The sequence below is a fragment of the Moschus berezovskii genome, chromosome 12, assembly GCF_049115385.1.
Source record: "Moschus berezovskii isolate FMDL1 chromosome 12, NW_MosBer_1.0, whole genome shotgun sequence".
NCBI classification, from domain to species: domain Eukaryota; kingdom Metazoa; phylum Chordata; class Mammalia; order Artiodactyla; family Moschidae; genus Moschus; species Moschus berezovskii.
Genome location: NC_142471.1, coordinates 88,194,990 through 88,338,373, shown reverse-complemented (window position 1 = coordinate 88,338,373; position 143,384 = coordinate 88,194,990). Strand labels below are relative to the sequence as shown.

General features: G+C 48.6%; 2 protein-coding genes, 1 long non-coding RNA gene and 1 pseudogene across 7 annotated transcripts in view; 1 reads left to right on the top strand and 3 right to left on the bottom strand.

Moving 5' to 3' along the window:
• The window catches only part of LOC129555129 (spermadhesin-1-like), a 45,334-nt gene extending 7,056 nt beyond the window's left edge, over positions 1-38,278 (bottom strand). The window contains exons 1-2 of the mRNA XM_088841977.1: positions 38,233-38,278; positions 34,612-34,641 (exon numbers count right to left, since the gene is read on the bottom strand). Coding sequence (XP_088698103.1) covers positions 34,612-34,641; positions 38,233-38,278 — 76 coding nt within the window. The remainder of the gene's footprint in view (positions 1-34,611; positions 34,642-38,232) is intronic.
• On the bottom strand, positions 18,543-25,174 carry LOC129555283 (spermadhesin Z13 pseudogene; annotated as a pseudogene).
• Positions 38,279-51,337: 13,059 nt separating the features above from the next.
• On the bottom strand, positions 51,338-120,525 carry DMBT1 (deleted in malignant brain tumors 1). 5 transcript variants are annotated; one of them, XM_055424464.2, is made up of 54 exons: positions 120,459-120,525; positions 109,496-109,555; positions 108,410-108,439; positions 104,937-104,966; positions 102,452-102,496; positions 101,071-101,394; positions 100,299-100,328; positions 99,653-99,679; positions 98,305-98,628; positions 97,867-97,893; positions 96,438-96,470; positions 95,057-95,380; positions 94,285-94,314; positions 93,639-93,665; positions 92,291-92,614; positions 91,853-91,879; positions 90,415-90,447; positions 89,034-89,357; positions 88,268-88,297; positions 87,622-87,648; positions 86,274-86,597; positions 85,491-85,520; positions 84,880-84,906; positions 83,477-83,800; positions 82,687-82,716; positions 82,089-82,115; positions 80,678-81,001; positions 80,239-80,265; positions 79,610-79,642; positions 78,802-78,828; positions 78,041-78,194; positions 77,545-77,747; positions 76,845-77,165; positions 76,320-76,346; positions 75,696-75,728; positions 74,872-74,898; positions 74,112-74,265; positions 73,616-73,818; positions 72,899-73,219; positions 72,375-72,401; positions 71,753-71,785; positions 70,929-70,955; positions 70,169-70,322; positions 69,673-69,875; positions 68,956-69,276; positions 68,431-68,457; positions 67,805-67,837; positions 66,706-66,735; positions 66,320-66,470; positions 64,260-64,468; positions 63,007-63,191; positions 57,266-57,654; positions 56,409-56,677; positions 51,338-51,890 (listed from the first exon to the last, which is right to left on the bottom strand). In XM_055424464.2, exons 1-54 carry the CDS (start codon positions 120,517-120,519, stop codon positions 51,724-51,726), a joined length of 6,978 nt encoding a protein of 2,325 aa, XP_055280439.2. In that variant the 5' UTR covers positions 120,520-120,525; the 3' UTR covers positions 51,338-51,723. The 5 variants fall into 5 exon arrangements, with proteins under 5 accessions (XP_055280439.2, XP_055280440.2, XP_055280442.2 ...); XM_055424465.2 differs by lacking the exon at positions 97,867-97,893; XM_055424467.2 differs by lacking the exons at positions 68,431-68,457; positions 68,956-69,276; positions 69,673-69,875; ... (1 more) ...; positions 70,929-70,955; positions 71,753-71,785.
• A 2,316-nt stretch (positions 120,526-122,841) lies between these two features.
• LOC148776043 (uncharacterized) lies at positions 122,842-126,926 on the top strand. The gene is made up of 3 exons (XR_016038836.1): positions 122,842-122,980; positions 123,249-123,403; positions 124,592-126,926. It is a non-coding gene; the product is annotated as an uncharacterized LOC148776043 (long non-coding RNA).
• Positions 126,927-143,384: the final 16,458 nt, after the last annotated feature.

Here is a 143,384-nt window from a genome sequence, read left to right as displayed (position 1 = left end):
GGAGAGGATGTGGAGAGAAAGAAACCCTCTTACACTGTTGGTGGGAATGCAAACTAGTACAGCCACTATGGAGAACAGTGTGGAGATTCCTCAAAAAACTGGAAATAGAACTGCCATATGATCCAGCAATTGCACTCCTGGGCATACACACCGAGGAAACCAGAATTAAAAGAGACACATGTACTCCAATGTTCATTGCAGCACTGTTTATAATAGCCAGGACATGGAAGCAACCTAGATGTCCATCTGCAGACGAATGGATAAGAAAGCTTTGGTACATATACACGATGGAGTATTATTCAGCCATTAAAAAGAATACATTTGAATCAGTTCTAATGAGGTGGATGAAACTGGAGCCTATTATACAGAGTGAAGTAAGTCAGAAAGAAAAACACCAATACAGCATACTAATGCATATATATGGAATTTAGAAAGATGCAAATGATAACCCTGTATAGGAGACAGCAAAAGAGACACAGATGTATAGATCAGTCTTTGGGACTCTGTGGGAGAGGGTGAGGGTGGGATGATTTGGGAGAATGTCATTGAAACACGTATGTTGTCATATGTGAAATGAATCACTAGTTCAGGGTCAATGCATGTAATAGGATGCTCGGGGCTGGCATGCGGGGATGACCCAGAGGGAGGATAAAGGGAGGAAGGAGGTGGGAGGGGGGTTCAGGAGGGGGAACTTATGTAAACCTGGGGCGAATTCATGTCAAGGTATGGCAAAACCAACCAATATAATATTGTAAAATAATTTGCCTCCAATAAAAAATAAATTAATTACCAAAAAAAAATTAAAAGAAACAGAAGATGCAAGAAGGGCTCTGATGAACCTGTTTCTACCTATAAGCTGCCCACAAAGTGTCCCACGAGCAGGGCTCCCCTTCCCCACCCCCACAGCCCCAGACCAGGGAGACGGGAAGGTCCTGATCACAGGAAACTGGGATAAATGCTGAGAGGGCTCTGTGCTCACACGCTGACAGCACAAGCCTGTCCTTCCATCCACTCGGCTCCCGGGCATGAGCACACTTGCCTGCAGGGGAGCAGAGTGCGGGTCGCTGAAAAGAGGAGCTGAAGCAGAAAAGCAGGGAGCGGGGGGCAGGGCAGAGTGAGACCCACAGAGAGAGGGCGGAGGGAGGAGACAGAGGCTTCCTCAAAGGCACGGTGTCCTCTGCTTTCCCTCCAGCCCCGAGAATCCTCAGGTGTCCCTCTGTGTTCAGTGCAGGCCCAGCGCCCAGCCCCCTGTAGGGCTAAGACCCCCGTCAGGAAGTCCTCAGCCCTGCTGGGAGCTGCTGCTCCTGTGGGTCATTCCTGAGCTCATGTTGCTGCCACGTCTCCATCCCGGGGGCAGAGGCAGAGCACCCCATCTGTCCTGGGACTTCTGCAGGGCACCTACTTCCCCTTGGATGCCACCCTCTAATCAGATCCAACTAGGGTCCCACCTGAAACACTCACACCATCACACTTCCAAGGCCCCTGCAAAGCTGCCCACATCTGGTTCACCTCCTCCAGGTCTGAACTGAGGGCTGGCTGTCCCGCAGGACATCCCAGGGCACATCGGCTAAAGCAGAGGGAGCCCAGGGAATGCACGCCAGAACAAGGACATACAGCCCAGAAAATGTTTAAAAATCATTGTATACTCAGCTGTGAGTCAGGGCCATCCTGCTGGACCCTCCTCCTCCAGGCCAGGCTGAGCGCGGCATCTCCTTGGAGGAGGGCAGCTTGCAGACCCTCTTCTTGGGCAACAAGCGAAATGCACAGACTCTCTAGTTGCACAGGAAGCAGAGAGGCCCCGGGGCAGGGGGCTGGGGGCCAGGCTTTACCTGTGCTGAGCAGCAAGGCCCAAGGGATGGCGCTGGACAGCTTCATCTTCGCAGCCTGGCACCAGCCTCAGCAGTGAGCCTGGCCCCGGAGGCCTGGGGCTATATACACACAGCAGCTGACACCTGACCTCCTCCTCCCCGGAGCCTAGCCCCGCGGAAGCCCCTGGTTCTCTGGGAGAAGGGCGCTGCCTGCTGCTTTCTCCGTGTCTCTGTCACACACTCTCTGTGCCCTTTTCCCCTGGGAAACAGTGACAATCTCTTCTCTTCTCTCCTCTTCCTGCGTTCCTGGATAATAGGTGACGTGGACCACTGGCTGTCAGGGAAGGTTTAACAGGAAGATTCCTACGTGCTGTTTCTCACAAGTCCTTTGTTTCTTTTCAAGGGGAGTAAGCGAGCTTCTCCCAGGAACTGAGGTCATTGTGTGAGACGGGCTCGGATCTCCTCTAGTAAACATTCTCTTTACGACAAACCTGCTTAGTCTCTTCCCCCTTTTCCTTGAGATACGGATTGTCTCCTGACCTTGTGGCCATTATCAACCCCTGGTTCCCTTGGTAACGGTTACTGTATGTTTGGTTTTCTGATCTTTATCATGGTTGAAAGCAATTTCTTGTACCACAGCCTTATATACTCACAGAGAAATCATTAAACTACCTTTGCTCCATCAGAGCTTGGGTCCCCGTGTCTGTCTTTCTTTCTCTCTCTCTCTTTCTGTCTCCTCGGCTCATTCCTTGGAGCGTAGAGACCCGTCTTGCCCACTCTCCTGCCCGGGCTTCTAAGACTCTCTCGAGAAGGCGCCCAGTGCCTTCACTCCCCCTTGCGAGGGCGCCCGGTGCCTTCATGGGAGACGCAAGTCCTGTGCCAAGGACGTTAGTGGTTTTCTGCGTAAACTCGGGAGTATCAGCCTCTTTCTCTCTCTCACTCTTATTGTCGTCTCTGGACCACCAGGTCCCCGGTCCACCAAGGACCCCAACAACTGGCCACACAGAACTCTTATTTGGGAGCCCTCCTGTCTGAGGTTAAGTTTCAGCATGTTCACCTCCAGTGATTTGCATAAGCCTCACAACACCTCGGACAGGAGAGGACCTGAGACCCAGAGAGGCCAAGGGACTTGCCCACATCTCAGGGCGCCAGTGGCAGAAGCGGGACCGGTCTGACGTCCCGGCTGCCTGGTCTTAAGAGCCCTCTGATCCCCCAGGGCAAAGGCATGTAAACAGCCGCCCGTCTGCTCCAGGTGTGGGTCAGAATATGTGGGGCAGCCGGAGTACTGTCAGCCTGTGTGTGGTGTGTCCACAAGGGAGATAGGTAGGCACATGTTGGCATTTATTCTATATTTATACCAACAGCCACACGGCTCTGATAGTGAGGTGTTACAGTTATGAGAACCCAGAAGAGCTCCTTGTTGAAAACATGTACCAGATTCCTAACATGTTCCATCCGAGTTTCTATATAAGTCAACTTTCTACTACCTGTTTATCCAAGGAAACGAACACATGGCCACACAGAACATCATTCATGAATATTCATAGCTGCATTATTTGTAGCAGAGAGTGTTAAAAGCCCAAATGTCCATTCATCAGTCAATGCATAAATAAAACACAGTCTGTTTGTACAGTGGCAGTCATTCAACCACTGAAAGGAGCGCCAGCCCAACTGTCTTTCAAGGAGCATTAGCAATTACACGTCAACCAGGAGAACACTATGTCCACTTTCCTGACCTTAAACACTCTGCATTTTACTCAGTCTTTCAAAATTCCATGCTGATTAGAAATGCTTAAAATAATATCTTTTAAAAAATGTGCATTTCTCCAACTGCCAGTGGGTTTGGCTGCTTCTTCAATGAGGGTGCACCTCAGTGGCAGAGTGTGTGCTTAGCATGCATGCTGTCCTGGGTTTAATCCCCAGCACCTCCAGTTTTCTTGGAGGGGGGGTGTGGAATTTGTTTTGGGTTCTAAATCAGCAGTAGACACATCCTGGTTTGCTAAGAACACCCACCACTTGCCCACTTTTTTGGTTCTTTTTGAGCTTGCCCGGTAGCTCAGACAGTCAAAGCGTCTGCTCGCAATGTGGGAGATCCGGGTTCGATCCCTGGATCAGGAAGCTCCCTTGGAGAAGGAAATCCAGTATTCTTGCCTGGAAAATTCCATGGATGAAGGAACCGTGGAGGCTACAGTCCATGGGATCGAAAAGAGCTGGATATGACTGGGCGACTTTCCTTTCACTTGCCAGTGTTTCTAGTCCAACCCCAGTTCTTCTGAGAAATGTCTGTTCGTGCATATCTTTGGGCCAGTTTGCTGTTATTCTTGCATTACTCTTTTCTGTTTATGGGTGGTAGAAACTTGCTGTTCTTTTAAAGTCATATCTTTCTTTACAGAAACCCTAATGGGTTCCCAGTGGGAAGGACACTCTACCTCAAGCAGAGCACAGAGAAGTTTCCTGAGCCATCTGGTCACTCAAGCTCTTCTGGCCAATGAATGGAGGAGGAGGCTCACGGGACAGGGTCGCCCTCTCAGAAAACAATGCTGGTTCTGCTCCAGTGGTTAAGTTCCCTGGTTGTTATTTCTATAAAATGCAATAATTCCTCACAATTCTCCTTCCATCTAGAATCTCCCTTGCCTCATCATTCCCTGTTACCCCTGGCAGTCCCCTAAGTATAGAATACTCCCTGGCCGTGATCTGTGGACAGAACAAGGAGCACCCCATGGCTGTAAATGCCTGGATGGAGGGAATGCAGGAGCCATGGGAGGAAGGCAGTTGCTTGTCTTCCATCCCAGCCCAAGCATCCCACCTTCAGTCCCCGCGTGTCAGGCCCGCTGTCCTCACCCTCAGCATCCATGAAGGTTTGTGACTGCTTTGGAGGAAAAGAAAAACAGAGTCCCATTTTCAGGGACACTCGGGAATCAAAGTCTAAGCTCTATATGGATAGCCAACTGTCCTTGTGCCACTGGTCTGTTTGTCTCCCATTGTGTCAATAACGGGTAGCGTGCATGCTAAGTCACTTCAGTCAAGTCCGATTCTGCAGCCTGCCAGGCTCCTCGGTCTATGGGATTCTCCAGGCAAGAACACTGGAATGGGTTGCCATGCCCTCCTCCAGGGGATCTTCCCGACCCAAGGATAGAACCCGCTTCTCCCGTGACTCCCATATTGCAGGCGGATTCTTTACCACTGAGCCACCAGGGAATCCCTTGCGTCAGTTATATGACAGGTTAATTACCAAAGCTTTATAATAATCCTTCATGGGTGATAGTCCCTTTTGTATGTGTGATTTCAGCTCCTTTTCAAAATTGCCCTATTTTGGAACTTTCATTCTTCTATATGAGTTTTGGATTGTCTTGTCAAATTCTAGGAAAGCTGATTTTGATTGAAAGTGCATTGAGTTAATGGGCTTGTTGGGCAGACTTGGCATTTTTATGATCTGAGGCTTTTGTACCTGTAACACTTGTGTTTCTCCGTTGCATCACATTTTCTTTTGTGTCTTCCAGTATCAGTTAGAAGTTTCTCCATAGAAACCTGATACACCTAATCAGTTATTACAGTTGAAAGCATATCACATGTTGATCCAGCAATCTTAATCTTAGCATTAGTTCCTAACATTTGACTTCAGATGATTTTTTAAAATTTTCTATGTGTATCATATTGGCTGAAAATAAGATTAGTTTTATTACTTTTTTTGCCAATTATTATAATGTTAATCCTTTTTTTTTTACAGGGGAAAATGATAAAATGACTAGAGTCTCCTAAACAATGCTGATCAAATGTGATGATAATCATTCTGTCTTACTCTTAACTTTAATGGGATTACTTGTGACCTGTCACCATAAATAAGAGGTTTGCTGGAGATTTTTTAATACTTGTGCTTTAAGACATTTAGCTTGATCCCTTCAATAAGATTCTAAGAGCTCTTTTACATCATCTATGCCTATTGAGTTTTGCTGGATTTGTTTCTGAATCCATGAAGTATTAATACAGACTTTAGTGCTTATTCAGTTAAACTGAAAAATTCAGTTCAGTCGCTCAGTCGTAACTGACTCTTTGCCACCCCATGAACTGCAGCACACCAGGCCTCCCTGTCCATCATCAACTCCCGGAGTCCACCCAAACCCATGTCCATTGAGTTGGTGGTGTCATCCAACCATCTCATCCTCTGTCGTCCCCTTCTCCTCCTGCCCCCAATCCCTCCCAGCGTCAGGGTCTTTTCAAATGAGTCAGCTCTTCACATCAGGTGGCCACAGTACTGGAGTTTCAGCTTCAACATCAGTCCGTCCAATGAACACCCAGGACTGATCTCCTTTAGGATGAACTGGTTGGATCTCCTTGCAGTCCAAGGAACTCTCAAGAGTCTTTCCCAACAACACAGTTCAAAAGCACCAATTCTTCGGCGATCAGCCTTCTTCACAGTCCAACTCTCACATCCATACATCCGTTCCGTTCTGTTCAGTCGCTCAGTTGTGTCCGACTCTTTGTGACCCCGTGGACTTGTAGCCTACCAGGCTTCTCTGTCCATGGGATTCTCCAGGCAAGGATACTGGAGTGAGTTACCATCTCCTTCTCCAGGGGATCTTCCCGACCCAGGGATCGAACCCGGGTCTCCCACATTGGTGGCAGACACTTTAACCTCTGAGCCACCAGCACATCCATACATGACCACTGGAAAAACCATAGCCTTGACTAGACGGAGCTTTGTTGACAAAGTAATGTCTCTGCTTTTCAATATGCAGTCTAAGTTGGTCATAATTTTCCATCCAAGGAGTAAAAAGCGTCTTTTAATTTCATGGCTGCAATCACCATCTGCAGTGATTTTGGAACAATGAATTACAGAAATCAATTACAGAAATAGATTTTTAAATGTTTCGCCTTGCATACTCATAATAAATGTCAAATGCTTGAGGTTTATAATTCTTTTTATACACTGTTGGATTCAATACACTGATATTTTGTTGAGAATGCGTGCCTCTATGTTTTGAGAGATTTGGTCCATAGTTTTCTTGTTATGTTTTTGTTTAGTTTTGATAGTAAGGTGATGCTGGCCTCATAGAATGACTTAGAACATATTCTCTGTGCCTCTATCCCCTGAAAGATATTCAGAAAATAATACAATTTTATCCTTAAATGTTTGCTAGAATTCACTTGAATTCCTGTAGGCCTGGCTTGGAAGATTGCCAGTTACTGCTTCAGTGTCTTCAATGGATCTATTCATATTGTCCATTAAAAATGCATCTGTGAATCTACCACTCTTTCATCCATTTGAGAGTTGCAAGTTCGACCCTAAAGTGAAGGTCTACAGTGGTACTGAGTTACAAACAAGGAAATGATCTATTTACTTACATCACACAGAGATTTACAGGAAGAAAGGGACGGGGAAAAACGAGAAAGCGGTTCACTTGAGAGGGTTAGCAAGGTGTAACAGTGAGAGAGTCAATTCCCAGGCAGTCCTTAGTCTTGGTCACATAAAACATTTTTTAACTTAAGCCCGGAATTGATGATTACACAACAAACAACTCAGTTTAAACTCTGTACTAGGGATTATATGCAAAGAAATAGAGAAAAACAACAGAATAGGAAAAACAAGAGACCTCTTCAAGAAAATTAGAGATTCCAAGGGAACATTTCATGCAAAGATGGGCTCGATAAAGGACAGAAATGGTAGGGACCTAACAGAAGCAGAAGATATTAAGAAGAGGTGGCAGGAATACACAGAAGAACTGTACAAAAAAGATCTTCACGACCAAGATAGTCACGATAACGTGATCACTGACCTAGAGCCAGACATCTTGGAATGTGAAGTCAAGTGGGCCTTAGAAAGCATCACTACGAACAAAGCTAGTGGAGGTGATGGAATTCCAGTTGAGCTATTTCAAGTCTTGAAAGATGATGCTGTGAAAGTGTTGCACTCAATATGCCAGCAGATTTGGAAAACTCAGCAGTGGCCACAGGACTGGAAGAGGTCAGTCTTCATTCCAATCCCAAAGAAAGGCAATGCCAAAGAATGCTCAAACTACCGCACAATTGCACTCATCTCACACGCTAGTAAAGTCATGCTCAAAATTCTCCAAGCCAGGCTTCAGCAGTATGTAAACCGTGAACTCCCAGATGTTCAAGCAGGTTTTAGAAAAGGCAGAGGCACCAGAGATCAAATTGCCAACATCCGCTGGATCATGGAGAAAGCAAGAGAGTTTCAGAAAAACATCTATTTCTGCTTCATTGACTATGCCAAAGCCTTTCACTGTGTGGATCACAATAAACTGTGGAAAATTCTGAAAGAGATGGGAATCCCAGACCACCTGACCTGCCTCTTGAGAAACCTGTATGCAGGTCAGGAAGCAACAGTTAGAACTGGACATGGAACAACAGACTGGTTCCAAATAGGAAAAGGTGTACGTCAAGGTTGTATTTTGTCACCTTGCTTATTTAACTTATATGCAGAGTACATCATGAGGAACGCTGGGCTGGAAAAAGCACAAGCTGGAATCAAGATTGCCGGGAGAAATATCAATAACCTCAGATATGCAGATGACACTACCCTTATGGCAGAAAGTGAAGAGGAACTCAAAAGCCTCTTGATGAAAGTGAAAGAGGAGAGTGAAAAGGTTGGCTTGAAGCTCAACATTCAGAAAACAAAGATCATGGCATCTGGTCCCATCACTTCATGGGAAATAGATGGAAAAACAGTGGAGACAGTGTCAGACTTTATTTTTTTGGGCTCCAAAATCACTGCAGATGCTGATTGCAGCCATGAAATTAAAAGACGCTTGCTCCTTGGAAGGAAAGTTATGACCAACCTTGATAGTATATTAAAAAGCAGAGACATTACTTTGCCAACCAAGGTCCATCTAGTCAAGGCAATGGTTTTTCCCGTGGTCATGTATGGATGTGAGAGTTGGACTGTGAAGAAGGCTGATCGCCGAAGAATTGATGCTTTTGAACTGTGGTGTTGGAGAAGACTCTTGAGAGTCCCTTGTACCGCAAGGAGATCCAACCAGTCCATTCTAAAGGAGATCAATCCTGTATGTTCATTGGAGGGACTGATGCTAAAGCTGAAACTGCAATACTTTGGCCACCTCATGCGACGAGTTGACTCACTGGAAAAGACTCTGATGCTGGGAAAGGTTGGGGGTGGGAGGAGAAGGGGACGACGGAGAATGAGATGGCTGGATGGCATCACCGACTCTGTGGACATGAGTTTGAGTGTACTCCGGGAGTTGGTGATGGACAGGGAGGCCTGGCGTGCTGTGGTTCATGGGGTCACGGAGAGTCGGACAAGACTGAGTGACTGAACTGAACTGAACTGAAGGATTATATAACAACAATGTATCCTGTTTGAGGACAGTTTCTCCTTCCTGAAAACCTACTGACTAATCCTGATTTCTTAGAAATGTGTATTATGGAAGCAGGTCTGTTAGGATCTTGCCGTTGTTAAATTCTAATCCTGTTATCCTAAAATGTAAATTGTGGGAGTGGGTCTGTAAAATTTTTACAACCTTGAGACATTTTTTGACTTATTGTAATAATTTAAAAAGTATAATTCCCTTGCTAAAGACTAGCAAGGGGGACACTCTCTGTCCCCCTTCTGATGTCTATGTCAGAAACTTCCTCTGTTCCTTTTCTTACTTTGATAATACTCTGCAACAGAAAAGGTTTTGAGAGATTAAGCCTGGTCCCTGGCCTCGAAGCTAAATCTTCTTTGGAGATCAAGACCGACATCGTTCACTGTAAGCTATCATCTTGGGGGCTCGTCCGGGCTGTTCAGGCCAAGGTAAGAACACTCAGCGCTCTAGCGTCTCTGCTTTCTCAGTATACATGTTTTCTGCTTTACTAACTCTTCAGTGTGCTTGTGTGAATGAATGACACTCCCTGCATGAAGCAAGTGATGAGCCTTCCTCTGTGGTTCCAAGGTGACCTGTAATGACTGAAGGCAGCCCAAAAAGGGGAGCCTTGTTGGGGGTTTATACCGACCTGCCAGTGCCAAAAGACACCCAAGGTCCCTGAGAGGGGAGCAACCAGACATGGGCAAAGCTTGTGGGCCGAACTTTCCTTTCTCGGGTGGCTTTTCCTGGTCTCTTGGACTGTTTCATAATTGCATGGGAAATTAGAACTGCTAACCTAATCTGATGGATCATAGACTTTCAATGGACTTGTGATTCATGCCGGTCAGTTCAGTTCAGTCACTCAGTCATGTCCAACTCTTTGTGGCCCCATGGACTGCAGCACGCCAGGCCTCCCTGTCCATCACCAACTTCCAGAGTTTACCCAAACTCATGTCCGTTGAGTCAGTGATGCCATCCAACCATCTCATCCTCTGTTGTCCTCTTCTCCTCCTGCCTTCAATCTTTCCCAGCATCAGGGTCTTTTCTAATGAGTCAGTTCTTCACATCAGGTGGCCAAAGTACTGCAGTTTCAGTTTCAACATCAGTCCGTCCAATGAACACCCAGGACTGATCTCCTTTAAGATGGGCTAGTTAGACTTCCTTGCAGTCCAAGGGACTCTCAAGAGTCTTCTCCAACACCACAGTTCAAAAGCATCAATTCTTCGGTGATGAGTTTTCTTCACAGCCCAACTCTCACATCCATACATGACCATGGGAAAAACCATAACCTTGACTAGACAGACCTGTGTTGGCAAAGTAATGTCTCTGCTTTTTAATATACTCTCTAGGTTGGTCATAACTTTACTTCCAAGGAGCAAGCATCTTTTAATTTCGTGGCTGCAGTCACCATCTGCAGTGATTTTCAGTTCAGTTCAGTTCAGTCGCTCAGTCGTGTCCGACTCTTTGCGACCCCATGAATCACAGCACGCCAGGCCTCCCTGTCCATCACCAGCTCCCGGAGTTCACTCAAACTCATGTCCATTGAGTCGGTGATGCCATCCAGCCATCTCATTCTCTGTCGTCCCTGTCTCCTCCTATCCCCAATCCCTCCCAGCATCAGACTCTTTTCCAGTGAGTCAACTCGTCGCATGAGGTGGCCAAGGTATTGGATTTTGGAGCCTCCCAAAATAAAGTCTGTCACTGTTTCCACTGTTTCCCAATCTATTTGCCATGAAGTGATGGAACTGGATGCCATTAACTTAGTTTTCTGAATGTTGAGCTTTAAGCCAACTTCTTTACTCTCTTCTTTCCCTTTCATCATGAGACTCTTTAGTTCTTCTTCACTTTCTGCCATAAGGGTGGTATCATCTGCATATCTGAGGTTATTGATATTTCTCCCAGCACTCTTGATTCCAGCTTGTGCTTCATCCAGCCCAGCTTTTCTCATGATGTACTCTGCATACTGTGGTGTTGGAGAAGACTCTCGAGAGTCCCTCGTACTGCAAGGAGATCTAACCAGTCCATTCTAAAGGAGATCAATCCTGGGTGTTCATTGGAAGGACTGATGCTGAAGCTGTAACTGCAATACTTTGGCCACCTCATGCGATGAGTTGACTCACTGGAAAAGACTCTGATACGGGGAAAGGTTGGGGGCGGGAGGAGAAGGGGACGACAGAGAATGAGATGGCATAACCGACTCTGTGGACATGAGTTTGAGTGAACTCCGAGAGTTGGTGATGGACAGGGAGGCCTGGCGTGCTGTGATTCATGGGGTCGTGGAGAGTCAGACACGACTGAGCGACTGAACTGAACTGAACTCTGCACATAAGTTAAATAAGCAGGATGGCAATATACAGCCTTGATGTACTCCTTTCTCAATTTGGAACCAGTCTGTTGTTCCATGTCCAGTTCGAACTGTTGCTTCTTGACCTGCATACAGATTTCTCAGGAAGTAAGTCCCAATTTGTGAAGAATTTTCCACAGTTTTTTGTGATCCACACAGTCAGAGGCTTTAGCATAGTCAATAAAGCAGAAGTAGATGTTTTTCTGGGACCCTCTTTCTTTTTCGATGACCCAGTGGATGTTGGCAATTTGATCTCTGGTTCTCTTCCTTTTCTAAACCCAGATTGAATATCTGGAAGTTCACAGTTCACATACTGTTGAAGCCTGGCTTGGAGAATTTGAGCACTACTTTGCTAATGGGTGAGATGAGTGCTCAGATATGCAGACGACACCACCCTTATGGCAGAAAGTGAAAAAGAACTAAAAAGCCTCTTGATGAAAGTGAAAGAGGAGAGTGAAAAGGTTGGCTTGAAGCTCAACATTCAGAAAACAAAGATCATGGCATCTGGTCCCATCACTTCATGGGAAATAGATGGGGAAACAGTGGAAACAGTGTCAGACTTTATTTTGGGGGGCTTCAAAATCACTGCAGATGCTGATTGCAGCCATGAAATTAAAAGACGCTTACTCCTTGGAAGGAAAGTTATAACCAACCTAGATAGCATATTAAAAAGCAGAGACATTACTTTGTCAACAAAGGTCCGTCTAGTCAAGGCTATGGTTTTTCCCGTGGTCATGTATGGATGTGAGAGTTGGACTGTGAAGAAAGCTGATCGCCAAAGAATTGATGCTTTTGAAGTGTGGTGCTGGAGAAGACTCTTGAGAGTCCCTTGGACTGCAAGGAGATCCAACCAGTCCATTCTAGAAGAGATCAATCCTGGGTGTTCATTGGAAGGACTGATGCTGAAACTGAAGCTCAAATACTTTGGGCACCTCATGCGACGAGTTGACTCACTGGAAAAGACTCTGATGCTGGGAGGGATTGGGAGCGGGAGGAGACAGGGATGACAGAGAATGAGATGGATGGATGGCATCACCGACTCAATGGACATGAGTTTGAGTGAACTCCGGGAGTTGGTGATGGACAGGGAGGCCTGGCGTGCTGTGATTCATGGGGTCGCGGAGAGTCGGACACGACTGAGCGACTGAACTGAACTGAGATGAGTGCAGTTGTGTGGTAGTTTGAGCATGCTTTGGCATTTCCTTTCTTTGAGATTGGAGTGAAAACTGATCTTTTCCAGTCCTGTGGCCACTGCTGAGTATTCCAAATTTGCTGGCATATTGAGTGCAGCACTTTCACAGCATCATCTTTCAGGATTTGAAGTAGCTCAACTGGGATTCCATCACCTTCACTAGCTTTGTTTGTAGTGATGCTTCCTAAGGCCCACTTGACTTCACATTCCAGGACGTCTGGCTCTAGGTGAGTGATCACACCATCGTGAATATCTTGGTAGTGAAGATCTTTTTTGTACAGTTCTTCTGTGTATTCTTGCTACCTCTTCTTAATATCTTCTTCTGATAGGTCCATACCATTTCTGTCCTTTATCGAGCCCATCTTCCCTTGGTATCTGTAATTTTCTTGAAGAGATCTCTAGTCTTTCCCATTCTATTGTTTTCCTCAATTTCTTTGCACTGATCATGGAGGAAGGCTTTCTTATCTCTCCTTGCTCTTCTTTGGAACTCTGCATTCAGATGAGTATATCTTTCCTTTTCACCTTTGCTTTTCATTTCTCTTCTTTTCACAGCTATTTGTAAGGCCTCCTCAGTCAGCCATTTTGCTTTTTTTTCACTTCTTTACTTGGGGATGGTCTTGATCCCTGTCTCCCGTACAGTGTCACAACGTTTGTACAATGTCACAAACTTCTGTCGTAGTTCATCAGGCACCCTGTCTATCAGATCTCGTCCCTTAAATCTATTTTTCACTTCCACTGTATAATCGAAAGGGATTTGATTTAGGTCAAACCTGAATGGTCTAGTGATTTTCCCTACTTTCTTCAATTTAAGTCTGAATTTGGCAATAAGGAGTTCATGATCTGAGCCACGGTCATCTCCTGGTCTTGTTTCAGACTTTTACGTATACTCCAAGCTTGGTAGTCATGGGAACCCAGACTTGCTTAGAGCATGTTTAGGATCTACGCCCTACTAGGGAGTCCTTGTTATAGCTGTGCCTCCAAACTCTATGGTTGGGAGTGCTGGTAGTGAGCAAGAGGTTTCTAAGAACAGAGGTCAGGAATGCAAGTTTGGGACAGGATGGGCTTCTTCTTTTGGTAGTGCTAGCTGTTAGTGGACCAGAGGAAGCTTTCTAGTGGCTTTTGTCTCAACTCCTCAGATATTCCTTTTGTGGAGTCTGTGGAAATGAATTGGAAGGATCGGCCCTGGTAGCTCGAGGACAGAAATCATTTTTTCCTCGATGACCAACCCTCCTCCAGCTCTTTTGCTGTACTGCTGTGGTGACACTCAGAAGGGACGTCTTGGTTGCTGTTCGTCTCTTTATGACTCACCATTTCTCCTGCGGTCAGGACTGTACTCAGGAATGTGTACTAGGATGCTTCCCCTAATAGTCTTAGCTTGGGGAACATTCTGGAAAGGCTACTTTGTTACACTCTGGATGACATGAGAGAAAAGGGCAAATCAAACAAAGGTCTTGGTGGTAAGGAACTGAAAATCAATGCGGGATGATGCCTTCAGGTCTACCCCTGGTGCATCTCCACCCCGCCTTGGTGGTAGAATCGGGAGTGTCAAGGAAGGCACCTGCGTCTGTAAGCGACAGACTAAGTATGGCCAGGGAAAGGGAAGCTTCAGTGGAAAGGCTGTCTACATCCCCATCTACAGCAGGGAGGGATGCCTCCGATGGAAGGAAGCAAAGGCTCTGGTCACTACTTTTTTCCTCTTACAGATGGGAGCTACTCAATCCAGAGTCACACCCTTGGATTGTGTCCTGAAAAACTGGGATAAGTTTGACTCCCAGAGTTTAAAGAAGACATGCCTGGCTTTTTTTTTGCAAATCTGCATGGCCACAGTATCCACTGGAGGGTGGCAGACAATGGCCAGTTGAAGGATCTCAATTATTACTGTTTTACAGCTAGACTGGTTCTGTAGAAAATAAGAGAAATGGGTGGAAGTGACATACGTGTTGCTCTTTATCTCTCTATGAGACATGCCAGACTTATGTCCTAAGGGTACAGATTTAGGTGTAAAGCCTTCAGCTCCCTCCTGTCCTCTAATTCTGCCTCTGACTCTGTATCCGGGGCTCACAACTGAGCGAGCTGAGGGTCAAGGAATCCCTCCAGGAAGGGTTGCCTCAGTCTCTATAGAAGTACAAACAACCCCAGTTCCGATGCAACCTCAGACTACTTAGGTTTCAGCAGGAACTCAGTCAGTCAAAGTAGAGGAGGCACAGACAACCAAAACTAACGATGAGACAGAGGATGAGACAGAGGATGAGGATGAGAAAAAGCAGGTTTCGCTAATTTATCCTTGGGAACATATGCAAAGGGTAGCTAGAGGGGCTGAGGAACAGCCACACAACTTCCTGCCTCTTCAGGGGGCGCCCACTGGGAAGAATAACCATCGATAAAAACCCATAAGTCCTTTTCTTACCCAGAGGTACAACAGATAAAGGGAGATCTGGGAGACTATCTAGAGGATCCAGAAAAGTACACAGAAGCCTTTACAGGACTGACTTGACTTTATGAGCTTGCCTGAGAGATGTAATGCGTGTCTTGAGACAAACGCTGACTCCTGATTTGAAAACTTGAGTTTTGAGGGAAGCAACTACTTCTGAAAGAGGAGAATGAAAAAGCTGATTTAAAACACAACATTCGGAATACTAAGGTCATGGCATCTGGTCCCATTGCTTCATGGCAAATCGATTGGGAAACAGTGGAAACAGCGGCTGACTTTATTTTGGGAGGCTCCAAAATCACTGCAGATGGTGAGTGCAGCCATGAAATTAAAAGATGCTTCCTCCTTGGAAGCAAAGTAACGACCAAGCTAGACAGCATATTAAAAAGCAGAGACATTACTTTGCCAACAAAGGTCCATCTAGTCAAGGCTATGGTTTTTCCAGTAGTCATGTATGGATGTGAGAGTTGGACTATAAAGAAAGCTGAGCGCCGAAGAATTGATGCTTTTGAACTGCGGTGTTGGAAAAGACTCTTGAGAGTCCCTTGGACTGCAAGGAAGTCCAACCAGTCCATCCTAAAGGAAATCAGTCCTGAATATTCATTGGAAGGACTGATACTGAAGCTGAAACTCCAATACTTTGGCCACCTGATGTGATGAACTGACTCATTTGAAAAGACCCTGAGGCTGGGAAAGATTGAAGGCTGGAGGAGAAGGGATTGACAGAGGATGAGCTGGTTGGATGGCATCACTGGCTCAATGGACATGAGTTTGAGTAAACTCCGGGAGTTGGGGATGGACAGGGAGGCCTGGTGACCATGGGGTTGCAAAGAGTCGGACATGTCTGAGTAACTGAACTGAACTGATCCTGTTTGAGGACAGTTTCTCCTTCCTGAAAACCTCTGACTAATCCTGATAGCAAATGTATATTATGGAAGTGGGTCTGGTAGGATCTTTCTGTTGTTAAGTTCTAATCCTGTTGCCCTAAAATGTAAATTGTGGGAGTCAGTCTAGTAAAATTGTTACAACCTTGAAACATTCTTCTGATTTATTGTAATAACTAATTTAAAAAGTATGTAATTCCCTTGCTGAAGACTACCGAGTGGGGCACTCTCTATCCCCCTTTTGATGTCTATGTCAGAAACTTTCCCTGTCCCTCTGCTACACAAAAGCTCTTGAGTGATCAAGCCTGGTCCCTGGTCATGAAGCTAAATCTTCTTATTTGGAGATCAAGAATTCAGCACTATTCACCGTAAGCTATCAATTGTAGAGTTATCCATTCAGCTGAATCATGATGTACTAATTGGGGACCCTCAGAAGCGGGCGGGTGAAACTGGAAGTGTTGTAAGGATGCACTTCTGACCCAGGGGACAGTGTGAACAATGGCAGGAAGATGCCCAAAGTTCTGCTGGGCCCAGTACTCGGTGTGTGATGTCTCAGCCCTGAGAAAGCATATAAGGAAGAAGACATTAAGAGGGAGGGAAGGTCAGATGGAAAAGATTTTATAAACTCTAACCAGGCTTCTCTGTCCATGGAAGTTTTCCAGGCAAGCATACTGGAGTGGGTTGCCATTTCCTTCTCCAGGGGATCTTCTTGACCCAGGGATTGAACCCTGGCCCTCCTGCATGGCAGGTGGATTCTTAACTGACTGAGCTACCAGGGAAGCCCCAAACTCTGCTAAGAGGGGTAAATTTAATCTTAATGGCAGGGATTCATAGAAGGGCTTTCAACAGGAAGTGAAAATGGAATCAGATCCTGTTTGGATACGTGTGCTGGATAGTGGCGGGTCAACTGGAGGAGATCAGGATGAAAGCTTTCCTAATATCTACAACATCAGCAAGGAAAACCCACCTCCAGGAAACTCACTCGAGGGAGGGAGATCACAGCATGGCTCTGAGCCAGGCTCATCGGGCGTTGTTGTTCCTGAGGGAGTTGAGGACCCAGCTCAAGGTCCATGAGGAGGCCCCCACACCACCACCTCCGCTCTGAGCAGAAGTCAAAGATTTGAAGGCAATTTGGTCAGTTCCAGGCCTACAAGAGGCTGTGCCATTCAGGCGCCACTGTGCTTTTTGATCCTCCTAACATCTGATCGGAGAAGGAAATGGCAACCCACTCCAGTGTTCTTGCCTGGAGAAGCCCAGGGACGGGGGAGCCTGGTGGGCTGCCGTCCGTGGGGTCGCACAGAGTCGGACACGACTGAAGCGACTTAGCAGTAGCAGCAGCAGCAGCAGCAGCAACATCTGATCTGATAAAACGCAGTATCACCCAACTTTGATGAACTGACAAACAATGCAGGCTTTATGTTTTTCTCTTTTCAGAACTTCAAAAGTAACCCTGATGCAGTACTAGGCTAGGGAAATTCAACAGTCTCATCAAATATTCTTTACCATCAACCATGTTGCCAGAAAGTTTAGCAGGGAGTTGGGTCAGCATCTCGTTTCTCTTTCTGGGGAGGTTTTCGTTGTCAAGGTGAGAGAAATAGTCAACATGCACAACTCCTGTCTCCAGAGGGGCCTCAGACAAAGGAGAATTCCTCTGGATTTAAAGACGTGCACAGACGATTTCAGTCACTCTCAGGGATGCCTGAGGCTCCAACACTGTGAAACGAGGACTCACAAACAAAACAAAAAAACAATCCCAGACTCAGGTAAAGAGACTTTATTCAAAATGATTACAGCAATAAGTAGAATGATCCGACCTCTAGACTGACAAGTTTTTAAAGCTCAGGAGTAAGAAGTCTTTCCTTCCATGGAGGAGACAGATGCCCGGACAGACACAGAGGGAGGGTGGGGTCAATATGTGATCAGACAGGTGAGCAGTGGACGTGTCTCCTCTCGCTCAGCTGACTCCTGAAATCTGCAAGGACAGTTGTTTTCACTTGTAATGCTTGCCCACACTTAGGCACAAGGCAAATGTCACTAATCTCTGGGAAGGAGAGCAGCTTAAATAGACTTTGGGTAAGTCAAATCAATAAACATTTTCTTCCAACCGATAAGTGGGGGAAACTTTCAGCAAAACATTAATGAGGAAAAAAGCAATTTTGAGGACTGTGTCTTGCTTCCTTTGGGTTACATATGTATCTATATACCTGCATATACCTAAATAATGAACATAAATTTCCATTAGTATACTAATATACATATATAATATATATATGCTATATATTTGCATATTTACTATACACCTATAGACCTTATATATATGTATTGTATATTCCCTGATGGCTCAGTGGTAAAGAATCCACCTGCAGTGAAGGAAACGCAGGAAATGCGAGTTCAATCACTGGTCAGGAAGGTCCCCTGGAGGAAGAAACGGCAACCCACTCCAGTATTCTTGCCTGTAAGACTCCATGGACAGAGGAGCCTGGCAGTGAACAGTCCATGGGGTTGCAAAGAGTTGGACATGACTGAGCACAAACACGAGATACTATCTGTACCTCGAATTTAAAATAAATTTATTGGAAAATGCCAAAGGGATTTTAAAAAGATCAAGAAGGGAAATTTTACATTATCGGAGGAAATTTTCACATTATCAAAATGAAAAATAAAATTTGTCAAATAATTTTCATATCAGGATTTTCCAACTCAAAAATCCGGGGTTTGCAGAAAGACTGGAATAGAACTGGTGGATGATTCCGGAGACCCTCAGTGGGTCACCCCGCCTGTCACTCACCCAGTGATGGCCATGTTTATTTCAACATTCACGTAACTACCACGCACCTAGCTCCCATGGAGCCATTCACGGACAGGGGAGGGCACAGCAGCAGCTCTCTGCTCTCTAGAACCTACCCTACAACACACGACGGAAAATTAATAAGTAGTCAGGGGCTGGGTGGTTGGGCTTTCTTGTGTACTTGACAGTCATGGTATTGGTAGAAGATGCGTATTCCACGTATGAAGCGTCACAAATCTTCCGTGAGTCAGAAGAGTCTGGCGGCCCATTAATAATCTCCAGAGACTCTTTATCACAGTTGAGGCTGTTGGAGCAGAGGAAAAAGCAGGCATCAGCCTTTGGATTCGTGGTCCCTCTGGCAGGCAGCCTCCCCGCCTGGACCCGACCCAATCACATAGCTTTGCTCACCAGATTTCTCAGGCTTGATGCCTACAGGGAAAGAGACTCACCCTTCTGGAGAGGGGCATCACCCAGGATCCTCCCCTCACTTGACTCCACATCTCCTGGGCAGCCCCACTGATGGCTCAGGGAAGCCCACCCAGGCATTTGGGATCAGGACCCACCAGAGGGCACAGTACGGCCAACCCTGAGGACCGTTTCCTTGGACAAGCAAAGAGTCAGGGGAGGCTCAGATATGAGTGTGTGACACCAATCCTGGTTCACCCTCTGCATCCCTAACACAGGGGGCTCAGGACCCCCTCTTGGCCTCCAGGACCTGCAGAGGCGAGAGGGGCGTCCAGCTCTCCCTGCGGTAGGCAAAGTGCGCACACGGGTTGTCACACTCCTGCTGAGGTCTCCGTCTCCTCCCCCTGCCCATCAGACCTGACCCCACCCTGTCTTCCTCTCTCAGCCCCCAGCATGTGTCCCACCCGGGAGGGAGGTTGGAGCCTCTCTAGGCTAAAACGAGACACAGAAGGGACATCTCACCAGGACACACACTTGACACTCTCTAAGTTAGTGGAGCTAACTTTTAGTTAGTTAGCTGTGCCCTCCCCTGTTTAGTTAGTTTGCTCTTCGACTGATTCCTTCCTTGGTGCCAAGGACAGTGAGGACAAAAATAAATCTCTGCAAAAGTGGAGAGGTCAATCAGGGGACGTTTTCCATATAATCTATCCCTCTGACCATAATAGAAATAGGAAGCAGGAAATGCCTGCCTCCTTCAGCCCTGGGGTGTGGTTTGGGTAGATGGTCTGAGCCCTGCTGTGGGGCAGGCATCCCTAGGTTGTCCTCCTCACATGGAGCAGCTCCTCCACCTAGTGGGAGACCTGACCTCAGAGAAGGTCTGGAGGGACAGAGCCCTCAGTCACTAGAGAACATCACCTGTCTCAACCACCACCCTGGACTGCATGTGTCCAGCCATGGAAATGCGGCTCCTGCGTTTGTATCTGTGAAGACTAACCTGCGATAGAAATGCTCTAATTTACTGCGACGTTGCAAGTGCTTCCTGTTGCCGCATCAGTTCGTTCACTTTTCCTGTTATCATTCATTACTCTTTCTTTCTCTCAATGGTTCGCTCCTTCATTCATTCAGCCATCAGTTAAAAAATTACTCCCTGACCCCCCAAAGATTGGGCTGCTTTCTCTAGAGCAAATTTAGACATCAGCAGGAGTGATGTTATGCTGTCAATTCCCCCAGAGTTTTGCACGGATTAATGGATGGGGCACAAATCCGAGAAAGATCTGCTCAGCTGTGGACACAGTCAGAGCAGGGGGTTCAGGTGTGATGGAAAAGTTCTTCCTCCAGTGAACTCATGAACTAGGAAATGAGGACCCTAAGCAGCAGATGGTGGGTCTGGGAGAGGTGGAAGGTGCCTTCCAGGCAGAGGGGACAGTGTGAGCAGAGGCTCAGAGCCTCCCAACAGTCTGGTGGGTCCACAGCTCAGAGTGTGCTGGCTCAGCTCAGAGAGGGGCAGAGGGGAGAAGAGGTTAGAAGGGAGGGGAGATCCGGGGTCCCCTGGAGGGATCTGAAAGTCATGCAAGGAGGGCCAGCTTTATGCAGAGGGCAGGGAGCCATGCAGGGTCGTCAGCAAGAGTGAGCTGATCTGGAGTCAGGATGTGTGCGAATGTGTGTGCTGGGTGGTGCGGGGGAATGGGAAGGGGCAAAGAGGACACCTTCCCATGAAACCACAACATCAGCAAGGAGCACTTACTGGAGATAACGTACTTCCAAAAGAATTTTGTAACCTGGGTCCATCTTGATGATCCAGACACATTCCGTATGCAGTCCCAGATAGGGGTAGATCACTCCATATTCCTCTTCATAAAGGCCCCCACACAAATTTTTATCTTTAACTGAAGAGAGAATTCCAGGTGCCCAGGAGAAGCACCAGGCCGGCAGGGAGGGTACCACCCCTGGACGCCACACCACTGTACGTGGTCCTAACTTCCCCTTCGACCGATCACAAAGGAACCTCCAGGGTCTAAGTCTGCAGTCCCCCCAAAGTGAATCTTATCTTGTACTCTCCAGAACATAGCAAACCCACACACATTAATGCAATTTGTTCTGACACCTGAAAATAGAAGAACTTCACACTTGCATGATGAAACATTTTTCATCAAGTGAGGATAAAGATAGTACTTTCCTCAGGGGTGCTTATCATGAAAAGACTTCCTATTTGTAAAAAATGCTCAGCGAGTACCTGGGCCAGAAGTCACCAGGGAAATCAATCAATCAATTATCAATCATCAATCAGCCCTCTCATCAGGAGGAAGCCTGTCCCTCCACCCAGCACCCCTCCTGCTGCCAGCACACCCTCTGCCTGGACACGGTGATGCCCCTCAGCCCTCCAGGCTCTGGCCATTGGAAGCAGCTTTATCACCCTGGGACCCCTGTGCTGTGGAGAGGTGGCCCAACTCCTTCCTGGTGAGGTTGTGCAGGCAGGAGGGCAGGGGAGGCTTTTGGGCTGTGGAGGAGGAAAGGTGGGGAGGGGAGGAGGGGCACGGTGGGAGTCATGAGAGGTCAGGGGGTGTGGGGCCCTAGGACTGTTAAAACCAAGGCCAAATGTCAGCTCCGGAAATGCCAAGTTCCTTTGACCAAAACGGTAAACCGGTACTAGTGTTTCCAGGAGAGCTATTGAAACGGCAACCCCCAAGCACTTCTGTGTGATGAGCAGGAAAGGATGAAATGATATCTATGCACTTACAGGGAAGCCCATCAGTTGGATCCAGTGTGGCTGAAAGAAAACAAACAGACAAACAAAAAATCAGAAAGTCAAGATGACAAGGTGGAAGTTACAGAAGAGTCGAGCCTTTCGCACAGACAATGTGGAGAAGGGCTGAGTCTCAAGGAAGGTGCAGAGCACAGACAGAAGCCTGGCTGTCCTTGTCCCTGGGACAAACCTGGTCTCATAGGGGCAGGCAGCATGGAGGTCTGGCCCTCCACCTTCAAGACTCCCTCACCCAGCTGCTTTCTCCTCGTCTCTCCAATTCCACCATGTTTCCTGCGATGCCCCCACTCCGGAGCCTATTACAGGTCAGCACTCGGGATGCTGACCCACCTGTCCTGATTTCCCCAAGAATTTCCTAGTCTGAGCATTGTAAGACCCTCTCCCGAGAAACCTCTCCAACCTAGTCACAACAAGACATTTCATAAAGCTAATGAACGTGAACTGTTTGGACAATTCTTTACTGAGGTCAATGAACAATCTGAGGGTGAACAAAATGAAATCAATTTTCCACTGGAGTGAAGTGAACCATCTGAATTGATGAAGTTTCACTGTACCAGGGAACTGAGTCTGGGGCTTGGGTCAGGGGTGCTGATCCAGTCCCTCAGCCTCCACCATTGATGAGACCCTGGCTTGTCCTCACGATGTGACCAGTTGGTACGGACAGACAGTGCAGGAATCAGATGGCCCTGGGGCTCAGAGCTGCCCAGATGACAACTGGATGGCTTTAGACAAGGCATTTATTGTCACAAACCTCAGTCCATTCACCTATAAACTGGAAATTAAATAGTAACAGGTTTCTTGGTTGCAAAGGACAGTCCACGCACACACAGCTCAGTGTCCAGTCCAGAGAGGCTGTCCACTACGCTCCCTACCACTGTCACCCTCCCACCACATTCATTTCCTTTTCCATAGACACTGTTTTCCTCGGTAAATCGAAATCAACAAGTGCTCTGGAAGCTATGTGACCAGAGATGTCAACCAGGACACTGGGGTCTGTCTCCAGCTGCCCGTCCTGAGTACCGAAGTGGCATAGGATTGGGGGCCACAAAGGAAACCTCCCCAACCTCCATGGATGGATGGGACGTCCATCACATAGGCTCTGGAAAATACAAATCGAGGTTTCTCTGAAAGCAGATCTCAAGGGCAGAATCACATCTCCCTTCATGGACCCACATGTCCGGTGACCTCCTCTGATCTAAAATCTGACGTCCCAGCTTTGAAGCAGGGGAACAAGGAGCCCTTGTAAGAGTTCAGGACACATCACCCCAATACATGCTGCCTTGATCTGTTGATTTGAACTGATGGCGCTTGAGAAACGATAGATACAGGAAGGCTCTGACGGACCTGTTTCTACTTATAAGCTGCCCACAAAGTGTCCCAGGAGAGAACTGCGGACCACCACCCCCCCCCCCAACCAAGAACAGGGAGACGGGAAGGTCCTGATCACAGGAGACTGGGATAAATGCTGAGAGGGATCTGTGCTCACACGCTGACCGCACAAGCCCGTCCTCCCACCTGCCTCCCACCTGGCTCCTGGTCGTGACCACAGTTGCCTGCAGGGGAGCAGGGGGTGGGGAGGGAAGCAGAGTGTGGGCTGATGAAAAGAGCAGTCTGAGCAGAAAAGGGGAGAGAAGAGGGAAGGACAGAGTGAGACCCACAGAGAGCAAGGAAAAAGGAGACAGAGGCTTCCCCGAAGGCACGGCGTCCTCTGCTTTCCCTCCAGCACCGAGATTCCTCACGGGTACCTCCGTGTTCAGTGCAGGAGCAGCGCCCAGCCCCCTGCAGGGCTAAGACCCCCCATCAGGATGTCCTCAGCCCTGCTGGGAGCTGCTGCTCCTGCAGGTCATTCCTGAGCTCATGTTGCTGCCACGTCTCCATCCCGGGGGCAGAGGCAGAGCATCCCACCTGTCCTGGGGCTTCTGCAGGGGCCCCTGTTTCCCTTTGGATGCCCCCTCCAATCAGATCCAGCCCGAGTCCCACCTCCAGCACCCATACCATCACACTTCCAAGATCCCTGCAAAGCTGCCCAAGACTGGTTCACCTCCTCCAGGTCTGGACTGAGGACTGGCTGTTTCACCAGGCATCCCAGGGGATATTGGCATAAGGCTGAGGTGGAGGGGAGGCTGTTGCTGCTGCTAAGTCACTGTAGCTGTGTCCGACTCTGTGCGACCCCATAGGTGGCAGCCCACCAGGCTCCCCGTCCCTGGGATTCTCCAGGCAAGAACACTGGAGTGGGTTGCCATTTCCTTCTCCAATGCATGAAAGTGAAAAGTGAAAGTGAAGTTGCTCAGTCGTTTCCGACTCTTAGCGATCCTATGGTCTGCAGCCCACCAGGCTCCTCCGCCCATGGGACTTTCCAGGCAAGAGTACTGAAGTGGGGTGCCACTGCCTTCTCCCATGTGAGGTATCTAGAATGGTCAAATTCATAGAGACAAAAAGAGAATGGCAGTTGCCAGGAGCTGGAGGAGGGAGATCGGGGAGTTACTGTTCAATGGACATGGGGTTTCAGTTTGAGGTGATAAAAAATGTTCTGGAGACAGATGGTGATGATAGCTGCACAGCAATGTGGATGTACTTTAACATCACAGAACTATACTCCTGTTTACTGAAATACAGCTGATTTACAAAGTTGTGTTACTTTCACATGTACAGCAAAGTGATTCACTTCTATATATACATATACTTGTCTTTAGAACTATACTCTTTTTTAATATATTTATTTTTAATTGGAAGATAACTGCTTTACAATATTGAGTTGGTTTCTGCCATACATCAACATGAATCAGCCACAGAACTATACTCTTAAAAATGGCTGAAATGGTAAATTGTACATATTTTTTATCAAAATAAAAAAGGTTCTTCCTATCTGTAATTTGCTCTTTTCACTTCATTTGATACCATGAATGTTAATAAAGGTACTCTGTCTGAGAGGGGAGGCAGGGGGCCCAGAAAACACATGTCAGAACAAGGAGGGAGAGCCCAGAAAATGTTTAAGAGTAATTATATGCTCAGCCCTGGGTCAGGGCCGTCCTGCTGGACCCTCCTCCTCCAGGGGCCAGGCTGAGGGTGGCATCTCCTTGGAGGAGAGTAACTTGCAGACCCTCTTCTTGGGCAACAAGCGAAATGCACAGACTCTCTAGGTGAACAGGAAGCAGAGAGGCCTGGGGGCAGGGGGCTGGGGGCCAGGCTTTACCTGTGCTGAGCAGCAAGGCCCAAGGGATGGTGCTGGACAGCTTCATCTTCGCAGCCTGGCACCAGCCTCAGCAGTGAGCCTGGCCCCGGAGGCCTGGGGCTATATACACACAGCAGCTGACACCTGACTTCCTCCTCCCCTGGAGCCCAGCCCCGCAGGGCTGCGGAAGCCCCGGGTTCTCTGGGGGAAGGGGGCTGCCTGCTGCTTCCCCCTTGTCTTTGTCAGAGATTCTCTGTGTCCTTCCCACTCAGACTGGGAAATGATGGCCTGTTTCTTCTCTCCCCTCCTGCTTTTTTGGTCCTCGATGAAGGTTGGCAAATTAGCCACAGACCACCACAGACCACCTGTTTGCAGGGCCCTCTTCCCTGGGGTTCAGCTACAGCGTATCCACCTCTAGTTACTTCATAAACCTCAGTACGACTTGGATGGAGAGAAACTGAGACCCAGAGAGACCAAGGGGCTTGCCCACATCCCAGGGCGCCAGTGGCAGAAGCAGGACCAGTCTTACGTCCTGACTGCCTGGTCTTAAGAGCCCTCTGATCCCCCAGGGCAAAGGCAGGTAAACAGATCCCTGCCTGCTCCAGGTGCGGGTCAGAATCGGTGGGGCAGCCGGAGTACGGTCAGCCTGTGTGTGGTGTGTCCACAAGGGAGAAAGGTAAGCGCACGTTGGCATTTATTCTATACTTATCCCAAGACCCACATAGTTCAGACTAGTGAGGGTGCTACAGTTGTAAGAAACCAGAAGAGCTCCTTGTTGAAAACATGCACCAGAACCCCAACACGTGGAGGAGATATAAGCCAACTTTCTACCAGGTATTTATCCAAGGAAATGAAAACATGTCCACACAGAATACTGTGTATGAATATTCATAGTTGCCTTATTCATATCAAAGAGTGGTAGAAACCCAAATATCCATCCATCCATCGTCAAATGCATCAATTCAACATGGTCTGTCTATACAATGGAAGTCATTCTCCCATTTAAAGGAATAACTGGTCAATCGCCTTTCAAGGACCATTACAATTACACACCAACCAGGAGAACATGATGTCCATGTTCCTGATGGTAAGCAACTCTGAATTTTATTAAATTTTTCAGAATTCCTAAAAGATTAGAAATGCTCATAAAACATCTTTTAAAATGTGCATTTCTCCAAATTTCAGTAACTTTGGTCTCTTTTCCATATATTCTGGCTCAACTGTAGGCCTTTGGTGAAACGCCTGTTAATGCATATCTTTGGGCCAGTTTCCACTACTATTGCATCACTCACTTTTCCCTATGGGTTGTAGAAACTTCCTGTTCTAAGTCATATCTTTCTTTACAGAAGCCCTAATGGGTTCACAGTGGGAGAAACACTCCACCTCAAGCAGAGCCCAAGGAAGCTGCCTGAGCCATCTGGCCACTCAAGCTCTCCTGGCTGATGAGACAGGTTTCCCTCTCAGAAAAAAATGCTGGTTCTGCGCCAGTGGTGAAGCTCCCTGGTTGTGACCATGATAACAGGCAATAATCCCTCACAGTTCCCCTCCATCTAGAATCTCTCTTTCCTAATCATTTCCAGATTCCTCTACACACAGAATGCTTCCTGGCCCCGGTCTGTGGAGAGGTCAAGGAGCTGCCCATGGATGGAAGTGCCTGGATGGAGGGAATGCAGGAACCATGGGAGGAAGGCAGTTCCTCATCTTACGTCCCAGCCCAAGCAGCCTGTCTTCATCCTACGTCATCCCGCATCAGGCCCGCTGTCCTCCCCTGCAGTGTCCTTGCAGCCCTGTGGCTGCCTGGGGGGGAAGAAAACAGTCTCTTTTCTAGGGGCACTCAGGAATCGAAGTCTTAGGTTCCTAAATTCACAACAGCCTCCGGAGAAAATTTATGGGCTAACAGCAGCTTTTGAGGACTTCCGTCCCTCAGAGGATTGTCCCAAAGCCCATGCCTGGTTTCTGAGGGTCCCAAACAAGCCTGGTCTCCTCGCTGCCCTGTGGACTGCTCCCCCGCACACCTCTCCTCTCCGTGCGATGCGCTGGGTGTCTGCACCTGGCTCAGAGACCCCCTAAGACCTCCCACTCCATCAGCGCTTCCCAGTACTCTCTTTCTAGACCATCCCATGGGTAGGTATCGTCTCCTTCTCAGTGACCACGCTTTTATTCTCAGGGAGGAGCTGAAGGGTCTGCTGGGCATTTTGTAAGCTGCCTCCCCGGAACCACAGCTTTATTCAGTGTCTGTTCCCCTTGCATGTGCCACAGGCCTTGGGAGAAGCTGACCGCAGACCCAGCTCCAAGAACTGGCCTCAGTGGTGACAGAGGTGGTGTGAGTGTCCCCAGGAAGCTCCCTATCCTGGTGATGGTGCAAGAAAGAGCATGTCCCCAGGGGAAGGGACAGGGGAGGCCTGGCTGCAGGGGAGGTGGGAGAGGTCTGCTCCACGTCCTCCCAACTGAGGGTGAAGCCAAGGGAGGCAGAGCAAGAGGACGGTGGGCCGCCAGTCCAGAGCCACTGGGCAAGCTCGCCCCCAAAGCCCGCTCCCTTCCAGCTCCAGGAGGCACTGCCCATCCTTGTGGTTGAAGGCATTTGGGATGGCGTGTCAGTGTCTTGAAGGAAGAAATATCCTCACCCCTTCAAGGTGCCATGAATCCCAGAACAAAAAAGTGTTCTGAAAGTTTCTTCAGTTCAGTTCAGTTCAGTCGCTCAATCGTGTCCGACTCTCCGCAACCCCATGAATCACAGCACGCCAGGCCTCCCTGTCCACCACCAACTCCCGGAGTTCACACAAACTCGTGTCCACAGAGTCGGTGATGCCATCCATCCATCTCATTCTCCGTCGTCCCCTTCTCCTCTCGACCCCAACCTTTCCCAGCATCAGAGTCTTTTCCAGTGAGTCAACTCATCGCATGAGGTGGCCAAAGTATTGGAGTTTCAGCTTTAGCGTCAGTCCTTCCAATGAACACCCAAGATTGATCTCCTTTAGAATGGACTGGTTGGATCTCCTTGCAGTCCAAGGGACTCTCAAGAGTCTTCTCCAACACCACAGTTCAAAAGCATCAATTCTTCGGCGATCAGCTTTCTTTACAGTCCAACTCTCACATCCATACATGACCATGGGAAAAACCATAGCCTTGACTTAGAGAGTCTTAAAGAAAGAAAAACATTCTATCCCCTTTTTGAATCCCCAAGCTGGCAAACCTGCTCCAGCTTGTGTGTGTGGGGGCGGGGGTGTGTATGTGTGTGTGTGTAGTTAAAGCAAAAATTTCAAATCCTGCAACAGAAAATTTACCAAGGGTGATGCCAGCCATTCTTCATTGCTCGTAATGTAGTGGAATTCCTTCCAAAGACTCATCAGTAAAGAAGCCATCTTGCTGGATGTTTCTCACAGCTGCACTTCATGATGTTAAGCTTGTACCCGTCAGTGAGTGGTTTCCAAGAGTTTTGCTTGACATCATTAATAGTTACAGAAGCTTGTTTCATCTGTTTTGAATCTACTGATTGTCATTATAGATTTTATGTTTATTCTGTTAACAAGTTCCTCTAAACAGTTTTTTGGTATATCAGTGTACTCCAGGAATAAATCCTTATGCTTTACAAACATTATCACACTACTAAGTTCAGTTTCCAAAACTGTATTCTATTTCATTTTTTGCTCTTATATTGACATCTATGTTCTTGAATTAGATTATTGCATGAAGTTTTCTTTCCTGTACTGTTCTTTTCCATTCCTCGTATCAGATTGTACTTACATCAGATTATTCTAAATTTATAAAATGAGCTAGTTACCCTTTTCACTTCCTCAAGATATTTTGGAAAAGTTAAAGGTCATTGAAACTGTGATTTTCATTGTTAAACTCTCTGTAACTATTAACTTTCTGAAAAGTAATCTTCTTATTATTAATTCCATTTTTTTGTTTCCTAAATTATGAAAGTATGATAACATATTTACAGGAGATTTGGAAAATTTAGAACAAAGTTTTACATCGATTATGTTCAGCTCAGCCTAGAACAGAAGGAAATACGATTCCCATGTTAACCTGTGTGAAGACTGGCTGGAAAGAAATGCAGTACTTTACAGGATCATTGAAAATGCATGTGTGAACCTATACTCATTCACTCATTTAAGAATCGCACCTTGGACATTGGAGTCCCACAATGGTACAACCACACAACTAATAAACAGATGATAAGTTAAATGACCCAGAGATTTACACAAGGTAGGTGAGGGGGGAAAAGGAGCGAGATCCCTGCACCTAGGAGGTGACAGGAAGATGATAAGGCAACGTTCGCCCTCAATCTGAACCATGGTACCCTATATGGGGGGGTCTGGCAGAGGGTGTGTGGGTTGAGAGGGTGGGACAGATGCAATCCTGGCAGATGAGATCGTGTGACAAAGGCACGGAGTTGCCCCAAATTCTTCAGTCTCCAAAACTCAGTGTGTGATGGTCCAGCATTGAGAGGAGCAGAGGGGAGAAGAGGTTAGAAGGGAGGGAAGGTCAGAAAAGGAAAGATTTTTGAGAACTAGGCTAAGGTGGGTAAACTTATCCTGAAGACAGAGATCCATAGAAGGGTTTTCAACAGGAAGTGCAAATGCAATCAGATGTGTTTAGATGCGTGTGCTGGATGGTGAACTGGAAGAGACCAGGGTGGGATCTTTCCTAAAATCTACATCAGCAGAGAAACCTCACCTCCAGGGAACTCCCTTGAGGAATGAGACCCCAGCGTGACTTTCTGAGCTGGTCTCATCAGGATGGTCCAGATAGACGTAGTGGTGCTCTCAGGGGAGTTGATGACCCTGCCCAAGTCTGGGAAGAGACTCCACAGCCCCCAACTCTCCAAAGAGAACAAAATAACACACAGGAGGATGCGGGCGCGCCCTCGTGGTGGGGTTTGTGTCACTCAGGCAGACTTTATGCTTCTTTGTCATCCTAACATCTTGGCCTCTGGTAAAATGCAACATCAAAACCTGAATCTGGGAATATTACTAAGCCATAAAGAGCACAAATTTGAGTCAGTTCTAGGGAGGTGGATGAACCTAGAGCCTGTTAAAGAGTGTGAAGAAAGTCAGAAAGAGAAAAATCAATATTGTATATTAACACATATATATGGGATTTAGCTTCCAAGGTCAGCTGAGATTGGCCACGTTCAGGGTGGCATGGTCGTATCAAACCCACCAATCCTAAAGAAAATCAGTCCTGAAGGTTCACTGGAAGGACCGATGCTGAGGCTGAAGCTCCAATACTTTGGCCACCGGACGTGAAGAACTGACTAGTTGAAAAGGACTCTGATGCTGGGAAAGATTGAAAGCAGGAGAAGGAAACAACAGAGGATGAGATGGTTGCATGGCATCACCAACTCAATGAATATGAGTTTGAGCAAGCTCTGGGAGTTGGTGATGAACAGGGAAGTCTGGCGTGCTGCAGTCCATGGGGTCGCAGAGTTGGATATGACTGAATGACTGAACGGAAGCTGATGGGATTTGGGGCTTGGGTTCACATGGTACAGAATCTGCCTGCTAATGCGGGAGACCTGGGTTTGATCCCTGGGTCTGGAAGATCCTCTGGAGAAGGGAATGGCAACCCACTCTAGTATTCTTCCCTGAAAAATTCCATGGACATGACGCAGCAACTATGACTTTACTTACGGGATCTAGAAAAATGGTATAGATGAGCCTAATGGAGATGCAGATATAGAGAATGGACCTGTGGACACAGTAGGCGAGGGAGAGCGTGGGACGAACGGAGAAAGTGGCATCAACATATATACACGATCATGCGGAAAATGAGCTGCTGGAGAGAAGTTGCTCTGTAACACGGGGAGCCCAGTCTGGTGCCCAGTGATGACCTAGAGGGGTAGGATGGAGGTGAGAAAGGAGGCTCACGAAGGAGGAGATACGTGTAAAATTAGGCTGATTCATAATTCATAATTAAAATATGAATTCATAATTCAAAATATGGCAGAAACCAGTGCAACACTGTAAAAATTAAAAACCAACCAGCCAACCAACAAAAACCCCTGAATCTGATGATCCCACGAACAAAATACGCTTTACTCTGCAGATCTTTTTAAGACACCCGAATGTAGTTATAGTTGGCCAGTGGGCGTTAGAAGAAATTTAATGCATCACCATCAAATATTCTTTATCACCAACCACATCGTCAGAAAGTTTAGCAGAAAGATGCTCCAATGCCTCTACTCTGTCTTAGAGGTTTATCTTGGGCACAAGAGGGAAATAGTAAATAGGTAACACTGTCTGAAGACAGGCCTCAAAAAATAAAAACCCCTATGATTTTAAAGAGTCTTCATACTTTCAAACATTTATTAGATCTTTCATTCATTTGTTGACTCCTAGGTAAAACAAGCAAACAAGCAATAGACACGCATCCAGGAGAGACAAACTCAGACATCAGCAGGAGTGATGTTATGCTGTCAATTCCCCCAGAGTTTTGCATGGATTAATGGATGGGGCACAAATCCGTGAAAGATCTGCCCAGCTGTGGACACAGTCAGAGCAGGGGGTTCAGGTGTGATGGAAAAGTTCTTCCTCCAGTGAAATCATGAACTAGGAAATGAGGACCCTAAGCAGCAGGTGGTGAGTCTGGGAGAGGTGGAAGGTGCCTTCCAGGCAGAGGGGACAGTGTGAGCAAAGGCTCAGAGCTGCCCAACAGTCTGGTGGGTCCACAGCTCAGAGTGTGCTGGCTCAGCTCGGAGAGGGGCAGAGGGGAGAAGAGGTTAGAAGGGAGGGGAGATCAGGGGTCCCCTGGAGGGATCTGAAAGTCATGCAAGGAGGGTCAGCTTTATGCAGAGGGCAGGGGGCCACGCAGGGTCTTCAGCAGGAGTGAGCTGGGGTCAGGATGTGTCCGGATGTGTGTGCTGGGTGGTGCAGGGGAAACAGGAAGGGGCAAAGAGGGACACCTTCCCATAAAACCACAACATCAGCAAAGAGCACTCAACTGAGCACTGACCTGAGAAATGGAATTATCAGTACAATTGTATAACCGCTCTTCAAGAGGATGGTCCAGGTACACTTTGGCTCCCATGCTAAATAGCTGGAGATCCTCCCAGAGATGTTTCTGCGGAAGTCCCCACATTTTCTAGTATCTACAACAAAAGGCAGGTTTCTTGGTGCCCAGAGGCTGTGACAACCCCTGGGTTGGGAAGTGGGGGTGGTTGTACCATCTTGGGCCCCACACCATCATTAAACCTTGCGATTTCTGGATTCCAGAAATCACAAATCAACATCAATGATCCAAGTCTAATGACCTCCAAAAAAGTGATTTTAATGTTTCACTCTTTTAAGCGTTTTAAAGGGAACCATATCCATCACTGAAATTTGTTTTCACCCCTGTAAACAGATATATTTAATCCCTCTTCAGCAAATAAATCTTTATCATCAATTCATGGCCAGACTGGAGGTCAGAAGGTACACACAGACCCCTCCTTCTGCGTCCTGCGTGTCTCTTCCCAGTGAAGCCTGAGAAGTAGCAAAGGAGTGGCCCGAGGAGCCAGAACCCTCAGTTCAGTTCAGTTCAGTCGCTCAGTCGTGTCCGACTCTCCGCGACCCCATGAATCACAGCACGCCAGGCCTCCCTGTCCATCACCAACTCCCGGAGTTCACTCAAACTCATGTCCACAGAGGCGGTGATGCCATCCAGCCATCTCATTCTCTGTCGTCCCCTTCTCCTCCTGCCCTCAATCCCTCCCAGCATCAGAGTCTTTTCCAGTGAGTCAACTCGTCGCATGAGGTGGCCAAAGTATTGGAGTTTCAGCTTTAGCATCAGTTCTTCCAATGAACACCCAGGATCGATCTCCCTCAGAATGGACAGGTTGGATCTCCTTGCGGTACAAGGGACTCCCAAGAGTCTTCTCCAACACCACAGTTCAAAAGCATCAATTCTTCAGCGATCAGCTTTCTTCACAGTCCAACTCTCACATCCATACATGACCACGGGAAAAACCATAGCCTTGACTAGACAGACCTTTATTGGCAAAGTAATGTCTCTGCTTTTTAATATATTATCAAGGTTGGTCACAACTTTCCTTCCAAGGAGTAAGCGCCTTTTAATTTCATGGCTGCAATCAGCATCTGCAGTGATTTTGGAGCCCAAAAAAATAAAGTCTGACACTCTTTCCACTGTTTTTCCATCTATTTCCCATGAAGTGATGGGACCACATGCCATGATCTTTGTTTTCTGAACGTTGAGCTTCAAGCCAACCTTTTCATTCTCCTCTTTCACTTTCATCAAGAGGCTTTTTAGTTCCTTTTCACTTTCTGCCATAAGGGTGGTGTCATCTGCGTATCTGAGGTTATTGATATTTCTCCCGGCAATCTTGATTCCAGCTTGTGCTTCTTCCAGCCCAGCGTTCCTCATGATGTACTCTGCATATAAGTCAAATAAGCAGGGTGACAATATACAGCCCTGACACAGTCCTTTTCCTATTTGGAACCAGTCGGTTATTCCATGTAGAGTTCTGACTGTTGCTTCCTGACCTGCATACAGGTTTCTCAAGAGGCAGGTCAGGTGGTCTGGTATTCCCATCTCTTTCAGAATGTTCCACAGTTTATTGTGATCCACACAGTCAAAGGCTTTGGCATAGTCAATGAAGCAGAAATAGATGCTCTTCTGGAACTCTCTTGCTTTCTCCATGATCCAGCGGATGTTGGCAATTTGATCTCTGGTGCCTCTGCCTTTTCTAAAACCTGCTTGAACATCTGGGAGTTCACAGTTCACATATTGCTGAAGCCTGGCTTGGAGAATTTTGAGCATGACTTTACTAGCATGTGAGATGAGTGCAATTGTGCGGTAGTTTGAGCATTCTTTGGCATTGCCTTTCTTTGGGATTGGAATGAAGACTGACCTTTTCCAGTCCTGTGGCCAGACCCCTCAGCACCATGAAAACCCACTCACTGTGCAGACCTGCAGGGAGCGCTGGGACCCACTCAGTGACACCTAGGCTCCACATCTGTAGGTGAGGATAAAAAAAGCACTTTCCTTCGGGCATTTTGATCTAATGAGCTCCTGGTTGGAAGGTGCTCAGCCAGTGCCTGGGCCTGGAAACCTCTAGAGCACACGATCCATCTCTGGTCAGCTGCACGCTCTGACCCGGACCATCACGATGTCCTCACTCCGTCTCCCTGAGAAGCTCTCATCTCTGACCCTGAAGACGGAGATGTCCCCCTGCCATTAGGAGGCCGCTCCATCCTCCTCGGCCACCTGCTGCATGGAGGTATGGCCCCATCCTCCTCCCCCCAGTGAGGCTTCTCCCAAGTTTGGAAGATACGGTGGGGTGGAGAGAAGAAATGAGGCGGCGGGGGGAGTCCTTGGAGGTCTGGAGAGGCTGGAGTTAGGGATTGTGATGACGGAGCCAGGCTGTGGAGTACAGAAAGCTATGTTCTTTTGGTAACAGGTACGTACATTTCCCTTGTAGAGAAGCCACTTGCACCTCAACTTTAAGGTTCATCTCTACGTGATGAAGGGAAGTGGTGAAATCTTATCGTCTACACTTACCTTCATCCGATTCTGTTGAAATCAGTGTGGCTGAAAGGTAGCAAAACAGAAAAACATCATGAAAATGAGACGTTACAGAGGGGTCAGGGTAAGAGAATGGAAAACGCACAAGCCTGTGAGGATGAGCTGTGTGCCAAAGGATGGCACTGAGATGAGAGAAATGCTTTGCTGTCCTCCACCCTGAGGACTGTCCTGGTCACACAGGGGAAGGGCAGAAGGAGGGCCTTCGAAGGCTAGCCCATTCAGTTTGATGTCTTTCTTTTCCCCAGATCTACTCAGTTTAGGGCCAATGTTTCCCCTCTGCAGCCAGAGTTGAAGTGTCAGCCCCCAGGAAGGTGACCGTGACCACCTTGTCCCTTTAGCCTAGGACTATCCGGGTCTCAGCACTGAACTGCCTTCTCCCAGAAAATGTCTCAGTCCCAGCCAAACTAAGAGAGTAGTTTACCCAACTAGGACATGAACGTTTCTTGTTAATCCTTTGGTGGTGAATTTGATGTTGGAGTGAACACATTGAGTAAAATTTTCAGTTAAGGAGAAGTGAACCGTCTTAATTTGTAGAAGTTTCACTGTATCAGGGACCTGAGTTAGATGCATGGATCAAGGGCCCTGATTTCCATCACATGGCCTCCCAGGGTGGACCTGCACTGTGGCTTATCTTCATGATACAACTATCAGGCGTAGCAAAGCTTAAGAATATGAGATTCTTGGCCCTGGGTCACAGCCCTGTGGGGATGAGAGATGCATGGCTTTGGACAAGTTATTTTCTCTCCTTAAGCCTCAATCCATTCATCTCTAAAATGGAAATTCAACAGTAAGAGCCTCCTTGGTTCCAGAGGACAGTCCACACATGCGTAGCTCAGTGCCCGGCCCAGGGATACTCCCCACTAGGGTTACCTGCCACTCATTCATTTCCGTTCCCATAGAAACTGCTGTCCTTATTAAATAGAAATCAACAAGTCCTCTGGAAGCTATTTGACCATAAAAGTCAACCAGGACACGAGGGTCCATCTCCACCTACCTTTCCTGAGTCCTGAAGTGTCGTTGAATTGGGGGCACTGTTATTTTCAAATTTCTTTTGATATTGATTTCTAACATAATTCCACAGTGATAAGAGAACAGACTCTATGATTTCAATACCTTTAGACCATGAAATTTTTGTACCTTGTTTTATGTCCCTGGATGTGTTCCAGTGTCTCCTAGTTTGTAGTCTATAGGAACCTGAATAGAATTGGTATCTTACTGTTGTATGAAAACTGTATAAACCTTAATTATGCTGAACTGGTTCACAGGGCTTCTCAGGCCTATAATATCCTTTTACTTCTCTGTATAATAATTCTATTAATTTTGAGAGTTTGATATTGAAACTCCAATGAAATATCTTAATTTATCTGTTTAAAAAAATAGCTGTAATAAATAGCGGAACTATATGTAACTTTGTTCTGTATTTCCCAAGTCTCCTGTAAATGTGTTATCACACTTTCATGATTAAAAAAATAAAAATTAAAATATTAAAAAAAAAAACCCTCCCCACCCTGGGGCATCCATCACTGTCTGCTTGCTGCTGCTGCTGCTGCTGCATCACTTCAGTCATGTCCGACTCTGTGTGACCCCACAGATGGAAGCCCACCAGGCTCCCCCGTCCCTGGGATTCTCCAGGCAAGAACACTGGAGTGGGTTGCCATTTCCTTCTCCAATGTGTGAAAATGAAAAGTGAAAGTGAAGTTGCTCAGTCGTGTCCGACCCTTAGCAACCCCATGGACTGCAGCCCACCAGGCTTCTCCATCCATGGGATTTTCTAGGCAAGAGTACTGGAGTGGCTTGCCATTGCCTTCTCCACTGTCTGCTTAGGAAGATACAAATGAAGGTTTGCCTGAAAGCAGGCCTCAAGGACAGAAGCAGAAATCATTCCTGTCCCTTCAGGTGACGTATCTGGCCTGGACCCACACGTACAGTGACCTGCTCTGATCGAGTCTGAGGTCCTGACTTTGAATCTGGGGAGCAAACAGCCTCTTAAAGGAGTTCAAGACACATCACCCCAAAACATGCCATCTTGATCTACTGATGATTTGAACTGAAGGCACTTGAGAAACAACAGAAGCAGGAGGGGCTCTGATGGACCCGTTTCTACCTACAAGGTGCCCACGAAGTGTCCCAGGAGAAGGGCTGCCCCTTCCCACCCCCACCCCAGGCCAGGGAGACAGGAAGGTCTTCATTACAGGAGCCTGGGATGGATCCTGAGAAGGATCTGGGTGCACCCATTGACTGCACGACCCTCTCCTTCCACTCGCCCCCACTCAGCTCCTAGTCGTGACCCACCATTGATTGTAGGGAGAGAAGGGGGGAGGGAAGAAAGAGCCTAGTCATGGGGACAGTCCCTGACCGGAACTGTGAGCAGCGGAGGAAAAATAGGGAGAGGGGAGGGAAGCTGAGTGAGGGAGGGGAAAAGAGGAAATGGAACTGAAAAGGGCAGAGGAGGGACAAAATGAGACAGAGAGAACCAGGAAGGAGGAGACAGAGGTTTCCCTGAAGAAATGGCTGCCTTCCTATTCCTTCCCGCCAGCACTGGGAACCAGCATGAGTAGCAAGTCCCTCAGTTGTGTCAGACTCTTTGAGGCGCTGTGGGCTGTAGCCCGCCAGGCTCCTATGTCCAGGGAATTTTCCAGGCAAGAATACTGGAGCAGGTTGCCATTGCCTTCTCCAAGGGATCTTCTCAACCCAGGGATCGAACCCTCATTCGTGAGTTTCCTGCATTGGCAGGCAGACTCTACCACTAGCGCTACCTGGGGAGCCCAAACCAGCAAGGGGCCCAACGTGTTCAGTGCAGGCCTAACACCTAGCCCCCTGAAGGACTGTGGCTGCCTGGAAGGATGTCCTCAACCCTGCTGGAGTTGCTGCTCCTGTTGGTCATTGCTGAGCTCGTGTTGCTGCCATGTCTCCATCCTGGGGGCAGAAGCAGAGCACTCCCACCTGTCCAGGGGCTTCTCCAGGGGCCCCCGCTTCCCCTTGGATGCCACCCTCCAATCAGGTCCAGCCAGGGTCCCACCTACAGCACTCACACCGTCACACCTTCAAGACCCCTGAAAAGCTGACCATGGCTGGTTCACTTCTTCCAGGTGTGGGTGAGGGCGGGCTGTCCGCAGGGCATCCCAGGCGAGTGAAAGTCGCTCAGTCGTGTCCGACTCTTTGTGACCCCATGAACTAAACACTCCATGGAGTTCTCTAGGCTAGAATACTGGAGTGGCTAGCCTTTCCCTTCTCCAGGGTATCTTCCCAACCCAGGGATCGAACCCAGGTCTCCCATATTGCAGGCAGATTCTTTACCAGCTGAGCCACCAGGGAAGCATCCCAGGGGACATTGGTTAAGGCAGAGGGGGCCCAGGGAATACATGCCAGAACAAGGACGGACAACCCAGAAAATGCTTAAAAGTCATTATATACTCAGCCCTGGGTCATGGCCATTCTGCTGGACCCTCCTCCTCCAGGCCAGGCTGAGGGTGGCATATCCTTGGAGGAGAGTAACTTGCAGACCCTCTTCTTGGGCAACAAGCGAACTGCACAGACTCTCTAGGTGAACAGGAAGCAGAGAGGCCCGGGGGCAGGGGGCTGGGGGCCAGACTTTACCTGTGCTGAGCAGCAAGGCCCAAGGGATGGCGCTGGACAGCTTCATCTTCGCAGCCTGGCACCAGCCTCAGCAGTGAAACTGGCCCCAGAGGCCTGGGGCTATATACACACAGCAGCTGACACCTGACCTCCTCCTACCCTGGAGCCCAGCCCCACAGGGCTGTGGGAGCCCCGGGTTCTCTGGGGGAAGGGGGCTGCCTGCTGCTTCCCCCTTGTCTTTGTCAGAGATTCTCTGTGTCCTTCCCACTCAGACTGGGAAATGATGGCCTGTTTCTTCTCTCCCTCTCCTGCTTTTGTGGTCCTCGATGAAGGTTGGCAAATTAGCCACAGACCACCAGGATGCCCTGTTTGCAGGGCCCTCTTCCCTGGGGTTCAGCTGCAGCGTGTCCACCTCTAGTTACTTCATAAACCTCAGTACGACTTGGATGGAGAGGAACTGATACCCAGAGAGACCAAGGGACTTGCCCACATCCCAGGGTGCCAGTGGCAGAAGCGGGACCAGTCTTACGTCCCGGCCGCCTGGTCTAAAGAGCCCTCCTGTGTCATTCAGGGCAAAGGCGGGTAAACAGATCCCCGTCTGCTCCAGGTGCGGGTCGCGATTGGTGGGGATGCTGAAGTACGTGTCAGCCTGTGTGTGGTGTGTCCACAAGGGAGACCTGGGCACACCTGTCAGAATTCTTTCTATATTTATGATACCAAGACCATGTGGCTCAGTCTGATGAGTGTCACAGTTGTGAGAACCCAGCAGAAGCCCCTATGGAAGACAGTCTAGCAGGTTCGCGAATGTTCCACACCAGTTTCTATATGACCCAGGTTTCCACTAGATATTTACCAAGGAAAAGAAAATGTGTGTCCACACAGAATATTGTGCATGAATATTCATGGCAGCATTATTCCTAAGAGACAGAGTGAAAAAAATCCAAATTTCCATCATCTGATGAATATACAAAACATGGTCCATCCCTAAAATGATAATCATTCAGCCATCAAAAGGAATGGTGGCCCATTTGCCTTCCAAGGATCATTACCAGTTATATACACACCAACCAGGAGAATCCAATGTCCAGTTTCCTGATTAAACAGCTCTGAGTTTTACCAAGTCTTTCAAAACATCTTGGTGATTACAATTGTTTGAAATAATATCTTCTATTAAAATGTGCATTTCTCCAACTCCAGTGCATTTGGCCACTTCTCCAATGTTTCTAGTCCAACCCCAGTTCTTGTGAGAAATGTCTGTTCATACATATCTTTGAACAAAGCTGTTATTATGGTTGCATCACTCATTTTTCCTTATGAGTTGTAGAAACTTACTGCTTTTACTAACTCAAACCTTTCTTTACAGGAGCCCTAATGGGCTCCCAGTGGGAAGGACATTCCACCTCCAGCAGAGCACAGGGAAGCTGTCTGAGCCATCTGCTCACTCAAGCTCTTCTGGCAGATGAATGGAGGAGGAAGTTTATCGGACAGCGTCTCCCTCTCAGAAAACAATGCTGATTCTGCTCCAGTTGGTTAGGCTCCTTGGTTGCAATTTGTATAAAATGCAATCATTCCTCATAGTTCTCCTTCCATCTAGAATCTCCCTTCCCTTACCATTCTCTGTTATCCCTTACAGTCCCTACACACAGAATATTCCCTGGCTCTGGTCTGTGGACAGAACAAGGAGCACCCCATGGCTGTAAATGCCTGGATGGAGGGAATGCAGGAGCCATGGGAGGAAGGCAGTTGCTTGTCTTCCATCCCAGCCCAAGCATCCCACCTTCAGTCCCCACGTGTCAGGCCCGCTGTCCTCCCCAGCAGCATCCAAGCAGGGCTGTGACTGCCTGGGGAGAAAAGAAACTACAGTCCCTTTCCCAGGGACACTCAGGAATCAGTCTTAGGTTCCTGAAGTGACTGTGCCCTCTGGAGGAAATTTATGACGTAATAGTTTTTGAGGACTTCCATCCCTCAGATGATTGTCCCAAAGCTCATGCCTGGTTTCTGAGGTTCCTAAACAAGCCTGGTCGCCTTGCTTCTAAGCCCCTTCCCTGTGGACTGCTCCCCTGCACACCTCTCCTCTCCATGAGAGGCACTGGGTGTCTGCACGCGGTTCACAGACCCCCTCTAAGTGTCTCCCACCTCATCAGATCTTCCCAACTGCTCTCTTTCTAGACTGTCCCGTGGACAGGCATCGTCTCCTTCTCAGTGACCACACTTCTAGTCCCAGGGAGGCTCTGAAGCGTCTGCTGGGCATTTTGTAAGTTGTCTTCCCAGCCCGGATTCCCTCGTCATTGACAGAGAGCTACAATTTCATTCAGCTTCTGTTCCCCTTGTGTGTGCCGTGGACCGCGGGAGAAGCTGACCCCAGACCCGGCTCTGAGAGGAGGTCAACAGCAAGTCCCCGTCCTGGTGACGGTGCAGGAACGAGCATGTCCCCAGGTGAAGAGACAGGAAAGGCCTGGCTGCAGGGGAGGTGGGAGAGGTCTGCTCCACGTCCTCCCAACTGAGGGTGAAGCCAAGTCACAAGGGAGGCAGAGCAAGAGGACGGTGGGCCGCCAGTCCAGAGCCACTGGGCGAGCTCGCCCCAAAGCCCACTGCCTTCCAGCTCCAGGAGGCTCTGCCCGTCCTTGTGGTTGAAGGCATTTGAGATGGGGGTCCCAGTCAGAAGGAACCTGACTGGCAGGTGCAGAAAAGACAACCTTACCCCTTCAGGTTCCCAGGACTTGAGGGACACAAAGTTTTTCTAAGATTCCCTAGAGAGTCTTAGAAGAACAACAACTACCTTCTGTTTGAGCCCCAAGCTAAGCAGACCTGCTCTAGCTCTGCCTTTCTTTGGAGGAAAGGCCATAATTCCTAAATCTTCCTGCACAATATTGATGAAACGTGATGACAGCCATCTTGTGGTGTTCTTAACTCTACTGCTGCTGCTGCTGCTAAGTCACTTCAGTCATGTCCGACTCTGTGCGACCCCATAGGCGGCAGCCCACCAGGCTCCTCTGTCCACAGGATTCTCCACTGGAGTGGGCTGCCATTTCTAGGAATGCTCTTTATATCTCAATCATAAACTATATGTTTTACTGGATATTCTTTCTAGTTGTGATTTATGAAAGCAAACTTGCTTCCTTCAATGACTAATTTCTAATAGCTTTGTTACAACGGTAACAGTTATTCAATTTTTTTGAGTTTGTTTCTGTATCCATTGAGGTGTTAATATGGATTTTAGTGTCTATTCTATTAATATGAGAAGTTACTTTCACAGATTTTTTTTTATTTCAAGTTATCTTTGCATCTTTAGGATAAATATTTATTTTTAAGAGTATTTTTTAAATTATGGAATTTAGTTTCCTGAAGTTCTGTCTTATTCTTTTTAATTTTATGCTTGCACCTATGTTCATAAATTTTATTTCCTGTACTATCCTTGCCTATTACTCATATCACATCATAGTTTTATCAGATTTTTCTATATTTAAAATGATTTGGGTAGCCTTTTTGAGTTCTCTAAGATATTTTGAATAAGATAAAGATGATTGAAAATAGCAATATTTCCTTATAAAACTGCCTGAAAGTATGGCCTTTGAGCACAAAACTTTTTTTCGCTCTGTGGACAATTTCAGGGCATCAGTCATCACATTTTATTAAATAACCTCTGATGCGGTTATGAATGGATTGTTGTCTTAATTTTTTTTTCTGATAGTTTGTTATTAGTGTGTAGAAGTGCAATAGATTTGTATATATTAATTTTGTATCCCGCAAGCTTACCAAGTTCATCAATGAGTTCTAGTAGTTCTTGGGTAGCATCTTTAGGATTTTTTATTTGTACTATGGGGCTTCCCAGGTAGTGCTAGTGGTAAAGAATCAGCCTGCCAATGTAGGAGTTAACTTCAGCTCAGTTCTTTCTGACTCTTTGTGACCCCATGGCATGCCAGGCTTCCCTGTCCATTCCCAGCTTCTGGAACTTACTCAAACTCAGGTCCATTGAGTCACTGATGCCATCCAACCATTTTTAAACCCCTTCTCCTCCTGACTTCAATCTTTCAGTATCACGGTCTTTTCCAATGAGTCTGTTTTTCGCATCAGGTGGCCAAAGTATTGGAGCTTCAGCATCCATCCTTCCAGCAAATACTCAGGACTGATTTCCTTTAGGATGGACTGGTTTGATTTCCTTGATGTCCAAGGGACTCTGAAGAGTCTTCTCCAACACCAATGTTCAAAAGCATCAATTCTTTGGCGCTCAGAGTTCTTTATGGTCCAACTCTCGCACCCATACATGAGTACTGGAAAAACCATAGCTTTGACTAGACAGACCTTTATCAGCAAAGCAATGTCTCTGCTTTTTAATATGCTATCTAGGTTTGTCAAAGCTTTTCTTCCAAGGAGTAAGCATCTTTTAATTTCATGGCTGCAGTCACCATTGCAGGGATTTTGGGGCCCAAGAAAATAAAGTCTCTGATTGTTCCCATTGTTTCCCCATCTATTTGCCATGAAGTGATGAGACTGGATGCCATGATCTTAATTTTCTGAATGTTGAGCTTTAAGCCAACTTTTTCACTCTCCTCTTTTACTTTCATCAAGAGACTCTTTAGTTCTTCTTCACTTTCTGCCTTAAGGGTAGTGTCATCTGCATATCTGAGGTTATTGATACTTCTCCCAGCAGCCTTGATTCCAGCTTGTGCTTCATCCAGTCTTATATACCCTGTACATAAGTTAAATAAGCAAGGTGACAGTATACAGCCTTGACGTATTCCTTTCTCAATTTGGAACCAGCCTTTTGTTCTATGTCTGGTTCTAACTGTTGCTTCTTGACGTGCATACAGATTTCTCAGGAGGCAGGTAAAGTGGTGTGGCATTCCTGTCTCTTGAAGAATTTTCCACAGTTTGTTGGGATCCACACAGTCAAAGTTCAGTGCAACACATTTGACAAAATTCCTGCCAATGCAGGAGAAGCGGGTTCAATCCCTGGGTCAAGAAGATCTTTTGGAGTAGGAAATGGCAACCTGATCCACTACTCTTGCCTGGAAAGTTCTATGGACAGAGAGCCTGGTGAGTGACAGTCCACGGGGCTGCAGAGTCAGAGACAACTGAGTGACTGACACGTCTATACTATGATGACATCTGTAAGCAGTGGCACTTCACTTCTCCCTTTCCAGTCTGAATTCCTTTTATTTATTTATTTTTTTTCTGCTTGCTGTAACTAGGATTTCCGATACTAATTTGAATAAAAGTGGCGAGAGTGAGCATCCTTGACTTGCTCCTGATCTTGGATGAAAATGCTTTCAACTTTTTACTGCTGAATATGATATGAGCTGTGGACTTGTCATATGTGGCTTTTATTATGTTGAGTTGTGTTCCCTCTATACACACTTTGTTGAAAGTTATATTTCTTTTTTAAAAAACTCTCAGGAAATTGTAATCCCTTACAACCTGTGACAAAATATGTACCAAGTACCCTTCTTTTCTCTGTCAAGTCTTTCTTATAATTTATGTGGAATTATCTCATATGTTAGGTGCTAAATAAAACTCAGTTTGTACTATTAGAAAAAACTCTCAGGAAGCATGGTTTTTTGAAGCAGAAAACTTTGAATTGCTAGTTCTTTTTTTGACAAATGATATTTATTAAATCAAAGAAGTAATGAATGGATGAATGGGTAAAATACTTATTTTAAAATCTGTCTCATTATGCTTGTTTTCATAAGACCATTTTTTTGACCATGCCATACCACTTGTGGGATCTTTGTTTCCCGACCAGGGATCAAAGGTGGGCCCCAGCAGTGAAAGGGTGGAGTCATAACCACTGGACCACCAGAGAAGTCCCATCATGAGACTATTTTTTAAAGTAGTTTTAGATTCAGAACATAATTGTGAGACAGGAATAGACGTTCCCCACATAACCCATGCTCCACACATGCACAGCCCCCTCTGCTGCTGCTGCTGCTAAGTCACTTCAGTCGTGTCCGACTCTGTGCGACCCCATAGACGGCAGCCGAACAGGCTCCGCCGTCCCTGGGACTCTCCAGGCAAGAACACTGGAGTGGGTTGCCATTTCCTTCTCCAATGTGTGAAAGTGAAAAGTGAAAGTGAAGTCTCTCAGTCATGTCTGACTCATAGCGACCCCATGGACTGCAGCCCACCAGGCTCCTCCATCCCTGGGATTTTCTAGGCAAGAGTACTGGAGTGGCTTGCCATTGCCTTCTCCGCTATCACCAAAACTCATCAGAGTGGAATATTTGTCATAACTGATGAATCAGAGTTGAAGCATTATAATCACCTGAGGTTCATAGTTTACATGAGGGTTCACTCTTGGTGTTGAACATCCATGGGTTTGGACAAGATATAATGACATGAATCCATCGTTATAATAGCACATGGAGTATTATCACAGCTTTCAAAATCCTCTGTGCTCCACATTTGCATCATTCTCCCTTAAGCCCTACAAACCATTGACCTTTTTATTGTTTTCATGGCTTTACCTTTTCTAGAATGTCAAATAGCGAAAACGGTACAGTGTCTAGCTTTATCAGATTGGCGTCTTTCACTTATTAATATGCCTTTCAGTCTCTTCCACGTGTCTTTTTGTGGTTTGATAGCTCATTTCTCTTTAGTGTTACACAGTGTTCCATTTCTGGACGTACTCCACTTTACTGACCCATTCACCTTCCAAGGGACATCTTGGTTACTTCTGAGCTGTGACAATTATTAATGAAGCTACATAATGTCTGCGTGCAGACTTCCGCGTGAACATGTTTTCGACTCTTGCGTGTAAGAACCAAGATATCTGATTAGATACCACATGTAACTGATATCATATGACATTTGCCTCTCTCTCTGACTCACTTCACTTAATACAACAACCTCTAGGTCCATCCACATTGCTGCAAACGACACATTTCATTCTTTTATGGCCGAGTAGTATTCCATTGTATGTGGACATCTCCCTCTATATGTATACATACATCACGTCTTCTTTATTCTTTCACCTGTCAATGGGCTTTTTTAAATTGCTTCCCTGTCATATCTATTGTAAACAGTGCTGCAGTGATGTATATTTTTTAATTAGAGTGCATGTATCTTTTAAAATTATTTTTCTGTATTTATTTCTGACTGCACTGAGTCTTCATTGCTGCGGGCTTTCTCTAGTTGGGGAGATCAGGGCTACTCTTCGTGGGTGAACAGGCTGCTCGTTGCGGTGGCTTCAGCAGTTGTGGGGCACAGGCTTAGCCTCCGTGGGGGCATGTGGGGTCTTCCCGGACTAGGGATTGAACTCGTGGCCCCTGCATTGGCAGGCAGATTCTTAACCACTGTACTACCAGGGAAGTACATGTATCTTTTTTAATTAGAGCTTTCTCTGGATATATGCCTAGGAGTGCGATTTCTGGATTATATGTTAACTCTACTTTTAGTTTTTAAGGAACCTTTGCACTGTTCCCCACAGTGGTATCACCAATTTACATTCCCACCGACAGCGGAGGAGTGTTCCCTTTTCTCCACACTCTCTCCAGCATTTGCTATTTGTAGACATCTTAATCGTGGCCATTCTGACCAGTGTGAGGTCATAATTCATTGTGGTTTTGATGTGCATTTCTCTAATAATTAGTGGCATTGACTCTTTTCATGGGCCTATTGGCCCTCTGTGTGTCTTCTTTGGAGGAATGTCTGTTTAGGACTTCTGCATTTTTTGAGTGATTTGTTTTGTTTGTTTTGATTGAGCTGTGTGAGCTGATCATACTCTCTTGGCAACTGTAGCATTGCAGTAAATTTTGCAGTCAGATAGTGTCAGTCTCCCAATTTTGTTCTTCCCCTTCAATAATTTCTCACCTATTTGAATCATTTCCCTCCACAAACAAAGCTTTCAATCACCTTGTCAATACCCACAAAATAACTTTCTGGGATTTCAAAAGGAGTTGCATTGAATTCGTAGCTCAATTTGGGATCTTGACAATATTGAGACTTCCTGGCCATGAACATGGATTGTCTCTCCATTCACTTAGCTGGCCTTTGATTTCAACAGAGTTTCACAGTTTTTCTCATATAAATCATGAAAAAATTTTGTTTGATTAAAACCTCAGCATTTCATTTTGGGATTCTAAAGTAAATTATATAGGTTTTATTTCAAGTTTTTTGCTTGTTCATTGTTAATATATAGACAAGCAATTGACTTTTGTGTTTTAAACTTTTTATTCTGCACCCTTACTATGTTCATGTATTACTTCCAGTAGTTTTTTTTAAAAAAACAATTCTTTCCTATTATCTAAGAAATGATCATGTCATCTGTGAACAAAGTTTCTATCTTCCTTACCAATCTGAATGTTTTTTACTTACTTTCTTTGCCTATTGCATACTGGAAGCAAAACTTTCCAGTAGTCAGTACGATACTGAAAATGAATAGTAAGAGAGGATATACTTGCCCTGACCCAGATATTTGTGGGAATTGTCTCTCAGTAAGTATGATGCCATCTATGGGGTTTTTATACATATTCTTTAACAAGCTGAGGGAGTTTCCCTCTGTTCCTATTTCACTCTGAATACTTCTGATGAATGAGCTGAATTCTTCCAAGTGTTTTCATGCATATATTATTCTGATCACGTGATTTTTCTTTTTCACCTTTTTGATGTGTTCAGTTCAGTTCAGTCGCTCAGTCATGTCCGATTCTTTGCGACCCCATGAATCACAGCACGCCAGGCCTCCCTATCCATCACCAACTCCCGGAGTTCACCCAAACTCATGTCCATCGAGTCGGTGATGCCATCCAGCCATCTCATTCTCTGTCGTCCCCGTCTCCTCCCACCCTCAATCCTTCCTAGCATCAGACTCTTTTCCAGTGAGTCAACTCTTCACATGAGGTGGCCAAAGTATTGGAGTTTCAGCTTTAGCATCAGTCCTTCCAATGAACACCCAAGATTGATCTCCTATAGAATGGACTGGTTGGATCTCCTTGCAGTCCAAGGGACTCTCAAGAGTCTTCTCAACACCACAGTTCAAAAGCATCAATTCTTTGGCGATCAGCTTTCTTCACAGTCCAACTCTCACATCCATACATGACCACGGGAAAAACCATAGCCTTGACTAGACAGACCTTTGTTGGCAAAGTAATGTCTCTGCTTTTTAATATGCTATCTAGGTTGGTCATAACTTTCCTTCCAAGGAGTAAGCGTCTTTTAATTTCCTGGTTGCAATCAGCATCTGCAGTGATTTTGGAGCCCCTCAAAATAAAGTCTGACACAGTTTCCACTGTTTCCCCATCTATTTCCCATGACGTGATGGGACCAGATGCCATGATCTTCGTTTTCTGAATGTTGAGCTTCAAGCCAACCTTTTCACTCTCCTCTTTCACTTTCATCAAGAGGCTTTTGAGTTCCTCTTCACTTTCTGCCATAAGGGTTGTGTCATCTGCATATCTGAGGTTATTGAGATTTCTCCCGGAAAACTTGATTCCAGCTTGTGCTTCTTCTAGCCCAGCGTTTCTTATGATGTACTCTGCATATAAGTTAAATAAGCAGGGTAACCATATACAGCCTTGACGTACTCCTTTTCCTATTTGGAACCGGACAGTTTGATGTGTTAGGTTACAATAATTGACTTTTGAATGTTGAGCCAGACTTGTATACTCATAATAGATCCCACATGACTGTGTGTATAATTCTTTTTATACATTGCTGGATTCAGTATACTAGGATTTCGTTGAGAATTTGTGCCTGTATGAGTTTTAAGTTACTTCAAAATAATTTTCTAAAAAATATCAGATGTTATGCTTTCAATGATACCATTGGTCACCTTTAAGATTCCTATTACAGTCTTTGCAGGGGTGTTCTTAAAAATTAATCTTAAAAAATTAATACATAATGTTAGGTAAATCCATAAAAACATAAAAGATTCATGAGTGCGAGGCAGTGTTAATCTTCCAGTTGGATGGAGAGGAAGAGAGATGATTGTTTATGGGCACAGGGTTTCATTTAGGGTTGCTGAAAACGCATTGCAAGTTGACAGAGGTGGTGGTTGCCCAACATGGCGATTTATACCAAATTCCACTGAAGTACACTTTAAAATGGTTCATCCTATGTTATATAAAATTCACCTTGTTAAGACATTCCCCCAAACAAGCTAATCCGGAGTCAATATCTGTTCCAATTGTTGATTTTGTTGGCCAATATATTTAGTATTTCGTCTGTCTTATGTGTTGTGGATTGGTTTCACAGGTCCATTTGGAGTGGGATGTGTTTGTGAATCTCTGTGTCTTTCTTCCTCTGCCTGTCCCCATCCTCCATCCCCACACTCTCCTCTCCTGTCTTAGCAGTTTTACAGGGACCTCCACGTGGCTCTTTCCTGGGCCAGGAGTCCAGAGCCAACTGAAGGCCTCCTGCAGAGAGACTGGGAAAGGGCAGCTCTAGGAGGAGATCCGGTCAGAGATCCAAGAGCACCAGGTGTGTCTGTCTTCTGCCTCCCACAGTGGGGCCCCAGGTCCAGCAGAAGATTTTCATCAGCTTCCCTTGGCTGATGGTCTTTGGATGGGTTGATACTCATCAGTCCCCATGAGGTTGGCCAGCTCCTGGTCCTTCCAGTAGGTCCTGCCTGTGGGAGAGACAGGGGGTCCCAGCTCCCATGTAACCTGTGAGCTTCACCCCACCAGCCATTAGTGTTTCACCAATGTTTCCAGGTCTTAGAAACGTTGCTCTTCTATTTGAACCCACGTGAGCTTTTGATTTTTTCCCCCTATGTTATCCATATAGTCATGCATTGAATTGCAAGGAGGTTTTTACCCAAAGGTCAAGGAATGTTTCTCAAAGGGACTGGAAAGTCACCCTTGTAAGAGCTGAAGCTGGGAGCAGTGAAGACCGAATCACTGGCCCGCACCAGTTCAGCCAAAGAGGCTCCTGAGTGATTCTAAAGTGTGAAATGACTTAGTTTTAAAACAACTGAGCCTATTTAAAGTCTTGAACATGTTTTTACGTTTACCCCGAAGGAATTCAGAACTTCCCATTGTAAAATATGTTGATATGGCATACTATTTTGATTTAAAGACACTTGGAAAAAAGGCAAATCCAGAAAAACAACAACGTACACACATGCACTCTCTGACCTTTGTTTTTCTTATAAGCAGGAAATAAGTTGCCATTGAAATGCATCCCCTTTATGCCAGAAGGAAATAACATTTTTATCATCAGGACATTAAGTTGAGTCCAGAGAATTCTACACACAGAGATCTTGATACAATAATTCTATCTTATCCTCCCCACATGATGTAATTACTTTTCCACAGTTGCTTCTCTTTGTTGAATCACATATAAAAGCAAGTAAGTTTCTCAATTTGGGGATTTTTCATTTCTTAAGAAGTCTTCCCCCACATTATGTACAACATGCACTAACTAAGCTTGTCTGCTTTTCTCCTGTTGAGTTGTCTGCTGTCAGCTGAAGTCACAGGCCCTGACACATAAAATCCTAATAGGATAAAGGTAAACTTTTGCCTCCCCTTCAAGCTAAACTGGATTCCAGTTCAGCAGCCTTATCTCCATGAATGGTGTCCATCTGCTTTCCCGTGTTAGAGAACAGAGTCAGACACATTACAGACGCAGTTACAAGCTGAGAACAAGTCCAGGGACGAGCCCTGGGCCTCATCTGACTGCTCTCCGTCCCTGCAAAGCTCAGTCCAGGGTGAGCTCAGCACCGGAGGCTTTGTGGACACAGCCTATTAGCAAATGCCAGCTGGTCCTTCTGAAAAGACAGACAACTCCCAAACGCCTTCTTCCCTCCACAGAGAAGTCAGAGCATGACTAGCCTCCCTTCTAGGAGTCTCCTTCTGAAATGGGCTTCCTGTTAGAACTGGGTCCTGAGACTCCAACCACCAGGGACCCTTCCCGATTAGAGACTCTTTTATTCCATTTCTCCTTCAGGCAGAGACTGAACATGAGTGATGCTGACTCAACATCCTCAAATGGTGCTGGAAGACAGTGTCCAATCTACTCCAGATCCACACTCACACACATACACACACAGGCACACACAGAGACACACACATACACACCACGAAGGCCCACATGCTTTTGTAACTCAGGTCTTGATCCCGTCCAGAGCAAAACCTCAAGTTTTTTCACCCATCTGTTCTTGGCTCCTAGAGACCAAAATCATAAAAATGACCAATGACCCTGAGCCAAGGGTGGTCTCCCAAACTCTGTGTCCTGGGACCAAGGTAGGAAGCAGCCACCTTAGACCCTGCACTGTGACCTGGTCTCTTGCCTCCATCTCCTTCCTGTCTGCTTTTGGTGGTTGTCATGGGAAGCTAGACACCGGCTCCCCTATAGCCCTGCTGCCAGAAGTCTAGGTTCACTAACCCTCCCAGTTTGTTGGGGACAGAGAGTATTCCAGGACATAGGAGAGCTGTGCTAAACCAAGAAGGTCCCGGGAAAGCAGGGGTGAGTGGCCCCCTTCTAAACAAGAGTGATTTAAATGAGGATCCATTGGCCAAAGGACAGAGGACAGAGGTTTTATTTGCCACACGGCCAACTCTCTGCTGCAGTGTTAACCTGGCCCCCTGTCAGCCTGGCGGGAGAGGCATTCACAAGGACTTTAAAGGCTCCCACTTCCTGTACTCCCTGACCCTCCACCAAATCCACTCTCCTCCTCACACCTCCCAGCAGGCAATATGGGAGGAAGGAGATGTGTCCAGGGTCACTGCTGGTTTCTGTCCTGTGAACCCTTGGAAGCTCCTGACATTTCACCTTCTCAACCCACAGTCCCAGCTTGACACTGCCCCAGGGCCCTCAGGCCAGCCCCGGCCTCCTGCAACTACCTGCCCCATCGAGGACTCATAGCAAGAAGGAAATGTCCCCAAGGCCCTTCTCCAGAGGCTGTAATGGGTCTTGGGAGGGGAGGCAGGCAGATGTGGGGGTGGGTGGCAGTCTGCCCACCCATAGCCACCTTGCCTGTGAAGACCCCCAGAGGCTGTGAGTGGAAAAGGCTGGGAAACTGTGTCAGCCCCATCTGTCCACTGCTCACTGCACAGTCTCCTCAGCCTTGGGGTCACTACAGCGCGGGGCCCCGTGGCCACTCTCATCCCTGCGGGAGCCCCTCTACCCATATACCAAACAGGAAGAGGTCCATGCTGGGTGCAGCCCCGGAAACAAGTGACCAATCCGACACTTGCTTTGAAAAAAGTTCTTTATTCAGCTTGCTCTATAACAAGGAAAGGCTCTATAACAAGGAAAGATATATACACCACAGGCCAAAGAATCTGGTTTCTAAAAGGTCAGAAAAGAAATCCCATCCACAACGAGTGCCCCTAGTGTGTAAGCGCCCAGTTGCAGGTGGGACTTTTAGGTCCCCGGCCTGCTTGCCGAGCCTGGGTTTCTGGGGAAACCTGCCCTCATCTTTCTCACCCGCCTCCTCCGTCCATCCCCGCCACACACCGGGCCAGAGTTTAAGCCATTTGTGTGCTCTGGGTACCGAGCTCAGGACGCTGGTTCCTTCCCTCCTCGCTTGGCTCCGGAGCACAGGGAGTTGGGCCCGAGCACCGCGCGTCCTCTGCTTCACATCTTAGTGCTCGGAGGCTGGGCACGGGCCGCCCGCACTCTCCGCCCCAGTGCGAAGGCTGCCACGGCCACGACCATGACCACGAAGACCCCAGCAAAAATGGCAGCAGGGTGGTAGCTCCCGTGGGCGCTGGCCTCCTCCTCTGTGTCCACCACCTGCCGGTCTGGGAAAGAGAGGAGGCTCGGGGTCAGGACAAGCCCAGCAGGGAAGGAGAAGGGGAGACAAGTCAGGGCGGGTGGGGGTGGGGGTCCCAGGGCACGGTGATGGCAATCAGAACCGTTTGGTGGGAGGGGAAAAAATAAAGGGAGAGAAGAGTGCTTTTCAGGAAACTGAGGCCAGATTCAAGCACCCCACCCGCCCTGCAAGGGCAGCTGAGTGTCAGCCCTGGGAGATTTCACGGTGTCCTGTCAGCTCTCAGGAGCAGCGAAGGATTCTAAACAGCAGGGTAGAGATGGGCTTTGGGATAGTCTCTCTGGCTGAAGGCTCCTAATGGATGTGAAGGGAGGGAGTTGGGGCATTTGACCCCATCTGGGAATGGCTACTACTGTGGGCAGGAATCCCTTAGAAGAAATGGAGTAGCCATCATGGTCAACAAAAGAGCCCGAAATGCAGTACTTGGATGCAATCTTAAAAATGACAGGATGATTTCTGTTCGTTTCCAAGGCAAACCATTCAGTAATCCAGGCCTATGCCCCAACGAGTAATGCTGAAGAAGCCGAAATTAATCGGTTCTATGAAGACCTACAAGACCTTTTAGAACTAACACCCAAAAAAGATGTCCTTTTCATTATAGGGGACTGGAATGCAAAAGTAGGAAGTCAAGAAACACCTGGAGTAACTGGCAAATTTGGCCTTGGAGCACGGAATGAAGCAGGGCAAAGGCTAATAGAGTTTTGTCAAGAGAATTCACTGGTCATAGCAAACACCCTCTTCCAACAGCACAAGAGAAGACTCTACACATGGACATCACCAGATGGTCAACACCGAAATCAGATTGATTATATTCTTTGCAACCAAAGATGGAGAAGCTGTATACAGTTAGCAAAAACAAGACCAGGAGCTGACTGTGGCTCAGATCATGAACTCCTTATTGCGAAGTTCAGACTTAAATTGAAGAAAGTAGGGAAAACCACTAGACCATTCAGATATGACCTCAATCAAATCCCTTATGATTATACAGTGGAAGTGAGAAATAGATTTAAGGGACTAGATCTGATTGATAGAGTGCCTGATGAACTCTGGACGGAGGTTCGTGACATTGTACAGGAGACAGGGACCAAGACCATCCCCATGGAAAAGAAATGCAAAAGAGCGAAATGGCTGTCTGAGGAGGCCTTACAAATAGCTGTGAAAAGAAGAGAGGCGAAAAGCAAAGGAGAAAAGGAAAGATATAAGCATCTGAATGCAGAGTTCCAAAGAATAGCAAGGAGAGATAAGAAAGACTTCCTCAGTGATCAATGCAAATAGAGGAAAACAACAGAATAGGAAAAACAAGAGAGCTCTTCAAGAAAATTAGAGATTCCAAGGGAACATTTCATGCAAAGATGGGCTCGATAAAGGACAGAAATGGTATGGACCTAACAGAAGCAGAAGATATTAAGAAGAGGTGGCAGGAATACACAGAAGAACTGTACAAAAAAGATCTTCACGACCAAGATAGTCACGATAACGTGATCACTGACCTAGAGCCAGACATCTTGGAATGTGAAGTCAAGTGGGCCTTAGAAAGCATCACTACGAACAAAGCTAGTGGAGGTGATGGAATTCCAGTTGAGCTATTTCAAGTCTTGAAAGATGATGCTGTGAAAGTGCTGCACTCAATATGCCAGCAGATTTGGAAAACTCAGCAGTGGCAACAGGACTGGAAGAGGTCAGTCTTCATTCCAATCCCAAAGAAAGGCAATGCCAAAGAATGCTCAAACTACCGCACAATTGCACTCATCTCACACGCTAGTAAAGTCATGCTCAAAATTCTCCAAGCCAGGCTTCAGCAGTATGTAAACCGTGAACTCCCAGATGTTCAAGCAGGTTTTAGAAAAGGCAGAGGCACCAGAGATCAAATTGCCAACATCCGCTGGATCATGGAGAAAGCAAGAGAGTTTCAGAAAAACATCTATTTCTGCTTTATTGACTATGCCAAAGCCTTTGACTGTGTTGATCACAATAAACTGTGGAACATTCTGAAAGAGATGGGAATCCCAGACCACCTGACCTGCCTCTTGAGAAACCTGTATGCAGGTCAGGAAGCAACTGTTAGAACTGGACATGGAACAACAGACTGGTTCCAAATAGGAAAAGGTGTACGTCAAGGTTGTATATTGTCACCTTGCTTATTTAACTTATATGCAGAGTACATCATGAGGAACGCTGGGCTGGAAGAAGCACAAGCTGGAATCAAGATTGCCGGGAGAAATATCAATAACCTCAGATATGCAGATGACACTACCCTTATGGCAGAAAGTGAAGAGGAACTCAAAAGCCTCTTGATGAAAGTGAAAGAGGAGAGTGAAAAAGTTGGCTTGAAGCTCAACATTCAGAAAACGAAGATCATGGCATCTGGTCCCATCACTTCATGGGAAATCGATGGAAAAACAGTGGAAACAGTGTCAGACTTTGTTTTTTTGGGCTCCAAAATCACTGCAGATGCTGATTGCAGCCATGAAATTAAAAGACGCTTACTCCTTGGAAGGAAAGTTATGACCAACCTTGATAGTATATTAAAAAGCAGAGACATTACTTTGCCAACCAAGGTCCGTCTAGTCAAGGCTATGGTTTTTCCCGTGGTCATGTATGGATGTGAGAGTTGGACTGTGAAGAAGGCTGACCGCTGAAGAATCGATGCTTTTGAACTGTGGTGTTGGAGAAGACTCTTAAGAGTCCCTTATACTGCAAGGAGATCCAACCAGTCCATTCTAGAGGAGATCAATCCTGGATGTTCATTGGAAGGACTGATGCTAAAGCTGAAACTGCAATACTTTGGCCACCTCATGCGACGAGCTGACTCACTGGAAAAGACTCTGATGATGGGAAGGGTTGGGGGCGGGAGGAGAAGGGGAAGACCGAGAATGAGATGGCTGGATGGCATCACCGACTCTGTGGACATGAGTTTGAGTGAACTCCGGGAGTTGGTGATGGACAGGGAGGCCTGGCATGCTGTGATTCATGGGGTCGCGGAGAGTCGGACACGACTGAGCGACTGAACTGAACTGAACTGGGAATGGCTACAAAGGTCCCAGCAAGAGGGAGCGACACAGGCCTTAAGCTACTGCCGTGTCAGTGGGAATAGACAGAGAGGAGAGACAGGAGCGGTGCCCCATTGGCACCCTTTGCCCGGTCCCTGCCCTGCCTTCCTTCTCTCTGTAGCTCCACCCCCCATGGTGGGCGACTTTGACGGAACTGTGTCTCCTCCTGCTGGAGCTGCAAGGGTTTTGATCTATTTAGTTCTATCTCCTGGCACATAATAGACCTTCCAGAGATGATCTTCCAAAGATCACACCAGCCCACCCTAAAGGAAATCAACCCTGAGTATTGACTGGAAGGACTGAGGCTGAAGCTGAAGCTCCAATACTTTGGCCACCTGATGCGAAGGGCCAGCTCATTGGAAAAGACCCTGATGCTGGGAAAGATTGGATGCAGGAGGCGAGGATGACAGAAGACGAGATGGTTGGATGACATCACCGACTCAGTGGACAGGAGTTTGAGCAAGCTCTGGGAGATAGTGAAGGACGGTGTCTGACGTTCTGCAGTCCATGGCATCGCAAAGAGTCGGACATGACTAAGCAACTGAACAACAACAAAGATGCCCAGAACGCTGAAAATGTGAGGGGAGAGCCTGCAAGCAGCCAGACGAGGGGAGGGCCTGGGTCTGGGCCCTGGGAGGGAGGGAGCTGTCAAAGAACCTCTGTGAGGAGGAGCCTGTGCCTTCAGGGCGGTTTGTGGCAGCTACTGCTGCCCCATCACTCACGCCACCACATTTGTTGACCTGGCCCAGCCTGGACCAGAAATGATGGGAATCCCTCTGCAAACATTTCCTCATTCACCCCACAACAGAACAGCACAGCAGGGGAACTCTGCTCCCCATTCCAGGTGCAGAAAATGAAACGACTTTTCTAGGGTCAACTGCTGGGAGCTGTCAGAATAAACCAGTCCTGCCTGGATCTACACGGCCCTGCACAGACCCTGAGGTCACGACCCGAGGGTACAGTTTGTCATCATCATAGGTAATAACATGATCATTAACGTTAACATTGATGACAATATGATAGTAACAAAGTCACTGCTCTTTGCAGCCAATGACTTGTACCAGGCAGAGGCCAAAGCAGTGTAACTAATGGTGTTTTATGTAACCTTCTCTGTAGTCCTAAGAGGTAAGTATTAACGTTTTTGTTTCACGGATGAGTGTGAGATTGGTATTCAGAACCCACAGGATAAAGGTGTCAGGTGTGCTGTGTCCCAGGTTAGAACTGTCTTGACCGAACCCCTCACATGCGTCCCCCCACAGACAAGAAGCCCTTGGAAGAAGATGGGAACCAGGTCTCGTTCGACTCTGTATCGACTCCGTGTCATGTAGCACAGGTGCCCTATTCAAGGGGAAATAGGACACCCACGGAAGCAGCCTGAGCCCCTGTGGTTCACGGTCCGGGGCCCAGGCAGATGGTGGGGTGGGAGGGCGGTCACCTACCCAGGTTCCTCTTCTGAGGTGAGGCCTGCAGCTGGATGGGTCCCAGGACGACGTCCACCTTCTCCTGGTAGGAGCCCACGTCCCTCTTGGCCCTCACGATGCAGCCTCTGTTGCAGCGGGAGAAGGGGTCATACGCCCTGCACACGACCATCTTGCACTTCAGGTACACGGAGGGGAAGCGGTTCAGGAAGTGGAAGGAACTGAACTTGAAGCGGACGATGTTGGACGAGGGCTGGTAGTAGGACCGGTAGGTTTCATCCTTCACACACCTGGAGGAGGAGAGGAGTCCCGTGAGCTCTCAGCAAGGTGCTGCATTCTTCCCACCACCCGGCCACGTGCTGCGCGTCCTCCGGGGGGGATGGAGGTCACGGGACCACCTGCTGCCTTCACAACCCTCCTGTGGACCACCTGCCGGGCAGGCTGTTTGTCCACTGCCCCGTCTACCCCTTGTTTAACCTTTCCAACAGACGGATAAGGGCTTCACTACGCTCATCTGATGGCTGAAGAAACGGCTCAGAGAGGTGCGATTTTCTATCCAGGGTGATCCAGCTAGCATGGCGCTGAGCTGGTTTCTCAACTGCAGTCTGCTTCAAAATCAATGTTGCTCCTGCTACAGGCATATCTTTGGAAACTTAAGGCTCACCTGGAGTTTAGTCACTCGGTCTAATTTTACTTTATAGCTAACCTGCTGGATGGCAACTGACGACTCCCTGAGTTCTCCAGATACCCAGAAATGATAGCCTGGCCGCTAAAGCCTGAGCTCCTGGAGCCCAGTCTGCCTTCCTTGCACTCTGGGCTAGCTGGGCATGAGTTTATCAGGTAAAGGCCGAAATCCACTCCCAGAAGATCCTACTTACCCACTCCGGATGAGATCGTAGGTCAAAGATGTAAAGTCATTGGGATTCGGTGATGCCACACAAGTGTCCACAAATAAGGCTAGGGAGGGGTTAGAACGGGGGATTTCAGCCTGAAGGTACAAATTCTGGTTTAGGTCCACATAGTATGGGCTGCTGGTCACCGGATACAGGAATGAAGAGGATGTATAAAAGGAAATGTTCACGTCAAAATTGCCGTATTGTATGTTCTCAACCTCGATGGTGTCATTAGTAATGTAGACCGTATTAACCCAGGTGTTCTGGAGCATCTTGCAGCTGACGTGAATTTGGAGGTCCCTCTTCCTCTTGATGAAGCTGCTTGAAGCAGTTGCTTTGAGGAAGTTGGAGTAGCTGATGGTGTCGTTATCCACCTGGGAGGGGCAGAAGCGGGAGCTGAATCAGGCAGATGTCGTCCACTAAGGGCATCTCATTGCTGGTTTGGGTTAGGAGGAGACTGAAGTGATGCTGCAAGACTGCAAAATGCTCCCAGAGCCTCAGAGAGATGGGAGGTATCTGTCGCTATGGCTACCATTACCTGGGATGGACACACTTCCCAGCACGATTCCCTCCTTTCTCACATCCCCTTTCCTTCGCCCCGTGATACAGACCACGAGGTTGGTGGTCCTCCCGGGAGCTGCTGCTCATGGAAGGATGGGTGTGTCTGGATGGCCCCTACCCCGGCTGTGTGACTGAGCTGTTTGGTCTTCCGGGCTCGGGGCCTTCGGGCTGCTCTGTTTCAGTCTCACTCTTGTTGGGAGAAATCAAGGGAGGCAGTTGTGAGGGAGGGGTGGCTGGCGGGATTCGATTCCACTGTGCTGTGAGGATGCATGTAGCTATTGCAGCTTCGTGTCTGAAGCTGCCAGAGCTCAAAGCAATAGAGATCCAGACTAATAGCCGTGGCAGGTCTCTGACCTCTGGGGCAGGAACCTCCCCAGAGGCTCACATGGACCACGGGGTGAGTGCCATGGCAACGCAGGAGCACTTCCATCATGCTTTGCCTCTCCACTCCCCAACCTGGTGGTCTGTGAGCGTCTCAAGGAAAGGGTGATATCTAAGCATTTCTCTTTTCCCAGGGCTTGGTAGTGTTGATGATAGCATCATTAACATCAATAAAAATTCATGGAATGGAGGAAAGGCCCGGGGCATAGAAGCCCAGTAAAAGTACTGTGATGAAAGAAGGATAGAGCTGGCAGTAGCAAGCCCAAATGGTCAAAAGGTCACAGGTGAATAAGTGCCCCTGGAAGCCCCATGGTCATGATCCTCTGGCTTCAGGTGAGGTGAGCACAAGAGCAGCATTCCCAGGTGGATACTGGGGAGAGGGGGATACTGGAAGAGAGTCTTTCCCTTCCAGAAAGACTTGTGAAAAGAGAAAAGTTTAACAAGTAACTAAAATGGTTTTGCTGCTGGGGGAACCGTGCCTCTTCTCTGACCTTGGTTTCCCTTTTCTCCTGTCAGAGGGAGGCTCTGGCCCGCAGGGGATGCCAGAGCCGGTACTTTGGCCTCAGGTCTGGAGAAGGACCCAGAATGGACTCTATGCCTTCCAGTCGTCCATGGGAAGTGTTACTTGCTCAGTTGTGTCTGACTCTTTGCGACCACGTGGACTATAGCCCACCAGGCTCCTCTTGTCCATGGGATTCTCCGGGCAAGAATACTGGAGTGGGTAACCATTCCCTTCTCCAGGGGATCTTCCGGACCCAAGGATTGAACCTGGTCTCCTACATTATGGGCAGATTCCTTACCACCTGAGCTACCAGGGAAGCCTCCATGGGAAGTACGCTGTATTTATATTTTCTTTTAAAAAATGGGGAACTTTATATTAGAGTGCCAGTAATTAGCACAATAAACCACATAAATGTTGCCATCTTGTTACTCCTTCAAAGGTGAACTGAAGTGTCTTCAATGTGTACATTCACATGAAAGTGTTTTTGAATCCACATTTGTCTCTGGTTTCCATGATCAAGTGAGATTCTGAATGCACACGAAGCCACGTGGCATGCGGGTTTAGTTCTTGATCATAAGAAGCAGTTCTGATTTTAAATTAAAATTCATTATTAGACATCTGCCCAGGTGGTGCTAGGGGTAAGGAATCTGCCTGCCAATGCTGGAGATGCAAGAGAGGTGGGTTCGATCCCTGGGTTGGAAAGATCCCCTGGATGACCGCATGGCAACCTACTGCAGTACTTTTGCCTGAGAAATCCCATGGACAGAAGAACCTGGTGGGCTGCAGTGCAAGGGGTCACAAAGAGTTGAACACTACTGAAGTGACCGAGCACGCACGCCCACACTGTGCGAGGCGTGGGATGGATGGGGAGGGCAGGCTGTCCTGGCCTCAACATTTGTCCAACACCGGCTAAACAGGGCACCTGGAGGAGAGGCAGAAAGTTCCAGCTACGGATCACACTATCCTGTCTTTGAATCTCAGCTCTGCAGCTCGTGACCATGTGGCCTTGAACAAGTGGCTTAACCTCTGTAAGCCTCTGTTTCCTCTTGATTAAATGGGAATAAAGGTTGTCTCAAGAATTTTGAAAGTCTTGTTGGAACTCAGAGTTCACTGTCTGGCACGCAAACTATCCATTAATAATCTGATTATAAAGGCTTAGGCTCCGCACCAAGGGGCGTAGGCCATGGCAAAGATGAATGAAACATGGTCCTGCCCCGGAGGCATGGTTTGTAGAGGATACATTTAAATAAGCAGAGGAATAAGAATTAACCTTCACGGCACCCCAACCATGCAGATTAGAAGACTAGGGCTGCCCTGTGGCTTTGGCATATCCTAACAGCGATGAAGGAACACAGATGGAATAGCCTAAACATCAGAGGCTCCAGGCGGTACATCTGGAGCCAGGAGGGGTGGTTGCCTGTGGTAGACCGACTACCACTGACTAAACTCAGGACAAATCATAATCCAACATGACTGATTTGCAAACTGTAAAAGCCAGGTGGACTAGAGCATTTGCAGGGCGTGACTCATCTGTACGCTTCTCTGCACTTATGCCTCCATCACCCACTCTGATCCTCCCAGAAGGAGGTCCAATGGGAGCTGGGTGACCACAGTGGTGACTGCAGACCCTCAGGCCCAGGCACCCGTCCGCCGCCCACAAGCTCATCTGGTTAGCTAATCGAGCGTCCCCTGCCTCTGTCACTGTTCCTCGTGACTGGAACAGACAAGGTGCAGCGCCCTCGTGGACCCTTGCCTGGCACACAGCAAATGGGCAGAATGTCTTTGGTGACTGACAAACCCTCTCATCGTGTGTGTCACACACACTGTACACATTTGAGCATTTCATGCTGTATATTTGCTGCAGACCTAAACCTAATAAAAAACTTCCTAGGTGGCTCAGTGGTACAGAACCCGCCTGCGAATGCTGGAGACGCAGGTTGGATCCCTGGGTCAAGAAGATCCCCTAGAGTAGGAAATGGCAACCCACTCCAGTGTTCTTGCCTGGGAAATCCCATGGACAGAGGAGCCTGGGGGGCTACAGTCCATGGGGTCTCCAAAGAATCGGACAAGATTCCAGGGACTAAACAACAACAAACCTAATAAAAGTACTTGCTCTGTGTCTGTTCCCTGACATCATGAGAAACACTGGTCTGGAGGAAGCACAAGCTGGAATCAAGACTGCTGAGAGAAATATCAATAACCTCAGATAGACAGATGACACCACCCTTATGGCAGAAAGTGAAGAAGAACTAAACAGCCTCTTGATGAATGTGAAAGAGGAGAGTGAAAAAGTTGGCTTAAGTTCAACATTCAGAAAACTAAGATCATGGTATCCGGTCCCATGACTTCATGGGAAATAGATGGGGAAACAGTGGTTGACTATTTTCTTGAGCTCCAAAATCACTGCAGATGGTGATTGTAGCCATGAAATTAAAAGACGCTTACTCCTTGGAAGGGAAATTATGACCAATCTAGACAGTATATTGAAAAGCAGAGACATTACTTTGTCAACAAAGGTCCATCTAGTTAAGACTTTGGTTTTACCAGTGGTCATATATGGATATGACAGTTGGACTGTGAAGAAAGCTGAGTGCCAAAGAATTGATGTTTTTGAATTGTGGTGCTGGAGAAGACTCTTGAGAGTCCCTTGGACTGCAAGGAGATCCAAACAGTCCATCCTAAAGGAGATCAGTCCTGGACGATCTGATGTTGAAGCTGAAACTCCAATACTTTGGCCACCTCATGCGAAGAGCTGACTCATTTGAAAAGACCCTGATGCTGGGAAAGATTGAGGGCAGGAGGAGAAGGGGACGACAGAGGATGAGATGGTTGGATGGCATCACCGACTCAATGGACATGGGTTTGGGTGGACTCCAGGGGTTGGTGATGGACAGAGAGGCCTGGCGTGCTGCAGTTCATGGGGTCGCAAAGAGTTGGACATGACTGAGCGACTGAACTGAACTGAACTGTTCCCTGACAGACAAGATCTGGAAGTGGTTACTTAGGTGGCACTCAAAAATTCGGAACAAGAATGGAGAGTTTGAAATAAATTTGCATAAAGTTAAGTGCAACGACTCTAAGAGTGCCATTGGGTGAGGTCCGGCAGTAAGAGGGCCGACATTCTCATAATCCCAGAGCGCCGTCTGCCCTCGGCAGGCATCGCCCCCACCAGGCGGGCCCATCACACACTGACGCTCCACTTCTAAGCCTCACGGAAACGGGGCCACAGGGCAGGGGGTCTGGCGTGCCTGCCTCCTTTCACTCAGCGCCACACTTTTGAGACTCTCAGAGTCTGACGCCAGCCCTGCCACTGCCTACCTGGCGAAGGCGCCTTGGGCAACCTGCTTGACTCCTCCAAGCCCAGTCTCCCTGCTTTTCAAGTAGGATGACAATGAGGGGAGGCTTGTATCTTGTTGCTGGGGGACTCGGGGAATTTGACAGGGACTAATCTCAGGGTCTATCACTTGTAGGATGACAGGATCGAGGAATTTCCCGGGACATAGGACTTCTCCTCGCTAAAATCTGCCAAGCCCCAAGTCAGCCAAGACAGCTGGCCACCCTAGGTAGTGAGAGCTCAACAAGTGACACCTGCAGAGGCTGATGTATTGTGAAGCTAATGAAGCCTAAGGGCTTCCCTGGCAGCTCAGTGGTAAACAGCATCTGTCTGGGTTTAATGCTTGGATGAGGAAGATCCTCCGGAGAAGGACATGGCAACCCACTCCAATATTCTTGCCTGGAGAATCCCATGGACAGAGGAGCCGGGTGGGCTACAGTCTCTGGGGTCGCAAAGAGTTGGACATGACTGAGCGCCCCCATGCCCACCCCAGCCCCATGCACAGGTCCTTCCAGGGGCCAGCCGCGCACTGGCATCACCATGTGTTTTTATAAGATTTCTAAAAGTAAGATACGCTTGCGTCCTGTCCATGAAGGAGGCACCCGCCCCTCTCACCCACCCCAACCTCAACCTGTATAAGCTCTAGGCCCTTCAAAGCCTGGAAATGCTCCTGGGAGCTGCTACTGTTCTTGCTGACCTGATGGCAGCCTGCCAGCACCCTCTCTGCTGGACACTGTGGGAAGAACTCCCCGCCGACCTTCCTTCTTTCTCTGTTTGAACGTGGCTGCAGCCACATCATGGAACCAAGGAACACATTTATAGCCTTACCCAGATGATGTTCTGGTTATACCACAGCCATGTTTCCTGGGTCCCCAGGATTCCCAAAGCATAGCACCCGTCACTAAGAAAGCTTGTTTGGCAGGAGGTTGCGGGAAGCTCCAGGCTCACCTGCTGGGTGGTGCCGCAGCCGGAGTAGGGAATCACGAATGTCACCTGGCTCGACGTAATCTGAGGCTGACACTGGTAGCTTGTGTTCGAGCCAGGAATGGCAAGGTCCCTGGCAGAGTAGCCCAGGGATTGGAGGTAGCTCGTCCTCACTGTGGCTTTCATGTGATTTTGTAGGCAAAGCAGCTCTGGGGGCCAAAGGCAGACAGTGCGGTCAGTCAGCTAAGCCCACAGGAAAAGACTGAGACGGCTGGCACGTGGTCTTCCTGTGGACACCGCTCACCACCCACCCCGCCAGATGCCCTGGGGCTCAAGTCAGTTTCATTCTCCTGAGACCCCTATGAGGGTACAGGGACTAGGATTCCTCTGATGGAGAAATGGAGGCAAGATGCAAAACAACAAAATGTTTCTGCCAGCTTGCCATTTATCCTTATAGCAGGATAGCACTTGGGCTTGGCTGGTGGCTCAGATGGTGAAGAATCTGCCCGCAACGTGGAAGACCCAGGTTTGATCACTGAGTGCGGAAGATCCCCTGGAGAAGGGAAGGGGAACCCACTCCAGTATTCTTGCCAGGAGAAGTCCGTGGACAGAGGAGTCTGATGAGCTACAGTCCATGGCATCGCAAAGAGTCAGACACAACTGAGTGACACACACACACACAGTAACACTCGCGGGAACTTGCAGGGATGCTGCGAAATCAATATCCTTAGCTATGGACTTAGCATAGGTCCTGCAGCTAAGGGCAGGTCAGTGGTTAAAATGCTGACCACAAAGATAGCCAGCACAGCTCCTTGCCTGGCCCCTGGTCAATCTGTACATCAGTCCATTTAACAGATCCAACTGTGGCCGCCAGCCTTTGCTGGACATGGCTGAGAGAGCAGCTCAGGCCACTCTCAGGAATCAGCCGAATGTGCTAGATCTCAGGATGAGGCCACAGTGTCCCACACTCTGGGAAGGCCACAAAGTCTCAAGCCAGATAGTCCCCTCCGCCCTTGGCACTGACATCTCACTGTGTGATGACAGCATCCTCTCGCCCCTTCTACTTCGTCTCTGCTGACCTCAGAAAGGCCAACCTGCCACCCATCGGCCAATCCTAGGCAGCCAGAGTCCCCAGACTCCGGCTCTTGGCCCCCTTCTGCCCCACACCAAGCCTCAGTGACCTGATGGGGTGGCTCTCGTTTCTCCTTCCACAGCCCCAGGATGGCTGAGCCACTGAAGGCGCTCACAGGTGTCACCCCAGATGGGCGGAGACTTACTCGTGTTCCCATTGGAAAGACTGGAGTAGTATTCAGCTGAGAACCCTCTCTTGGTGATGGAGATGTCGCTGACGAAGCGGATGGACATGAAGTTGGACGATGAGGTGAAGGAGCCCCTTGTCCCATCACAAACCCGGGCGAGCAGCGGGGAACTGTGGTGGGGGCCATCATACACTTCAATGTAATCGTAGTTACAGCCGCCTTCCAGCCTGCAGAGACGGAACGCACAGTCTGCCTTCACTCTCAACCAGGATTTGATGCTGGCGGTCAGAGGCATTACACCTCTAAGCCAGAAACTCCGACAAAATTAATAATCGAAAGGAAAAGACTTTCTTTGTTTACCGGAGTAGAGTCAAGGTACAGTATTACACAAGTTACGGGTGTAAATATAGTGATTACAATGTTTAAAGGCTATACTCCATATACGGCCTTCCCTGGTGGCTCAGAGGTTAAAGCGTCTGCCTCCAATGCGGGCGACCTGGGTTCGATCCCTGGGCCGGGAAGATCCCCTGGAGAAGGAAATGGTAACCCACTCCAGTATTCTTGCCTGGAGGATCCCATGGACAGAGAAGCCTGGTAGACAGTCCATGGGGTCGCAAAGAGTTGGACACGACTGAGCGACTTCACTTCACTCCATATACACTTATTTAAAAGATATTGGCTATCCTCCCTGGGCTGTGTTGATACCATGGAGCCTTGTAGCTTGTTTTCTACATCCTAGTTTGTACCTTCTCACTGCCTACCCCGAGTGCCCCTCCCCCAGCCCCTCTCCCCGCTGGTAAGCACCGGTTGGTTCGACTTTCTTAAATCCAGCGGAGGCCCATCCTCCCATGACTCCCATACACCCTTCTTAGTCCTGCCTTCTGGGGTCATGCGTATGAAAGCTACAGCTCCCCTCTTGACAGCCCTTCGCATCACGTAAGAAAGAATGACATCCCACCTTCGACTTTTTCTTGGATCAAAAAGACCCCAGTTTCCCATAGAATTTTTTTTCTTAAAATCCATGAATTCGTATTGACAGAAAAAAATAATTGAACAAATAAATACTGGGCAAGTCAGATAACCTCTCTGCAGCTCAGATTTCTTGTTTATCAAGGTGAAATCTCCCAGTGCAAGTATAATGAAGAGAGCTATCATGAGGCTCTAACAGTGGAAAAGTGCGCCCTAAAATGCCACAAATGGTAGTCATTATATTAAGATGCTGGCTCAGAACTAGTCACAGTTAATCTTCCTCTGTAGAATTTCATGAGCTTTACGTACAATCCCCCAAGTGAATAGTAATGATGAAGAGGTTAAAATAACATCATATCTTTTGCAAAACTCCACACGAATTTCCAAGGCAGAAACTCCCAGGCCACCGCAACCAGAAATCAGGACTAAAAACTACTTTGTTCAGTGGTGACTGTTAGAGAAAAAATGATGATCCCCCTATCCAGGGCTCCACAAGCCACGGGTGTCTCAGTGTGGTCAGCCCTGCCCCTTGAGCCAATCATATATCCTGGTGGATCTGATGCTGTCTCCTCTGCTTAAAACAAGGATTCCCACCCTTCACTGGACGAGGCGCAGACAGCCTAAGCTCGGCCACAGGAATTATTCCTCTTCTGCCCGAAACCACTGCCCCAGGAAAGAAGGAGCAGAGAGAAAAGAGCTCAGAGAGACTAGTGTGGTTGTTAACAGGATTCTTTGTGCTATTACTACTTCTAACAATAATCCCTCCCGTTGGGTGACATTGCCCAAGTATTTTCATACATTTCTCCTGTGACTTTCCCAGGAACCAGGAGGGGAAGGGGGCAGGTGTTATATTCTCCTCTTTTGAGGCTCAGGAGAGTTAAATGATTTCCTGAGGTCACACAGCAAAGTAGTGACAGACCTGCAGTTTGACACAGGACTCTGATCCTGGCGTCCCCTCCACGGCTGCTTCAAGGCTCGGTCGAAAATGGAACCCATAGGGAAAGAAAGGGCAGTGGGGCAAATATCTCTCCTGAAGTGCCGTTTATCTCCTTCTAACGTGTCTGCACGGTGCTCGGCACACGCCCCCTCCCCCCATCGCACACACTCACTGGACGTCTCTGAAGGCCACAGTCACTCGGTAGTTGTTTTGAACTTCAATGTCCCACACACACTTGGCGTTGTTCGGATAGTTCCTAGGGTAGAATGGGCTGGAAAAGTTCCCTGAAACTTGGGTCAGGAAGCCTCCGCAGGAATAATTTGCTGTTGGGACGAAGGGAGAAATGCCGATGACCCGCAGTGTACACCGCACAGTCACCTGAGGGAAACCCACCGGGAGGTGCCTACACCTGGACTGCCTACTGAGGGTCAGTGCGGCGCCCCTACAGGGAGGCCGTACTTAGGGAAGCCATCTCCTCACTGTTCTCCTCGTCCCTCCCCAGTGTCACTGTCATTGAGGAGAAGGGAAGGGGGACTGGGCAGAAGGCTCAGAACTTACTGGCTGGGCCAGTGACGGTGTAAACAGGATCTGTTGACAAACAGAAAAGATCATGATCAGTTTCCTGGCACCCTTGGTTCAGCTGCTGAGTGACTGTCAGCTCTGCGCTGGAAATGTGCCAACCCCAAGTTCCCAGTGAGCTGCCAGCTGCGGGACTTGCCTTCTGGGAGCTCACAGCCTGAAGAAGAGGAAAGAAAAGAGGGAATCCCAGCCTCCAGGGATGGGACTGTGATGGAGCAGAGCCCAGGAGGTGCTAGGAGCTGGGAGATTTGGCTCTTGATCCAGACTGAGGAGGGAAAGGGGACGGGTACACAGGGAGGTGAGGCCAAAATGTCAGAAGGGTGTTCCAGGTAGAGGGAACAGCATGTGTGAAGGAACCTAGGTATGAGAGTAGCTGGCACAATTGGGGAACCCCGATGTGGATGGAGCAGGGATGCGAAGGATGGCAGGAATCAACTCAACAATGGGAAAGAATTTGCAAGCCCTAGAGGTTGTCCTGAACACTGAGGATCTGTGTCCAGACTGTGCTGAGGATTCCGGCCCCAAGGCAGGGACCGACCTTGGCATTTGATGAAGATACCCTAGTTGCACTGCAGAGAATGGGTCAGGGGGATGGGCAGCCTGAAGCTGCAGCTGCCGCGGTAGGAAACCAGGTGGTGACAAGGGGAGGCTGGGGATACAGAGGAAACATCTGGGGCAGGGTAGGGGGCACAGTGAGGGGTGGTTCCGCAGCCACTCAGAAGCAGGCTATTGGGAACTTTTGTTGATTACATACCAGGCTCCATCCAGGCTGCACTCACCTGGGACTAGTGTCCCAGACAACGGGCGGGACCTACACAGTGGGAGACTTCACCTAGACACTGACCAGAGATCCGAACCTTAGGATGGCCAGGTGATTAAAAGACAAAGAAGAGCCTGGAGAGAGGCCCGGCCCTCCTGGGCTTGGGACATCAGCTACAGAGACGCCACGTGGCAGGAAAGTCAGGAGCGGTGAACTCATTGGAGAGTGAGCACCGTGAACACAGCCCGGAGACCAGCAGCCAAGCCGGGGGAGAGGAAACCCAAGGCCGCAGGTCAGGTGGGAAAATGTGATACTTACACTGAGTTGTTGTAGTTGTAGGGGGCCGCCAATCTAGAAAGAAAACGAAATGATTTTAGGATATTGCTGGATCATTTTTCAATTCCATACTCAAGAGTTTAATGGAGAGTGTAAATTGTTCTTCTTACTTCAGGACTTCTCAGAGACTTGATTATACCAGTTACGCTGTGACTGGGCAAAAGCGGTTAGAGAACACACCACATCCAAACATATTTGCACCAGATAGTTTCCTTGCGTCATAAAGATCATTTGGGGAATTGCTCTCAACATGAAGGACTCTTTAAGAGATAAACCGCTGTAGGGCTGGTATTCATTCATGGGTCTATGATGCTCACAGTTCTGTATGGCATGAATGAAACACTTATTTTCATAGAAATGATCAGAGGACCTAATCCTCTCCCCTCCCACAGCCAACTGAATCAGCATAGGCCCACAAAGTGGCAGGGAAATAGAGGTCCCTGCAGGGACAACTGAGTGACAGCTCTGGTCCTGGGACTCAGCGGGTCACTGAACAGCCTCCAGAGTCCTCGGAGTGAAACGACTCCCCAAGAGGAGGCTGTTCTTCTCTTGGAAACCTGAGAGTGGAATCCCGGAGGAGTCTGGCTCGTGGGGCTGCAGGGACTCACCTGGAGTGGAGGAGTTGATTCCTGGTCCTGCAAGAAAACAGGAGCATGATGAGCCTCAGCACCAAGTTGCTGTTGTTTAGCTGCTAACTCATCTCAGACACTTCAGGGACCCCCATGGACTCTAGCCCGCCAGGCTTCTCTGACCATGGGATTCTCCAGGCAAGAATACTGGAGTGGGTTGCATTTCCATCTGCAGGGGATCCTCCCAAACCAGGGATCGAACCAGCGTCTTCTGCTTTCAAATGAATTCTTTACCCTCTGAGCCACGAGGGAAGCCCGTAGAGCAAACGGGAGAGCGATGATGAGCTGGGCACGGCTGAGCGTTCAGCACAAGGACAGAAACCACGTGGCCTCTGCACGGCCTCCTGGGGCGCACCAGCCTCAGGGCGCTCAGCAAGCTCCTGCCCGACCCACACCCGGAGCGAGCCACAGACACTGTCAGTCACTGGCCGCCAGTTTCCACCGCTCCAGTCTCCAGCCGCTCAGAGGTGAAAGGGGCCTTCCGCAAATGACATCCCCCAATACCTGAGCAGATGACTGCAGCATCTTCATGGTGGCCACAATTGTGGGAGAACCAGCCTCGGTTCCGGCACTGCCAGAGATTAGACTCGGCCCCTGAGCACTCCACCTCGTCCAAGGTGATGGGGCCAGAGCCAGAGCCAAAGTAGGCATTTCCTGGGGCTGAGACTGCATATCCACAGCCCAGCTGTCTGCACACCACCTGGGCATCTTGAATGTCCCAGCTGTCATCACACACCGTTCCCCACTGGCCACCATGGTAGATTTCCACACGCCCAGCACATGTGGGACCGGAGGAGTTCCGATTCACCAATCTCAAGCTGACGTCTGAAAGACACACGCTGTGAGAGGAGATGACCCCATCCACCAGCAAACACCCAAAGCCAGTTAACTCCTGCTTCTTCCCCCATCCCAAAAGCCACCCAATGACTCTGATCAGCCTTTAAACAGCTGCATGATCCACCTGGAAGGGGCTCTTGACATCACAGAGATCAGAGCCTTCATCTGCTAGATATATTCTTTTCTGTATTCACCGCCATAATCTTTCCACGGCGTTTATGACAGGTTACAGAATACAGCTCCCTGTTCTCTACTGTGGGACCTTGCTGTTTACCCATTGGAATGGAGTAGTTTGCATCTGCTCATCCCCAAATCCGCATCCATCCCTTCCCCACAACCCTATCGCCTTAGGAACCACAGATTGTCTCTACGCCTTGTACTCACTTCTTGGAAAGGAGTTATACCAAGCAGAAAAACCAGTGCTTTGGACACTGCCATCACTCCGAAATCGAACAGTCAATCGGTTGGAATAAGAAGTGAATATTTCCCTGGTGTAATGACAGATTCTCCTCGCTGAGGCATTGCTACTCAGTGATCCATTAAGGATTTCCACATAGTCATAAATGCAGCTACTCTGTGGCTCCAACCTGTATGGAAAAGGGCATTCTTGTCAACATCAGAATGTCTGCTGCTCATGAACTTTGTAGATATTTTGGACTTTATGAGAAATGTCCTTGAATCTAAGATCTTCTTCTTGCCTTCCTTAATCAGACCAAAAAACTGCCCGATATTGTGGGATACTTGCTGGTGCGGATCAGAGAAACCGGAAATGTATTCCATGGTACCTGAGAGGGGTACCTCCCAGCCCAGGACCCAACTCAAAGCACACGGTGGTCCATGGAAGACGCCTCCTTCTCCAGGTGGCCTGGGGGTTACTTACTGCAGACTGTCGAAGCCCAGGTTTATGAGGTAGCCGGGGTTCACTTGTATTCCCCAGACACAGTTGGCATTGTTGGGGTAGTATCGTGGGTAGAACGGGCTGGAAAAGTTCCCACTGGCAGTGTAAAAGACAGCACCGCAACTTGAAAAGGAGCCTGCAGAGCAGAGAGAGAGGAACATCCCCATGGTGGTGGGTCTCCGGGGGTGTTGTGACAAGCCATCGTCTTCCGGATGAGTGTCCTCAGGAAGTCCTTTTCCCCTCCCGCAGGACTTCTCAGTGCCTTGACCATTCCCACCTACACGGAGACTGGCCAAAAGGAATGGAGTACACAGCAGCACACCTTTCCATTTTTGGCACCAGAGTTTGCAAGGGGCCGTAAGATCCTTTGGGGGTTGCTCTCAATGTGAAGGAGTATTTAACAGAGAAAGCTCTGTAAGGCTGCTACTCGGTCTGTTTTGAAAATGGTCACAGTTCTGTATGGCGTGAGTGGGACCCTTGTTTTCAAAGAAATGATGAGAGGACCATATCCCCTCTCTCTCACTGAACAGGCCCAGGCAGCGGGAGGTGGCCGGGGACCAGAGGTCCCTCCAGGGACAGCTGAGTGACAGCCCTGGTCCTGGGGACTCGGCTGGTCACGGAACAGATTCGAGTCCTTGGAGAGAAAAGCCTCCCCAGGTAGATGCTGTTCTTCTCCTTCTGGAAACCGGAGAAGGTGGAATCCCAGAGGCAAACCTGGCTGGGTGGGGCTGCCGGGACTCACCTGGAGTGGAGAAGTTGATTCCGGGTCCTGCAAGAAAAGAGGAAGCATGATCAGCTTCAGCATCCGCGATGGGCTGCAATGAACCCGTCAGTTTCCTGAGAGAGATGCTGAGTGCCAGGCCCCTCCATGGCCAGAGAGGGCAGCCTAGGAGTTGCACCAGAGAGCTGAATAGGAAACATCAATCTCACATATCAGCCTTCACAAACAATAACAAATATTTGGGTGAATTCACTCTTACAGACTTGATGTCCCCTCTTCAGTGTGAGGGACGGACCTTGGTATTGGGTGAAGACGACCATCCTTGAGAGAATGGATCACGGGAGGGGGCAGCCAGAAGCCACTGCTCTGCGGTAGGAAGCCAGGTGGTGAGGAGGGAAGGGTGGGGATCTTGAGGAAAGATCTGGAAGTGGGGTGTGGCAGTGAGGGGTGGTTCCATGGCAACACAGAAGCAGGCTGTTGGCAGCCTTCGCTGGTGACACATCAAGCTGCGCACTGAACCAAGGTCCATCCAGGCTGCACTGACCTGGGACTACTGTCCTAGGCAAGGACTGGAACCCAAACTGGAGGTCAGCATCCTCTAGAGTCTGACTAGAGATCTGAATCTCAAGCTGGTCAGAATAGTCAAGGACAAAAAGAGCCTGGAGAGAGGGCCAGCCCTCCTGGGGTTGGGAACATCAGCTCTGGGAATGTCACGTGGCAGGAAAGTCAGCAGAGGTGAACTCACTGGAGAGTGGGCACCCAGACTGCAGCCCGGAGACCAGCAGCCAAGCCAGGGGAGAGGAAACCCAAGGCCTTTGGGTTTGGTGGAAAAACGTGGTACTTACTCGGAGTGGTTGTAGTTATTGGGGACTGCCAAGCTAGAAAGAAAATGAAGTGATTTTAGGATGCTGCTGAATAATTTTAAGTCCATGGTCATCACTTTCGTGGAGAAAGTGAAACCTTGTCCTAATAAAGACGTCTCAGAACCTCGACTATTCCCACCTACAGTGTAACTGGCCACATGGGCTAAGTAGAGAGAAGTCCCCACCTCACTGAGCAACAGATATAAACACTGTGGCCAAAGGATCCTTTGGGGAATTGATTTCAACCTGAAGGAATTTTTTTAACGGATAGAGATTTATGAGGCTGCTCCTAGGTCATGGTTCTAAAATGGTGACCGTTCTGCTTGGCATGACTGGGACACTTATTTTCATAGAAATGATCAGAGGACCTAGTCTTCTCCCCCCACAGCGGCTCTGAACAAGCACAGGAGCAGGAGGTGGCCGGGGACCAGAGGTCCCTCCGGGTCAGCTGAGTGACAGCCCTGGTCCTGGGACTCAGCCGGTCACTGAACAGCCTCCAGAGGCCTCGGAGCGAAACGACTACCCAGGAGGAGGCTGTTCTTCTCTTGGAAACCTGAGAGTGGAACCCCGGAGCAGTCTGGCTGGGGGCGCTGCAGGGACTCACCAGGAGTGGAGGAGTTGATTCCTGGTCCTGCAAGAAAACAGGAGCATGATGAGCCTCAGCACCAAGTTGCTGTTGTTTAGCTGCTAACTCGTCTCGGACACTTTAGGGACCCCATGGACTCTAGCCCGCCAGGCTTCTCTGACCATGGGATTCTCCAGGCAAGAATACTGGAGTAGGCTGAATTTCCTTCTGCAGGGGAACTTCCCAAACCAGGGATCGAACCACCGTCTTCTGCTTTCAAATGAATTCTTTACCCTCTGAGCCACAAGGGAAGCCCGTAGAGCAAACGGGAGAGCGATGATGAGCTGGGCACGGCTGAGCGTTCAGCACAAGGACAGAAACCACGCGGCCTCTGCACGGCCTCCTGGGGCGCACCAGCCTCGGGGCGCTAGGCAAGCTCCTGCCCGACCCACACCCGGAGCGAGCCACAGACACTGTCAGTCACTGGCTGCCAGTTTCCACCGCTCCAGTCTCCAGCCGCTCAGAGGTGAAAGGGGCCTTCCGCAAATGACATCCCCCAATACCTGAGCAGATGACTGCAGCATCTTCATGGTGGCCACAATTGTGGGAGAACCAGCCTCGGTTCCGGCACTGCCAGAGATTAGACTCGGCCCCGGAGCACTCCACCTCGTCCAAGGTGATGGGGCCAGAGCCAGAGCCAAAGTAGGCATTTCCTGGGGCTGAGACTGCATATCCACAGCCCAGCTGTCTGCACACCACCTGGGCATCTTGAATGTCCCAGCTGTCATCACACACCGTTCCCCACTGGCCACCATGGTAGATTTCCACACGCCCAGCACATGTGGGACCGGAGGAGTTCCGATTCACCAATCTCAAGCTGACGTCTGAAAGACACACGCTGTGAGAGGAGATGACCCCATCCACCAGCAAATACCCAAAGCCAGTTAACTCCTGCTTCTTCCCCCATCCCAAAAGCCACCCAATGACTCTGATCAGCCTTTAAATAGCTGCATGATCCACCTGGAACGGGCTCTTGACATCACAGAGTTCAGAGCTTTCATCTGCTAGATGTATTCTTTTCTGTATTCACCGCCATATTCTTTCCACGGCGTTTATGACAGTTTACAGAATACAGCTCCCTGTTCTCTCCTGTGGGACCTTGCTGTTTACCCATTGGAATGGAGTAGTTTGCATCTGCTCATCCCCAAATCCGCATCCATCCCTTCCCCACAACCCTATCGCCTTAGTAACCACAGATTTTCTCTACGCCTTGTACTCACTTCTTGGAAAGGAGTTATACCAAGCAGAAAAACCAGTGCTTTGGACACTGCCGTCACTCCGAAATCGAACAGTCAATCGGTTGGAATAAGAAGTGAATATTTCCCTGGTGTAATGACAGATTCTCCTCGCTGAGGCATTGCTACTCAGTGATCCATTAAGGATTTCCACATAGTCATAAATGCAGCTACTCTGTGTCTCCAACCTGTATGGAAAAGGACATTCTTGTCAACATCAGAATGTCTGCTGCTCATGAACTTTGTAGATATTTTGGACTTTATGAAAAATGTCCTTGAATCTAAGATCTTCTTCTTGCTTTCCTTAATCAGACCAAAAAACTGCCCGATATTGTCTGATACTTGCTGGTGTGGATCAGAGAAACTGGAAATGTATTCCATGGTACCTGAGAGGGGTACCTCCCAGCCCAGGACCCAACTCAAACCACACGGTGGTCCATGGAAGACGCCTCCTTCTCCAGGTGGCCTGGGGGTTACTTACTGCAGACTGTCGAAGCCCAGGTTTATGAGGTAGCCGGGGTTCACTTGTATTCCCCAGACACAGTTGGCATTGTTGGGGTAGTATCGTGGGTAGAACGGGCTGGAAAAGTTCCCACTGGCAGTGTAAAAGACAGCACCGCAACTTGAAAAGGAGCCTGCAGAGCAGAGAGAGAGGAACATCCCCATGGTGATGGGTCTCCGGGGGTGTTGTGACAAGCGATCGTCTTCCGGATGAGTGTCCTCAGGAAGTCCTTTTCCCCTCCCGCAGGACTTCTCAGTGCCTTGACCATTCCCACCTACACGGAGACTGGCCAAAAGGAACGGAGTACACAGCAGCACACCTTTCCCTTTTTGGCACCAGAGTTTGCAAGGGTCCGTAAGACCCTTTGGGGGTTGCTCTCAACGTGAGGGAGTATTTAACAGAGAAAGCTCTGTAAGGCTGCTACTCGGTCTGTTTTGAAAATGGTCACAGTTCTGTATGGCGTGAGTGGGACCCTTGTTTTCAAAGAAATGATGAGAGGACCTAATCCTCTCTCTCACACTGAACAGGCCCAGGCAGCGGGAGGTGGCCGGGGACCAGAGGTCCCTCCAGGGACAGCTGAGTGATAGCCCTGGTCCTGGGGACTCGGCTGGTCACGGAACAGATTCGAGTCCTTGGAGAGAAAAGCCTCCCCAGGTAGATGCTGTTCTTCTCCTTCTGGAAACCGGAGAGGGTGGAATCCCAGAGACAAACCTGGCTGGGTGGGGCTGCCGGGACTCACCTGGAGTGGAGAAGTTGATTCCGGGTCCTGCAAGAAAAGAGGAAGCATGATCAGCTTCAGCATCCGCGATGGGCTGCAATGAACCCGTCAGTTTCCTGAGAGAGATGCTGAGTGCCAGGCCCCTCCATGGCCAGAGAGGGCAGCCTAGGAGTTGTACCAGAGAGCTGAATAGGAAACATCAATCTCACATATCAGCCTTCACAAACAATAACAAATATTTGGGTGAATTCACTCTTACAGACTTGATGTCCCCTCTTCAGTGTGAGGGACGGACCTTGGTATTGGGTGAAGACGACCATCCTTGAGAGAATGGATCACGGGAGGGGGCAGCCAGAAGCCACTGCTCTGCGGTAGGAAGCCAGGTGGTGAGGAGGGAAGGGTGGGGATCTTGAGGAAAGATCTGGAAGTGGGGTGTGGCAGTGAGGGGTGGTTCCATGGCAACACAGAAGCAGGCTGTTGGCAGCCTTCGCTGGTGACACATCAAGCTGCGCACTGAACCAAGGTCCATCCAGGCTGCACTGACCTGGGACTACTGTCCTAGGCAAGGACTGGAACCCAAACTGGAGGTCAGCATCCTCTAGAGTCTGACTAGAGATCTGAATCTCAAGCTGGTCAGAATAGTCAAGGACAAAAAGAGCCTGGAGAGAGGGCCAGCCCTCCTGGGGTTGGGAACATCAGCTCTGGGAATGTCACGTGGCAGGAAAGTCAGCAGAGGTGAACTCACTGGAGAGTGGGCACCCAGACTGCAGCCCGGAGACCAGCAGCCAAGCCTGGGGAGAGGAAACCCAAGGCCTTTGGGTTTGGTGGAAAAACGTGATACTTACTCGGAGTGGTTGTAGTTATTGGGGACTGCCAAGCTAGAAAGAAAATGAAGTGATTTTAGGATGCTGCTGAATAATTTTAAATCCATGGTCATCACTTTGGTGAGAAAGTGAAAACCTTGTCCTAATAAAGACGTCTCAGAACCTCGACTATTCCCACCTACAGTGTAACTGGCCACATGGGCTAAGTAGAGAGAAGTCCCCACCTCACTGAGCAACAGATATAAACACTGTGGCCAAAGGATCCTTTGTGGAGTTGATTTCAACCTGAAGGAATTTTGTTAACGGATAGAGATTTATGAGGCTGCTCCTAGGTCATGGTTCTAAAATGGTGACCGTTCTGCTTGGCATGACTGGGACACTTATTTTCATAGAAATGATCAGAGGACCTAATCCTCTCCCCTCCCACAGCCAACTGAATCAGTACAGGCCCACAAAGTGGCAGGGAAATAGAGGTCCCTCCGGGTCAGCTGAGTGACAGCCCTGGTCCTGGGACTCAGCGGGTCACTGAACAGCCTCCAGAGGCCTCGGAGCAAAACAACTCCCCAGGAAGAATCTGTTCTTCTCTTGGAAACCCGAGAGGTGGAATCCCAGAGCAGTCTGGCTCGTGGGGCTACAGGGACTCACCTGGAGTGGAGGAGTTAATTCCTGGTCCTGCAAGAAAACAGAAAGCATGATCAGCCTCAGCACCAAGTTGCTGTTGTTTAGCTGCTAACTCGTCTCGGACACTTCAGGTACCCCATGGACTCTAGCCTGCCAGGCTTCTCTGACCATGGGATTCTCCAGGCAAGAATACTGGAGTAGGCTGAATTTCCTTCTGCAGGGGAACTTCCCAAACCAGGGATCGAACCAGCGTCTTCTGCTTTCAAATGAATTCTTTACCCTCTGAGCCACGAGGGAAGCCCGTAGAGCAAACGGGAGAGCGATGATGAGCTGGGCACGGCTGAGCGTTCAGCACAAGGACAGAAACCACGCGGCCTCTGCACGGCCTCCTGGGGCGCACCAGCCTCGGGGCGCTAGGCAAGCTCCTGCCCGACCCACACCCGGAGCGAGCCACAGACACTGTCAGTCACTGGCTGCCAGTTTCCACCGCTCCAGTCTCCAGCCGCTCAGAGGTGAAAGGGGCCTTCCGCAAATGACATCCCCCAATACCTGAGCAGATGACTGCAGCATCTTCATGGTGGCCACAATTGTGGGAGAACCAGCCTCGGTTCCGGCACTGCCAGAGATTAGACTCGGCCCCGGAGCACTCCACCTCGTCCAAGGTGATGGGGCCAGAGCCAGAGCCAAAGTAGGCATTTCCTGGGGCTGAGACTGCATATCCACAGCCCAGCTGTCTGCACACCACCTGGGCATCTTGAATGTCCCAGCTGTCATCACACACCGTTCCCCACTGGCCACCATGGTAGATTTCCACACGCCCAGCACATGTGGGACCGGAGGAGTTCCGATTCACCAATCTCAAGCTGACGTCTGAAAGACACACGCTGTGAGAGGAGATGACCCCATCCACCAGCAAACACCCTAAGCCAGTTAACCCCTGCTTCTTCCCTCATCCCAAAAGCCACCCAATGACTCTGATCAGCCTTTAAATAGCTGCATGATCCACCTGGAAGGGGCTCTTGACATCACAGAGATCAGAGCCTTCATCTGCTAGATGTATTCTTTTCCATATTCACCGCCATATTCTTTCCACGGCGTTTATGACAGGTTACAGAATACAGCTCCCTGTTCTCTCCTGTGGGACCTTGCTGTTTACCCATTGGAATGGAGTAGTTTGCATCTGCTCATCCCCAAATCCGCATCCATCCCTTCCCCACAACCACAGATTTTCTCTACGCCTTGTACTCACTTCTTGGAAAGGAGTTATACCAAGCAGAAAAACCAGTGCTTTGGACACTGCCGTCACTCCGAAATCGAACAGTCAATCGGTTGGAATAAGAAGTGAATATTTCCCTGGTGTAATGACAGATTCTCCTCGCTGAGGCATTGCTACTCAGTGATCCATTAAGGATTTCCACATAGTCATAAATGCAGCTACTCTGTGTCTCCAACCTGTATGGAAAACGGCACTCTTGTCAACATCAGAATGTCTGCTGCTCATGAACTTTGTAGATATTTTGGACTTTATGAGAAATGTCCTTGAATCTAAGATCTTCTTCTTGCCTTCCTTAATCAGACCAAAAAACTGCCCGATATTGTCTGATACTTGCTGGTGCGGATCAGAGAAACCGGAAATGTATTCCATGGTACCTGAGAGGGGTACCTCCCAGCCCAGGACCCAACTCAAAGCACACGGTGGTCCATGGAAGACGCCTCCTTCTCCAGGTGGCCTGGGGGTTACTTACTGCAGACTGTCGAAGCCCAGGTTTATGAGGTAGCCGGGGTTCACTTGTATTCCCCAGACACAGTTGGCATTGTTGGGGTAGTATCGTGGGTAGAACGGGCTGGAAAAGTTCCCACTGGCAGTGTAAAAGACAGCACCGCAACTTGAAAAGGAGCCTGCAGAGCAGAGAGAGAGGAACATCCCCATGGTGGTGGGTCTCCGGGGGTGTTGTGACAAGCCATCGTCTTCCGGATGAGTGTCCTCAGGAAGTCCTTTTCCCCTCCCGCAGGACTTCTCAGTGCCTTGACCATTCCCACCTACACGGAGACTGGCCAAAAGGAACGGAGTACACAGCAGCACACCTTTCCATTTTTGGCACCAGATGTTTGCAAGGGGCCGTAAGATCCTTTGGGGGTTACTCTCAATGTGAGGGAGTATTTAACAGAGAAAGCTCTGTAAGGCTGCTACTCGGTCTGTTTTGAAAATGGTCACAGTTCTGTATGGCGTGAGTGGGACCCTTGTTTTCAAAGAAATGATGAGAGGACCTAATCCTCTCTCTCACACTGAACAGGCCCAGGCAGCGGGAGGTGGCCGGGGACCAGAGGTCCCTCCAGGGACAGCTGAGTGACAGCCCTGGTCCTGGGGACTCAGCTGGTCACGGAACAGATTCGAGTCCTTGGAGAGAAAAGCCTCCCCAGGTAGATGCTGTTCTTCTCCTTCTGGAAACCGGAGAAGGTGGAATCCCAGAGACAAACCTGGCTGGGTGGGGCTGCCGGGACTCACCTGGAGTGGAGAAGTTGATTCCGGGTCCTGCAAGAAAAGAGGAAGCATGATCAGCTTCAGCATCCGCGATGGGCTGCAATGAACCCATCAGTTTCCTGAGAGAGATGTTGAGTGCCAGGCCCCTCCATGGCCAGAGAAGGCAGCCTAGGAGTTGCACCAGAGAGCTGAATAGGAAACATCAATCTCATGTATCCCTCTTCACAAACAACAGCAAATATTTGGGCGATTTCACTCCTACAAACTTGATGTCCCCTCCTCAATGTGAGGGATTGACCTTGCCTTTGGGTGAAGACCACAATCATTGATAGAATGGATCCATGGGAAGGAGCAGCCTGAAGCTGCGGCTGTTGCAGGGAGCCCACTGAGGAGGGAGGGATGTTGATGCGGAGGAAAGATGTGGAAGCAGTGTTGGGTAGTGAGCAGTGGTTCAGTGGCAACTCAGAAGCAGGCTGTTCGGACCTTTTGCTCGTGACACACCGAGCTCAGCAGTGAAGCAGGCTGTACTGACCCACGACTAGGGTCCCAGGCAAGGAGTTGGACCTAAAAGGAGGTTAGCATCATCTACAGACTGACTAGAGGTAGGAATCTCATCCTGGTCAGACTAGTAAAGGACAAAGAAGAGCCTGGAGAGAGGCCCAGCCCCCCTGGGGTTGGGACATCAGCTGCGGGGACATCACGTGGCAGGAAAGTCAGGAGTGTTGAACTCACTGGAGAGTGGGCACCCTGACTGCAGCCCAGAGACCAGCAGCCAAGCCAGGGGAAAGGAAACCCAAGGCCTGTGGGTTGGGAGGAAAAAGGTGTTACTCACTCTGAGTGGTTGCGGTTCGTGAGGGCCGCCAACCTAGAACGAAAAACAAGTGCTTTTAGGATGCTGCTGAAAAATTTTAAATTCCATGGTCACCATTTTGGTGGAGAAAGGAAATCCTTGTCCTAATAAGGATGTCTTGGAACCTTGACTTTTCCCACCTACAGTGTTACTGGCCACGTGGGCTAAGTACATAGATGTTCCCACCTGATTCAGGAGTAGATATTATCACTGTGGGAAAAGATCATTTAGGGAGTTGTTTTTAACCTGAAGAATTTTTTTAACAGATAGATATTAGCGAGTCTGCTACTTGGTCATGGTTTTAAAGTGGTCACAGTTCTACATGGCATGACCGGGACACTTATTTTCATAGAAATGATCAGAGGACCAAATCCTGTCTCCCCTCATAGCAGCTCTGAGCAGGTACTGGCATCAGGAGATGGCAGGGGACAAGAGATCCCTCCAAGGACAGCTGAGTGACAGCCCTGGTCCTGGGGCTTCCACTGGTCACTGGACAGCCTCCAGAATCCTCAGGGGAAATGACTCCCTAGGAAGATGGTGTGCTTCTTCTAGACACCTGAGTAGTGGGATCCTAGAGAGGAGTCTCACTGCACGGGGCTGCCAGAACTCACCTGGAGTGGAGGAGTTGATCTGTGCAGCTGCAAGAAAGAAGAAGCATGGTCAGCCTGAGCACCCAGGCTCAATGCAAGAAACCCAAAAGGTCCCTGAGAGAGAGAGAGGCTGAGTGCCCGGACCCTCCGTGGCCTGAAAAGGGGGCCTGGGTTTTGTCCAGGAGAACTGAATATGAAATACCAAGCTCAGACATCAGTCTCCACAATTAAAGTCTGAGGGGAATTTGCTCTTCCAACCTATAAACACGCCCCTGCTCCGGGGGTCCAATACTGAAGGGGCTGCAGTGGATCCATGAAATCCAGGACCGACAACTATCAATGATGGAGTCTGTGAAACATCCCATCTTCCATGGAAGCTCAGTGTGATTGCAGCCCAGTGCAAAGAAGAGCTCTTGTTGGGAGAAAATCACTCACTAAAATGCAGGTCGTGGAAACCCACCTGAGCAGATGACGCTGGCGTCCTCGCTATGTCCACAGTTGTGTGTGTTCCAGGGGTTGTGGGAGCAGCTCCACAGGTAGGTCTCATGTCCTGAGCAGCCCACATCGTCCAAGACAATGGGTCCTGAGCCCTGACCGAACCGGGCATTTCCTGGGGCTGAAATGGCCGAGCCACAGCCCAGCTGCCTGCAGACCACGTTGGCGTCATTGGTATCCCAGCTGTCATCACACACGGTGCCCCAGGAGCCTCGGTATAGGACCTCCACCCGGCCCTGACACCTGTGTTCACCATTCACCAGCCTCAGGGCCAAACCCGATTCGGTTCCTGAAAGGAGACAGGAAAAGTCAGCCTCCTGTTTCTCCTGAAGGAAAAGGCACTGAGGACTGAGATTCAGAATTTTTCCAGGGAAAGGCTGCTGCGGTCTAGGTAGTGATGTCTGTAAGGACTTGACTGAGCGTGTTCATCACTGTTTATCTCCAATGGCTGTGTGATAGAAACCTTGACTGTGGACTATGGACTAGCCCTGCAGGTTCTCTGATGGCATCCCCAAATTCAGCAATTCAGAGTCTGAATCCAGTCTCAGGATGCAGGTGGGAAGAGGGAAAGCCCACAGCCTACATCGGCAACCTACATCCAGACCTCTGGGAAAGGATGAGCCTCTGCAACAGAAGACCACTGACACAGCTTCCGAGTTCCCACCAAGGTGCCAGGTTTGGCCATTTACCCCTACATGGGAACCTACTCCATCAGGCCAAGGTGATTCTGAAGACTTTTCCACTCAGTACGTTCAGGTACTTTCACACACAAAGTGTAGCTTGAATCTTTTTTTTTTAAGATTGAATCCTGAAATAACCTTGGAATTATTGAATATCATTGGAGGACTTAAGGATGACAGGGGAGTAGGCACCAATTACCAGCAGGCTGTCACAGTCCCTCCAGGACTTGTCAGCTCAACATCGAGAAGAGAACAAAAAGACTCTTTCCTCCTGGGGCAGAAGACTTGTAACTGACAAGTGCCCCCTGACAGGAAGCACCCTGACAGTGAAGTTCATAAACAAAACCAAGCAGAGGTCAGAACAGTGCTGGGGACAAAGAATATTGGAACTTCTGGATCCAGCTATACCTGAAGCTTGCCCTATAGCTCAGTATCCTGGATATGTAAGCTGTGGAACCACCCCAAATTAAGAGAGTGTGAGTGGCCATCCTAATACTTGCAAACAAAAGCATTCTGAGTAACATATGGCACAACTCGTAGGTCGAGCTTATCCATAACTCTGGCAAGTGAAGGCAACCGTCTAGAGTAGACGAGGTGGTCAGCTCAGAACCTGGACCCAAGAGGCAAGAACTGCACCATGTCTGTGGACCGGGGCGTGGCATGCTGGTAGTTTAGCAGGATCTGAATGATGCTCACCATAGTCAGTTGTCGGATACCACCAATCTGGAGGGGAAACAAAACAGGATTACAAAGAAGGTCGGTAGAATCAAGGTTGATCTAGTGACCTGTAACTGGGATCAGGACACTGGGGTCTGAGAAGCTCCATGGTGTGAGGGAGACAGAGGCCTTTTCTGAGAGTTTTCTGTGAACCCAGGTTATGTCATCAAAGGAGGTGGCACAGCCCATAGAGCCAACACCATGCCCTGCTGACTGGGTACTTCTTAGTAATAGCATCGCCTAGACTCCATCTGGGGTGGAGAACAGGAAAAAGCTCTGTCCTCTCCATACAGATAACTCTCGGTCCACAGAATACGTTCAAGCAGAAATGACCCCAGGACAGACCACCCTGTCACCCAAAGCTCTGTGTAGCCACAAAGTCCTGAAATCACTAAGTCACCCCAGAGGATGCCTGTGTTATAGCTCGTCTGGAACCGTCTATGTGCTCTAGAGTGACCAGGGCAGGTACTGAGGGGTGGAAAACATCCACAGTCCCCTCCTGGGGCTACTGGTTGAGGGCCATAAGGGTGGCTGTGAGGGAGGGGACATCCCGCAGTCAAAAGGCAGCAGGACTCACCTGGCACAACCGTGGACTGGGTCTGGGCAGCTGGGGAGAGAGAAGGCAGGTCAGACACAGAGCACAGAAGGGGCCCCACAGGGGCAAAGGGGTGACACTAAGATGCAGAGCAGGTGAGGGGTCAGTCTGGGCACCTGCTCTGCCATGGAGGGCGGGGCCTCTGCCATCCTCAACCCTCCAAAGAGCTCCTCCTGAGGGGTCCCAGCAGCCCAGCACCCCTTATCTGCAAAGTCAATGTGATTGACTCTGTGTCTTGTTGACACAGTGGATCCAGAGTCAATTGCCAGGCTCACAGCTTTTATGGATCCACTGAGGCAGTGAGACAGGGCTCCAGCTCCAGGTCAAGTCCCGAGTGTGATCTGTCTGGCTTGACCTTAGGGGATGACAAGGCGGTGCCTGGCAGGTCACACAGGGGCCACTGCCCTGCTCACAGCAGACCTGGTGCCCAGACCGTGCTTCCCAGTTGCTTGGAGGGGCCATGATCCAAGACTCAGGAGGCAGAACCGGGGCCACCGGCAGCAGAGCCCATGACCTCTGCTCAGAGACCTCTTGGCAGACCTGCTCTCTTTGCCTCGGTTTGCACTGTGGCATGGAGCAGAAGGCATGTGTCACTTTCAGTTTGTGTTTCTGTTCTAATCCTCCATCTACACACCCAGGGGCCTGACAGAAGCTAATATACTGAATAAGCAAAGCACTAAGAGGATTTCAAAGGAAAGGGAAATGTAGAGAAGGCTTCTCGAGGGGATCAGAATGTAAGCAAGAAACCACACCCAGCTTATTTGAGACCCACCTGAGCAGATGACGCTGGCGTCCTCGCTATGTCCACAGTTGTGTGTGTTCCAGGGGTTGTGGGAGCAGCTCCACAGGTAGGTCTCATGTCCTGAGCAGCCCACGTCATCCAGGACAATGGGCCCTGAGCCCTGACCAAACCGCGCATTTCCTGGGGCTGAGATGGCCGAGCCACAGCCCAGCTGCCTGCAGACCACGTTGGCGTCATTGGTATCCCAGCTGTCATCACACACGGTGCCCCAGGAGCCTCGGTACAGGACCTCTACCCGGCCCTGACACCTGTGTTCACCATTCACCAGCCTCAGGGCCAAACCCGATTCGGTTCCTGAAAGGAGACAGGAAAAGTCAGCCTCCTGTTTCTCCTGAAGGAAAAGGCACTGAGGACTGAGATTCAGAATTTTTCCAGGGAAAGGCTGCTGCGGTCTAGGTAGTGATGTCTGTAGGGACTTGACTGAGCGTGTTTATCACTGTTTATCTCCAATGGCTGTGTGACAGAATTGTTCACTGTGGACTATGAACTAGCTCTGCAAGTTCTCCGATGGCATCCTAAAATTCAGCAATTCAGAGTCTGAATCCAGTCTCAGGATGCAGGTGGGAAGAGGGGAAACCCACAGCCTACATCCCAGACCTCTGGGATAGAATGATCCTGTACAACAGAAGACCACTGACACAGCTTCCCGGTTCCCACCAAGGTGCCATGATCGGCCATTCAACCCTACGTGGGAACCCACTCCATCAGCCCAAGATGATTCTGAAGACTTTTCCATTCAATATGTATCCAGGTCACTTTCACACACAAAGCTTATCTTGATTCATTTTTTTTTTAAGCTCGAATCTTGAAATAACCTTGGAATTGTTGAATATTATTGGAGTACTTGGAGATGACGGGGGAGTAGGCACCTATTACCAGCAGGCTGTCACAGTCCCTCCAGGACTTGTCAGCTCAACATCGAGAAGAGAACAAAAAGACTCTTTCCTCCTGGGGCAGGAGACTTGTGGCTGACAAGTGCACCCTGGCAGAAAGCACCCTGACCGAGAAGCTCATAAACAAAACCAAGCAGAGGTCAGAACAGTGCTGGGGACAAAGACTATTGGAACTTCTGGATCCAGCTGTACCTGAAGCTTGCCCTATAGCTCAATATCCTGGATATGTAAGCCGTGGCACCACCCCAAATTAAGAGAGTGTGAGTGGCCATCCTAATACTTGCAAACAAAAGCATTCTGAGTAACATATGGCACAACTCGTAGGTCGAGCTTATCCATAACTCTGGCAAGTGAAGGCAACCGTCCAGAGTAGATGAGGTGGTCAGCTCAGAACCTGGACCCAAGAGGCAAGAACTGCACCATGTCTGTGGACCAGAGCGTAGCATGCTGGTAGTTTAGCAGGACCTGAATGATGCTCACCATAGTCAGTTGTCGGATACCACCAATCTGGAGGGGAAACAAAACAGGATTACAAAGAAGGTCGGTAGAATCAAGGTTGATCTAGTGACCTGTAACTGGGATCAGGACACTGGGGTCTGAGAAGCTCCATGGTCTGAGAGAGACAGAAGCCTTTTTACAGAGTCTTCTGTGAACCCAGATTATGTCATCAAAGGAACACCTCATTTAAGGAGGTGGCACAGCCCACAGAGCCATCACCATGCCCTGCTGACTAGGTACTTCTTGAAATAGAATCGCCTAGACTCCATCTGGGGTGGAGAATAGGAAAAAGCTGTCCTCTCCATACAGATAACTCTTGGTCCACAGAATACGTTCAAGCAGAAATGACCCCAGGACAGACCACCCTGTCACCCAAAGCTCTGTGTAGCCACAAAGTCCTGAAATCACTAAGCCACCCAAGAGGATGCCTGTGTTATGGCTCATTTGGAGCCGTCTATGTGCTCTAGAGTGACCAGGGCAGGTACTGAGGGGTGGAAAACATCCACAGTCCCCTCCTGGGGCTACTGGTTGAGGGCCATAAGGGTGGCTGTGAGGGAGGGGACATCCCGCAGTCAAAAGGCAGCAGGACTCACCTGGCACAACCGTGGACTGGGTCTGGGCAGCTGGGGAGAGAGAAGGCAGGTCAGACACAGAGCACAGAAGGGGCCCCACAGGGGCAAAGGGGTGACGCTAAGATGCAGAGCAGGTGAGGGGTCAGTCTGGGCACGTGCTCTGCCATGGAGGGCGGGGCCTCTGCCATCCTCAACCCTCCAAAGAGCTCCTCCTGAGAGGTCCCGGCAGCCCAGCACCCCTTATTTCCAACATCAAGGTGATTGACTCAGTGTCTGGATGACACAGTGGACCCGGAGACAATCGTCAGCCTCACAGCTCGTAAGGATCCACTGAGGCAGTGAGACAGGGCTCCAGCTCCAGGTCAAGTCCCGAGTGTGATCTGTCTGGCTTGACCTTAGGGGATGACAAGGCGGTGCCTGGCAGGTCACACAGGGGCCACTGCCCTGCTCACAGCAGACCTGGTGCCCAGACCGTGCTTCCCAGTTACTTGGAGGGGCCATGGTCCAGGACTCAGGAGGCAGAACCAGGGTCACAGGCAGCAGAGCCCATGACCTCTGCTCAGAGACCTCCTGGCAGAACTGCTCTCTTGCCTCAGTTTGCACTGTGGCGTGGAGCAGAGGGCATGTGTCACTTGCAGTTTGTGTTTCTGTTCTAATCCTCCATCTGCATACCCAGGGGCCTGACAGAAGCTAATATACTGAATAAGCAAAGCACTAAGAGGATTTCAAGGGAAATGTAGAGAAGGCTTCTCGAGGGGATCAGAATGTAAGCAAGAAACCACACCCAGCTTATTTGAGACCCACCTGAGCAGATGACGCTGGCGTCCTCGCTGTGTCCACAGTTGTGTGTGTTCCAGGGGTTGTGGGAGCAGCTCCACAGGTAGGTCTCGTACCCTGAGCAGCCCACGTCGTCCAGGACAATGGGCCCTGAGCCCTGACCGAACCGGGCACTTCCTGGGGCTGAAATGGCCCAGCCACAGCCCAGCTGCCTGCAGACCACGTTGGCGTCGTTGGTGTCCCAGCTGTCATCACACACGGTGCCCCAGGAGCCTCCGTACAGGACCTCCACCCGGCCCTGACACCTGTCACCTCCGTTCACAAGCCTCAGGGCCAAACCCGATTCGGTTCCTGGAAGGAGGCACGAAAAGTCACTCTCTTTGTCTCCTGAAGGAAGCAGTCCTGTTGTCTGAGTGTGATTTGGATATCTTCCGAGGAAAGGGACTGAGTCTAGATCTTGTTCCTTATCGAGAGCACTTGACTGAAGTCTGGCCATCATCGCTGACCCACCAGGGACTGTGTCAGAGAACCGCGCCTGTGTGCTGAGCTATGCACATTCTCTGATTGGTTCCCCACAACACCAGGAATTCAGGAGCCGAGCTCAGCCTTGGGATGCCAGAGGGAGTGGGTGCCCACGTCCTGCATCCCTAGTGACCCCTGAGATGGACAGGAGCCCATGCATCAGGGTACCACCAGACACAGCTTCCCAGCCCCCACCCAGTTGCCTCTTTCTGCTGCTCACCCGACTCGGGTCTCTACGTCACCTGACCCGAGGTTGTTCTGAAGGCTCGCTTTCCACTGAACCCTTTCCATGTCTTTTTCAAACGCAAAACTTAGCCTGGATCTAAAATAAATCATGGACCCACTGCCTATCACCAGAGCACATGGAGATGATTGGGGGAAGGCACCTGTTGCCAGCAGGCTGCGCTCAGTCTCTCCAAGACTTGTCAGTGGAAGGTCTAGAACAAAGGGACTCTTTCTTCCTGTTGGGGTGTAGACTTGGGCTGACCCCTGCCCCCATGACAGGAAGTAGAGTGAAGCCCAAACACATAAAACAGCAGAGGTATAAAAGTGGATCAGACAGGTAGTCTTGGAACCTCTGGATCCAGCTGTATCTAAAGATAGAACTACCAATAAATGTCTTAGACATGAAAATAACTGGGTCCTCATCCAGCTTAAGTGAGTGTCAGTTGAAATCCTACCACTTGCAAGCTAAAACAGCCAAACTAATACATTCTGTAACGGATAGCTGAAGGATATCACAGTTCTGGTGAGCAGAGGGAATCCCCAACGTTGAATGAGGTGGTGAACACAGAGCCTTAACCCAAGATTTAGACATTGACACAGAGTTCACCTGGATCCAAGTGATGCTTACCGTACTCAGGTGTCGTGTGCCACCAATCTGGAGGGGAAACAAAGCAGGATTACAAAGAAGGTCAGTAGAATCAAAGTGGGTCTAGTTCCTATGACTGGGATCAGGACAGTGGGATCTGAGAGGCTCCACGTACAGGGAGAAGAAGCCTTTTCTGAGAGTTTTCTGTGAGCCCAGATCATGTCATCAAAGGCACACACGCATCTAAGGAGGTGGCACAGCCCACAGGGCCATCAGCATGTCCTGCTGACTGGGTACTTCTTGGTAATGGCATCACCTAGACTGCATCTGGGGTGGAGGACAGGAAAAAGCTCTGTCCTCCCCATACACATAACTCTTGGTCCAGAGAATGCATTCCAGCAGAAATGACCCCAGGACACACCACCCTGTCACCCAAAGCTCTGGGGAGACACTGTGTAGCCACGAAGTCCTGAAATCACTGAGCCAGCCCAGAGGATGCCTGTGTTATGGCTCATTTGGAACCATCTACTCTAGAATGACCTATTACCCTAGAATGCTCTAGAATGACCAGGGCAGGTACTGAGAGGTGGAAAACCTCCACAGTCCCCTCCTGGGGCTACTGGTTGAGGGCCATGGGGGTGACTACGAGGGAGGGGACATCCCGCAGTCAAAAGGCAGCAGGACTCACCTGGCACAACCGTGGACTGGGTCTGGGCAGCTGGGGAGAGAGAAGGCAGGTCAGACACAGAGCACAGAAGGGGCCCCACGGGGGCAAAGGGGTGACGCTAAGATGCAGAGCAGGTGAGGGATCAGTCCATGGAGGGCGGGGCCTCTGCCTCCTCAACCCTCCAAAGAGGCTGCTCCTGAGGGGTCCCGGCAGCTCAGCACCCCTTATTTCCAACATCAAGGTGATTGACTCAGTGTCTTGATGACACAGTGGACCCGGAGCCAATCGTCAGCCTCACAGCTTTTATGGATCCACTGAGGCAGTGAGACAGGGCTCCAGCTCCAGGTCAAGTCCCGAGTGTGATCTGTCTGGCTTGACCTTAGGGGATGACAAGGTGGTGCCTGGCAGGTCACACAGGGGCCACTGCCCTGCTCACAGCAGACCTGGTGCCCAGACCGTGCTTCCCAGTTCCTTGGAAGGGCCATGGTCCAGGACTCAGGAGGCAGAACCGGGGCCACCGGCAGCAGAGCCCATGACCTCTGCTCAGAGATCTCCTGGCACACCTGCTCTCTGCCTCGGTTTGCACTGTGGCGTGGAGCAGAGGGCATATGTCACTTTCAGTTTGTGTTTCTGTTCTAATTCTCCATCTACACACCCAGGGGCCAGACAGAAGCTAATATACTGAATAAGCAAAGCACTAAGAGGATTTCAAGGGAAATGTAGGGAAGGCTTCTCGAGGGGATCAGAATGTAAGCAAGGAACCACACCCAGTTTATTTGAGACCCACCTGAGCAGATGACGCTGGCGTCCTCGCTGTGTCCACAGTTGTGTGTGTTCCAGGGGTTGTGGGAGCAGCTCCACAGGTAGGTCTCGTACCCTGAGCAGCCCACGTCGTCCAGGACAATGGGCCCTGAGCCCTGACCGAACCGCGCATTTCCTGGGGCTGAGATGGCCGAGCCACAGCCCAGCTGCCTGCAGACCACGTTGGCGTCGTTGGTGTCCCAGCTGTCGTCACACACGGTACCCCAGGAGCCTTGGTACAGGACCTCCACCCGGCCCTGACACCTGTCACCTCCGTTCACCAGCCTCAGGGCCAAACCCGATTCGGTTCCTGAAAGGAGACAGGAAAAGTCAGCCTCCTGTTTCTCCTGAAGGTAAAGGCACTGAGGACTGAGATTCAGAATTCCTCCAGGAAAAGGCTGCTGAGGTCTAGGTAGTGATGTCTGTAAGGACTTGACTGAGCATGTTCATTACTGTTTACCTCCAATGGCTGTGTGATAGAAACCTTGACTATGGACAGTGGACTAGCTCTGCAGGTTCTCCGATGGCATCCCCAAATTCAGCAATTCAGGGTCTGAATCCAGTCTCAGGATGCAGGTGGGAAGAGGAGAAGCCCTCAGCCTACGTCAGCAGCCTACATCCCAGACCTCTGTGAAAGAATGAGCCTCTAACAGAAGACCCCTGACACAGCTTCCCAGTTCCCACCAAGGTGCAGAGTTCGATCATTCACCCTTACATGGGAACCCACTCCATCAGGCCAAGGTGATTCTGAAGACTTTTCCACTAAGTACGTTCAGATACTTTCACAAAGTATAGCCTGAATTTTTTTTTTTAAGCTTGAATCCTGAAATAACCTTGGAATTGTTGAATATCATTGGAGTACTTGGAGATGACAGCAAGCTGTTCGTAATGCCTCCAGGACTTGTCAGCTCAACATCGAGAACAAAAAGACTCTTTCCTCCTGTGGCAGGAGACTTTGGCTGACAAGAGCCCCCTGACAGGAAGAACCCTGACAGTGAAGTTCATAAACAAAACCAAGCAGAGGTCAGAAAAGTGCTCGGACAAAGAATATTGGAACTTCTGGATCCAGCTATACCTGAAGCTTGCCCTATAGCTCAGTATCCTGGATATGTAAGCCGTGGCACCACCCCAAATTAAGAGAGTGTGAGTGGCCATCCTAATACTTGCAAACAAAAGCATTCTGAGTAACATATGGCACAACTCGTAGCTAAAGCTTATCCATAACTCTGGCAAGTGAAGGCAACCTTCCAGAGTAGATGAGGTGGTCAGCTCAGAACCTGGACCCAAAAGGCAAGAACTGCAGCCATGTCTGTGGACTGGAGTGAAACCCAAGGCCTGTGGGTCAGGAGGAAAAATGTGTTACTTACTGTGAGTGGTTGTCGTTGGTGGGGGCCGCCAATCTGGAAAGAAAACCAAGTGATTTTAGGATGCTGTTGAAAAGTTTAAAATTCCTTGGTCATCATTTTGGTGGGGAAATAAATCCTTGTCCTAATAAGGTCATCTCAGGACCCTGACTATTCCCACCTACATGTAACTGGCCATATGGAATCAGTACATAGAAGTTCCCGTCTTATTCAACATCACACATTATCACTGTGGCCAAAGGATCATTTTGGGAATTGCTTTCAACATGAAGGAATTTTTTAACAGACAGACATTTGTGAGTCTGCTACTGGGTCATGCTTCTAGCACGGTCACAGCTCTGCATGGCATGACTGGGACACTTATTTTCATAGAAACGGTCAGAGGACCTAATCCTGTCTCCCCTCATAGCAGCTCTGAGCAGCCACAGGCAGCAGGAGGTGGCAGGGGACCAGAGGTCCCTCCAGGGACAGCTGAGTGACAGCCCTGGTCCTGGGGCGTCCACTGGTCACTGGACAGCCGCTGGGGTCCTTTAATGGACTGGAACCTGGTGGTCCGGAGTCAACGATAAGAAAGTGAAAGAAGGAAAGAGGCTAATATTCCCTGGGTTACGCAGCTGGCCTTCACACTCCAGGGAATCAGCCAGAAATGGAGAGAGAGAGAGAAGGACACGGGGACCCAAGTCTCTGGTGGAACAAGGGTGCTTTATTGAATTCTGTGTGAGTAGATATACCGCATTACAAGGTAGCTTCTTCAGATAAAGATCAAAGACCAGACATTACAAGTTATCGAGGAAACAAGGAGCAACAGAGACCATAAGGCCAAAAGGCTGCTGCTGCTGCTGCTGCTGCGTCACTTCAGTCGTGTCCGACTCTGTGCGACCCCATAGACAGAAACCCACCAGGCTCCCCCGTCCCTGGGATTCTCCAGGCAAGAACACTGGAGTAGGTTGCCATTTCCTTCTCCAATGTGTGAAAGTGAAAAGTGAAAGTGAAGTCGCTCAGTCGTGTCCGACCCTTAGCGACCCCACGGACTGCAGCCTACCAGGCTCTTCCATCCATGGGATTTTCTAGGCAAGAGTACTGGAGTGGCTTGCCATTGCCTTCTCCGATCCATATCAAAAGAGGGTCAGAGATAATCCCTCTCACCATATGGAAAAGCTAATGAAGAAAACTCTATGCAAGCATCCCATCTCTATGATCTCAGTCCTGGGAGTGGCTTGTCACTCCTCTCGCTCCTGACAGGAACTGATAAGGAACAGAGGGTTCAAGAGAGATAGGAAACAGGACACAGGAATCCTACTCTTAAACATTCCCTGACAGACAACCTCCAGAGTCCTCAGAGGAAAATGACTACCCAGGTAGCTGCTGTTCTTCTCCTTCTGGAAAAATGAAGCTGGAATCCCAGAGAGGGGAGTGGCTGGGTGGGGCTGCAGGGACTCACCTGGAGTGGAGGAGGTGATCTGTGCAGCTGCAAGAAAGAGGAAGCATGATCAGCCTGAGCACCCAGGCTCAATGTAAGAAACCCATCAGGTGCCTGAGAGAGAGATGCTGAGTGCCTGGGCCCTCCATGGCCTGAAAAGGGCGGCCTGGGTTTTGTCCAGGAGAACTGAATATGAAATACCAAGCTCAGACATCAGTCTCCACAATTAAAGTCTGAGGGGAATTTGCTCTTCCAACCTATAATCACCCCCCTGCTCCGGGGGTCCAATACTGAAGAGGCTGCAGTGGATCTATGAAATCCAGGACTGACCTCTATCAATGATGGAGTCTGTGAAACAGCCCATCTTCCATGGAAGCTCAGTGTGATTGCAGCCCAGTGCAAAGAAGAGCTCTTGTTGGGAGAAAATCACTCACTAAAATGCAGGTGGTGGAAACCCACCTGAGCAGATGACGCTGGCGTCCTCACTGTGTCCACAGTTGTGTGTGTTCCAGGGGTTGTGGGAGCAGCTCCACAGGTAGGTCTCGTACCCTGAGCAGCCCACGTCGTCCAGGACAATGGGCCCTGAGCCCTGACCGAACCGGGCACTTCCTGGGGCTGAAATGGCCCAGCCACAGCCCAGCTGCCTGCAGACCACGTTGGCGTCGTTGGTGTCCCAGCTGTCGTCACACACGGTGCCCCAGGAGCCTCCGTACAGGACCTCCACCCGGCCCTGACACCTGTCACCTCCGTTCACAAGCCTCAGGGCCAAACCCGACTCGGTTCCTGGAAGGAGGCACGAAAAGTCACTCTCTTTGTCTCCTGAAGGAAGCAGTCCTGTTGTCTGAGTGTGATTTGGATATCTTCCGAGGAAAGGGACTGAGTCTAGATCTTGTTCCTTATCGAGAGCACTTGACTGAAGTCTGGCCATCATCGCTGACCCACCAGGGACTGTGTCAGAGAACCGCGCCTGTGTGCTGAGCTATGCACATTCTCTGATTGGTTCCCCACAACACCAGGAATTCAGGAGCCGAGCTCAGCCTTGGGATGCCAGAGGGAGTGGGTGCCCACGTCCTGCATCCCTAGTGACCCCTGAGATGGACAGGAGCCCATGCATCAGGGTACCACCAGACACAGCTTCCCAGCCCCCACCCAGTTGCCTCTTTCTGCTGCTCACCCGACTCGGGTCTCTACGTCACCTGACCCGAGGTTGTTCTGAAGGCTCGCTTTCCACTGAACCCTTTCCATGTCTTTTTCAAACGCAAAACTTAGCCTGGATCTAAAATAAATCATGGACCCACTGCCTATCACCAGAGCACATGGAGATGATTGGGGGAAGGCACCTGTTGCCAGCAGGCTGCGCTCAGTCTCTCCAAGACTTGTCAGTGGAAGGTCTAGAACAAAGGGACTCTTTCTTCCTGTTGGGGTGTAGACTTGGGCTGACCCCTGCCCCCATGACAGGAAGTAGAGTGAAGCCCAAACACATAAAACAGCAGAGGTATAAAAGTGGATCAGACAGGTAGTCTTGGAACCTCTGGATCCAGCTGTACCTAAAGATAGAACTACCAATAAATGTCTTAGACATGAAAATAACTGGGTCCTCATCCAGCTTAAGTGAGTGTCAGTTGAAATCCTACCACTTGCAAGCTAAAACAGCCAAACTAATACATTCTGTAACGGATAGCTGAAGGATATCACAGTTCTGGTGAGCAGAGGGAATCCCCAACGTTGAATGAGGTGGTGAACACAGAGCCTTAACCCAAGATTTAGACATTGACACAGAGTTCACCTGGATCCAAGTGATGCTTACCGTACTCAGGTGTCGTGTGCCACCAATCTGGAGGGGAAACAAAGCAGGATTACAAAGAAGGTCAGTAGAATCAAAGTGGGTCTAGTTCCTATGACTGGGATCAGGACAGTGGGATCTGAGAGGCTCCACGTACAGGGAGAAGAAGCCTTTTCTGAGAGTTTTCTGTGAGCCCAGATCATGTCATCAAAGGCACACACGCATCTAAGGAGGTGGCACAGCGCACAGGGCCATCAGCATGTCCTGCTGACTGGGTACTTCTTGGTAATGGCATCACCTAGACTGCATCTGGGGTGGAGGACAGGAAAAAGCTCTGTCCTCCCCATACACATAACTCTTGGTCCAGAGAATGCATTCCAGCAGAAATGACCCCAGGACACACCACCCTGTCACCCAAAGCTCTGGGGAGACACTGTGTAGCCACGAAGTCCTGAAATCACTGAGCCAGCCCAGAGGATGCCTGTGTTATGGCTCATTTGGAACCATCTACTCTAGAATGACCTATTACCCTAGAATGCTCTAGAATGACCAGGGCAGGTACTGAGAGGTGGAAAACCTCCACAGTCCCCTCCTGAGGCTACTGGTTGAGGGCCATGGGGGTGACTACGAGGGAGGGGACATCCCGCAGTCAAAAGGCAGCAGGACTCACCTGGCACAACCGTGGACTGGGTCTGGGCAGCTGGGGAGAGAGAAGGCAGGTCAGACACAGAGCACAGAAGGGGCCCCAAGGGGGCAAAGGGGTGACGCTAAGATGCAGAGCAGGCGAGGGGTCAGTCCATGGAGGGCGGGGCCTCTGCCTCCTCAACCCTCCAAAGAGGCTCCTCCTGAGGGGTCCCGGCAGCTCAGCACCCCTTATTTCCAACATCAAGGTGATTGACTCAGTGTCTGGATGACACAGTGGACCCGGAGCCAATCATCAGCCTCACAGCTCTTAAGGATCCACTGAGGCAGTGAGACACGGCTCCAGCTCCAGGTCAAGTCCCGAGTGTGATCTGTCTGGCTTGACCTTAGGGGATGACAAGGTGGTGCCTGGCAGGTCACACAGGGGCCACTGCCCTGCTCACAGCAGACCTGGTGCCCAGACCGTGCTTCCCAGTTCCTTGGAGGGGCCATGGTCCAGGACTCAGGAGGCAGAACCGGGGCCACCGGCAGCAGAGCCCATGACCTCTGCTCAGAGACCTCTTGGCAGACCTGCTCTCTGCCTCGGTTTGCACTGTGGCATGGAGCAGAGGGCATATGTCACTTTCAGTTTGTGTTTCTGTTCTAATCCTCCATCTACACACCCAGGGGCCAGACAGAAGCTAAAATACTGAATAAGCAAAGCACTAAGAGGTTTCCAAGGGAAAGGGAAATGTAGAGAAGGCTTCTCGAGGGGATCAGAATGTAAGCAAGGAACCACACCCAGCTTATTTGAGACCCACCTGAGCAGATGACGCTGGCGTCCTCGCTGTGTCCACAGTTGTGTGTGTTCCAGGGGTTGTGGGAGCAGCTCCACAGGTAGGTCTCATGTCCTGAGCAGCCCACGTCATCCAGGACAATGGGCCCTGAGCCCTGACCGAACCGCGCATTTCCTGGGGCTGAGATGGCCGAGCCACAGCCCAGCTGCCTGCAGACCACGTTGGCGTCGTTGGTGTCCCAGCTGTCGTCACACACGGTGCCCCAGGAGCCTTGGTACAGGACCTCCACCCGGCCCTGACACCTGTCACCTCCGTTCACCAGCCTCAGGGCCAAACCCGATTCGGTTCCTGAAAGGAGACAGGAAAAGTCAGCCTCCTGTTTCTCCTGAAGGTAAAGGCACTGAGGACTGAGATTCAGAATTCCTCCAGGATAAGGCTGCTGAGGTCTAGGTAGTGATGTCTGTAAGGACTTGACTGAGCATGTTCATTACTGTTTACCTCCAATGGCTGTGTGATAGAAACCTTGACTATGGACAGTGGACTAGCTCTGCAGGTTCTCCGATGGCATCCCCAAATTCAGCAATTCAGGGTCTGAATCCAGTCTCAGGATGCAGGTGGGAAGAGGAGAAGCCCTCAGCCTACGTCAGCAGCCTACATCCCAGACCTCTGTGAAAGAATGAGCCTCTAACAGAAGACCCCTGACACAGCTTCCCAGTTCCCACCAAGGTGCAGAGTTCGATCATTCACCCTTACATGGGAACCCACTCCATCAGGCCAAGGTGATTCTGAAGACTTTTCCACTAAGTACGTTCAGATACTTTCACAAAGTATAGCCTGAATTTTTTTTTTTAAGCTTGAATCCTGAAATAACCTTGGAATTGTTGAATATCATTGGAGTACTTGGAGATGACAGCAAGCTGTTCGTAATGCCTCCAGGACTTGTCAGCTCAACATCGAGAACAAAAAGACTCTTTCCTCCTGTGGCAGGAGACTTTGGCTGACAAGTGCCCCCTGACAGGAAGAACCCTGACAGTGAAGTTCATAAACAAAACCAAGCAGAGGTCAGAAAAGTGCTCGGACAAAGAATATTGGAACTTCTGGATCCAGCTATACCTGAAGCTTGCCCTATAGCTCAGTATCCTGGATATGTAAGCCGTGGCACCACCCCAAATTAAGAGAGTGTGAGTGGCCATCCTAATACTTGCAAACAAAAGCATTCTGAGTAACATATGGCACAACTCGTAGCTAAAGCTTATCCATAACTCTGGCAAGTGAAGGCAACCTTCCAGAGTAGATGAGGTGGTCAGCTCAGAACCTGGACCCAAAAGGCAAGAACTGCAGCCATGTCTGTGGACTGGAGTGAAACCCAAGGCCTGTGGGTCAGGAGGAAAAATGTGTTACTTACTGTGAGTGGTTGTCGTTGGTGGGGGCCGCCAATCTGGAAAGAAAACCAAGTGATTTTAGGATGCTGTTGAAAAGTTTAAAATTCCTTGGTCATCATTTTGGTGGGGAAATAAATCCTTGTCCTAATAAGGTCATCTCAGGACCCTGACTATTCCCACCTACATGTAACTGGCCATATGGAATCAGTACATAGAAGTTCCCGTCTTATTCAACATCACACATTATCACTGTGGCCAAAGGATCATTTTGGGAATTGCTTTCAACATGAAGGAATTTTTTAACAGACAGACATTTGTGAGTCTGCTACTGGGTCATGCTTCTAGCACGGTCACAGCTCTGCATGGCATGACTGGGACACTTATTTTCATAGAAACGGTCAGAGGACCTAATCCTGTCTCCCCTCATAGCAGCTCTGAGCAGCCACAGGCAGCAGGAGGTGGCAGGGGACCAGAGGTCCCTCCAGGGACAGCTGAGTGACAGCCCTGGTCCTGGGGCGTCCACTGGTCACTGGACAGCCGCTGGGGTCCTTTAATGGACTGGAACCTGGTGGTCCGGAGTCAACGATAAGAAAGTGAAAGAAGGAAAGAGGCTAATATTCCCTGGGTTACGCAGCTGGCCTTCACACTCCAGGGAATCAGCCAGAAATGGAGAGAGAGAGAGAAGGACACGGGGACCCAAGTCTCTGGTGGAACAAGGGTGCTTTATTGAATTCTGTGTGAGTAGATATACCGCATTACAAGGTAGCTTCTTCAGATAAAGATCAAAGACCAGACATTACAAGTTATCGAGGAAACAAGGAGCAACAGAGACCATAAGGCCAAAAGGCTGCTGCTGCTGCGTCACTTCAGTCGTGTCCGACTCTGTGCGACCCCATAGACAGAAACCCACCAGGCTCCCCCGTCCCTGGGATTCTCCAGGCAAGAACACTGGAGTAGGTTGCCATTTCCTTCTCCAATGTGTGAAAGTGAAAAGTGAAAGTGAAGTCGCTCAGTCGTGTCCGACCCTTAGCGACCCCACGGACTGCAGCCTACCAGGCTCCTCCATCCATGGGATTTTCTAGGCAAGAGTACTGGAGTGGCTTGCCATTGCCTTCTCCGATCCATATCAAAAGAGGGTCAGAGATAATCCCTTTCACCATATGGAAAAGCTAATGAAGAAAACCCTATGCAAGCATCCCATCTCTATGATCTCAGTCCTGGGAGTGGCTTGTCACTCCTCTCGCTCCTGACAGGAACTGATAAGGAACAGAGGGTTCAAGAGAGATAGGAAACAGGACACAGGAATCCTACTCTTAAACATTCCCTGACAGACAACCTCCAGAGTCCTCAGAGGAAAATGACTACCCAGGTAGCTGCTGTTCTTCTCCTTCTGGAAAAATGAAGCTGGAATCCCAGAGAGGGGAGTGGCTGGGTGGGGCTGCAGGGACTCACCTGGAGTGGAGGAGGTGATCTGTGCAGCTGCAAGAAAGAGGAAGCATGATCAGCCTGAGCACCCAGGCTCAATGTAAGAAACCCATCAGGTGCCTGAGAGAGAGATGCTGAGTGCCTGGGCCCTCCATGGCCTGAAAAGGGCAGCCTGGGTTTTGTCCAGGAGAACTGAATATGAAATACCAAGCTCAGACATCAGTCTCCACAATTAAAGTCTGAGGGGAATTTGCTCTTCCAACCTATAATCACCCCCCTGCTCCGGGGGTCCAATACTGAAGAGGCTGCAGTGGATCTATGAAATCCAGGACTGACCTCTATCAATGATGGAGTCTGTGAAACAGCCCATCTTCCATGGAAGCTCAGTGTGATTGCAGCCCAGTGCAAAGAAGAGCTCTTGTTGGGAGAAAATCACTCACTAAAATGCAGGTGGTGGAAACCCACCTGAGCAGATGACGCTGGCGTCCTCACTGTGTCCACAGTTGTGTGTGTTCCAGGGGTTGTGGGAGCAGCTCCACAGGTAGGTCTCGTACCCTGAGCAGCCCACGTCGTCCAGGACAATGGGCCCTGAGCCCTGACCGAACCGGGCACTTCCTGGGGCTGAAATGGCCCAGCCACAGCCCAGCTGCCTGCAGACCACGTTGGCGTCGTTGGTGTCCCAGCTGTCGTCACACACGGTGCCCCAGGAGCCTCCGTACAGGACCTCCACCCGGCCCTGACACCTGTGTTCACCATTCACCAGCCTCAGGGCCAAACCCGACTCGGTTCCTGGAAGGAGGCACGAAAAGTCACTCTCTTTGTCTCCTGAAGGAAGCAGTCCTGTTGTCTGAGTGTGATTTGGATATCTTCCAAGGAAAGGGACTGAGTCTAGATCTTGTTCCTTATCGAGAGCACTTGACTGAAGTCTGGCCATCATCGCTGACCCACCAGGGACTGTGTCAGAGAACCGCGTCTGTGTGCTGAGCTATGCACATTCTCTGATTGGTTCCCCACAACACCAGGAATTCAGGAGCCGAGCTCAGCCTTGGGATGCCAGAGGGAGTGGGTGCCCACGTCCTGCATCCCTAGTGACCCCTGAGATGGACAGGAGCCCATGCATCAGGGTACCACCAGACACAGCTTCCCAGCACCCACCCAGTTGCCTCTTTCTGCTGCTCACCCGACTCGGGTCTCTACGTCACCTGACCCGAGGTTGTTCTGAAGGCTCGCTTTCCACTGAACCCTTTCCATGTCTTTTTCAAATGCAAAACTTAGCCTGGATCTAAAATAAATCATGGACCCACTGCCTATCACCAGAGCACATGGAGATGATTGGGGGAAGGCACCTGTTGCCAGCAGGCTGCGCTCAGTCTCTCCAAGACTTGTCAGTGGAAGGTCTAGAACAAAGGGACTCTTTCTTCCTGTTGGGGTGTAGACTTGGGCTGACCCCTGCCCCCATGACAGGAAGTAGAGTGAAGCCCAAACACATAAAACAGCAGAGGTATAAAAGTGGATCAGACAGGTAGTCTTGGAACCTCTGGATCCAGCTGTACCTAAAGATAGAACTACCAATAAATGTCTTAGACATGAAAATAACTGGGTCCTCATCCAGCTTAAGTGAGTGTCAGTTGAAATCCTACCACTTGCAAGCTAAAACAGCCAAACTAATACATTCTGTAACGGATAGCTGAAGGATATCACAGTTCTGGTGAGCAGAGGGAATCCCCAACGTTGAATGAGGTGGTGAACACAGAGCCTTAACCCAAGATTTAGACATTGACACAGAGTTCACCTGGATCCAAGTGATGCTTACCGTACTCAGGTGTCGTGTGCCACCAATCTGGAGGGGAAACAAAGCAGGATTACAAAGAAGGTCAGTAGAATCAAAGTGGGTCTAGTTCCTATGACTGGGATCAGGACAGTGGGATCTGAGAGGCTCCACGTACAGGGAGAAGAAGCCTTTTCTGAGAGTTTTCTGTGAGCCCAGATCATGTCATCAAAGGCACACACGCATCTAAGGAGGTGGCACAGCGCACAGGGCCATCAGCATGTCCTGCTGACTGGGTACTTCTTGGTAATGGCATCACCTAGACTGCATCTGGGGTGGAGGACAGGAAAAAGCTCTGTCCTCCCCATACACATAACTCTTGGTCCAGAGAATGCATTCCAGCAGAAATGACCCCAGGACACACCACCCTGTCACCCAAAGCTCTGGGGAGACACTGTGTAGCCACGAAGTCCTGAAATCACTGAGCCAGCCCAGAGGATGCCTGTGTTATGGCTCATTTGGAACCATCTACTCTAGAATGACCTACTACCCTAGAATGCTCTAGAATGACCAGGGCAGGTACTGAGAGGTGGAAAACCTCCACAGTCCCCTCCTGGGGCTACTGGTTGAGGGCCATGGGGGTGACTACGAGGGAGGGGACATCCCGCAGTCAAAAGGCAGCAGGACTCACCTGGCACAACCGTGGACTGGGTCTGGGCAGCTGGGGAGAGAGAAGGCAGGTCAGACACAGAGCACAGAAGGGGCCCCAAGGGGGCAAAGGGGTGACGCTAAGATGCAGAGCAGGCGAGGGGTCAGTCCATGGAGGGCGGGGCCTCTGCCTCCTCAACCCTCCAAAAAGGCTCCTCCTGAGGGGTCCCGGCAGCTCAGCACCCCTTATTTCCAACATCAAGGTGATTGACTCAGTGTCTGGATGACACAGTGGACCCGGAGCCAATCGTCAGCCTCACAGCTCTTAAGGATCCACTGAGGCAGTGAGACACAGCTCCAGCTCCAGGTCAAGTCCCGAGTGTGATCTGTCTGGCTTGACCTTAGGGGATGACAAGGCAGTGCCTGGCAGGTCACACAGGGGCCACTGCCCTGCTCACAGCAGACCTGGTGCCCAGACCGTGCTTCCCAGTTCCTTGGAGGGGCCATGGTCCAGGACTCAGGAGGCAGAACCGGGGCCACCGGCAGCAGAGCCCATGACCTCTGCTCAGAGACCTCTTGGCAGACCTGCTCTCTGCCTCGGTTTGCACTGTGGCATGGAGCAGAGGGCATATGTCACTTTCAGTTTGTGTTTCTGTTCTAATCCTCCATCTACACACCCAGGGGCCAGACAGAAGCTAAAATACTGAATAAGCAAAGCACTAAGAGGTTTCCAAGGGAAAGGGAAATGTAGAGAAGGCTTCTCGAGGGGATCAGAATGTAAGCAAGGAACCACACCCAGCTTATTTGAGACCCACCTGAGCAGATGACGCTGGCGTCCTCGCTGTGTCCACAGTTGTGTGTGTTCCAGGGGTTGTGGGAGCAACTCCACAGGTAGGTCTCATGTCCTGAGCAGCCCACGTCGTCCAGGACAATGGGCCCTGAGCCCTGACCGAACCGGGCACTTCCTGGGGCTGAAATGGCCCAGCCACAGCCCAGCTGCCTGCAGACCACGTTGGCATCGTTGGTGTCCCAGCTGTCGTCACACACGGTGCCCCAGGAGCCTCGGTACAGGACCTCCACCCGGCCCTGACACCTGTCACCTCCGTTCACAAGCCTCAGGGCCAAACCCGATTCGATCCCTAGAGGGCAGCACAGGCAACCACTTCATGTTTCTCCTTAAGTCACAGGCCTAAGGCAGGTTCCACACTCAGGGAACTTCTAATGTCTTTAGATCAAAGCAGTCCATCCTAAAGGAAATCAACCTCGAATATTGACTGAAAGGACCAATGCTGAAGTTGCAACTCCAGCACTTTGGCCACCTAATGGAAGGAGCTGCCTCATTGGAAAAGACCCTGATGCTGGGAAAGATTGAAAAAGGGACGAGAAGGGGACAACAGAGGACGAGATGGGTGGACGGCATCACTGACTCAATGAACATGAGTTTGAGCAAACTCTGGGAGATGGTGAAGGACAGGGAAGCCTGGCTTGCTGCAGTCCATGGGGTCGCAAAGAGTCAGACACGACTAAGTGACTAAACAACAACAAATGGCCACAGTTCCCTGGGCTGGGGGTCACTTTGAATATGGCTGTGAGTTAACCTTCATCACAGGGAAATAAACAGAGACTTTCTTCCCCCAGCCCAGGCTGCCAGGACCTCAAGCTCTCCTGGCTGTAACTCTCAGGTCTCCTACTGGAGGGGCCCCCAGGGTGGGTTACAGGACCTCTGCACCCCAGGCTAAAGTACCATGGTTCCTGCAGAGTGAACAAAAATCAATGAGGCCTCATACGGACTCAGGTAGAGCCCAGACAAGCTGGCCCCCTCAACAGATTTCAATTGTCTCTCCAGGCTCTGTAACCAGTGAACTTGAATCCTAGCCTGACCCAAGGTCAGCATGTATCAGTGAGAATAATATGGTGGGCATGGAGCATGAGGAACAGGGCTCTCTTAGAGTCAGAAAACCAAGCTCCATCTTGGAGCTCCTTCAAGATGTCTCTGCAGGTTGATCCCTCCCCTATCTCAGAGTCAAGGTCCATGGAAGAGACACCCATTCAGTGAGGCCTTATTCAGAGGCCCTCCCCCTTTGAGAGCTGAGCACCCCTATCCCTTACGCCTTCTGCACCTCTTCTGGACCAGATATAGACCTCTGGGTGCAGCAGGAGAATGAGCCCACATGGATCCCACATAACAAACGTTACCTTCTGTCGCACTCGCTGTTGAGAGTCCCTCTGTGGCAAATATAACTGCAGAGTGAAGAGAAGAAAAGGTCATTGGGTTGTGGCTCTCCTCCAGGGAGAACTGGCCCTTGAGCTTGGCTAGGAAACGGGGCTGGAGGCAAAGATCCAGAAGCCCTGCCCACTGCCCCAAGGCTGTGTTCCTGCTGAAACAGAAGGCAAATCTGTCTCTCTGCCAGCCCTCATTCAATGTTGGAGGCCACCAGGGACATTCTTGGTTCCTGTTACCACCTCTTATGCTTCCACAATCTCCATTCAAAAAAATCACCCTGTAGATGAATGCCCCAAATCTGTTCACAAGACTAAACTTGAAATGGGCTTCCCTGGTGGCTCAGCAGTAAAGAGTGTGCCTGCAATGCAGGAGATGCAGGACACCTGGGTTTGATCCCTGGGTTGCAAAGATTCCCTAGAGTAGGGCATGGCAACTCACTCCAGTATTCTTGCCTGGAGAATCCCGTGGACAGAGGAGCCTGGCGGGCTACAGTCCTTGGGGTCGCAAAGAGTCGGATACAACTGAAGCAACCGAACACGCACAGTAACTTCAAATACCAACTGCCTGTTTCTATGACGCAAACATACTCTGAGATGACGACATCTACTGTCACTGAGATATTCCCGAGGGTGGCCCCAACTAGGAGGAAAGATGTCCCCAAAGATGCATTTCCAAAGCCAAGATACCTGCTGCAACATGGCTGCTTGGACGACATGCTCTCTTGGGGGACACATTCTCAGGTGATGGCTGGATTTCACGGCCATATCCTGTGCTTAGTGACACGAATGTACACTCAGCAGCACCCAGAGTAAATGCCAGAGGTTGCTCTGAGTGTGCATGTGCTCAGTCACTCCAACTCTTTGCAACTCCATAGACTGCAGCCCACCAGGCTCCTCTGTCCCTGGAATTCTCCAGGTAAGAATACTGGAGAGGGTTGCCATTTCCTACTCCAGGGGATCTTCCTAATCCAGGGGATCGAACCCACGTCTCCTGCACTAGCAGACGGATTCTTTATCACTGCGCCACCTGGAAAGCAGGAATAGCCAATTGCATGGCCTTTTGGCTTTTCCCAAGGTGCATTCTGGGCTTTTTTTAGCTCTATCTACTGCCCCCTTCTGGTCATTTCTGTGAATGGTCCTTGCAGAAATCCAGCTTCCACCTGTGCCTTTCTCCAGGAGGTCAATCACCAGAAACCTGCCCCTCAAGTCCCTCCCAGGCCATTCCTGGACCCTCAGGGCATGCTCTGAAAGGGCAGGGATTGGCCTCAACACAGCCAAGACCCAATAGCAGGGTCGGCTGCCCTAAGTGAGCGCATGAAAGATGCTAATGTACCAAAGTTGGCACAAAGGGTGTGTATGCTCACTGTGGAGAAGGAAGAGAGAGGATCCATTTAGAAAAAATCATGGACAGAGCCAAAGAGACCTGTTCTGGGTGCAAATCCCTGCCCAGCCACTGGCCCACCACGTGACCTGAGACATAGAACTTGACAAGTTACCTAACGATGACCTGGTTCCCCCATCCGCACAAGGTTAATTATCCTACTCACCTCAAAGTGCTGCTGGGAAGATTTCATGACAGTAGCACTTACTATGTGCACTAGCTCAGCACTTATTCTGTGCCAGCCAGTCTTTCAAATGCTTTTTTTAAAAATATATTAACTCATTCTTTGTAAGAAAATAATTTTGTGCAGGGTACAAAGCGAGTCCTTGGGGGATATTAACTGTGTTCGATAGAACTGGCATTCATTGCAAGAAGAGGCACTGATTCTACCCACCTCCCACCACCTCCTGACTTCAAGCTGAAGCTAATCTCATGCAGTGAATGACTGACAGGTAGAGAGAAGAAAGCTGAGCGCCGAAGAACTGATGCTTTTGAACTGTGGTGCTGGAGAAGACCCTTGAGAGGCCCTTGGACTGCAACCAGTCCATCCTAAAGGAAATCAGTCTTGAATATTCATTGGAAGAACTGATGCTGAAGCTGAAACTCTAATACTTTGGCTACCTGATGCGGAGAGCTGACTCATTTGAAAAGACCCTGATGCTGGGAAAGATTGAGGGCAGGAGGAGAAGGGGACGACAGAGGATGAGATGGTTGGATGGCATCACCGACTCGATGGACATGAGTTTGGGTAAACTCCAGGAGTTGGTGATGGACAGGGAGGCCTGGCGTGCTGCAGTCCATGGGGTCGCAAAGCGTCGGACACGACTGAGCGACTGAACTGCCTGACTGAGAGAGACGAAGGGAGAAGAAGGACACAGGGGACTCGCTGGGTGTGTGTCTGGGACACACCAAGGGTCCTGGCACCCCTGGACTCCTCTTGCTCCTTCCTTGCATTCTAAGGGGCAGGCCCTTGTCCTGTGGCCAAGGCTGCACTCAACCTCAGTTTGCCGCATCCCTGGCCGACCCAGCCAGCGAGCAAAGCCCCTGGGAAGGCAAGTAAAGAAAAAAATGTCTTACCATCGTTTATAGTCTGGAAATTCTCCTGATCTAGAAAGAAATACAGATTCATCTTAGTCGGTGCTGCTGTTTGTAAATGACACACGGTCACAGCAAAGGCTTGAGGGTCACCTTACAGTCACGCCAGGGGGCGCTGTGATTCAGTCTTGGGCTTGTGGGCTTGCAGCATTTTTTTTTTTCTTTTTTAGCACTTCAAAAAGAATTATTTTACTGAAGTATAGTTAATTTATAATATAGTGTTGTTTCTGATGTACTGCAGAGTGATTCAGTTATATATTTATATATACACACACATATATACACATATGTTATTTTTCATATTCTTTTCCATAGGGTTTAAATACTTATTAAAAAAATAACTAGAAAACTTAATGATTGATACGTGTTTCACACAGTAATTCCTGATTTTTCATGTAACTTGTGGTCATATTTATGATGACTTTTTTTCTCAAAAACTATTCTTTCATTAATTTTTATTGGACTGCAGTTACTTTACAGTGTTGTGTTAGTTTCCTGCTGTATAGCAAAGTGAACCAATCATATGTATACATATATCCACTCTTTCAGATTTCAACTTTTTAATGTATAAATTAAGAAGCTTTAAACATATAGTTGAACATTATTTTCTCTATAGTTTCTTTTTTGTCATTTAAAAACATCCTACCACTTCATTTTTTTTTTACTTGATACAGATTCAGTCAAATTTAATTTTCTTATACAAAGAATAATAGAAGTTAAGATGCACATTTCCAGGTATCTTGTCTTTTTTTTTTTTACTTTGCAATATTGTATTGGTTTTACCATACATTGACATGAATCCGCCCCGGGTGTACATGTGTTCCCCATCCTGAAACCCCCTCTCACCTCCCTCCCCATCCCATCCCTGTGGGTCATCCCAGTGCACCAGCCCCAAGCATCCCGTATCATGCATTGAATGTGGACTGGCAATTCGTTTCACATATGATAATATACATGTTTCAGTGTCATTCTCCCAAATCATCCCACCCTCGCCCTCTCCCACAGAGTCCAGAAGACTGTTCTATACATCTGTGTCTCTTTTGCTGTCTCACATACAGGGTTACTGTTACCATCTTTCTAAATTCCATATGTATGTGTTAGTATACTGTATTGGTGTATTTCTTTCTGACTTACTACACTCTGTATAATAGGCTCCAGTTTCAGCCACCTCATTAGAACTGATTCAAATGTATTCTTTTTAATGGCTGAGTAAGCTGAAACTCCAATACTTTGGCCACCTCATGCGACGAGTTGACTCACTGGAAAAGACTCTGATGCTAGGACGGATTGGGGGTGGGAGGAGATGGGGACGACAGAGAATGAGATGGCTGGATGGCATCACCGACTCGATGGATATGAGTTTGAGTGAACTCCGGGAGTTGGTGATGGACAGGGAGGCCTGGCGTGCTGTGATTCATGGGGTCGCAAAGAGTTGGACACGACTGAGCGACTGAACTGAACTGAATACTCCATTGTGTATACGTACCACAGCTTTCTTATCCATTCATCAGGTTTTGTAATAGAACTTCAAAACAAATGGGTCGGCTATGGGGCGTTCAGTAGTTTTATATGTAATAAAGTGCATATCTGTTTACCATGCCCCCTAACACTAGTTAACAGTCCCATGTGATCTATGCTCAGAAACCACCCAGCTTATTTCATTCTCCTGAGTACTATCTTTTCTGCCGAGCAGGCTGCATCGATCTCCAAGTCTGAGGATTTTGTGGATGGGAACCTTGTCTGAGCCCTCTCCATGGACTAAATGGAGGATGTCCAGCCGAAGGGGATGGTAATGAGGGACAGGATGGCACAAAACGGAGGCTGTGCCAGACTGCTTGTTGCTTGGTGTAACAACAATTCAAGACGTGACCAAGGATTAACATCCCGGAAATGTGCTCACGGATCCTTCTCTGGACTTGCCTCCATCGTCTCCACGCAGATTTAGACAAGGACTTAGAAGGCAAACAAGAACTGAGTCTGAGCGGTAGCTGCCCACCTGTGTGCTCTTCACTCATTTGCCCCCAAAGACGAATGGTGTTCTACCACCAATGGCAAGTGATACTTCTGAACTCCGTTGATCAGAAGTCCTTTTTTTTTTTTTTTCTAAAGCTTCAGGAAATATGTCAAAGGCACAATTTGGGAAATGGAACTTAGAGATAAGCCCCCATCAGGGCACTGTGATGCTTAGATAAAATATTAGGGTGGGGGTGAGGGTAGGGTGACTAAGTCAACCTGAATCTGTGTCTGTTCCCTCAAGTTCGTGGCGTCAGTGCCAGGAATGACAGGAAAATGCTCTTCCTCCTCCGTCTGGCCATCTCTTACACCAGCCCTACCCTCCGTTTGCCTGTGACTTCCACGGGGTGGTTCTCTCTGATGGCTTGAGCACATGCCTCTTGCCAAGGACATCTCTCCCCAGCACCCATCACAGCTGCACTTGTAACTGTGTGCTCAGAGACCACTGTCTGTCCTTCCATAAAATCCTAAGTTGCTACAGGGGCCTGTCCTCTTTAGAAGGGTCCTGGTAGGACTAGCTCTTGACAGATGAGGTGGCACGGATGTTGAGCCCATTGTGAAAGATGTGTGAAAGTTCAATATTAGCAACTCTCTTATGGAAAAGTCTTTACAACAACAAGCCAGACTTAACGATGTAGCCAATAACCATTTGGGAAAATGTTTAAAAGCTGCATTTACTTGACATTAGATTGGGGGTAGGAGGAGACGGGGAAGACAGAGAGTGAGATGGCTGGACGGCATCACCAACTCGATGGACATGAGTTTGAGTGAATTCCGGGAGTTGGTGATGGACAGGGAGGCCTGGCGTGCTGTGGTTCATGGGGTCGCTAAGAGTTGGACACGACTGAGCGACTGAACTGAACTGAACTGAAGCAAAATGTAGACATTAAGAAAAAATAAGTTTAAAAAGGTAGCACTTAAAATATATGCATAGATCTTCTGTCACTTGCTTTGGAAATTCTTAGTCAAATCTTATAAGTACGTTGCAAACATTAAAGCTTAATTCAGTCCTGGGCCATATAGCATGCTTGCTCAAAAAGGGGTCTTCAGACCATCTTTATTTTTGGTTACATAAACATGCAGATTCCTAAGTCCCACCCCAGACCATCCAAATCCAAGTGTCTGGGGGTGGGGAGGTGAATTCTAAGGACCTGCATTCAAGCAAATACCCTAGCTGATTCTGATGTGCACTGAAGTTTGGGGCAAAGGCAAAATAAAATCAAAGAAAAAACTAACTGTATAACCACAGTCCATTCGTGCTATAGCTGAAAGAACTTTCTATTGCCTTTGTGTTTCCATAAAGGACACAAATCACATTATTACCCAATCCTCATACCATTCACTAAATTCCAGAGAGGCAGTGTTTATTCTTCAGATATAAATAGCTGTATAGAATGATAAACTTGAAACCAAATGCACGATACCATTTTCAAAATACTTACCATGTGTTCTGGGAGGATCTGACTCAGAGACTATAAAAGAATAAAAGAAAAATCAGACATGTGCATGTTTCATGCACAAGGGCCCTAACCAAGAAATCCACCTTTGAGTCATTGCTTTTCTTATAGTTGACTCTGAATTAAAGATCTAGTGCAGTGAGAGATCTAAGCTTGCTTCCAAGATGCCTGCAGGGTGAAAGTCCACAAAGACTTGTTTTCTTGTTTGTTTTTTTTCAAAAAGGAGTCTGCACTTGTCTCATCTCTCCCCCTTCCTTGCACACACCCAAGGAGGCCCGTTTTTAAAAGATTAATCGTGGCAGATGATTTTGAACATTTTCTAGCCTGGGAACCTGGGGTCATACTCCAGAGTTTAACGTCATACTCAAGAATTTTACAAGTGTCACCTAAGCTCATCCTCATGTAAGCCCCATAAGGAAGCTGGCTTGAGTAGGTGACCCAGATCAACTGACCGGGAAGTGGCAGCCGGACCTGTACCCAGATGGTTGCTCGTAACCATTTCGCCGCTCTACCTTCCCGTGCATATATATTTACCATTTGTATTATTTGTATTTGGCTCAAATCACAGTCTGTGCTTTTGCACAAGCAGGTATGCTCATGCACACACAGGACTGCATAAAAGAGGAATTAGGGAGCAGAAGTAGGTAGCATTTAAAGCACTGGCTGAGGCCAGGGTATTCCTTATTTCCCCAAGACTTGTCAGCAGTTCTAGGGAAGAAAAGGAATGTGATTCTCACCAGAGAGGCTCAGCTAGATACTGCTGCCCCCCACTGCCCCTGCCGCCCTGCTGTCTGTAGCCCCTGCTGGACACCCAGTGGGGCCGCCTGGGGATCAGAGACCTTGGGAAAAGTGTGATTGGACAGACACTGGTATGGAGCCTGGAGACCGATCTCATGGTCAGTATGGAACCTCACAAGGAAGGAGCTAAGGGTCTAGGTGGACCCCATCAGAGGAAACCCTTCCTGTCCCACATCTAAAACCCAGCAGAATTCTCTGTGGCAGTCCCTCCTGAGTCCTTGGGGGTGGCCTTGGACACACAGTCACCCAGCCCGGGAGTTCAGGTAGACTTACCAGAGCTGAGTAACTCCCAGAAAGCACTTTCTGTGGTGTCTCTCGTTGATGTTGCTGGAACTACAAAGAAAAACAGCCAGATGAGAGCTCTTCCAAAAACAAGCATTAAATCCAGACCCACCCTCCCTCCCATCAGCTAATTCGAGCAGCAGAGGGAGTTGCATTGCTCTTTGCTTCGGAGGGTAGCTGAACCCACCATTCATTAATTCACTGATTCACTCAGGGAATATGGACCTGTCTCTGACCACACAGGGGCACAGGGCAGAGGGGTACATCACTGAAGGTAGATGTAGTCCTCTGGAGCTCAGAGGCCAACGGCAGCCGGACTTCGTGCACGCGCTCTGTCTCTCAGTCGCATCCAATTCTTTGTGATCCCATGAACTGTAGCCCGCCAGGCTCCTTCGTCCATGGGATTTCCCAGGCAAGAATATTGGAGAAGGTTGCCATGCCCTCCTCCAGGGGATCTTCCCAACCCAGGGATTGAACCCATGTCTCCTGTATCTCCTGCATAGGTAGGTGGGTTCTTTACACCGAGCCATCTGGGAATACCCTGGCAGCCAGACTTGCTAACCAATAATTCTCCATTTTGGCCAATGAGGAACACAGTGGAAGGAAAATAGAAATCTCAAAAGAATCAGTTCCTGGGCTTGGAAGAAGGGCAGGAGGAATCCAGAGAGGACAGGATCTTTCAAAAAGGCTTAGAAGAAGGTATATATCAAGAAAAAACAGGGTGAAATTTGTTGAGTTGCCAGATGAAACTCAGAATGCCCAGTCGAATTTGAATTTCAGATAAACAATGAATTCTTCTTTAATGTAAGTATGTTCAAAATATTACATGGAACATATGTATACTTAAAAATTTTATCTAAAATTTGAATTTAACTGGATGTATTATATTTTTATTTACAATATCTGGCTACTCTCCAGTATTCTTGCCAGGGAAATCCCATGGGCAGAGGAGCCTGGCGGGCTACGGTCCATGGGAGATCCCAAAGAGTCAGACATAACTGAAGTGACTTAGCACTCACTAGATGGAAGGCATCCCAGCAGGGCAATAGACAGGAAGTTGTCTTAACTGTCCTTTAGGTAACTAACCCCCAAGCCAGATCCTCTGAGCTCGCCATCCTTTCTGTAAACCTACTGACCACTGGCGCTGGCGGGCTAATTTCTAGTACACTTGGCAACTTGCATTCCAACCGAGTTGTGTGATCAATGAATGACAGATATGAGTCCTGAACCTGTTTATGTTGATTGTACTTGACACTAAAATAACTATTAAAAATTGATCAAATACAGTACAAGTAGAAAGATGTCTTTCAAAAATTAAGGCTGAATGCTTTGGAAATAAAATTAAGGTGCTAAAAAGATATTGAGTGGGTTAGGCAGCACAAAGGAGAAATATGTTTAAAGCAATTGAACTTATACCGTCATATCCCACACTTTTGTGACCTCATGGACAGTGCCTCGCCAAGCTCCTGTGCCCGTGGGATTTCCCAGGCAAGAATACTGGAGTGGGCTGCCATTTCCTACTCCAGGGGATCTCCCTGAGCCAGGGATCAAACTTGCATCTCCTACGTTGCCAGGCAGATTCTCTACCACAGAGCCATGTAGGAGGCTGCTTTGCAAAAGTCTTTCATTTCATACTCTACTTTAGAGAGACTAAAAATTGAAAGTTATAGATATGCCAAATGGGAGCAATTTATTCAAGAGAGGTGATGCATAACTGCAGAAGACCTCTGCTGAGAGAGAAGCCTACAGCAACACATTGGCGAATCAAAGTGTTTTAAGATAAAAGGAAATATTTTAAGTGTGTATCTATCATATTCTGTGATTTTAAACAATATTTTTGAAGGAAAAAACAACTGCCTGACCCAGTCACATTAGAAAAGGGTTGTTTTAGAACAATGGCTCTTAAAATGGCTCCATGAATCTTCAGCACCAACCAGCACCTGGGAATTTTGTTTTAAAAAAATGCAAATTCTTAGGCCTTCCCCAGACTTAAGAATTTACGCTTGAGGTGACGTCCAACAATATGTATCCATTCCAGGTGTTTCTGACACACATTAAAGTTTGAAAACCACTGTCTACGGCCTGCAGCAAAAGTGTTTTGACAGAGTGGTAGGGAATAATTTATTTAACAGTCATGCTCCTGGCAGAAAGTGAAGAGGAGCAATGGGCTGTTGATGAGGGTGAGAGAGAAGAGTAAAACAGCTGGCTTGAAACTCTGCATTAAAAAAACCAAGATCAAGGCATCCAGTCCCATCACTTCATGGCAAGTAGAAGGGGCAAAGTGGAAGCAGTGGCAGATTCTATTTTCTGCGCTCCAAAATCACTGCAGATGGTGACTGCAGCCATGAAACTGAAAGACGTTTGCTGCTTGGAAGGAAAGGCAAACCTGGACAGCAGGTTAAAAAACAGAGACGTCACTTTGCTGGCATAGGTCCACAGAGTCAAAGCTATGGTTTCTCCAGTAGCTGTGTACAGATGTGAGAGTTGGACGATAAAGAAGACTGAGCACTGAAGAACTGATGCGTTTGAACTGTGGTGCTGGAGAAGACTCCTGAGAATCCCTTGGACTCCAAAGAGATCAAACCTGTCAATCCTAAAGGAGATAAGCCCTGAATATTCATCTGAAGGACTGATGCTCCAATATTTTGGTCACCTGATACAAAGAGCTGACTATTGGAAAAGACCCTGATGCTGGGAAAGATTGAAGGCAGGAGGAGAAGGGGGCAGCAGAGGGTGAGATGGTTAGAGGGCATCCCTGATTCAACGGACATGAGTTTGAGAAACTCTGGGAGATAGAGGAGGACTGAGGAGCCTGGCGCATGGCCGTCCAAGGGGTGGCAAAGAGTTGGACATAACTTAGCAACTGAAAAACAACAGCAGCTGGATGCCTGACTCCAGCAGGCAGGGGGAATGTTGAGACGACACAGTGCTGCCTCTGGAAGTGGGCGCTAGTGGATGAAACTTAGAGACAAACAGTTAGAGGACAGGGAACTGAGAGCTCCGATTGCAGGATGTCGGGGGTCCAGAAGATCTCCCGGAATGGAACCAGGACTTCAGAGCAGACGTGCATCAGGCAGAGGGGAAGATGGGCTCCAAGGAAGTAAAACACTGTAAATAAACTTCCCTTGAGGAGCAACCCCATAAGAAGGAAACTACCAACTGTATGTAAAGCTTCTTGGCTGTCTCCTCAGATGAAGAGATGAATCGGGTTTCTGGATGGAAGGACTGAATATAGGACTGTCAGTCGTTCTAAACGAATTCATAGGTTTGATATCATTTCCATCAAAAAGTTTCTCTTGGATTGGTCTCTAAAAAATAATTTTGAAGTTTATCAAGAAAAATAAATAGGTAGAAATAACTGATAAGTTCTTGAAAAAGAAAAAAATACTGATGGGAAGGGGGAAGGGACAGCAGGGAAGGGATTGGGGGTCTTGCCCACCTATGAGCCTTGAGTTCAAATTCTAGCTCTGCTGCTTATTTGGTCTCTAAACTTGGGCAAGTCATTTATTCTTACTCAGTCCTAGTTTCTTCATCTGTAAAAAGATAGTTATACTAACCTACTTCACAAGGTTATTGTGAAGAGAAAGTTAGAAAAATATATCAGGTGCTTAATTAATATAGTGTTTGCCATGTTGTCAGCATTCAAAAAATTATGATTGGTTCCAAAATATTCAAAATAAAGCTATAAAAATTAAAGCAAAGTTTAAAATTTAAATTATTTTAGAATCATTTTAGATATTTACTTCACACCAGAAGGCAAAATAATTTCCAAAACCAAAGAACAGGATTTTATTAAGCAAATGAAAACAGGAAACTAATTAAATGTTTATTTGATTTTTGTGAAATTTCTAGATTTTAAATCAACAGGAAATTGCAAAGAAAAATAGCAATAAATTTAATTATTTAAAAATATTTGTGCAGAAGGAAATCAAAATTTAAAGGCAAGTAACAAATTGGGAAAATATTTGTCATCAATATAATGGACAAAGGGGAGAGAGTTTGTTCAATATAATGGACAGAGAGAGTTTCTATAAACCAGCAAAGATGATGCTAACTTTCACACAACACAAAAAAATAGAGGATAAAAACAGACAGTTTAAGTAAAGGAACTTAAATGGCTTAAAATTTTCACCTTCACTATAAAGTGAAGAAATGCAAATTAAAATAACTGTACATCAATTTTTATCCAACAATTCAGCCAAGAGTTTTGAATGGCAATATTCAGATTCAACGAAGTTGTAGAAGATTGCAGTCTCCTTTTTAACTGTTGGAGAAAGAATTGGTAGATTGCCAGAAAATAATGTACCAGTTTACTTTAAAAGTCTTAAGGTGATCAACTCTTTGACTCAGTAATTCCATGTCTAAGAATCCAGTCAAAGGGAATCATAATTTACTCAACGTGGACAAAGATGCATGAACAAACATGATCCTCACGATATTACCATTATAATTACAGAAAGAATCTGAAAAGGGGTAGTGGAAACAGGGAGAGGTTGGTAAAAGGGTACAAACTTTCAGCCAGATGATGAATAAGATCTTAGGGTCTAATGTAAAACTTGGGGACTACAGTTGATAAACTGCATCTATATACAACTGAAATTTGCTAAGGGAGTAGAACTTAAATGTTCTCACCAAAATAAAAATAAATATGCGAGATGATGGATATGTTCTTAACTAGATGAGGGAGAATCTTTCTACCACACATACACATATCAAATCGCCACAAGGTGCTCTTTAAATATCCTGTAAATTTCTTGGCCAATCATACCTCAATAAAGCAAACATTTTTAAAAAAGAATAAAACCTGAAAAAAACTTCAATCTCCCAAAATCATGAATGCATGTTAAAATGTTCAGAATATAAACTACAGAAAAATTGTAGGGACTTCCCTGGCTGTCAAGTGGTTAAGACTCTGAGCCTCCACTGCAGGGGACATGGATTTGATTTCTGGTCGGGGAAGTAAGATTCGGCATGCCACTCAGTGTGTGTGGTGGGGGGGGGGGGGGGGGTGGGTGGAGAATGACGTCACTTCCATACACATGGAGAGAAATACGTATTCTAATAAAACCAATCTCAGGTGATAGGATGAGGCATGTTTTTACCTTTGCTCTATGTTTTTCTCTAGTTCCTACCCTCTCTACCCTAACTGCGCGTTAAAAGCTGTGGTTTGAGGCTGAATGACTGAGCGAATTCACTTTCACTTTACACTTTCACGTATTGGAGAAGGAAATGGCAACCCACTCCAGTGTTCTTGCCTGGAGAATCCCAGGGACGGGGAAGTCTGGTGGGCTGCCGTCTGTGGGGTCACACAGAGTCGGCCACGACTGAAGCGACTTAGCAGCAGCAGCAGCAGCAGCGGGAGATGTGGTGGCAGGTGATATAGGAGGCAGATTCTTTTAGGTTCGGAAGGAGGTGGGGTCGTAGGCTAAAGGAAAAGAACAAGGATGGAGGAAAAAGAAGATAAGGACAAACTGAAGCTAAGGGTAAAGCGAAGAGAAAGAGGGGAGAAAGAGAAGGAGCGAGGAGGGAGCATGTAGGGAGGGAGACGCTCTCATCGCTTGGCAATTACAACATTCCCAGCACTGAGCTAACTGTGCTACGTGCAGGACCTCATTTTATCCTCAGGATATCCTTTATCAGATTATTACAGGGTCAGATTATTACACAGTCTACTTTATGGAAGCGAAACCCAAGGCGTAGGGACGTAAAACAGCTTGTCAAAGGTCACACAGCGCTGACAGTGAAACTGATCCCGGAAGTCAAGGGCACTGACCCCAGAGCAAATGCGCTCATAGCTCAGTTCCACCGCTTCCCAAAATCCAAGTGCAAACGAGATTCCGTTTCAACTTGTCAGAAAGCAAGGCATTCTGAAATAATAATCTTTAGGAATGGAGAGTTAGTGGTCAGCACTGCCCCTGACGGCACTGGGGTTGGTGGAGTTTGGGGCGGTAACAGCGTGGGAGGACACAAGTGCAGTCGTCAGGCAGCAAATGGGCCATTTTTAGGGAGGCATTTGAGGCACAGGGAGGGTGTGTCTTCTAATTATTATCTCCCAGCAATGGACAGGTATTTGAGATTCAGTGTCAGGTTGCCTATTTCAGGACAAGGGGAGTCTGGTCACTGTAATCCTCTTACCCTTCCAACCCAGCTTTGGGGACTCAAAGGATAGCTAGTCCACCCTCCGTCCCTGCCCTCCCCTCCTCAAGAGCCCAGCTCTTACACTGCGCTCCATGCTCAGTGGTCACGATTATCCACTGGGAAGCAACGTTCATGGCTTTCCTGTGAATGATCCCGTTATCTACATGGTAATGCTCTGTTCCCACCACCTCCATGCCACAGCACTGCGCTGGGTTTAGGGCAGCCAAGAGTGGAGAAGAGACTTGTAGGATACTGCATGATATCACTGATGTGCAGTTTTAAAACAACTCAAATACGCATGCAAAGAGAAACAAAGATTTCCCTGTTGGCTCACTGATAAAGAATCTGCCTGCCAATACAGGAGGTGTGGGTTCGAATCTAGGTCAGGATGATCCCCTGGAGGAGGAAATGGCAACCCACTCCAGCATTCTTGCCTGGAGATTCCGACAGACAGTGGAGCCTGGCAGGCTGCAGTCCGTAGGGTCGCAAAGAGTCGGACATGACTTAGCAACTATACAGATTGCTCCTGATGTGGGGTCTTGTTTAGTTACTAAGTCATGTCCGACTCTTTTTGCCACCCCATTGGCCTGTAGCCTACTGGGCTCCTCTGTCCATGGGATTTCCCAGGCAAGAATGCTGGAGAGGGTAGCCATTTCCTACTCCAGGGGATCTTTCCAGACCAAGGATTAAACCCATGTTTCCTGCATCAGCAGGCAGATTCTTTACCACTGAGCCACCTGGGAAGCCCCAATATGGTGTCTGGCTCCCTTTAAACTATACATAAGGACGAGAAATACTTTTCAGGACCTGGCACAGGGCACAGAGAGAATGGCTCAGGAAGGGATCTCCTGCCCTTCCATTACGGCCAGCAGGAGCCTCTGCTAGGCTCCAAGGGATGCATGGTGTTGTACTAAGTGAGCCAGACATGGTCCTTGCCCTCCAGGGACTCCCCACATAGCAGGATCTCTAGAAAAATCCACAGAGTTAAGATGCTATAGGAGAATAAGAGTGGCATAGGATGACACATTGCTTGTGTGTGTGTGTGTGTGTGTGTGTGTATTGAGAGGACACATCAGGGTTCCTGGATAGGACAATGCCCATGGTATTTAAACAAGAGCAGCTAGATTTAGCCAGAGGTCCAGTACTCTTGCCTAGAAAATCGCACGGACGGAGGAGCCTGGTGGGCTGCAGTCCATGGGGTCGCTACTAGTCGGACACGACTGAGCGACTTCACTTTCACGCATTGGAGAAGGAAATGGCAACCCACTCCAGTGTTCTTGCCTGGAGAATCCCAGGGACGGGGGAGCCTGGTGGGCTGCCGTCTATGGGGTCACACAGAGTCGGACACGGCTGAAGCGACTTAGCGGCAGCAGCAGCAGCAGGAAGTAGGGAGGGGAAGAATGAGACTGTGTTCCAGGTGGAGGGAACAGCATGAGAGCAGTCACCATGGCAAGAGGCAGCTCCTGCTGGGTGTAAGGTGACCAGGACAGATTTGTTCTGTATTGTAAGACATCCTGCTGGAAAGCATCCTGCTGGAAAAGGGGCAGGACAAATAAAATTACAGGGTGGAAAACAGCAGGGGACAGGTTGGAATTGAAACCCTGGTGGCGGTTTTTCAAGCCAGCTGTGGAGAGACCCGAGGCTGGAAAGGAGGGTCCTGGGTGCCTGGTTGAGACTCAGGCTCTGGGTGTGGCCTTGGACTTCCTCTTCATTCTGGAACATTCCATACCTAGATTGGACTGAGTGACCTAACACCCAGAGGGTAGCTTGCGCAGTAAAGACAAGTTGCAGCGAAGAGAGCTATGAGGGAATAATTAGATATCTGTGGGACCTATATAAAGGATAACAGAAGGGCCTCGGAGAAGGTGATGGCACCCCACTCCAGTACTCTTGCCTGGAGAATCCCATAGACGGAGGAGCCTGGTGGGCTGCAGTCCATGGGGTTGCGAAGAGTCGGACATGACTGAAGTGACTTAGCAGCAGCAGCAGCAGCAGCAGAAGGGCCTACCCCCGCCCAATGTCAGCCATCTAAGGACATCTCACAATTTCCTCCTTTTTAAGGTGTTAATTATTGCCCAAATCCCTGATAAACTGTGAAAAGGGGAAGTACAGGCATTAACACTTCTCCATGAATTAATTTGTGAGCAATTATTACTTTCTCATTTTGACCTTGAAGAAATGAGACCAAGGGAAGTTGAGTTTAAAAAAAAAAAGATTATTTCGGAATAAGCTTCCAGAAAATTTGCAGAAAATACACAGTTTCCATATCCTCTTACCCAATTTTCCCTCATGATAACATCTCAGATGACCAAGCTACATTTGTCACGATCACCAAACCGACAGGGTACACTCCTACGAACAAACCTCCAGGCTTGATTTGGACTTCAGCAGTCTTTCCTTTTTCTAGGGTCCAGTCCAACAGACTACCTTGCAGATAGGAAGTCATGTTAGGATTATGCCCAGAAGAGTAACAGCAGACCACGCCCAGACACTCTCCAAATGCCAGACACCGCGTGGGTGGCCGCATGTCTGTACAACCTTATGAAGCTGGAACACAAGCCCATTTTATTAGTGAGTGAACTGAGGCTTGCAAAGGCCCCAGACCTGGTAAATGGCAGAACCAAAGACCCAGGAGCAGAAGGAGTTTCATGGCCCCTTTAGACCAGCACAAACCTGAACTCACTGTTTCTCAAGAACTGGGGCAAAGACTAGAACTGGGCAGTGTCTGCTGCCTCGGTTTCCCCAGCGCAGGGCTCCTCCACAGGGCTCCTCCCAGGGCTCCTCCACCGGGCTCCTCCCAGGGCTCCTCCACAGGGCTCCTCCCAGGGCTCCTCCACAGGGCTCCTCCACAGGGCTCCTCCCAGGGCTCCTCCACAGGGCTCCTCCACAGGGCTCCAGCGTTGAGCTGAAAGCCACCATTCATCTCCTCAGCTGAGTTCTCCGCAAGAAACAGTGGGAACTAACCGTCCAAACCCTCTACTCAAATGCCAGCAGACCTCCTCCAGGTTCAGATCCTGGCCCAGCCCTACAACAACTACTGACTTGGACGAGACACAGAACCTCTCTGAGCCTCAGTTTCTTCATCTGCAGGGTGGATACCCAACTTGGGAGTTGTCAGCAGATTTAGACAAGAAAAGGGACCTGGTACAAAGCAGCCACTTTGCCGAGGTCTAATTCTCATGTCTAAAATGCAAATGCAGGCATGTGCGTCTGTGCCTGTGTATGCACATAACATGCAAAACCACAGCCCCCTCAAGCCACTCGAAGAGGGTGCCTTAAGCCCCTTTGTAGACAGTGAAGTGAAAGTCGCTCAGTCGTGACTCTTTGCGACCCCATGGACTATACAGTCCATGGAATTCTCCAGGCCAGAATACTGGAGTGGGTAGTCTTTCCCTTCTCCAGGGGATTTTCCTGACCCAGGGATCGAACCTGGGTCTCCCACATTGCAGGCAGATTCTTTACCTGCTGAGCCACCAAGGAAGCCCAAGAATACTGGAGAGGATAGCCTATCCCTTCTCCAGTGGATCTTCCTGACCCAGGAATTGAACCAGGGTCTTCTGCCTTGCAGGTAGATTCTTTACCATCTGAGCTATCAGGGAAGCCTCCTTTGTAGATAAGGACAGGTCAATTCATTCCCTGTCCCTTAGGGGCTAACGTGAACCACCTGTCACTTTTCAGAGCCAGTGCAAGTCTGGGGATGAACTTCATATTGACAAAAGCCAGAGCTAAGAACACTGCCTCCCATTTCCCAGTATTCTGATGGAGACACAGTCTCTAGCCCCTGCTCTGTCCAGAGCAGTACCCACCGAGGTCCTCCTGACAAGAGGGGAAGTCAGGTGTTGCCCATCAGTGAGTTTCCTGTCACGGACCTAGACACAGAGACAGAGAAAGACAGAGAACGAGAGACAGACGGGAAGGGAGAGATGATGAACAGACTGGCTAAACACCCTGCTCACTCAGCATCTCGGTAACACGGCGCTGCGGTTCAAGGTCTCAGCGATTTCCCCAGGGCTCTTTCATGTCCATTTTGTCACGTGACATTCTAAGAACACAAAGATGTGCTTGAAACTAATCTCCAAATCATTTATCTAAAGCAGTCACAGACGGGGACTTCCCCACTGGTCCAGTGGTTAAGAATCTGCCTTGCATTGAAGAGGATCCAGGTTTGATCCCTGCCTAGGGAACTAAGATCCCACATGACTTAGGGCAGCTAAACTCGTGTGCTGCAATGGAAGATCCCACGTGATACAGCCAAGTGCCCCAAATAAGACACCACACAGCCAAATAAATAAATACAAATTTTAAAATAAAGCAGTGACAGACATAGAATCTTAATGATCTTTTCTGTGCTCAGCTATTGATCTGATTTTGCTTGGTAAATGTTAATTATCAAGCCAGACACACCTGCAGACAGAAGTCACATTACTCACATTTACAGGGCAATCTTTGCTGGCCATGTTCATCAATACACAAATCACAGGTTTAATCAATGATAACAAAGCTTTAGTTTTAATAATACACATTTTTCCTTAATTTCAGGAATTTTTCTAAAACCAATCAATCATTTCCTTAGTTGAGTGACTCACTGAAGACAGTTGACACAGTGATTGGCTTTTTCTGACTACAACCATTGCATTTCTCAGCCAGAAACAAAGCAAAAAATCTTTGCAATTACAATGATCACCAAAGAACTATCCTCCCATTCTTGATATAAAACTCCTCTTGAGATGAAAGAATAGCACCAAGAAACAGATAGAATTTGCCATGATTCAGATTTACAGTAGTAAAAAAGAAATGTAATAATTAGATATAATACCTGTAGATAGAATTTGACCCAATAAAAGACATATTTGAAGGATGACTGTGGAGATCCCCATTTTGCTGGGTTCTTCTCAATCTCAGTAAAAATGCCTTGATATTTATAGGTTCGTAGTTAAAAGGAGGCGTGTCCTCCGGGATACTATATTTGTATTGGTGCCATAAAGATAAAGGAAGTCAGAGACTTTTCTAACAATCAATGGCTAATCTGTGGGACAATTTAGGTGGGTTAGACTGATTGTTGTATAACAGTCTGGCAATTTCCCAACTGCAAAAGTGCTGATATTAGCAGTGCAATTTCCAACTTCCTTCTAGGTGAACCTCTAAGTCTCAAGAGCTCCCTGAGTATAGGCTTGACTTTAATCTGGGAGAATGAGAATGGATTTGTGGGAAGTCTGCTCCAAGACTCAGGGCAGAGCAGGATGTGGGCTGCTGAGCAAATACGGGACATGGTGCCAAGGGGAAAAGCATCTCTGGGATGGTTTGTCCTGGCAGGGCACTCTCCTGTTAGCCCCTGGCATTGAAGAAACGAGGAAGACATTGCAGACATAATTGGAGAGCAGAAGACATGAGAGATATCCATGGATTCCACGGGCTTATATTAGCTTTAGTCTTCATCTTCCGGGTCTCATACTCATTCCATAACCCAGGAACTGAGAAATATGTGACCTCGAACAGAACCACTTCCAACCATTCACAGGCTTTGATTGCATGCCCTTGGTATTCACACTGCCTGACCCTTTTTTGTTGTTCAGTTGCTCAGTCATGTCCAACTCTTTGAGATCCCATGGACTGCAGCACACCAGGTTTCCCTTTCCTTCACCATCTCCTGGCATTTGCTCAAACTCATGTCCACTGAGTTGGTGATGCCATCCAACCATCTCATCCTCTGTCATCCTCTTATCCTCCTGTCTTCAGTCTTTCTCAACATCAGGGTCTTTTCCAATGAGTCAGCTTTTCCCATCAGGTGGCCAAAGTATTGGAGCTTCAACTTCAGCATCAATCCTTCCAAGGAATATTCAAGGTTGATTCCCTTTAGGATTGACTGGTTTGATCTCCCTGCTGTCCAAAGGACTCTCATGAGTCTTCAGCACCACCATTCAAAAGCATCAATTCTTTAGAACTCAGCCTTTTTATTGTCCAGCCTGGCAAACCCACCAAACCTGCCTCCGACCTCCTCCAACTTTGCCCACAATCCCTCTATTATGTAGATATCACTTTGGGATCCCTGGTCTTTATTACCAGACTCTGGTAAAACTCCCACAACCTACCTAGAAGGTTTCCTGTTGTTTCCCATTCCCGCCAAATTCTCTTGATGGTCAGTAACTCTTGGTCAGAAGCATATGGCTTTTCAGGATTTGCCTTTGTTATCCTGGCCTGAGTGAGCCCTGTCCTGCCTTTCAGCTGAGATGTGGACGCTGTGAGATGACACCTCAGCTTCCTTGCCATGAGTTGTTAACCTCTGATCTCTTGCAGCTTCATTCTGGAAGGATACTAGGAACTCATGCCTTGTATCGGTCACCAGGCAGGATTTAGGGCCAGACGTCTGCATTAGGCTCCATCCAGATGAAAGTTACATTCAACCTTGGATTTCTTTTTTCAGTCCTATAGCTTTTCCCATTGTTCCCCAATCCCTCCTCTCCCCTTGATGAGAAGAGGCACATTTCCGAGGGACTTGACTGTTTTCCATTGTCCTACTGGCAACCCAACAATTGATGAGTGTCAGGTGACAGGAGAAGAGAACCAGCATACACATCTGCTAGGGAACCCGTAAGACCAGACAGCACAGTGGATTCCTCTATGATTATGACAGGAATGGTTATGATTGTTTGTTATTGCTTATTATGTTATGATGGTTATTATGAGAGGGGGTTATGATTGTTTGGATCCTGAAGTGCTAGGTTTAGGATCATAAAAAAAAAAAAAAAAAAGAGTGCTCTGATTGATTAGTAGTGCTTGTCCTGCACACAGCAAAAAAAGGAATAAGAGGCAGGAATACAAAATATCCATAATGGAGGAGGGGGTGCAAACGGTCCCTCCCCCACAGAAGCACACTGTCTTGTCTTAGAGACATACCTGCACGGTGACCATTGTGATAGGGCAAGAGTGTTAGTGCAAGTTGCTAAGGGGGGAAAAACCATGTGAGTCAATGGCAGAGGCAGTTTCTCTAAGGAAGTGAAACAAAATGCACTCAGGAGTCATTTGGCAACCAAGAATGGGAAGACCAAATGAGGAACAGGAGTGACCTTCCAGGACAGTGTGACAGTGGAGGCTGGGGGGAGGGGAATCCTGCCCGAAAATTCGAGAGGACGCCCCATGGATAACTCAGTTCAGAGCCCAAAGGACAGCAGCCCTTCCTCATTCTTGTCATTGCGATGACTCCATCCTCTACCCCCTGTGGTCAGCAGTAAAGATCCTAACACAGCAAGGGCTGGTGAGCTTTTTGTTCGCAAGATACCAGGAAGAAGGAAGCGGAGGGAACCTACCCGTCACTCCAAAGCCCACTGAGGAGGCATCCAGGTGGGAAGACGGGTGAGGTCAGTGGAGCAGGAAGGAGGTGGGGTTCCTGGGTGTGCAGGAAGAAGACCATGGGGCCACGGGCCACCTGCCACCCCCATGTGGGTCCTTCATCACCAGGACCCTATCCTGGCCCAAGGCCCTTTGTGTCCCACGGCCCTTTATCAGACCCTATTCAGAGAGGGCTTCCTCTTGTGCAGAAAGGAGGGTCCTGGGGGGATGCACCCCTTTCAGAGGGCTCACCTCTCTCTCTCCCTATCCCACTGACTAGAAGCATCTGGGTCAACAGCGTGTCTGGGTGGAAGAAAGAGCCACAGAGCTCCATTTCCTAACAAAATCTGCCATTAAGGACAGCGGGAAGAAAGAAAACTCATTGAAGCTCCAAGACTCGGCTCTCAGATCCTGTTTCTCAATGACCTTCCCCAGGTGGTTATAACCTGTTGAACGCCTGCTCTTGCAAACGCCAGAAGGTAGAACCCAGGGCCGGACCTCAGTCCAGGAGGCATGGCCTTGGGAAGAAACCTCTGTAGCGGTCATTCACAGCCTTGTTTAAACAGCAAAACCCTTTCCTAAACTGAAAATCACAGGGAAGCTCCAAGTAGGAACAGGTCAGTGGAACCCTCTGGGTGTGGCAGGGGAGTTCCTGCCAGCTCAGCGAGCACCCCCAAGCCCTGTCCTCCCCAAGGGCAGCCTGTAGCAGGTCTGGGGATTCCTGAGGGAAGCCAGCCCCTCCCTTCACAGGACCTGGTAGCCCAGCGAGGTTCCTGGGGTTGCCAGGGCTCAGTCCGGACACTGTGCTGGGGTCCCCAGGGTCTCCCCAGAGGAGGCACCTGCCCTCACCTTGGGTCATCTAAGCCCCTTTTCCCAGAGGTTGGCTCTACATCCTGCCTGCCACCCTGGGCCCGCCCATCCCTGTGGGGGTCTCTGGTCCCTGAGCCCGGGGGGCCCTGTGATCTGGAACAGACCTGGGTGGGAAGAGTCAGGGCCTCTGGCCTCTGAGGCATCACCGTTTGCTTCCAGATCCTGGAGGTCTGGGTGACCATGGCTCCCCTTCAGGGGTCACGTTGACCCTTAATATCTAATTTTACTGTTGCTGAGTAACCGGATTTAGTTGTTAGCCACTGTTACCGTAGTAGCAACCCTTTGGGCACTGTGTACATGATGCAGTGTTGCAATGTCACTCAGCTTTGCCCTCCAAGAGCCTGCCTTCCCAACCAAGCTATCGGGGACACGTACCCCACCCCAACTTCCAGCCTGAGGACCAAGCTGAGCCTCATCCTTTCCTCTGTAATCGGACACCTCAAGCTGAACAGGTGCTTAGTGGGCACTGACTGCTAAAGGTGGCTGTCAAGAGCAGACCCTGCCTTCCAGGGTCACCAATAGCCTCGAGGAGGGGACACCGAGGTCCAGGGAGGGAAGGGACTGGCAGAGCCAAGCCAGTGTCCAGGGTGGCAGGAACTGCCTCCCATGAGAAGGATGGAGAGCAGGAGGGCTGATACAGCTCCCCGGTGAGTGCGGTTCAACCTCAGACTCCTCCAGTCACAATCACAGCCCTCTAGTGGCCCTTGGTAATAGATAACAGAAGGCTCATCACATTCTCTGCATCTTTCCCAGGATGGCGCTGAAAACTCGCACCACGGTCTACAGGGCCCCGCTCAGCCAGCCCCACGGCCTCTCTCCACCCAGCCCGCTCTATCAGTCATCAACCCCAGGGCCTTTGCATGTGCCGTCTTCTCAGCCTAGAAGACTCTTCTCCCAGGAAGCTATGAGTTCATCCCCTCCCCTCCTGCAGATCTTTTCTGGCGTGTCGTCTCCTCTGGGCAGCCTTTCCTGACCACCCCTGCACTGCACTCCCTCCCACTTTCCTGGCTGTTCCTTTCTCCACAGCTCTTCTCGCCAGATGGCCTCCTTATATATTACTTCTTGTTCTGTTGCCTGTCTGCTCACACAGGCTCCACGAGGCAGGACGTTGTGTCTGTTTTGCTCACTGATGTATCCCCAGAATCTCAGAACAATACTTAGCACATAGTAGGGGCTCAAGAAATACCTGTGCAATGAGTGGACTGAATGGGTGTGGACAGAGGAAAAGGAAAGGAGACCAGGGCTCTTTACCCAGAGGGCTTGAGTGAGTTCTACGTCAACGGAGTGTCAACCACACGCTACAGACTATGCCATCCATTCATCTGTTCAGTCAGCAAATAAGTGCTGATCACTCACAATGTTCCAGGCACTGCGCTAGCTAATGGGGCTGAAATCCAAAGTCAAATAGACATGACCCTTGCTCTCATGGGCTTACCAGGTGACGCTAGTGGTAAAGAACCCGCCTGCCAATGCAGGAGACATAAGAGATGCAGGTTCGATCCCTGGTTTGGGAAAATCCCCTGGAGTAGGAAATGGCAACCCACTCTAGTATTCTTGCCTGGGAAAGTCCATGGGGAGAGGAGCCTGGTGGGCTACAGTCCATGGAGTCTCAAGGGGATACAACTGAGCGTGCATGCACTCGGAACTGTCACCTGTTACTAAGGTAACATAGACAAGAGGCAAGAGGTAAATCCATAGGGAGAAACATTTCAGATTGGGAGGAGAATTAGGAAGGAAATGAGCAAGTATCTGTGGTAGGGAGGGCTATTTGGATAGGGTGGTCAAAATCTCACACTAGCTCAGTAACTGTTTCAGGGATTCCTCATCTGAGGCTCAGAAAAGTTAAGTAACTTATTGAAAGTCACATAGAAAGTGGCAGAGCCAGAGCTTGAAATGAAGTCTGACTCTAAAGCCTGGTATTTTCCCACTGGACTCCAAAGCCTTTCCCTTTCCCCCAGAAGACTCTTTCTATTCAAATAGTGGGCCTTGTGTCTAAGTGCCCTCCACTGCAGGATGCCCTGCTGTGCAGAAACATTCAAAGGAACAGGCAGAGAAGGAAAACTGGCTCTGGGGTCATCAGAGCAAGTGCAGAATTTTTTGACATATGCCCCACGAAAGATGCTAAGTGACTTCTCCCTGGAAGAATGAAGGGAGAATATTTTTAAAGGCAACACTACATCTAGACCAACACGGTTAAAAGTGGTATAGGCAGCTTGTGGTGCCCAGTAATCTTGCAGCAAAATGGTGCAGGGGGGGGGAATCATAGTTGTGACCATCTCCCTGAAGTTGTTTCCTCCTTCACTTTTTCCTGTTAAGGTACATAAGGTTAATGAAGCCCAACACACTGTCTCTCCAAGGGGGTCATTGCAAGTGAGCAGGGAACCCTCCTCCCTTGAGAGTTGTCATGCAGAGTAAAATAAGTCAGAGAAAAAGAAATATCACACAGCATCCCTTATTTGTAAAAATCTACAAAGAAATGACACAAATGAACTTATTTACAAAACAGAAACAGATTTATAGACTTAGAGACGCACTTATGGTCACCAGAAGGGATAGGTGGGCGAAAGTGACTATTAGGGGCTTTGGGGTGGATATGTACACACTGCTGTATTTAAAATGGATAATCAACAAGGACCTGCTGGATAGTCCAGAGAACTCTGCTCCATGTTACATGGCAGCATGGATGGGAGGGGAGTTTGGGGGAGAATGGATCCATGTATATGTATCACAACACTGTTAACTGGCTATACTCCAATATAAATTAAAAGTAAAAAAAAAAAGAGTGAAGGTCCAACAGCAAAGTGAAGGAAACCCAGGGTGTCGGGGACGAATGGGAATGGCTGTTTCAGACAGGGCTGCCCATGAGTTGTCAGCATCACGGAGTGTTAGCTTTTTCAAGTTCAACTCGTCCCAGTGTGATCAGATTCTAGAAAATCCAGTTACACTAATTACACCCACCAGACACTAACCGGTGAGCCAGGAAGACCAGTTCATTCACTTGCAGTAGGAGTGTCCTCTGACTAAAGAGTTGTTTTGCTTGAAAGATCAAATTATATGCCAATAATTTGCTTGGGGAAGGAATAATGAGAACAAGGAAACTGCGCAGTGCCCAAAAGAAACTCTTATCGAGATAATGGAGCCTGTCATTACCCTTTCCTGGGAAGTCTCTGCATAAAGAACTGTTTTGGGTTCCTCTAAATGGTTGTCATTGTGGCCACCATCCTACGTCCCCAACATGGGGCCCCTGATAAGTGAGACCTAAACAGACTCAGATAGACCACCTCCCACCAGAGCACGGGAGAGCTTGGGCCACAGCCAAATTGGTTCATTTCATAGTTTTTCATGTTCAGTTCAGTTGCTTCAAAAGGGTGGCATTTGACAGTCTTTTGTTAAATTAAAAGACAAGAGCTCAGTTACTTTGGGAGAAGTCTTGTGGTCCAAAGGGGCTGGTGATGAGTCGTCTGAAGGGTGTCCTGAGCTGTAGAAAGGTCCTTCATCCCCATCTCCTTCAACACCTTTACCTGTGACTGGGGAACAACACAGAGGGAGGGGTGAAACGGAAATGGAAGATACCACCCGTATGCATGACAGTCTAGAAAGACTGAACCACTGGCCAAGCCAACCATGATTAAATGCACCGAAATCACTCCTGTCCTTGAGTCTAAAAACCAAGTGTACCGGTTCTGGAAGGTGGAGGTTGTTGGTTTTTATACATGTCAGAATGGACCAGAAATGTAACTGGAGTGCAGCGGAAAAAGGCACCACCAAAGATGGATGGGTCTTGGGCATCTTAATTGTTGCTTGAGGAAGCCTGAGTGAGGAAGAACCCACTTCCCTCTGGATGGTCCAGACTGTATTACAAGTTAGCAGTGCCTGCTAACCCACTGGCTCCCACAGTGTGGGCCCTGGACCACCAGCATCAGCATCAACCAGGCACTTGTTAGAACTGCGGAGCCTCGGGCTCTGCAGAGTGGGCCCCTGTAATCTGAGCTTCAACAAGCACCCCCCCACACCCCGCCCTCCGCCGGGGACTCCAAGGGTCATTCTGCACTAAAACCTGCAGGGAGCGCTGCTGACACAGTAGGCTCGCTTTCCCACCCAGGTGAGTAAAGCAGGGCTCTGAGCTGCTGGGATGAAGCAGGGCCAGTGGTAGTGGGGACGATGATGATAATAGTAGCTGAAGGCAGAAGATAATAGTAGCTGAAGTCAGGAACGGAAGCTGGGGGCCGACTGGATGGCAGGGGCGTGGGGACAAATGGGACAAAGGATCCCAGGATGACCAGTTCTGCTCCAAGTCACATGGAGACAGGGAGCCCAGGAGGAAGGGTGGGCACTGGGGACAATGAGCTTTTGGGCGGAGCCTCTGCCCCTCTTCCTTCCTCCTCCCGACAGACTCCTTCTGCTCCCGAGGCTTCAGGGACCTTGACATACACACACACCCCAGTTCTCTCTTCCCAGTTCCTGCTACCCCCTCAGTCTTCTAACTTCCTACTGGTCACCTCTACCTGCACAAAAGCTTAACCTGCATCTTCAGCAGATACAGCCCTGGAGGGGATGGGAGAGGTGGCCCCAGAAAAGATTCAATGAAAGACAAACAGCCCACGCCCCTGGGCTGGGGTGTCCTCTCCACCCAGGGTGGGGCGGGGAAATCTTAGATGGTTCCAAGGGCGGGAGGTTGGAAGGCAGATGAAATGGAGGGGTCATGAGTGTGATGAGAAGGGAGAGTGAGGCTGGGGATGGAGGAGGTGAACTTGGGAGGCACCAGGGAAATGAGGTCCGGCCCTGTCACCTTCCGTGTGGATGGGTGTACTAAGGACAGGGAGGGTGGCTGGAAGTGGAGTCTGGGAGCGTCACGTCAAGCTGAGGTTCTGGAAGTGGCTACGGTCTGGGTGTGGCCAAGTGACTAAAGGAAGGTCACTGGGCAGAGGGTATCCCAGAACCGAGGCTATGCTGGGCTCTGCACTCCGACACGATCCAGACCTGCTGTCTCAGACATTTGCTTTCTCAATCCCATCAGGTTTCAAATAACTTTTGTTTGAGGGGCCTTTTTGTCCCCACAAAGCTGCCACGTTTTATTTGCTAAATGAAGATGTTTTTAAAGCCCAGTTTTCATTATCACTGTTTCATAAACTAATAGATGTTTAAATGAAAAGAATCAGGGATGGTGGATCCTATTCAGGGACCGCCCCTCCGAGAAGGGGGTCTCCTTTTTGCCACAGATGGGTCCCTCTTCATCTTAGTAGCACTGTCCACATGCCAGCATCTGGGGGCCAGCGGCAGGCATCCCTAGTTGAAACACCAGGGCCAGCACAGCCAAAAGGCCAGCCCTCTACCCCAAGCCTGGCCAGGCTCACAGTCTCTCTGCCCCCTCCAATCTTTTATCCTCACAGAGCTGGAGTGAGCTTTAAAAGCCATGAAAAGAATCCTTGCTGAAAGCCTCCGGAGGCTATCCTAGGGCATTCCTTGTAAGACAGAGCCCCACAGCAAAACCTCTGGAGCAGGAACTATGCATCACCCTCTGGAGCAGGAACTATGTGTCCAGTCATCCCAGGGCAGTCCTGCTGTCACTTTCCATTGCAGGGCTGTGACAGCTGCAGCAGCCTCCCACTTACACTACTTTCCTGGTTTGGGATGAGCTGCTATGGCCACCTCCTCCTCCCGTGTCTGGCTCCTGCTCACTGGCCTCCAACCTGGCTGGCCTTCCTTCTTGTCCTCAGCCGTACCTCGTGCCCTTTCCCCTCAAGTTCTAGAACTCTCTGCCCACCTCCTTCTCTCTCCTTCAACAAGGAGTATGGGTCTTTCAAACCAGTGAAACAGCACCGATTCAGAAGAGGAAAGTGGTGTGGCCATCACAGGAGGGGGTGTTGCTGGGTATAAATGATCCAGATCCAAACCCAGACTGACCATCCCCAGGGCTGTGGAACTCCACAACTCTCTGTGCCCCAGGGTTGGAGGGAAAACACAAGGGGAGCCCAGGTCTTAAAAGGCACCCAACAGGCCCCCGTCAGACCCCTGGGAAAGGCATCAGGCCCAAGTCACCACTCTCAGACTTGGAGATGCCGTCTCTGTCCCGCCTCTTATTCTGATCCCGAGAACGGATGTAGTGGTCCCAAACAGCAATTGGGGCGGACCAAGTGGAGCATCCTAAAGGACCCTCATTACCCAGAAGGAGAGCATTTTATTTAAAAAGGAGGGCCATCTGTTGCCCACATTGGCTGAAGAGCCCAGTGTAGTCCAAAGTCAGCTCAGGTGGCATATGCAGCCCCAGGGACAGGGAAGCTGTATCCATGGCCCCTTGGCTCCAGAGAGCTGGTTCACAGCGGGTTCCAGGCAGTGGTTCAAATCCACTGCTTTATTCATCAACCACTCTCAAGTCAGTCTTTGCTGTAGCCTTGACAGCAGGTGTTGAAAACCACAACAGATGCTGTAAAAACTCCAAGGAAATTGGAACAAAAAAGGGTCATAAATGGGTACAGGGCAATGACAAGCACAAAGCACTCAGCCAAACCAAAGAAAACAAAACTGCCTTAAAAACAGCACAGCCATAATGGAGTTCTTATGCATGGCCAGTGAAGAAGGAAACGTGATTGATGGCTCCACAAAGCTATCACTGACTCTCAGCTAGTTCCTTTAACGAGAAATGTTTTGTCCATATTTCCTTCTTCCTTGTTACAACACAAGACCCAGAGAGCCAGTGCACATGTGTACGTGTGTGTGTGTGTGCACGCTCCGTCGTGTCTGACTCCTTGCAACCCCATAGACTGTAGTTCACCAGGCTCCCCTGTCCATGGAATTTTTAGGCAAGAATACTGGATTGGTTGCCGTGTCCTCCTCCAGGGGATCTCCCTGACCCAGGGATCGAACCTGCATCTCCTGCCTTGGCAGGTGGATTCTTTACCACTGAACCACCTGGAAAGCCCACTGCACTGCACACACACATGGGCAGTCTCCCTCAGAAACCAACCATTTGGGTGGATTTAATTGAATGAACATAGCCTTTGATCAGGCTGAGAACTGAGCATCCGGAAGCCCTGTCCAGTAGGCAGCTGGCTCAGGTCAAGGGAGCCAGCCTGACTTTACCCAAGGCTGGGGGAGAGCTGTGTGTCCTACATCACCTTTGGGTCGCTCCCAAGGCATTGGAGGTCTGGGCTCCATGGAGGGGCTCCAGACTTGGAGGAGCCAGCAGCAAACCCTTCCCTCTTGCAGAGAGTGGCCAGGGCACAGGGCAGGCTTTACCCGGCTCTCATTCACCCAGAAAAGGCTGCTCAGAATTCTTTCCCTTCCTCTGTCATTGCTTCACACATTCTCAGAAAAATGGATTAATCCCTCTTGCTTCCTCCATGAAGCCTTTTTCTCCACACCCACGGGGTCGGCCCCACTCCCTCTCCACTTTCCTCTGGCTCACAAGTCATGTTGGGTTGAGCCCTAATTATTCCGTGCATCACCACTTGGGCCTCCCTTTTGAAATCAGGAAGCACAACTTCCATTTCCCAGCACTACACACCCAGCAAGATCTCAAACAGCACTTGAGGACAAACTGCAAACACTGCTGTGCTCTCAGCACCATGAACTTGACAACAAAGCTTCATATACACCCTTCAGGTGAGACTCAGCCCACCTCACAGATGAAGAAAACTGAGGCTCACAGAGGTGAAGTAGTTACTCCCACGATCATAGTTAATAAGTGAGTAGAGTGGGCAGGGCTCAGGACACAACTGCCTGACCCAGACCCTACAAGCTTCCTGATGATACTGTTCTTGCCTGAGATTCCCAGACAGGATGTGATATTTCTGTCCTAATTTGTTTGCACCTGCCTTGCTCCTAAACAGTTTGATGCAACTTTCAAAATCACATACAGTGCAACAGCAAAGAAAGAAATGTTTAACAAGACCATAAAAAGTAATGGTAGGCTAGGAAAACAAAGCTGGAGTAAAATTTCAACCCCAAATTGAGAAATACCATAAGGGGCTCCACTAAAGGAACTCAGCTGCTAGAGCGCAGCTAGAATTATGACTCCAAGCTTCCTAGCAGCCAAAGCAAAGAAGGAAACAAGATCAGTATAAAATTGAACTCACCTGCTGCTCTTAGAGACATAGTTCTCTTGTTTCCAAGGCCTTGAAAAAAATGTCTCCCAAGTGGCCTCATGGACAGATTACCTAGGTGAAGGATAGTGCTTGGAATGTGATGAAGAGGAGGGTGAGGAAGTTGACTCTCCTGTACTGCCTCCTCCAACCCATCTCAGCTCCAGCAGAGCAGAGGTTACACTTAGAATCCTGTGGTGGCCCATGAAGCCCAGAGATAGACAGTTCCTGCATGTCAGTTCACGGCCATCAGGAATTTTGACTTTAATGCTATTAAAATCTTCCATTCTGTCCTATTTTGTAGGACTTGAGGTCAAGTTGCAAAAACTGTCATGCTCTCAGCACCCCGAGCTTGACAGCAAGGCTTCATATACACTCTTCAGGTGAGATTCAGCCCACTTCGCAGATGAAGAAAACTGAGACCCAAAACTCCCAACAGGCTTTCACTTTTCTGTGCAAACAGACACACGAGAATCTCAGTCCCAGGTAAGAAACCCCACATCTGGATCCCCCATCCATTTCTCGTCTTCCTCCTCCTCCTCACTACTAGCAACGCTTGGTGCCTTTCCTGGGCTGAAAAACCCCATTGGAGGTGGGTTTTCTTCTTAAATTGTTATTTTCTGAAGAATTCTCCTGTAAAACCAGAACTGAAAGAGACACATGTACTCCAATGTTCATCGCAGCACTGTTTATAATAGCCAGGACATGGAAGCAACCTAGATGTCCATCTGCAGATGAATGGATAAGAAAGCTTTGGTACATATACACAATGGAGTATTACTCGGCCATCAAAAAGAATGCATTTGAATCAGTTTTAATGAGGTGGATGAAATTGGAGCCTATTATAGAGAGTGAAGTAAGCCAGAAAGAAAAACATCAATACAGTATACTAACGCATATATATGGAATTTAGAAAGATGGTAACCTTAACCCTGTATACGAGACTACAAAAGAGACATAAGTATATAGAACAGTCTTTGGGACTCTGTGGGAGAGGGTGAAGGTGGGATGATTGGGGAGAACAGCATTGTAGCGTGTATATTATCATATGTGAAATGAATCACCAGTCCAGGTTTGACGCATGATACAGGATGCTTGGGGCTGGTGCACGAGGATGACCTGGAGGGAGGATATGGGGAAGATGGAGGTGGGAGCGGGGTTCAAGAAAGGGAACACATGTACACCCGGGGCGGATTCATGTCAATGTATGGCAAAACCAACCAATATATTAATGTAAGGTAATTTGCCTCCAATAAAATAAATTTTAAAAAAATTAAAAAATTTAAAAAAAAAGAATTCTCCTGTAGATATATACGATGGAATATTACTCAGCCATTAAAAAGAATGAAATAATGCTGTTTGCAGTAACACGGAGGGTGTCATACTGAGTGAAGGAAGTCAGAGCAGCAGAAATATCACATGCTGTCCCTTATATATGGAATCTAAAAGGAAATGACAGAAGTGAACTTATTTACAAAACAGAGACAGACTCACAGACTTAGAGAATGAACTTATGGTTGCCAAAGGGGGAAGGGTGGGGGAAAGGGATAGTTAAGAAGTTTGGGGTGGACATGTACACACTGCTGTATTTAAAATGTATAACCAACAAGGACCTACTATACAGCACAGGGACCTCTGCTCAATGTTCTGTGGCAGCCTGGATGGGAGGGAAGTTTGGGGGAGAATGGATACATGTATATCTGTGGCTGGGTCCCTTTGCCAGTCAACTGAAATATCACAACATTGTTAATCAGCTATACTCCAATCCAAAATACGAAGTTTAGTGTAAAAAAACATCAAATACAGAAACATTCAATGTAGGACCAGAAAAAGGGTCAAGTGTTTTTGAAACTCAATGGGAGCAATTTTGTTTCAACAAAACCACAGTATTCACTAGATTGGATTAATATTGTTCAGTTGAGTGTTCTCAGGGTGGGTAGTTCAGTTAGTATTCTGAGTATACATCTGTCTTTGGTGGGTTGAGTTCTATAAGTGAATTTGAATACCGCATTTCTTCTTTGTATACATTTAAATAACAGAATAAAAATCATTTAAGTCAACACCAGAGGTACTGAATGGCTGAATCTCTTTGCTGTTCACCTGAAACTATCACAGCATTGTTTGTTAACTGGTTATATCCCAGTACAAAATAAAAAAACTAAAAAAAAAAGAATTCTCCTGTAGAACTTTTCTCTCTTCTCTCCTTGAAAGCAGAGAGATGGGAAAAGTACTTCACACTCAATAAAAGAGGAGGGCTGGGTCCCCCATGTAAAATATACAGAATGCCATGATGATGGTTGGGGACTTACCTGGTGGTCCAGTGAAATGTTGACTTCCTATAAAGCATATTAAAAAGCAGAGACATTATTTTTCTGACAAAGGTCCATCTAGTCAAGGCTATGGTTTTTCCAGTAGTCATGTATGGGTGTGAGAGTTGGACTATAAAGAAAGCTGAGTGCTGAAGAATTGATGCTTTTGAACTGTGATGTTGGAGAAGACTCTTCAGAGTCCCGTAGGTGGCAAGGAGATCAAACCAGTCCATCCTAAAGGAAATCAGTCCTGAATATTCATTGGAAGGACTGATGCTGAAACTCCAATACTTTGGCCACGTGATGTGAAGAGCAGACTCATTGGAAAAGACCCTGATGCTGGGAAAGATTGAAGTCAGGAGGAGAAGGGGTTGAAAGATTGTTGGATGGCATCACCAACTTGATGCACAGGAGTCTGAGCAAGCTCTGGGGGTTGGTGATGAATAGGGAAGCCTGGCATGATGCAGTCTGTGGGGTCACAAAATGTCGGACACGGCTGAGCGACTGAACTGAACTGGTGATGATCATATGGCATGGATTATACTGAAGTCTTGCCACTGGATTAATAGCCAAGTTGAAAGAGGAAGAAGGAAGAAACTGCACAGCAGAAGCATCTCAACTGAGACGATTTCTAATTTTGAAAATGTTAAAAATGGAACCCAAAATGTGTGAGTCAACAAAATAATTTGATTAGAAAAGATTGTTTTCTGGTATTTCTTCCCAATACAAAAGGAAAGTTTAGACGTCACCTACTCAGTGCCCCTCCCAACCCCCTCTCTAGTCAAAGCTCTTTTCTGCTCCATCTGTTGCCTCCTTACAGATTTCTAGTGGATCTTAGAACCTGGCAACTCTTTGATAACCCCTGTCTTTCCAGTAGTAAACTATAAAGATTGTTTTGAGATAAGAGGAGGTAAGAAAGCCAGATTTTTTTAAGTTGGCTTCCTAGTTGAACCATAAACCACTTTGTCTCCATTGCTTTGTGGCCCAAAGGTGAAAAGGTCCCTCCCTGTGGATGGAGATGCTTCCTCCAGGATCTACTGGAAGCTCCTCATTGAACCATAGAAACTTACACAGGGCAGGAGCTCCTTAAATTTCTCTTTCGTTTTTTAACAGAGCTACATGCAGTGGTAAACTAATGAGGTTCCTTTGGACTGGTTCTAAAATCAGAGGCCGAAGAGCTATGCTGGGGGTGGGGGTGAGGATGGGGGTGCAGTTGTGGTTAATTGCTAAGTGGTGTCTGACTCTTGCGACCTCATGGACTATAGACCACCAAGCTCTTCTGTCCATGAGATTTCCCAGGCAAGAATCCTGGAGTCGGTGGATGGGGTTGGGGACAATACCATCAGGGTTTAAAATATAGATGCCTGGGTCCCACACTCCCAAGATTCTGATACATCAAGTTTGGCATTGGACCTGGAGATCTTTTGCTTAAACTTCCCAGATGATTCTGATACACACCGAAGTGTGGGAACCGAGAAAGGACGGCTCTGAGCAGGGCCTCCTGGCTGCAAATACAGAAGGAAATTCACATTGCAGCAACAGATTTATTTGGGAACAGGAGAAAGGCAGTTTGGGGGCTTCCCTGGTGGCTCAGTGGTAAAGAATCTGCCTGCCAATACAGGGAACATGAGTTCCATCACTGATCTGGGAAGATCCCACATGCCACGGAGCAACAAAGCCCATGAGCCACAACTATTGAGCCTGTGCTCTCAAGCCCAGAAACCGTAACTATTGAAGTCCCCATGCCCTAGAGCCCATGCGCTCTGTAACAGCAGAAGTCAGTGCAATGGGAAGTTCACGCCCTGCAATGGGAGTAGCCTCTGCTCGCCACCAACTAGAGAAAAGCCCACGCAGCAACAAAGGCCCAGCACCGCCAAAACTAGATACATGAATGAATGAAGAAATAAAAACAAAGGTGGTTTGGGCTGCAAGGCAACAGCTTCAAACAGCTCATGGAGAAGTCTACATTTAATTCTGGGGGACCGGAGTCCTGGCAGGGTTTTGAGGAGGACAGCGGTGGGGGACCCCTTTTATGAAGAAACAAGAAATGACGGTGTGCATCGGCAGTATGGAGCATCCTGTTTATCAAGCATGGCCACACCTGCCATACCGTGCAGGGGTCTGCAAATCCACGAGGAAGAACAGAATAACCCCTGCCTCAAGAAACACACAGTCCAGGTGGACAGAACAATCACTGGCTCATCCGAAAGTAACAGGTGGAAACCTTGCAATTCCTTTGAGACCTTAGAGACCATGGAAGATTTCAACTTTAAGAAAAAAGACTTAGAGAATTCCGTGGTGGTCGAGTGGTTAGGACTCCATGCGTTCACTGCTGAAGGTGCGGGTTTGATCCCCAGTTGGGGAACTAGGATCCCACAGGCCACACAATGTGGCCCAAAGGAAAAAAAGTTAGAAAAAGACTTGGATGAAATCGAAGACCTTTAAAAGTGTGAATCTGGGGAACAGAGAAGAGTCAGATCTATAACAGTGGAAGATTTGGGAGATGGTACTTGCCAGTGCCTAGGCATGTATAAGTTCAAATCCTCATCTACATAATGTACTCACTTTTTTATAGCTAGAAAATCACTGGGTGTTTTCAATTATTATTTGCATAAATGCATTTTATTTAAAAGGCAAAAATGAAATCATCATCAGTTCACAGGTCACCCGTGCTCTTTGGGGGGTGAATGTAACAGGTAGCTCTGTGAAGCCATCTTCCATGGATTCAAGGGATCAGTTGAGGTTTAGAGCAGTTTAGGGCTTTAGCTGGACCTCATGCTGCTGCTGCTGCTGCTGCTAAGTCACTTCAGTCATGTCCGAATCTGTGTGACCCCACAGACGGCAGCCCACCAGTCTCCCCCATCCCTGGGATTCTCCAGGCAAGAACACTGGAGTGGGTTGCCATTTCCTTCTCCAATGTGTGAAAGTGAAAAGTGAAAGTGAAGTCGCTCAGTTGTGTCCGACTCGTAGCGACCCCATGGACTGCAGACTACCAGGCTCCTCTGTCCATGGGATTTTCTAGGCAAGAGTACTGGAGTGGCTTGCCATTGCCTTCTCTGGCTGGACCTCATAGATGCTGTCAAAATCCTTGACATTTCTGGGAGGTATGTTCCCAGATCTTGTATGTGTCTGATCACAAACTACTTCAGAAAACTGTAATGTATTGACAGAACAGCAGCCAGAGTGAATTGAAATAAGCTATAATTTGAGTCACGAATTATCACTTGTGCATCAATTTAAGATAGTCTCATTGACAAATTGCTGCAACGAGTGATAAAAATTTAATTTTCTGGTCATTTATAATTTCATAATGAAAGAAATACTCCAATTAAAAAAACAGCAAAACGTTTCATTTTATTAGAAAGGGAAAAATATGTGAAGATAAACTCTTTTATTTGTGCATACTCAGTCACTCAGTTGGGTCTTTGCAGTTCCATGGACTGTAGCCCGGGAGGCCCCTCTGTCCATGGGATTTTCCAGGCAATAATCTTGGAGCGGGCTGGCATTTCCTCCTCCAGGAGATCTTCCCGACCCAGGAATTGAACCCAGGTCTCCTACATGGCAGGCAGATTCTCTACCCCTGAGTCACATGGGAAGCCCCAAACTCTTTCATTTTAATGTTTTTTAAGAAGAATATGTTTGTGTCTTTATCACAAGCCATGGTGATAATTGCTCTACAATATTTAGATGGAATAAACACCATGTTAATATTTCTTAACCCAATCAAACTCTATCACAAATCTCCCACTCACTGCTTTTTTTTTTTTTTTTTTGCCATGCTGTGTAGCTTGTGGGATCCTGGGTCCCCAATCAGTGATGGAACCCAGGCCCCAGCAGCAGAAGCTCAGAGTCTGAACCACTGGACCACCAGGGAAGTCCCCTGTTCATCAATGTTGATGAGAAGGCCAACACCCATCATTCCCCAGGTATCCTCCTGCCTCCTGAGATGGTAGCAAGGTCCTGGGCTCTTCCTGGGTGGTCTCAAGTTCCCCCCACCCTATCCCACCTCTTATCCCTGCCCTGTGGTTGACAGATACTATGTTAATCCTGATCCTCCTCAACCATACATCACTATAACTTTGTAGAAACAAGTTTTGCTTGACCTGCATCCTGCCAGGCCTCCTGGCTTACTCAGTGGTGGGCAACTCGAGTGTCCAAGCCCCAGGCTTAGTGCCCACACTTTCTCTGGCCCCCAGACTGGCAGCCCCAAAATTTTGATTTGTGATTTAAAGCAGCACTCTCCAGCACTTCTACAGAGGACCAGCCTAAGTTTTCTTTCTGGAACAGGGGACAATACCCTAACTGATGAAATTTTTAAGGGACAAAGACAAAAAATAAATTTGTGTTTTGACCATACCATAGACTATGTTTATTCAATGTATCAATTGCTTGGTGCTCAGTTGTGGCCAACTTTTTGTGACCCCATGAACTGTAGGCCGCCAGGCTCCTCTGTCCATGGTATTTCCCAGGCAAGAATACTGGAGTGGGTTGCTATTTCCTCCTCCAGGGGACTTTCCCGACCAAGGAATCAAACCTATGTCTCCAACTCTTGCATTGACAGGCAGATTCATTTCCACTGAGCCACCTGGGAAATGTTTTGATTACACCGTGTGTGTGTTAGTAGCTCAGTCATGTCCGACTCCATGGACTGTAGCCCACCAGGCTCCTCTGTCCATGGAATTCTCCAGGCAAGAATACTGGAGTGGTTGCCATCCCCTTCTCCAGGGGATCTTCCCGACCCAGAGATCAAACCAAGTTCTCCTGCATTGCAGGCAGACTCTTTACCATTTGAGCCAAGATTACACCATAGAGTATGTTAATTCAATGTATCAACTATACAACAACTTTTTAAAGGACAATGGGCTTCCCTTGTGGCTCAGCTGGTAAAAAAGCTACCCACAATGCAGGAGACCTGGGTTCGATTCCTGGGTTGGGAAGATCCCCTGGAGAAGGGAAAGGCTACCCACTCCAGTATCCTAGCCTGGAGAATTCCACGGACTGTATAGTCCCTGGGGTCACAGAGAGTCGGACACGACTGAGTGACTTTCACTTTCACTATGATTTTTAAATATTACAAAATAATAAAAAAAAATGGCTTCCTATCTTAACCCAGATTCCAACATATTCCCCTAAAGAATATATGAGTCTCGAAAAGGCTCCAGAAAGGATTTTAATTATATTTTCTTGATACAGTAGAAGTGTCCTTTAAACTTCATGAGTAACACTGGGTGAATAGAACCTTATCTGAATGGAAACTAGGGAAACTGGCCATTTAAAGGAAGCCATCAGCTTCCCTAGTGGCTCAGCAGGTAAAGAATCTACCTGAAACAAAGGCGACGTGGGTTCAACCCCTGGGTCCAGAAGATCCCCTGGAGAAGGGAATGGCTACCCATTCCAGTAGTCTTACCTGGACAAAGTTTCCATGGACAGAAGAACCTGGTGGGCTACAGTCCATTGGGTCACAGAGAGTCGTACACAACTGAGCCACTAATACTTTCAACGCTTTCAATCAGGACCCCACTATTACACTGAAAAATCGTATGATTTTAGTGATTTGGATAAATGTAGCTCAGTTGCTAAAGAATCCGCCTGCAATGCGGGAGACCTGAGTTCAATCCCTGGGTCGGGAAGATCCCCTGGAGGAGGGCATGGCAACCCACTCCGGTGTTCTTGCCTGGGGAATCCCGTAGACAGAGGGGAGCCTGGCAGGCTACAGCCCATGGGTCGCACAGAGTTGGACAGGACTGAAGAGACTAAGCAGCAGCAGGAGCAGGCTTCTGAAGCACCAGGTTGCTCAAAGGTTTAGTTTACTTTAGTTTTCTAGATTACTTAAACTGTTCTTTCCATTTTGGCCAAGAAACAGAAATTTAAGAGGCAAATTTCTTGTCCTTGTCACAGGAGAGCAGGAAGACCCAGCCTTAAACCCATAGGAAGGCATGGCTCCTTCACTCCAGTTTTCAAGACCCCTTGGCTTCCCTGCATGGAAACTGCCCATCTGCTGTTCCAGGTCCCCTTTGAGTCCCAGGATCCCAGAACCAGCAACAACCTCGGCAAACATCCACATCCAAAGCTTCTCCCGCCCCCATTTTACAGATGAGAAAACTGAGCTCCAGGGAAGTCAAGCCACACACCCAAATTCAAAGAAATGGCTCCAAACCCTGCCGCTTCGCACGGGTCACCCTGCCTCTGTGAAGACCTCTCAGCTGCTGCAGGCTAGACAGAGATGCTTGTCATCCAGATCGTTCAGCTGGGGGACACATGTGCCAGGAAAGGCAGGTCACATAAGGCCACAGTAGGGAAAGGGAGGCCTCTCCAGCAGCTTCCAAGCTATTCCCGGGTCACTCGGGTGAGCGTGCTCCGGAAAGGCAGAGCCAGCCCTATCGGTGAGAATCCACTGCACCCCGGAAGCCCCAGGACAAGGGGCAGATTATCTGAGTGCTCTTTGTGTGGCAGGGACCATGGCAAACATTGCACAGGAGTGGGGGGCAGCTTCCTGTTCACGCTGCCAACACTGATTACCCAACTCCCCTCTGTCACCTTAGCTCCCACACCCAAGCTGCCGGTGCCCAAGGGACGATCCTTCCACATGATGAAGCTTCAGTCTTTTCCAGCCTTTTCCTGGTCAGCCTCCCTTTCTTTTTTAACCTGCTCTTCTGGAGCCAAAGTGGCTGACCTCCTAGCCTCCCCTTTGCTTGCCTTAGGGCTCTCGGTCCTCAACCGGCCCCCAGCTCACTCCACATCTGGGCAGCCCCATCTCATATTCAAGCACGGTCCTGCCAAAGAGCCAGCCTGAGCCCACCCACTCCACTGGCACCTGCGTGTCTCCATCTTGATTACTGTCCTGCTGGCCTGTGCCTGAAACAGGCAGCCCTCCCCATGTGTCTCTTTCACAGCTTTCCTGTATCAATCCCACTCTGGTTTTCTTCGCCTCCAGCTGTGTCCAGGGTGTTGCCCCAGTGGTCATCAAGAGCTTGGAAACCAACACTCAAAACTTCAGGGGTTGCCTTTAGGGGGCACTTTGTCAGGGCACTGGGCTGGGGCTTGCCGACCACACCATGCTCATCACAAAACGTGTGTGTAATGCCTAGGAATCTTTGGACAAGAAAGGACTCACAAGAAGTCAACATATCTGTCCCGAAGTCTTCAGGTTGGAATATTACTTTAATGCCACATGACATCCCTTATATGTGGAATCTAAAAAGAAATGATACAAATGAACTTACTTACAAAACAGAAACTCACAGACTTAGAAAACGAAAGTCTAATGGTTTCGGGGTGGGTAGTGTTAAGGGGGAGGGACAGTTAGGGAGTTTGGGAAGGTCATGTACACACTGCTATATTCAAAATGGATAAGCAAAGACCTACTGTATACTCAATGTTGTGTGCAGGCTGGATGGGAGGGGACTTTGGGGGAGAATGAACACACGAATCCCTCCACTGTTGACCTGAAACGACCACAACATCGTGAATCGGTTAGGTGCTGTGCTGTGCTTAGTCACTCAGTCATGTCCAACTCTGTGCGACCCCATGGACTGTACTTCACCAGACTCCTCTGTCCATGAGGATTCTCCAGGCAAGAGATCCCCATGCACAGATCCCCTAGATTTATCCATGGGGATTCCGTCCATGAAGATCATGCTCTTCTCCAGGGGACCTTTCCAACCCAGAGATCAAATCCAGGTCTCCTGTTTGGCGGGGGGATTCTTTACCAGCTGAGCCACCAGGGAAGCCCAAGAATACTGGAGTGTGTAGCCTATCCCTTCTCCAAGGGATCTTCCCAACCCTGGAATCAAACTAGGGTCTCCTGCATTGCAGAAGGGTTCTTTACCCGCTGAGCTACCAGGGAAGCCCTAATCAGCTATATACCAACACAAAATTGAAAGTTCAAAGTTTGAAAGGAGAAAAAAACTTTTTTTGGTTTGAAAAACCTTCAAAAAACGAGGCTCCACTACTCTTAGCTACCCTTTTTCATGGGAAATAAAACACGAAGTTTATGAGAATAAAAGTTGCTAAACCCTGCCCAAAATAAGGAAGTGTCTCTTTGTCCCAGTACTGCAAGGGTGAGGCTCCGGCCAACTTCCTCTGAGACCTGCAGAAACAGGAATGGGATGGATGGTCCGAGTTCAAGCTGCCCGAGAGGCACCTTTGCCCTAAATAAGCACACACACACAGGTGTGCAGGCACAAACACAGGCCAAGAACAAAAAAAGATTCAGGTAGAAGCTGGATATTAAATGAAAACTGTCATTCAGGAATTTTTCAAAGTTCATTTTGAGTTTTATAGATGGTGTCTATCTCAGGTCCACTTGTGATATGAATTAACCTTCTGCCACCTGGCAGATGTCATGGTTCCTTTCCTTGTTCTAAGTGGGCCACTCCTGGATTGTAGGGATCGTGCTGATAGTCCTTATGTCATAGGTGACCCATCACAGTACAAGGGACAAGAAAGGATGAGCCTTTTTATTTTTTTTCTGTTCCAATTTAAAATAAAATGGAGGAAGAACTCTGATTGGCTGAATTTAAGTCCAGTGCTCACTCTGAGCCAATCAGCAAAGGCCAGTTGCTTTGGGTCTCTAAGAACTTGGGAACTCCTGCTCCAGTGGATGAAGCAGTTTCCAGAACCAAAAGGAAAGCTATCATCAAAAGAATTGAAGGCAAAACACTCAAGACAATAGACATCCACAATAAAGTGTTTGTAAACCTGCATGTAGGTGTAGTGAGCTGTGACAATACTGCTGCCTGAAGACACATTACAAAACATAGTAAATATACCTTGAACAGAAGGTGTCAAAATGCCAATAGCTGTTACATTAAGATGGTAGGTGGTAGAAACCACGTAAGTTCAGTTCACTTCAGTCGCTCAGTCGTGTCCAACTCTTTGCAACCCCATGAATCACAGCACGCCAGGCCTCCCTGTCCATCAACTCCCGCAGTTCACTCAAACTCATGTCCATTGAGTCGGTGATGCCATCCAGCCATCTCATTCTCTGTCGTCCCTGTCTCCTCCCACCCCCAATCCTTCCTAGCATCAGACTCTTCCAGTGAGTCAACTCGTCGCATGAGGTGGCCAAAGTATTGCAGTTTCAGCTTTAGCATCAGTCCTTCCAATGAACACCCAGGTTTGATCTCCTCCAGAATGGACTGGTTGGATCTCCTT

Coding starts and splice junctions, on each gene's coding strand:
- DMBT1 (XM_055424464.2), bottom strand. CDS start 120,519: ATGGGGATCTCCACAGTCATCCTTCAAATATGTCTTTTATTGGGTCAA. Junction 109,556..120,458: donor GGGTCAAATTCTATCTACAG/GTATTATATCTA, acceptor TTTTCTTTGTAG/TTCCAGCAACATCAACGAGA. Junction 89,358..90,414: donor ACCAACGACAACCACTCACA/GTAAGTAACACA, acceptor GTCTCCTTTCAG/GAACCGAATCGGGTTTGGCC.